This window comes from Solea solea, chromosome 8 (assembly GCF_958295425.1).
Source record: "Solea solea chromosome 8, fSolSol10.1, whole genome shotgun sequence".
Taxonomy (NCBI): domain Eukaryota; kingdom Metazoa; phylum Chordata; class Actinopteri; order Pleuronectiformes; family Soleidae; genus Solea; species Solea solea.
This window is the reverse complement of record NC_081141.1, coordinates 12,485,058-12,608,842: the sequence shown is the minus strand read 5'-3', so window position 1 is coordinate 12,608,842 and position 123,785 is coordinate 12,485,058. Positions and strand designations below refer to the sequence as shown.

The following is a 123,785-nucleotide window of genomic DNA, read 5'->3' as shown; positions in this document are numbered from 1 at the left end:
TGGAACTAAAATAATGACCTGTTTTTCTTCTCACGCCCTCATGTTACCATTAATCACAAGTGTTTACTTTTGCCGTCCACCAAGTTCCTCTGGTTCTAGGGAACGCAGCAAGTGTCCGGGCCAAGATGGTGGCTAATGATGTGTGGCACGCCAGGGGTGTGAGCCAAGTCTGCTATTTCAGTCGAGGTACAGTCCAGTCTGTGCTGCTGAAGCATCCAAGACAGCTGGTGACACAGACCCAGACATCCAGAGGATCTGTCCATCCACACATCCCACCAGATGTTTAGCCATGATGGTGGAAAGGTGTGTGTCCGTGTGTGTGAAGGGAAAATCTGGTGCAACATAAAATTAAGTTAAATAAGTTCATAAGTATGTTTTGAGTTACTTCTTGGACATTCATTTCTTGTACTAGGTACTCACATATAGTTACTATAATATACACACAGTACTGACTGCATTGTGCACACCCCCTGTGCCGAGAATCAGCATGAAACATACAGACACACTCTCACTGAAAACATGGCAGCCAGACGCAATAATATCCATGCCAGTCAACTATATAATGAGAATAAATGTGCTGCTCTGTCTTGCTGTTAAACAGTATGTGCTGACAGATAACTGAAGTTTGTGTGCCTTTGTAAAGTCACCTCTTATTCCCTGCGGCCTCCGCCACTGAGTGAGAAGTTTAACTTCAATTTGCAGCTAGTTTTACCAGCAATAACTGAATATACAACCAATAGGTGTGTTTGTTTATGATCACTTTAATAATACAAGGTGCATCTGTCTCTGTCTGTTAGACACATAACTGGCCAAACTTGAGTTCATCGGGGCACCAGTGTGAGCAGTGCTGACTTTGACACTGTTTGGATGAGAAATGCTAGCGATATTCTGTTCATTATGTGTAAATATTGAAGTGCACTTGTCACTTTAAAGTAAAAAGAAATGTTTGATTTATGTAGCCTTGGAATAAGCCTTGTATATGCAGCCTACTTTTGACCCACCATCTTGTGCCGCCATGTTGCAGCCTTCCAGACAAAGCATGAGAGGAAAGGATGAGACTGAGAAGACATGATGTGAGGATGAGACTGAGGAGAAGAGGACTTGTATTTTACTGGGTAAGTTTTCTAATACTTAAGGATGGCAGTAATGCAACATGATGGATGCAAGCTACTGTTAAAAATCATTGAAGAAGAAGAATAGTGAGCTTTTTATGTTTTTAAGTGGAAGTTCTCTATGCGATCAAAAACTTTCTGGCATGTGAAGGCTACCGTATAGTCCCCTGACACGCTTGGGAGGTGAAGGGAAACAGAGGAGTCGTCTTTCATTTGTTACACTCTGCAGCTTCACCATTAGATGTCACTAATCTTTACACACTGGATATACAAAATATTGTAGAGTAAAGCTGACACACATTTAGTTAGGTGAGCCCCCTTTTGTTAAGTGTGTTTGTATACTCTATGAGTAAATGTAATGAAATGTGAAAGAAAATGGACAATCTTACGTGGTGACAAACATAAAACATAAAACGGTATGGTGCTCGGAGAGGATGAGAAGAGAGCTCAGAATAGTACACCTAGAAGTCATATGCTTGACACTTGATTTGGAGTGCACCTCCTGCTGAGCTTCTGCACTCCTCTCTCTTCTCTGCTCGCTGAGTTTCCTCCTTCCTGCAGGTCAGCAGGTGCCATGCACAGAAATGTGACCCACACACACTGAGCCCCTTCAGCAGCTCCAGGTGCATGGACGAACAGGATCATGAATTTCTGACTGCAGTTGATGAATGTACAGAGTAATAGGCCTTACATCACACTTTAATGCTGATTGATTGTCAGTAAGATGATATTGCATAAACTCATAATGCAGCGCAGGCACGACATAATGGGATGAACTGAAACATACAGTGTGGCACATATGTGGCATCAAAACTAAACTGCTCATTGTGAAAAACACAGTGGTCCAAATAGAGCTGGCTTCTGATATAAATATGAAAATTATCATTCTGGAAAGTGTACCTTGGTGAATGGTGCGTTGATTGGTACGTTATGTTTTTATTTCCCACATTTATGACACGTGTTCAAGGTTTTCACTCGACTCTTGATGAAAATAGTTACAGCTGACTCCTTGTTGTATTAAATCATGTACATTAGACTTTCCTCTTTTTACCATCCCTTTTATTCTACATTCATTCTATGTCAAAGAGACACTGGACATGCGTGTTTGATAACATCCTAAAGCAATGTGTAGCATTTAGTTTGAAGGTCCAACACAAAGCTTCTTTCACTCCACTGTGCTTTGTCTGCATGGAAAGCGGGTGGCAACAAATTAGCAGAAAAAAAACAAGTAAACACATTTGAGTCTCTTGGAACGCTGCCTTGTAACCAAGGTTGATTCAGCTCAAGGAAGATAGAGATATATTCATGGTCAGGTGTTTTTTTGATGCAATGAAGTATAACCACTAAACAGAAGCTCTGTTTCTATAGGGACCTGTGATTTAATACACCTCGTATACTTATGTAAAAAGCCGGTTACACTGTGGACCAGGAAGCCAGGTTTGCTATTGTAGTTAGAAAGCCAGCCTCAAAGCCTCCAGACCACATCAATATTAGAGCACAAGGGGCCAGAGAGGAGCCGATCAAATATTCATCCATTCACTCGTCTTTCTCTTTCCCACTTCTCTGCTTCTCTCCATCCAGACTGTAACACACTGCAAACACACATAGTCGGGGTTCTCATCTACTGCAAATATTGTGTATCCAGTTATTTGGGGATCATGTTTGTAAAGATTGGGTCAAGGCAGGTTATGGGGAGTGCCCACTCTGCTGCAATGCCCTTGTATATCAGTGGAACAGATTCAGATATTTACTGTGTGTTTTAGAGGTTTTAAAGAAAAACTCAATGAAATCTGGGTCATGTATATTTTCAGTGGTGACAGATGATTTTGTCATTTTTCAGGAAAAGGATTTCTTGACTCAAGTGTGTGATAGTCAGTGTATGTATGATCATCGGTCTGATTGATTTAGTAAAATCCAACATTCTCTATACACACATGTCAAGTAAAATATGGATTGAGTGTCTTTTTAAACCAGTATGGCAGATGTTGCAAACTCCTCTGTCACAAGCATTGTTCTTTTCAGATTATAAATATTAGATCGTTTCTGTTTTTTGGTCTTTAAACAAAGGCCCTCAGAGGATAAGCAATATATGAATGAATGAATTCATTAATGAGAGTCAATAAAACATGTGCATCGTAATCAATCCTACTTCTTTAGAGCAGCAGCGCCCTCTACAGCACTGAGTGTTCACTGGGTGGAGATCAGGGTGGAAATCAAACAACCACCATTCTTCATGAAGCTGACATTTAAATAAAACAAATTTCACCATTAAAAACTCCCAGTGAAACAAATACGTTTGTCTATCTCAGAACTATGACAGGGCAGGAGTGTTCTTCTATGATTCTGAGGACATGACTCACATCCACAGCAACATTTTTACAAAGGAAGTCATCCTGTAATCTGTCATCAACATGTTTGATTTGATGATAAGGGTTACTAAAAAATATTCACCTCACCGTTTGGTCTGAAATCATTAAATCAATGTATGCAAATTTGTGTTGATGTAGAACACTGTAAAACAAAAACTGAGAATTCATTTTCTATGTGTCGTTGTGAAGTACGGAAAAAGAAAAAAAAGACTCTTACTTTGAAAAACATAGCGGAAGTTCGAGTTTAGCACCATTTGTGGTAAGAAAAGGCCTAACTCCGGCGTGTGAAGGTACTGTACTCATGTTCAAATACAGTTGAATGAAAATCTGATATATGCTATATATAGTGTACACATTTTATTTTATATACATACACATTTTCCACGAGCCCGCTCATTTTATAGTCGCCGCTAACCGCAACGAATAATCCGGAATTTCGCAGTCGAGTAAGGTAACAGCTAACGCCAACAGCTAACCAAAGCAGCTAGCCAAGTAAGCTACATTTGGTTAGTGTGCACGTAAATACAACATTATAAACAAGTATGACAATACTGGTCTTACATCAATTATCTGCGTAAAGCAGCTCCGTAGTTTACAGGGTTGAAGAACGAAGCACTGAGCCTGCCAATGTAGTAGTAAAAATCTTTGTAAATGTGATTGAGTAACACAAAGAGAGGGGGTACTTAAAATGGATGTCTTTCTCGTTTTCTGAGATTTCACTGTACAAATGATTGATTAAGTATAAGCTATAATCAGCTGTCATTAATGACAGTAAGTTATGACAGTTATTCAAGAGAGGAACTATTACATTAGTAACCCCTCCTTTGTGGCACAGGCTGTTAATAATCCCGAGATGTGTTGCTTATATTGTTATTATTATTATTTTCTCCAAGTCTCCTCGGGCTGTATGGCCAAATATGGCCAAATAGAAAATCATGATAAATGTTAGATAATTGTTTTTTGTGTTCAAGTTGGAAAAACCAGTGAAAAGTACATTTGAATTAACATATCTTGCAATAATTATTATATTTATGTTTGATTACCTAGCCTTACATTCTACTTTTTCTCTTGCTTGTTTCAAAATTTGTCTCAATGTTGCCCTGTATTCCACAGCCATCAATAATTGTATCAGTTGTCTTGGAAATGTGTAAAAATGTCTGCTGTAGTACGGCCTGTTGCCACACAAATAGTCTTCTTTAAATATACTGTCATGTCTTATGTTGCACTAGGTCAATTGCTTTTAGGTTGTCATGACAATGAGGATTAATTGCACGTGTTGTTTTGCTCTGATAGGTCCTGTATCCAAGCAATTTAGAGATTCCAAGTGACCATTTCTAATGATTAGAGAGAATTATGGACAACCAAACCGGAAACAAGAACCAAATACCCTGTCAGTCATGGATGGGTCCGAATGGCTGGTCCACTACTTCAAGTCAAAGACCCCTCCTCAATCCACTGGGCAGCTCACAGCATCTCAGCTATGACCACCTGCAGGTGTCTGGTCAGAGCTGTTTGAGTGATCCCAATGCCTCAAACAACTCCCATCATTCTGCCATGTACAAAGTCTCCCACATTAGCAACAATCCATCATCCACATCATTATTTGCCAACACTGCTATTCCGAGTGCCTCCTCCCTTGTTTCCTTTGCTCATCAAAACCCTCACAATTCATCAGCTCTGCTAACAGCAAACCCACAAAAAACTTTAACTTCATCCCATCCCCAACCAAATCAAGGATTACTCAGTGGGTCCCAGCATTTAGCTTTTCTTTCACCCCATGACCCCTACAAAGACCCATTTCCCCCTTCACTGACCAGTCAGGGTTTACCAGGGGGGATTCAAGGTCTGTCTATGAGCCTTCCATCATGTGGACAACGTATAAACACATCTCAGGCTTCTTTGGAAAGACCTAATATGGAGTCTGTTGGTGCTGCTGAAATTTACACTCACAGCTATGGCCCGTCCACTTCTCAGGAGCAACCACAGTGGACACCTTCAACTCACTGTGTGGGTAAGGTGTATTCTTAATGCCTGTTTGTTACAATAATGTGTTTGTCTTGTACTGAACAGTGGAAAGGTACATGGTTTTCATGTGTTTTGTTGTGTTTATTGTGCTTCTTACCTGTAGTGGACAATAAGAATTCTGTGGTAAATTGATCTCGTATTACCATAGTGTATGTTTCCTCCAGCTTCCTCTTACAGTGTCTGTCTTCTCAGGGGCTGTGAACAAACCTGTCCCCAGTATCGCTGCTCATTCTAACCGTCAGCCATCGCAGAAGAGCATGATCACACCGGTGAGGAAATAAACAGAAAACACCAAAACATACCACATAGAATGTTGTTTGTCTCTATGTTTTATTCCCACAAATATCTTCACGAATAAAACCAAAGTGTGGTCAATTGAATATACCCAAGCATTTTCCAAACAAGGGAGAGAGCATGCAATTTTTTTTTTTTGTTTTTCTTATCTTTCAATTTTTACTTGCTTTCAGCCCAACAATAAGAGGCAGCGTTCAGTTATTTTACATCACCGGGCACAACTACTTAAACAACTGGCAGAGATGAATAAACTTGTAAGTGTGTTATGGCATTATCTTTAATGTGTTTTATTTTTAATGTTGTATGTATACATATTTGCTACCCTGTATAACTGCAATGTTAGTGTGATAAAGTTCATCATTTCCTGTTATAGAAAATTCTACACAGTGACCCCTACTGACGTTACTTTGTCCCCCTTAAAGCTGGATTTAATACCTCCAGAAGACGTTAGTGAGCGGGAGTCTCTAAATACAGCTGTTCAGGTTGGTCCATCTCTGTTTTTACATTCAAATAGTGGCTGCACATTTAATCCTAAAAGCTTTAACCCCATGACTTATCTTCTTTTCCTTGTTTATTTTGGTTCTTCAGTCACAGCTTTCTGCAGATTGCTCATCGCCCGCATCCTTTGATGAACACAATGATCAAATTTCAACAGAGGCATCAGAGGTAGCTACCTGCATTTTTGGGGAGTTGGGTAGGGGGTTGTTCAGTTCTTAAGAAATAATATAAATGACCTGTTCTTCGTGAGTCATTTTGGACTGTAGGTAAATTACTGATGGCTCAGAATGGACCTTTTCTCAAAGCAATGGGAAATCAGATTGTTATTTTTGTTAGCAGGATTACTAATCCAGTATAATCTGCTTATGTTGGTGTAAAAATGTATATGATTAAAGTTGATGCAATGATGTATTGTAAACCTACATATTACTAAAGTTGTAAATCTTTTCACAGAAAATAGAAGAGCCATCAGAGGATGAAACTGATCCTGATTACTCACCAAGTGGTGATGGTGACTCCTCTGATTTGCAATCTGACTCTGACTGGTGCTCTTCAGAAGAATCTTTGCACAGCTCTTCCTCTCTCTCCATGGACGATGAACCTCAAGTCAAAAAGAAAGCAAAATCACAATGTTTTTTGTCCAAGGACAAAAGTTCAAAAAAGGCTCCTCCAGTTAAATGGAAGACGTCCTCTGAAATTGTGGTGTTGCCAGCCTCAAAGGTGAAAGCTCACCGCGACTACAACAAGAAGAACTACTGTTTGTTTTGCTCCCAGCCACAAACCAAACTATCAAGGCATTTAGAGAGAGTTCACAGTGACAGAGCCGAGGTTGCAGTTGCATTTCAGTACCCCGTAATGTCCAGAGAAAGAAAAAAGATATGGAGGAATTTAATGAATCAAGGGAACTTTATACACAATAAGGATGTTTTGAGAACGGGAAAGGGACTGCTTGCTGTCCAAAAAAGGCCCCCCAAACCAGGAACAGCTAAAGACTTTCTTCATTGTCTTCATTGTCACGGTCTTTTTTTGAGGAAAGCTTTGAACAAACACATGAGAAAATGCCCAGAGAAAGTAAAGACTGAAAATGAGTCTCAGTATGGAAACAAGCGCGTGGCTTCACGATGTGCGCTTGAAATCTTAGATCTTGGCATAAGTGATGGCTTTAAATCCATCCTTTGTGAAATGATATATGATGATGTGACACAAGCTGTCATTGATGACGAGATTCTCTTGCAGTTTGGAGAGCAAATGTTTAATCATTACGGTGCTGACGTGAAGAAGCATGATTATATTAGGCAAAACCTTCGTCAGATAGCGAGACTTGTTCTTGAAGCTCAAAAAACCACCCCTCTGAGAAACCTGGAGGACTTCTTTTACCCCTCAAGCTTCCGACATGTGGTGTCCGCAGTGAAAGTCCTAGCAGGTTATGACCCAGAAACCAAAACATTCCGCGTTCCCACACTAGCCCTCAAACTTGGCTATCACCTACAGAAGGCCTGTAGCATTGTGGAGAGTAATGCAGTGAAGTCTGGTGATGAAAATCTGGCAAAGTCTGCGCAAAACTTTCTCTCTGTGTACCAGAAGAAATGGAATATGCTCGTATCTTCGGGTGCATTAAAAGATATCAAAGAAACAAAAATGTCCACTGATAAGGAAGTGCCATTCGCTCAGGATGTAAAGCTCCTGAATTCCCACTTGGAGACTGTCCATGAACTTGCAGAGAAAACCCTCATAGACAACACCACTGTTGAAAACTATGCTGCTCTGGCCAAGGTGCTACTTGCTCGTGCAATTGTTTTCAACAGGAGAAAACCAGGAGAGGTAGCAACGATTCAGCTGACGAGTTTTATGTCACGGAAAAAGTCAGAGATGCTCGATAACATGGACGTAGCCGTCACAGATTTGGAAAGAAGAATGTGTGGGTTTTTCACTAGAATTGACATAAGAGGGAAATGTGGAAGAATGGTTCCTGTCCTATTAAAGCCCTCATTCGTGTCTGGTTTGGAGCTTCTTGTAAAGACTCGGGAGACGATTGGAGTCCCAAGTGAGAATCTCTACCTCTTTGGCCGACCAAGTGTGCTGACTGCCTACAAAGGGACAGACTGCGTCCAGAAATATGTCAAAGAATGTGGTGCTAAAAACCCTGAAGCAATGACAACAAGAAAGATTCAGAAACATTACACAACAATGCTGCAGTTGATGAACATGGATGACGAGGAGGCTAACCAAATTTTCGGCCCTAATCATCAAGTCCATAACCTACATCAAAACAGCGACATGCAGCTGTATGGTGGTGAAAGCATCTCTGAAGGTAATGTTCATCGTTAAACACCGTGATTAAACAAACATGCAATATGAAACTACAGTTGTAATTGGGGTGCACAAAGTGTGGAGGACCCTATTGAAACTGAAGGAGCTATAATTATTTAATGAGTTTTTTCAATGTGGATTAATTGGTGTTTCACCAATCTCCAAATGAAACCCTCACATGTCCTCAAACCAAATTTTCAGTTTCCTTGTTAATTGTTCATGTACTCCTAGTGTCAGCCCCAAGCCCCAAAAAAATGGGGGGTGGGTTGAGAATGGCATCCTGTGTAAAAAATCTTTGCCTAATGAAAAATGTGGCTCACTGAAAAAGCAGGTGGTTTGCTGTGGTGAAAAAAGTAAACTAAAATCTGTCAAACTAATTAATAATGGATACTTTTTTGTCATCAATACAGGAACACTACTACCTGAAACAGGACAAGCAGTATGGCGTCACAAGATGCTCTGCGCGTCAAGTTATGGACACACAAACTTAAACAGTCAACAACCACAGGGAGCAACAACAGGTACCAGTACAACTGTACTTCCAAAAATCAGAAAACACCGATAGCAATAGTGATCCCATTTCAAATTCACCCTATTTAAATGGGCACCATTCATTTGATTATTGACCTTATTCTGATTGTCCAAGTGTCACTCATAGAAATTCTATTTGTATTTCTGTTTACGTGTTACAGACCATAGTGTGATTATGACTCACATCAACATAACATCCGCTGCTGTGAAACATGGCAAAGGATGTGATTATCTGATTAGGAAATACACACAAACTTCATAATGTGACTTGACGATAAGTCTCTACGTGTTCTGTTTATTCTGAGTATGACCTTTTTTAGATTAAGGTTATCAGAAAATACTTCTAATATACAGTCTTATTCACTTTACTGTCATTATCAGGTTTATATCAGATCACTGACTGCCTGTCGAAATGTCTTAGACCACATACATTAAATCTTATCTTATACTTTATTAATCCCCTTAGGGAAATTATTTCTCTGCATTTGACCCATCCTATTTCTCTGCATGGACTTGAACCGGTGACCCTCCGGTTACAAGCAAAGTTCCCCTTAAAAAGGAGTCGTAAAGAGAGTCAAAACAATAAACACAGTAAAATGTGGCAATACTGACAGGGTGTTTTAGAGACGGAGTGTGTCTGATCTCATCTGATGAGACGAGCTTAGTCCTCAAAAAAGGGATCCCAAAACACCTAGTTTAACCTTTAAATGAAGACACTTCACTGTGTTATGAAACAATTGTGAGTTTCTAAAGTTTCCACAGTAATGACACAAGTTGCTTTCTCTCCACAGAGGTTCAACACAAGGGCCATCATAAATGGGAAGAAGCAGAGGTCCGTGCAGTTGAACGACACATGATGCAATTCATTTTAGAGCACAAGGTGCCTCAGAAAAATGACTGTGTTCAGTGTCTTGAGGCTGAGCCAAAAGCACTGAGCACCCGTTCATGGAAGGGTGTGAAGGACTATGTCAGAAACAGGATCACAGCCCTAAAAAGGGAAAGTGGCATTTTCCAGGTTTCACCCGGAAACGGCAAAAGAGCCAGGCAAGTGGAGCCAGAGCAGAATAGTGCACATGGTGCACATGGTGAACATGGTGAACATGGTGCACATAGTGCACATGGTGCACATAGTGGACATACTGAACTTAGTGAACTTGGTGGACATAGTGGACATTTTCCACATTTCTAGAGTATAGCATTTCAGTGAAAGCAAAACCTGTTGAGCACCTTTTTATGTTTTTAGATAAGTCAAGTAATTTCATTGTTTATGCTTGAGGTTGATGGTTTTTACTTGTTTCAAGTCATCAGTGTTGATTATAAGATGTCTCTGTGTGATTTTATTTCATGTTATTCAGCTCATTAAGACACAGACAGCCCAGAAATACTGACAAATGAGGTGTCAAACAGATTGAGCTGGTGGATATTATTTGGAGCTGGACTTTTACTTCCTAAGTTATCTAGTATAATGTATTTTGTTCTGTTTAGTATCCGTCTTTGTTGACATTGTAACACGTTTATCAAGGATAAAGTGTCAAAAATAATATTCTAACAGTTTATTTGAATTATAATTAAAATAAAACGGCCATCTGTAGTATCTGTCTTTATGAACGTTTGAGTCATTGTACAATAAACAAAAACCAAAAACACTGCTATATTATATATTTTCTTAAAATTATTACTGACAAAAAATGTTTTACCTAGTAAATTTAGAGTGGTGGGCAGTCATTTTTAAAATATTTTACAAATGGCTTTTCTGGATGTGTTTTTCATGGTAGTCATAGGTAAATAATAAAATTAATGATGGCTAGTACCATTTAGCTTGCTCCTCTGTTCACTGTCTTGAAGTAAGCCACCATTAGTGTACTCATTAACTTATTATCACGTGTGCTTTTACAGCTAGAACTTGTCTGAAAAAAGCTGACCGCTGCTAATTAAATACAGTAAAATGTATAAATGCCTCAGAATGTAACTGGGTACAGTGTCCCCACTTCATGCAGACAGAAGTTGTCTTTTACATGTCAGTATAATTAATTGCATTTGATTATTTTTACTGTAATAGTTATTTTTGTTAGTATTTCTTGTAGAATGACAGGTGTGTTTTATTTTGTAGGGACAAGCGGAAACCGTCGTGGCTATTGCTCACGTTGCTGCAAAGCTCCGCTTCCTGCAGAGAAGCGGATGCTGTGTGAAATTAAGGATGTAACAGTACATCATTTGTCGGCTGTCTCTCAATCGTTTCGCTTACGTCGCTGTTTAGGGGAACATGATGACATTAGGAACGTTGATGAACAAATATCGCACGCAAAGTCCGCTGTTTCCGTTGATGACCGAAGGTAGACAGTCGAGTGCTTTACCACTCCAAATTAAGCTTGTCTTTTCTTGATGTCACACCGTTGTTTTTGTTTCCTGTTTTGGCTTAAGCTGACTGTATTTATTGTCTGTATGCAGTTAGTTCTCAGCAGCTTTCATTTGAACGTTTGTCAGAATTAAAATGGTCACGTTTATATTATGGGTTCGTATTGACTTTCCAGATCCCGCCTTCAAAGAGAGTCACACCTATCAGTGATGGTTATGGATGATGATGGACGTTCCCATAGCCAATCAGAGCCACACGTTCTGCCAGTGGGCGGGACAGAACGGCTGGTCCACAGTGTCACCTCCGGAACTCCTCTGCAACCCTCTACTCAGCGTTCAGGATCTCAGCCTGGGGTCGCCCTCTGACCAGAGGCCCTGTCACAACAACCAGAGCTGCCCGAGCCACATCAACACCCTTTCATCTTATCACAATATGGGCTTGGCTAATAATGCTGAACAGTCTGGGCTGCATTTTATTCCCAGTGCTCACGTTTCATCCATGGCTCCACATGCAAGCCAAGATAGGACTCTACCTCCATGTTCTTTGCCTCTTTTAAACACAGGAACACAGCCCTGCAAGCCACAACAGATGTCACCGTTCCCTCACCAGGCAACATCTCCCACTTCTCAGCCCCTGTACACAGACCAGGGTTCACGGAATGGACCTCTGTTACCACATCAAAATCACCTGCACACGAATCCACAGTGTACACCATACACGGCAAATATGGAGACTGCTCATCATGCAAGATATATCCACAATCCTGCCTCACCCATGTTTCCCATCCAACAGCATTCTCAGTGGACACCTTCTCCGCACTCCAGGGGTAGGTTAATGTGTCATACCTCCATAAATCAAAGAAGAAACCATACTGAAGGAGCTGTATGTAAGAAATGTTTTGTCATCAAATGGACATGATCTGCAATTACCATGACCCACTGTGGGTAGGATGAAGTGGTAGAAAGTGGATGGAAGCTGGTAAAAGGTTCTTAAGTATCTTTAAAACAGACAGGTTTTGCCTCAAGACTTCATCAGGGAATCAAATGAACGTTGTAACAGTCAAAAGATTTGTCTCCCTGATTAAAGCTTGAGGCCAAAACATATCAGTGTTTGTTTTTAAAAGCAACATAATGAAGGATTTCAAATAATATCTCCAAAGATAATTTTGAATGGCACCCTGTCAAAGCCTGAGCAGGTCTGCATCACCAGTTCTGACACTATGGAACTTCTGATTTTGGTTTCCGTGCCATAAATAGAACTACAATTTTCCACTTTATGAACTGTGTCCAAAAGTCCTTTGGGTGCAATATCATCCTCGTCAGCATAGAATTGTTGTCTTTCTCCACCACATGAAGCCCGGTGTGAGCAGTACCTCAGTCTTGCTCTCTCTCAGCCTTCGTTTTTAAAATCAGGTATTAACTCAATTGTTTCCGTTCTAGAGCTGAGGATTTGTAATTCCAGCTCCAGGTTCAAGCTCATTTCTTTTTCAGTTTTAATGTTCATCTTCTTTTCCAACACACTTGACATATGGTCTAGTATTAAACACCGTAAGACCATTCATTAATACAGTGATGCTGTGGCTCTCAGTGTCTGATTATTTTGAGCATTTGCATCAAACTTTCAGCCATGATTTGCTCACAGTCAGGTTGCGAAACAAACTCTCATAGTTTACCAACCAGTTTCAAAGAAAGCTGGTCAAGTATGTTCTTCAGTTAGAGACACTCACAGCTGTCGACCTGGATTTTCCATAACCAATCAAACTGAGCATCGACGTCTAGCTTTGTCATCTAAACCACCCAGTGGCAGTGCAAACCACTTTTTGACTAATCACTTTAAACAGTCGGACAACTACACAATCTAATGCTCAAGTCTAAAGCTCTCCTCTGTGTTGGTCCACCATTGTCTGACCTTCTTTGCTGTCTCCTCAGGAACCATGAATGAGATTGTTCCCAGTGTGGCTCCACAGGACAGAAACATCATTCCACAGGTCAGGAAAATTCACTTACATTGTGGACAGACACTAATGCAAACAGTTAAACCTAAATTTCATAATTGTCACAAAACATTGACAAGTGCTTATTACAGCTCCCAGATTCCTAGGAGATGTTATGTTCTACCAAAAGTTCATAATGTATACATACTCATTTTATAGTGGTATAAACCAGAGAATCACAGCAAACACTCATATTAGATAAGTTATAATCATAGAAACATCTAAAATTCCGTTATGTTGTTCCGCTCTAGTGGAGACTTACCTTTATGGTTTAAAGCAGGTGTGACTCCGTACCTCGAGGCTTTGAGATAGTTTTGCATTGAGTTTCAGTGCCAAGGACACAAAATAAAAGGATTTGAGGGTCATTTATTTTTATTTTTACGGGAAGGGTGTCTTATTAAACTTAGAAAAGTCTATAGAAACAGAGTACAGTGTATGTTTGTGTTAAAATTTCAAGTTCAGAGACCTTTAGATTTTCTCTCTGCAGTCTCCTAACGCCGAATCCAGATATGGCCTGGACCCAGAGCTCCTGCCCAGTGCGGTATGTTCTTGTGTTTTCATCTTTTCTTGACTCCAAGGGTCATTAACTGTCCAGAGTATTATCATGCTTTCACCTTAAGGGTTTATTGGCTGCATCACAACACACCATATCATTTTAAGGCATTTATTATTGTACAAGCGTCAATGTGAAAGACGCATGCTTTTTTTTTTTTATAAATACAGTGCAATTCAGAATGTCGTTAGTGACTGAGAGGATCCACCTTTCTTCTTGCTGTTTCCCAGGTGGAGGTGATTGCAGAGGACAGGGCAGAGTGGGAGGGCAAGGTTTTTGTCTCAGAGCCTTTTTCCCATCTTCCTCCTCTGGCAACTACTTCCTGTATCGTCGAAGACCAGGGTAAATGTGCACACAGCTTTCTGTGTTTGTGTTCCAGAGATGTGCAACATAAATGTTTTTTGTATACATTCATGTGCATCTTATACAATGTGTGATGTACTGTGGTCAGATAAAAAAATCATAACATCACCTCGATTCCATCAGATCAGAACATTTTCATTTGGAATAAATAGAATATAAAGTAATTTTACTTAACAGAATAAAATAAATAAGTGTACAATCCCCGAATTATATAAATGGTTGTTTTTTTAAATATTTTTTGGACCTCCATGTTTTTACAATAGCCCACAAGGGACAAACTAAACATCTTTTGGGTTCTGATGCCAACTGAAAGCTACATACTGTAGTTTCTCTCACACAACTGAGGAGTGAGGTGAGGAATATTCAGCTGCATTGAACTTCTCCAGTAAATGTTGCTAAATTTTACACAATGTACCTTTTAAATTTGACATCTGTAGACAGGCTGATAATCCATATGGATTGTTATTTTGTGTGTACAGTACATGGTGCATTTTGTATGTACTGACGCTGTTTCGAAAATTCTAACTTGTGTTAATATGGTGTCATAGAAAAAATTCTTACTTAATTACTCATGTTCCCTCAACACGGAAAATAAGTATAAAGAAAGCGAAAGCATGTCATATTCATTTTGCTGGAGGCAAAGGATGTAGTATAACTTACAGTTGTCTTGTGTCTCAGGTAACCTTAAACCACTATATGGTTTTTTGTTGTTAATGACTGTGTCTCTGTGGAACTCTAGGTAACGCGAGCCCTTCTGTCATCCGCGCCACCTCATACTGTGTGCCCTGTGAAGGTCAGACCGCCATGCTCTGCCGTTTGCCTCTGGGAGCTCTGGTCACTCCTCTCGCAAAACAAATTACTGGACAGGTCAGAGGTTTTAGCTACTCTACTTGTTTTATAATCTATAACAAATATATATATACTAGATAATAATATTATAGGACACATGGTTCCCATAAGTCCTTGAAATCCTTTAAGGTTTTTGAATTTGAACAATACATTTCAAGGCCCTTACAGGTTTTAGGAAATTGCCCTGAATAGACATGGGTCATTGAAAGTGCTTAAGTTCAGTTAAGTTAAGTTGATATTTAGGTAAATGTCTCCCTTGTTTGTTATGACGCCACCTACTGGTTCGTGCCCTGCATTGCTTGATGTACGTAGACTAGGCCTACAACGAGCGAGTGACATTAAGCAAGAGGGAGCAAATGACGTGAAGCCTGGGAAATGCAAGAAAATGACAAAGATTGGCTTTGACCAAGAAGGACAATCACTTGTCCAGATGCAGACTGTGCTGCAAATCAATAAAAGTGGACGACCATGGGTGAAGAAGCTCATACTAGTTGCCCTCAAATCCTAAGCTGTGTCAACATATTCACTTCTTGAATTTTAGCGAATTGGTCCTGGAAAGTCCTTGAATTTGATGTCAACCAAGGTGTGGGAACCCTGGGTACATTAAAAATGCCTGACAATAATGCCAATAATGCAGCTTACAAACAGAAAAACCAAAAATCTATTTTTGTGTTTCTTTTCTCCAGAAGCCCCTCCCACTCTGCAGAGAGTCAGACTGTGTGATGGGTTGTAGTAGTTGTGGAGCCTCCATGTGCCCGGGGATGAGCTGGCAGGAATGCGGTCAGAGATTTTACTGCCCCTTCTGTGGTAAACTCAGCGAAGGTAACATTTAACACGGCTCACCCTGTACCACCAGCAGAAATGGTTCAAATCTTGAAGACAAGTCAAATGGTTTTCTGTACCTGTTTCTCTGTCCTGTCTCGTGTCTGTCAGTGCCGTGGCAACACTACCAGCCCACCAAAGGGGTGGAGGGGGCCCGGGTCGATAAAGACAAGAGACCTGAACTCAGCATGGGATCGTATGAGATACTTGGTTCGGAGAGGGTATGTTTCACCTCCTATAAATGTCATACTGTATACAGTATATATATACATTTATATCTATATAAAGCAGCTCTTAAACATGGACTGTCAAACAAGCATACAATACATTTGTGCATGGTGAGAAGCAGCAGTCGGGATATTGATAGTGCAATAAAATAATGCTTAAGCATCCAAAATAGAATAGAATATGTATATATATATATATATATATATATATATATATATATATATACATACATATGTTTATATATATATATGTATATATATATATATATGCGTGTGTGTGTGTGTGTGTGTCCGTCCAGGGTGTACCCCGCCTATCGCCCTATGTCAGCTAAGATTGGCACAGCACCCACCGCGACCCTCTGGTGGAGGATAAAGCGGTAGAAAATGGATACATGGATATATATGTGTATATCTGTGACATCCTATTTTTGAAACCTGAGTTACCCATGACCAAGGTTCCCAAAAATCCAAAAAAGTAAAAAAATCGACCCCAGCCAACCTCCAATGTACTCTTAGTGCCAATGGACCACGGCTACTCCTTGCTGATAATGTGTGTTCTGCCGCTGAAGCACATCAAATTACAATGGATAGTGAAATCTCAGATTTTCCATCAATGTTAAAACATTACTTTATTGTCAAACCGCAGAACTGTCGTCTGACAATGGCATTCACATAACTGTTGCCTCATGGAGAAAATGAACAGTCTCAGGAAAGGTGCTGTATGTGTATGTGTATGTGTATGTGTGTGGCTAATTTGTTGTACTCTGTGTAAGGGTGAAGCTGCTGCACTGCTGCTGGCCATAGATGTGTCTGCCTCAGCACTGACAGGAGGACATCTGGAGTTTGTAACACAACAATTACACATGCTGCTCACTTCTATGAACAGGTAAAATGCTGTACACATCCACTAATACATAGATTTACACAGAAACACACACAGCAGTAGTGCCACTACGTCAAACTGAAGCATTGTCATCTTATTGGCATAGGGAGGATGGCATTGCCTTGTCAAGTGTCCGCGTTGGCTTGATGACGTATGACAGCAGGATCCACTTGTACGACCTCAGCCCCACTCTGTCCCGTCCACACATGCTGGTCATCACAGACACTGAAGACCTGCAGCTTCCTGTGAGAGAGGGGCTTCTGGTGTCCTTTAAAGACTGTGTACACAGCATCGAGAGGTACGAGATTTTCCCTGCACATTTTGTCTGTTTGTCAGTCAGTGTGTTTACATGCATGTTAAAGGTCAGTTTTTAGTCGAACTAAGACAATAATTCGATTTTCTTAGTGTCATGTAAACACGTTAGTCCGACTAAAATTGAGCCAGTCTTAGTCGGACTAACATACAAGGATAATGCGATTCATAGTCCGATTACTCCTGCATTTAAACGCTTAGTCGGACTTGAGTCAGACTTCTGCACATGCACCAACATTTCCTCCCAAGGCTTTGACCAGGAAGTAAAAGGAGACGACATATAAACTGCAGTAATGTTGCAGGAAATCATACGGCGGAGTTTTATTTCTTTGGACAACACAGTGACCACAAGAGCATTACTGCATCTAATTTGTATCACTATTAGCATGTACAGCAACATGTAAAGATCACAGGAAACTGATTCAATACGCACTAGCCATTAAAGCGATTTTCTCCTCCGCATGTATACTCAGACCACCGCCTTAGCTCGTTAAACTGTGCATTGGTCCATACACTACCAGAGATTTTTATTTCACCTCAGAAAATAATATTGATCATCTGATTTCCAGTGTAATTTTATTTGTCTCTATGTTTTATGTGTGTAGTGTGTTGCAGCTTATTCCTCAGTTCAGTGCAGAGTGTGATGATTCTAGTGGAGTTCCCATGGAGCTGCCTGTCAAAGCTGGACTTTCTATACTACAGGTTGGTTTTTAGTGCACATTAAATCATTTCCTGTGCTCAATTTATTTGAGCTATGTTTTTTTTAATTTATTTTTTTACCGGCACTTTCTGTACTGACAATTTAAATTACATTTGTCAAAAATTGAAATATGTGTTTGTTTGTTTTGTGTTAGGCTCTGGGTTGTCCTGGTAAGCTGCTGATCTTCCACACTGCCTCCTTTATTGAGACTGAACTCAGCAACTCCTCCTCAGGGTTTTTTGGCTCTAATAAACCAAAGGTACATACAACCGCACATATACTGTGTTCTGTATGCTGTGCTTTAATTCTCAAACTGTCAAAACTGTGGGCAGAGGGACAACAAAGAGAGACGTCTCCATGGGTGACATTGTGTCACCAAATGTCCATAAACCTAATTTCCCATTAGCTCTAGTGTTTGCTAGACCATTAGCTGACTGTTGACTTTTCTCTTAGGAGTTAGAATGGACATAAACTGGATATAAAAGTGAACATAGTGTGTTGGTCAACGAAAGGAATCCAGTATACAAGTGTCTGAAACCTGCAGTGTCTTGAATGGCCTTCAGGGGGCGACACCTGTGGTTGTCTCACTTTGTATTTAAGTCTAAGAGAAAATTACCTTATTTTTGTCACCAATTCATAACATTAGTATACATTTTCCTAGTAGTTTTTGGTCTCAGTTGCTATTTCCGTCCCTTCTTCAATACACCATGATGTCCAATTAATTAATGTATACTATGACAGAGAAGTTCAAGGTGGAGGTGGGACTACATCAGGGTTCGGCTCTGAGTCCCTTGTTTGCTGTGGTGATGGACAGACTGACAGATGAGGTTAGACAGGAATCTCCATGGACTATGATGTTTGCAGATGACATTGTGATCTGTGGTGAGAGCAGAGACCAGGTGGAGGAAAAGCTCCAGAGGTGGAGATATGCTCTAGAAAGGAGAGGAATGAAGGTTAGTCGCAGCAAGACAGAATGTATGTGTGTGAATGAGAGGAACCCAAGTGGAACCATGAGGCTACGGGGAGTGGAGATAAAGAAGGTGGAGGATTTGAAGTATTTAGGTTCAACAGTCCAGAGCAGTGGAGATTGTGGAAAAGAGGTGAAGAAACGTGTTCAAGCTGGTTGGAATGGGTGGAGAATAGTGTCAGCCAGAATGAAAGGAAAGATATACAAGAGGTGGTGAGTGGAGAGTGGTGATGTATGGTCTAGAGACAGTGGCACTGAGGAAAAGACAGGAAGCAGAGCTGGAGGTAGCAGAGATGAAGATGTTGAGGTTCTCTTTGGGAGTGACGAAGATGGATAGGATCAGGAATGAGTCAATCAGAGGAACAGCACATGTTAGATGTTGTGGAGATAAGGTCAGAGAGGCCAGAATGAGATGGTTTGGTCATGTACAGAGGAGGGATAGTGAGTATATTGGTAGAAGGATGCTGGGGTTGGAACTGGTCTAGAGGAAGACCAAAGAGAAGGTTTATGGATGTAGTAAAAGAGGACATGAAGTTAGTTGGTGTGAGAGAGGGATACAGAGAACAGGGTGAGATGGAGGAGGTTGATTCGCTGTGGCGACCCCTGAAGGGAGCAGCCGAAAGGAAAAGTAGAAGAAGAGGAAGAAGATACTAATTAATGTAAATATTTGTCCCATTTAGATTAAATCACACACTAAAGAATGACATTTACTGGGAAATTAAATGCCAATTATTAAGATACGAGCAATACTCATTTTTTCAATATATCTTCACTTTCTCTTCCACGTTTGTTTTTCCCAGACCATTTTCCAGCCATCAGAGCCAGATGTCTCACTGGCCAAAGAGTGTGTCCGCCAAGGTTGCAGCGTTCACCTGTTTGTCCTCTCCAATCAAGATGTGGGCGGGGCCTGGCCAGGACACATTCCATATCTAAGTGGTGGTGCTCTGCACACCTACAGCCATCTCCAGGTACTTCAGCATCTCCTAACCCTGTAGCTCTGGAAACGGTATGAACTGTACAGCATGAAGGAGACATTAATTGTCATGAATAATTTAACTTTTTCACTTTTTTTTCCACATGTTTGATAAGATTGATGAGATTATTTATTGAACTCTCCCAATAGCCGCAAAATTGAAGTTTATCTTAATTGGTGTAGCGTAGCACATACTCTGGAAGTAGATGGAAATGTGGACAAAAAGATTTTTTTTAAATCCCAGATACTTGATAAATGCTGCTCAGTCATTAAAACGTTTTTAACCAAAACGATGATGGTGTTTGACAGTTTTTATTTTCAATATATTTATTGCGCATGGACTTGGACTTTGTCATGAATTGTCCTTGAATTTGAGGAAATTGGTCATGGAAAGTCCTTGAAAAGTATATTAGGGTATTCCATTTTGTCTTTCAGGGAGAACTGGACAGAGAGCGCTTCAGCACTGATCTTAACAGAACTGTAGAGATGGACACCGCCTACAAAGCTGAACTCAGGATTTTTGTCAGCAAAGGTGACAAAATACACTCTTATAATAAACAGCACGTTTCCTTTTGAAAACACCCCAAATCCTCATAGTTGTATCTGACTCGCCAGATTTACGTGTGTCTGGCTGTTATGGACTTTTCAACCCGGGACCTAGCCCCAGCCAGGTCACCATGGCAACCCTTGATCAGTGGACAACACTGGGGGTGGAGCTTGCCCACACCAGAGCTCTAGATGAGACTAGAGGTGTAGCCATACAGGTGGGTAATTCATTATACCGCCTATCGCCCTATGTCAGCTGGGATTGACACAGCACTCCCCGCGACCCTCATGTGGGAGATAAAGTGGTTGGAAATGGATGGATGTTATATTTACATTGCTGCCATAGACTTTTTTTTTTTTTTTTCATTTGTCTTGGGTAAAATGACATATAGAGAACATAGTGGTGGCAGCAAACTGGTGGAGCCTTGGAGTTATTGCAGATGGGTTTTGGACATGAACATAAAAATGTACCAAAAAATCAAAACTTTGCTCTTCAGGAAAGTAAAATCTATATTAAAACAAGCCTTATAAAAATGTCTAAATGTGATTTTTATATTTTAATATATATGTTTACAACACAGCATATGGCCTTTTGGTTATGGATTGAAAAATCGCAATTAAAGCTACAAGATGTTCAGGCCCTCTGAGCCATGGTAGCTCAGTGGTAGGGCGAGTTGTCTTTCAACTGAAAGGCTGTGGGTTAAATTCCTGGCTCTGCTAGTCTGCTGTATATGTGTCCTTGAGCAAGACCCACGTTGAAGCGTATGAATGCGTATGTAAGATGTGTGAATGGCAAAAATTGTAGTGTAAAGCAGCTCATCAAGACTAGAAAAGCTCTGTATAAATACAGACCATTGCCAACTCTTCTTCTTCTGATTTTATTTGGTAGTAACGAGTATCAAAGATAGTTAGAGGAAATGTAGTGGCGTAAACGTAAAAGCTGCTCGAAATATGAATAACAAAGAACAGATATGTGCATTTGTACTTAAGTACAGTAACAAAGTATTTGTACTCTGTTATGTTACAACACTCTCTTTTGGAAGGGAAAAGTAAATTCCAGGAATTCCAATAGGTCCTCACAACCCTGTGTGAGCGCTCGGGCCCTAATAATGTTGATCAGTAATGAGATAATATTCATCGGGAATTGATTTGCAGTGTTTTTTATTGACCTCAAACCTCAAAAACGTTTGTTAACGCCTGGAATGAATCACATCTTCTTCTCTCGTGTCCCAGACTGTATTGTCTTACAGCAGCCAGACAGGAGACAGAAGGACCAGGGTTCACACTCTGACCCTGAGATGCTCTCGTCACCTGCAGGACTCTTTCCGCCACTGCCAGGCCCAAACGCTGCTCACCCTCTACTGCAAGAAGAGTAAGCAACTGATGATGAAGTGGTTATCAACTCACAACGGCAGCACCAGGAGAACATCAGTTCTGAAATGCTCTTAAACCTCTGTTTTTTTATCCTTTTAGAATGTCTAATATTGTGTGCGTGTGGTTTTGGAATAGACAGCCAAAATAGACTGAATGAAATTGAGCATCGGTTTAAGCGAGACATCTAACTGTCACTTAATGCTACTTAACTTTTATCTTAACTGACAGACTCTTCCTCGTTCACGGTCACTGGTAAACGTAATAAAATGTGTATACTGTTTGACATGCGGAAACAATGCAGATCTGAATTTACCCCAGGTTTTGATTGTGTCCCTTTAGTGTACTGTGCTGTGTTGGAGCGCCCTCTACAGGAGCTGAGGGAGGAGCTGCAGATGGAGATAACAGAAGCGCTGTCATTGTACAGGAAACACTGCTCCTCTACCTCGGTTTCTGCTGGACAGGTGAGTTTTGGACGCAGTCTGTTTACACTCTTATTTAAAGGTTTAAAGTATTGTTTTGAGAAAAATCAGACACCCGTGACATGATTTAAATCCTGTCCTCTCTGTGTATGTGTGCTGCAGCTGGTCCTTCCTCAGCACCTGCGAGCTCTTCCTGTGTACATCAACAGTCTCAGGAAGAGTGAGGTGCTACTGCCGGGTCTGAGGAGCTCCGTCCACCAGCGGCTGCAGCAACGCTGCCAGGTGCTTGGCCTGGACACCTGCAGCACCGTCACACATTTCTACCCTCTGGTGCTATCTATCGTGAGTGCACATCCACATCAGCATCAGCGTTGTCCCACAGACCTAAAGAGACTCTAAATGGGTGAATAAAAATGTCTTTCTCACCGGCAGACCCTCCCAAACAAGAACTCCAACCCTCCAAACCCAGAGCAGGCGCTGCGCTGCAGTGCTGTCAGCCTGGAGCCCACAGCTCTGTGTTTGGTCCACGCTCCGCTCACGCTGCTGCTGTGGGTGGGAAACCAAGTCCCAGCAAACGTCCTGGCTGAGGCCTTTAACACGAGCTGCTTCCTCTCCCTGCCTTCTGGAGAGGTAAGAGACTGAGGGGGGGGATGTGGGATTATTCAGCCACAGGGCTGGCTCACAGTAACCCGTTGTGTTTTTAAATTTTTAAGGTTCAATATTCAGTATATTGGTATTTCACTTATACACCGTACAGACACATAATTGCGATCAATGTTTTGCCTCAGATTTGTGAAATGAAGTGTTCGTTTTGTGTCTACAATGTCAACTTTGACTCAGAAGCAAAACTTTATCTTTAATCATCTGACATTTCATCATAATAATTATCAACTGACTCCTTTTTGTTGTGATAACATTTTTGCCCAGCCTGACTCGGAATTTACTGTATGACAAATGCGTTACACTAATGTTGCTATGGCTACATTATTATACAATATTTACCTGACAGTTCACATCAACTTGCTCTCATCTTCCTTAAACATATGATTTAACTTAATGTGTATAATTAAGCAACATTTACTGGTGAAATTGCACGTTGCAGCTGAATATCCCTCTCCTGACGCTTCCCTTCAAAGTGTGTTGGAGTTTAAAAAATATGGTGGTTTAAAATGGCTCTTACTACAAATATAAAAGGCTCATTCTGGGGTTATGAAAAACCACAATTCATACAATCAGGTGATTGTACACAGTAATTATTATTAAGTTTTATCTGCCAAAATAAATTCATGTGCATTTTACACAGTGGACTTGTAACTGGAAATGTCATTTTTCATTAGTATAAACAAAAATAAAGCTGCATTAGTTTTCTCATTACAGCCAGTCGCTAATTTAAAACAAGGCAATCAGAGATGGCAGACTTCACCCCATTCACGCAACAAGCCTCTGGCGCCCTCTGTTGCTCATAGTAGCTAGTGGAAGTGTGGAAGCACAGACGGACAGACGGACAGAGCCATTAAAAATACAGGTGGGGCAAAGTAATAACCAGTATTCTGTCACGTGAGTAGATGCTGCCCCCTGGTGGTCAAATAAAAAGTACATGAAGTGGTTAAAGTCAGCAATGAACAGTATTTTGTAAAATGAAATATAAGGTGATGTAACACCAGGGTTCCCAAAATGTCATAACCCACATTAGTCCAGTGACATTAACCAATTTTATTTTTTTTTTTATTTTTTTATTTTTTTATTAAGCCAGGAAGGTCCCATTGAGGTACAAGATCGAGTACAAATAGTTACGGAGACAATTTCAAGAGAACCCTGTAATCATGACGGTCCATAAAATGCCACAGAAGGTGTTTCAAGAAGACAGTGTCTGTAGTGAAATTATGTTTTGCACCTCATTCCATGTCCATGTTGAAAGAAGGAGGAAATGTAAATGCAACCTGGTGCAACTATTGACATTGCAACCTGGTGCAATGTCAATAGTAAATAGTTTCAGTTGTGTATATGATTTATGAAAACCTATTTTGACGGCGTCTCGCAATTCCCCCGCGTGTCCTCCTGATCCCCAAGATGGTTTGTTTTTTATTATCCATGTTTGTGCCTGCGTGTGTTTGTTCCTGCAGACTAAGCTGCCGGTTCTGGAAAACCGTCTGTCGGTCAGTATCCGATCCCTCATCAACACGCTGAATTCTCAGGTGCCCTGGGCGCGTGAGGTGAGCCACAAACTAATCTCATCTCAAACGTATACAAACACACTTATGGGTTTGTTTGTTCAATTTCTGCCAATAAACCAGCCACTGACGAGTTGTGTCACTGTCTCATCTTAGCTGTGGGTCGTGAAGCAGGGTGACGCCTGTGAGGAGGCTCTGCAGCGCCACCTGGTGGAGGACAAGAGTCCAAACGGTGGAGCGTCCTATGCAGACTTTCTCTACCATCTCCACGTCACCTCTGTCCGCCTGCTGCAGTGACCAAAAACAGGAGAGGGACTAAAGTTAAACTGCTGCTCATTGGAGATAGTAAAGTCCTGTCGTCCATAACAACACTTCAGAATACACATATATTTATTGCTATTTAATGCCTGCTGTGATGTAATATGTGTGACAGGTGCTGTGATGAATCTGTTCATGTAAATTCGTGTGTCACAGCAGTTTGGCAATCCCTGCCTGAGATTATGCATGCGTGTGTGTGTGTGTGTGTGTGAGATGCATACAGTTGTGCATAATTTTCTGTAAATAATAAAAGATTTAACTGAACCAGCGAAAGGTTTAAATGCTTTTCTTTCTCAGTTTTTGTAATTAACGTCATTAATGTAACTTCGTCCTGCAGTCACAGATTAATATGCGATAATATCAGGTCTAATGAGTTCAGGTGGATTATATCATTAATCCGTATCTTGACAAATCTGCTCGAAAGGGGCCAGCACAGCGCTGCTTTACTTATATTTAATGTTAAAACTGAAGACTTTACACTGTAAGCTGCAAAATGCATGATCTGGCTGGTTTGACCATTTGGGCTGCTGCAGAATCATGTTGATGTAAGATGGTGACCCTCACAAAGCAAGGCCTCCCTCTTATGCCAAAAATGTCATATACAAAGCTTATTCTCAAGCTACAAAAACCAAAGTGTTTTATTTTTAAGTGACTATAAACTTGAACAAATATACGTAAGCGCCTAAATGTTACACCGTACACCTTTGAGGTTAAATTTGGTTCATGTGTGGGGTCATCAGTTTCCAGGGTGTGATGGCTGCTGTTGAAAGTGTTGATCCTGCAACATGATGATGGGTCAATAACATGTAATTAAATCAGAGTGAGAAAATCTTTATTCTCTCTGTACAACAGAATTGGATCCAATCTTATTGGGGTAAACATTCACAAGAGGTAGAAAAAAGGATAAATATATCTTTGTAATTTATATACATATATATGTATATGTATATATATACATATATGTATATATATAACATATAACAGTGTTTCTGTAAACTGCAGGTGTAATATAATTTCCTCTGTCTCCTCGTCCACGGTGAATTAACATTAATACATGCAATCACCCACTGCGCTCACCGGCGGCGCGTTTTGAACGCACTAACCAACTCTCTCATATTTGCCCCTATTTGGAGATAACACGCTGTGCAGGCGGGAGATGTGCTCCATTACGTTGCCGCGCTCTGCCGTTGCGCGCTGTGTCCGCCAGAGGGCAACAGGACTGAGAGCAGCGGCTTCAACGCGGTTGAACGTGAAGCTTCTCAGCCCAACTTAAACACATCGTCAAGCTGCACGGACGTAACAGCACATCACTAGGAAGTGGTAGATTTTTTGCTTTCAAAATTAAGTTCAACCTCGTGGCTTTAAAAGGGACGTTTTATTTTAAAACCTGGATGTTTATTGGATAATACAACATTTATTGTGTTTTATTTAATATACTTTTATTTTTTTAACTATAAAACACATTTTGGTAACTAAGATTGTTCCAGGTGAATAAATAAAGCAAGGTCATGCAGCTATTAAATCAGTCAGGCCACTTAGTTAAGTTTGTGCATCTGGTTTGTGTGTTTTTCACTTTTTCAGATACCATTGTATTTTCTGTTTCCTCTATTTAAGCTTACATATACAGTACGTATAGAAAACTATTCATATCAGCCAATTTTTTGGACAGGTTATGTGCACCTGTATGTGACTGCACAATTGTACTGAAAGGTAATGGAGGAGATTAGATTGTGACTGAAATCAAACTCTGTGTATGTGTGTTTAACTTCCTTTTTTTCAATTGCAGAGGAATTCTCTTGAACCAGATTCTTGAAAGGTGAGCATGACCTTTTGGAACTGGGATTATGGATAGTTATGATTTAGTTACAGATTCACAGTGTGAATCACTGATGATGTGAAATGTAGTGATGGTGATGATGATGATTATCAGTGAAATGGTGATTAGATGATTTTGTTTTGTTTTATTGACTTAATTTGCATGTAGCTATATATAATTTAATTACTCATTGCTAATGAAGGGACAAAACAAAGTTGTGTATTGGTTTTCTCTGGTAAAAACTTTAATTAATTCCTTTCTTCAGTGGTAATCCTTTACTGTTTGTCATTGTTTTAATGTTTGAGATGAATGAATAAAAAAGAAAAGATTTTGTACTAGGAAGAAACTAAGTACATACATGTAACCAAGTACAACTAACACGTCTAACTCATATTCAGACTAACTATCAAATGTTAAAACGGCTGGCCATAAACAACTTTTAAAGAAACTGTATGCTCATATAAAATATCTGATATGAAACGTTTTAGACTATAAAAGATGCATTTTATTGTGAAAGTCTGAGCAGGAAGCCGTGTTGCTCAAGTTACGCAGCTTGTTTACGGATCGGATGCGCGCCTTAGGTGTCAGATAGTGAGGAGAGAGAGTGAGAGAGAGCGCGAGCTCATACCCTGCCTGGTCTCTTCGTCTCTCCGGTATCAGAGCCGCCGTCGTTTGAAGCCCTTGCTTGAAGGCATTTCGCCGCTCCAACGGCCGTGAAGCTGCTGGGCGGAGCTGTCCTTTAAAACACAACGTTTAGCACAAAACAACCGCAAACTGTTTGAATTCTCTTTTCCCTCCAAGAGCTGAGCAATAAGGAGAAGAAACGAGAGAGACATGGCAACGACAACCTGTACGCGATTCACAGACGAGTACCAGCTGTACGAGGAGCTGGGGAAGTGAGTACCTGTGTTTGTTTGTTTGTTTGTTTGTTTGTTTGTTTTCAGTTGGCTCTGCTGGTTAAGTTGTGCGTTAAAAAGGCTGGTTTCTAGGGGCAGTGCGTGTGTGTGTGTTGCTTTTTCGGGATGACAGCTCTCAAAATACGCTCTCTCACGCACACACACACACAAACACACACGCGCGCGCGCACACTCGCTCCGTTCCAAAATCGTTTTGTTGTATTTTTATTTATTGTGTTTATTATATGATGCACAGTTGTTTCAGGTTACATATCGTGTGTCTACACTCAAACACACGCACTCACACACTCCATTTTATTAGGTACACCTGTTCAACCACTTGCTAGTGCAAATATGTTGTCAGCCAATCACACTGGACAGTAACTTGGACTCAGTGACTTTGAATGTGTTCATGGTTGTTGGTGCCACATGAGCTGGTTTATATTATTTCACTAACTGCTCCTCTACTACTGGGACTTTCACACACAAACCACTTGCAGTGTTTACTGAGAATGGTCCGGAAAAATATCGAATGTCCAGTGAGCAGCAGTTCTGTGGGAGAAATTGTCTTGTTGATGTCAGAGGTCAGAGGTCAGCGACCACACTGGTTAAAAGTGATAGAGAAGCCACTGTTCAAAATATAACTCCAATAATATTAACATAGAATACAGGCAAACGAGTGTTTGTAGATCATCTCTGACCACATCACCAATACCAAAGCAGTTGGGCTACAACAGCACTATACTGGGGGTCACTCTGATTAGGTGTCCACCTGTGTACCTAATAAACTGGCTGGTGAGTGATTTACCATAGATTGATGAAGACAAAGTGTTTATATTACAGAGGGTGATATTTATACAGTGAATGTGCTTGAAAATGAAGTCATTAGTGCAAAGGGCTCAAACTTGTGGCCTGTGTGCCACATGCGGCCGCTCCAATCCATTTCATGTGGCCCACCACTTAATCATTTTGTTTAGTAGTAAAATAATTTTGCATCACAAATTCATTGTTATTGTGAACTAAATATTGTTCCATGTCAACACACTTTTATTTTATCTCGAAATTCTGTGAAATATCTATTATTTCCATATCATAAAAGAATGTTGTGATATAATTTTAAGCTTATAGCACCCACACCTACTGCACAGTTTGCAGACCCCTGCTTTAGTGGCTGTGCACATGACAGTCTCTGTGCGGTTGAATGCTCATGACAGATTATTTAATTTCATCTGCAATGCCAGACAACAAAGATCTGTTCACACATACCGCCTCAAAGATGAAATCACACTGGCTGTGTTGAACTTTTTGTGTTTATTTTTGTTTGAAAATCTCATTTGACCTATTTTTTTTCCTTTCCCTCTAAGTTTTGTATTAATGGCAAAAGTAGTGTAACAGTTTGTGATTGTGTGTGACATTATGTGAAGGAGTGGCAGCTATATCTTCTGTAGGTGGTGGCGTAGCAGTGGCAGATAACATGAGAAAAGACTCTCACTGGCATCAGGCAAAACTGTCTGTCCATGAACAACAAAATGATCAAAGTCACAATAGTTACAAAGATTCTTCGTCTTAATTTTTAACCGCAGGTGGCATCAATAATGTTACATTACTGCCTCCTTCTCTTTCCTGTGCAGAGTTTTTTCTTTCAGCATTATAGTGAAATGCTGAAAGATATATCCATCCATCCATCCATCCATCCATATTCTACCGCTTTGTCCTCCTCATGAGGGTCATGGGGCCACATAGAGAGAAAAAAACAATCCACTCTCACTCTCACACCTATGGTCAATTTAGAGTTTTCAATTTACCTAATCCCAAAATCTGCAAGTTTTTTGACTGTGGGAGAAAACCGGTGAACCTGGAGAAAACCCATGCACACACGGACTGATTGGACTTGATGTGACATTGATGGGTTTCTCTCCCAAACCTCAAATGTGTTGTATTGTTTAAAAACCATAGATATTCAGTTTAATATCATAGTGAATATACCAGAAAACTTTCTAATTGTTGACATGCAACGGACCAGTTTTTAGCGATCGATTTTAATAACCTTCTGACACTGATAAATCACTCTATCTAGCCACTGGGCTGGGAGTCACCAGAGACGCCACCCACAATAGATATGATCACGATATGGCAAAAATAATGAGTATTTGTGAAATCATATATCGCGATGTTCTCACAAAACAGCTCTAGTGAGCACTTGGCACCATCCAGTGGACTGAAACATCTAAAAAGTTGAATACTTATTTATAACATCAGTTAAAAATAACTTGCTAAAAAAGATACTCGGTGTCTCGATATATATATATATATATATATATATATATATATATATATATATATATATATATATACATATATATATATATATATATATATATATATACATAAAATCGGCACGCGAAATATTGCGATATTTCACTGCATTGACCCTCCCCCACACACACGCACACACCTACTAGCCACCTATTAAGTAGTCAAATCAACCTGAAAGGTAACTGATTTTAGTTCAGCTGCATTGTCACTTTAGAGGTTGACATAATCCTGTTTAATATCTGTAATTAAAGGTTGGAATTAGAACACCAGAATTGAATGCACTACTGTGTTTATCATGTCAAAAACGTAGACAATGTAAGGTTTAATGACACTTAAAAATAATATTTAGCCTGTCACAAAAATAGTAGTCAATCAGGTCACCAAAGTTACAATTTTACAAGATTAAAGTTAGAATAAAGCCGATGAGTAAAAGTAACAGTTGAGAAATTGCTCCTCATCAGGCTTTCATTGTTGACATTTTGACATTGCTGCTGCAGAGTTTCACACTGGTGGTGTTTGATTATTATTCACCAATCACCAGTTAATTAGCTGATAGCTTCATGTTGATTTGCTTCATGCTGTTAAGCCTGATGCAGCACTGGCATAATAACTGCACAGGCAAAACATTTTGAGTACAATTCATCAGTATGTTGCTTCTACTTGGTACAAGACAAACACATGGCAGTCACTTCAATGCTTTGACTTCATTTCTGGGAAGAAGTTGAGACTCATCGTCTTCTATAAAACTAAAACTAAAATTTTGTTTTTATAAATGAAATAGAGCTGAGATGGTCACAATTTATATTGTGATTCTGGTTGTTGCAAAGTATTGCAATTCAATTAGTATCAATAAGTGTTATTTTCTTACCCTACTGAAACCAAAATTGAAATTTGAGACAATAACTCATATTTCCAAAATCAATGCACATCACAGTCATGCTGACATTTGTGTGAATTTAATGAGACGGTGGTACACAACATGTACAAATACAATAAGGTCAAGTCGAAAATACAGCTTAATATTCGCTGAGCTAGTGCTGTAATGAAATAAAGAAAAAAGAAAAAATGTCTTTTCAAACCCAATATTTTTGAGGTAAATAATCATCTAAAGAACTCATAAATACGTTTAGATCTTAGCTTCGACTTGATGCTCTTTAGTCAGTTAACCCAAACCCTTTGAAGCTCTCTGTGGGTGAAAGGGACTAATCTGTACGTCCTGCACTTTAAAACGTCTTTGACAAAAAAATCTTCCTATTCACAGGTGTGGGTGTTTAGTCCCCTCATAATGCTCTCAGCAGAGCTTAATGTGACATTTAAGAAATGTGTTTTTGAACCTGGAAGTTCAGTTAATTTTGTCATCACAATTACGAATTTAACCTATCATAACTGTGATCGTCTAATATTGAAAATGTGTGCTCCCCCAACAGTAATCAAGCGTTCCCTGAACAGATGCCTGACTACAGTGTGTACCTGTGTTTACGCCTCTGTATCACACAGCTTTTCTGGACCGCAGTCTGGAAAAGTAATGCTATGCTAAAAGACAGATAAACATCACATAACAAATAGAAAAATGTCTTTCTTTCTCTGTCTGAGAATGCGTGACTGGGGAGGGTGAGGAAAAACAAGGTCAAATCAGGACTGCAGTGTTGTTGTAATTATTCCGAGGGCCACAGGGGGCGGTAGAGGTTTCGCACTGGAACTTTAAATTAGTTTTTTGCTCCATTATCATAGTAAACAGAATATCTTTTTGAGGATGTTTGTGATGATATTTTTCACAGTATTCTATTTAATAGTTAATGAAGCGATTTACCATCAGATTAACAGATTAGGGGAATAATTCTTTGTTAGTGAAGCCTTACACCGGTGCCTTAAAATTACAGCATTTTTAACAGTTTATTTATGTCATACATGACATAAACTCAGGACTCAAATCTTAGATGATCATTGAACTTTCTGTCATTTAATGTCTTGTGTCTTTCTGTTTGGCTTTTTTTGGCTTTTATGTTTTTATCAATGCCCCTGTGTAGACTGCGATCTTTAGAGGATAAGATAACAAATGCTACAGTATGTAACCCTCCTACATCACAGGCACCTTGTGACCAGTTATCCAGTTACCAAACCCCTGCCTGTTCAAGGCACCATTTTAATTCTTAAAAAAACCCCAAAAAAAACATAAATATTAATTAAATCTGTCCATGTCTACTTTATCGGTGTCAAACCAGACCTTTGACCTCTTATCTGATTCAGTTGTGTGTGTGTGTGTTGAAGCAGATTAGGCCAAACAACAGACACCTCAAGGTGTGAACTTTCCACCCGTGGTGTGTGGTCTCAGTAATGTATGTGTTTGTCCTGTTTGTGCTTATACACGGCTGTGTGTTAAACTGTTTCTTAGATGCAGAATGACTATACATGCTGGTGATTTTGTGTTACATGTCATGCTTCTGATTACGATACTCTGGTTATTCAAACTCAATTACACTCCCAGGTAGAGCTGAACAATGAATCAAAATTTTATTGAAATCGCAATGCAGCCCACTGCAATTTTCAGGCTCAAGAGGTGCAATATTTTTTTAAAAGTGTGTCAAAGTGTGTGTCAAAATATCGTTTTAGATTAATTATTGTCTTGACCTATACACATCTTATTCTACAGACTGAAGAGAACTTCTCTGTTTCCTCACAGATCTGTACAAATATAACACAGTAATAATTTTAAGTATGTTTTTAGAATGAAAATAAGAATAGTGATGTAAAAATGACGCAATTCCTGTCAAAAATAATCGCAATTAGATATTCATTCAAAAAAGTTCAGCCCTACTCCCAGGTGGCAATATCCCAGCAATCTTTGGTTCAGTCTAAACAAGAAAAGGCAGAAAGAACTAAGAGTTATCTTAACAGTAATGAGAATCCCCACATAAAAGTACTTAAAATCTTAGGTCAGCTGCTCTTATAGCTTTCACCTTCAACCATGACCTTGTTTGTTGTCTGTAACGGTCTCTGTGTGGAGACACAGAGACCTTAACCCTGCTGTTGTGAATTAATTCAACTATTTCCAATGAATGGGAGTGATTTATGAGACTTGAGGCTAATACTCACAAAATAATAAAAAATAGATGGGGAAAATCTAACAATAAGGCCAATTATGTACAAAAAGAATGGGAACTGACTGAAAAATAAATAATATCAAACCAGCTTTATTATGTAAAAGACTTATACCAGAGAACCTGAGGGGCTGTCCTGACTCATAGACTGATAGACTAAAACTTTTAAGTGAAAGGTTTGGAATGTAAATAAGATCAACCAGAAGGGTTCTTTCCAGTCACAGTTCTCATAGGCTGTTAAATGACCATTCTCAGTAATACTGGGTTTGTGTTTAGAGCCCATTTTATTACTCTTGCTCGCTCACCGTGTGTCTGTCTCTCTCTTGTGTGTGTGTACACATTGCATATGCTGTGTGTTTGTGGAACCTCATGGGAGCTTATTACATAGACAAATGGTGGAGTTTTTTAATATGGATGGTTAGAGTTAAAATTTGAGAAATTGACATTCTGCATTGGTACCAGAAAAATGTCAGTAAATGTGCAGAAAAATGTCAGAATGCTGATGACACCTCTCCCTAAAACAATGCCGAATAATTTAATTTGCAAAGTGCAGACTCATCACTTCAGCGACCATGCAGACTTTAGTTTGAGTTGACTTGTCCATCAGCTTTAAGATATAATATGTAGCAATACTGCCTTAAAATATCTAAAAACAACAATAATTTATGATGAGTTCTGTTGTCATATAAGTTCAAATGTTTGCTACACTCTTAAAACACCATTTCATTTTGGTCACCCTTTAATGACGTCATCAGATTGACGCTCCGACGAACCAAACGACATGATCCCTTGCTGCTTACCGAATTCATCAAACCAGGTCTTTTGTTATTGTCCCCTAGTGACAGAAATTACATTTATCAAATTTCCTTTCTGTGTTTCACAGGGGAGCCTTTTCGGTGGTGCGCAGATGTGTGAAGCTGTGTACGGGACAGGAGTATGCTGCCAAAATAATCAACACCAAAAAGTTATCTGCGAGAGGTAAGTGCCCATGTTTCTGTATTTCTCACCACAGTGGTTTGTAAATTAAGGTCTCAGGCAAAAACAGTGCAGTTCCAGAGTGACTAATTTGTTCATTGTTTCCGTATCCCAGTGGTCACGTCCCCTCCTACGATGTAGACAGTTATGTAAGTGGTATCTAACAGCAGCTACCTCTCAGATGGTGCTGCGTAGGACATAGAGCAACATTTATTTTTTTTATCACACTAGGATGTCTGAACAGAAAAAAGTCAAATGTAGTTACACAGCCATAACAGTAAATTCAATACTTTAAATTGGGTCTGAACAATTTTATTTATCGAAAAATTGCGATACAGCCTACTGCAATTTCCAAATCGCAGGAGGCATAATATTTGTTAAAGCCAAAATATGTGTCAAAATATCATTGTAGATTAATTATTGTCTTGATCTATACACATCTTGTTCTATAGACTGAAGAGAACATCTTTATTTCTCACAGATCTGCACACAGTAATCATTTTAAATGTTTTTCGAATGAAAATGAGTATAATGATGTAAATATGACCGTTCCCTCTGATACCGCGAATCATATCGCAATCACAATTCCTGTCAAAATAATGGCAATTAGATATTTATTCAGAATCGTTCAGCCATATAGATGAGGGGTTTTACAATGTTTCTGAGGTATAGTAATCACTGTCAATGATGGATCCATCACACACACAGTGTCACACACTCAAGGTTGTAATATAAAGGACTTTGCGAGTATCCAGGACTGCAGACACAGGCAAATAAAATAGTGAAACAGTGTGTTTCACATTTTGAAGTACACTTTATAGAGCGAAAAACAGCCGCAGCAATGACTCCTGCCTCCGGTCAAGTTTTCAGTGAAACGTTGTGAGCATGGAGGGAAGTGGACAGTTCAAGAAAAGTTGTGAAAGCTATACAACTACAGTAAGGTCAGTCAAAATGTTTTGAGAGAAAACGGGGGCAGCCGATGGCCAAGCGAAAGGGGAACATGGATGATTTGTAACTGGAGGGTTGCCGGTTTGTACTTGTGTCACATGCTACACTGCCAGTAACAGTTTAAAACCAAACCAAAGCAAAGGATAAATGCCACGGCCATGAACACCAGCCGAACACCACAGTGGTCACAGTGCCCAGTGTAAATCTCCTGCTGCCTGTAACTGGAGACCCACTGTTGGGGCCCAGCCAGTTGGCACCATGCTGACACTTGACTGTTACCCTGCCTTCACACACACACACACACACACACACACACACACACACACACACACACACACACACACACACACACACACACACACACACACACACATACATGCATTGAGTGGTGGAAGAAACATTCTAACGGGCATTAGCCAAGGGCATCATCCCTGAATGTAAGGTCATATTGGTCTGTCTTGTACAAGTGACGTATTATTATGAAGTCTCCTTATTATATTAATTATTAAAACACTAGCTCTGTACTATATTTTAAATTATTTGCATGCCGTGATGTGATTATGTAATGTGGTAATCAAGACTCTTGAATCCTGGCGGACGTATCGATTGGATTTCACACAACCAACCTTATATGTTGTAATGCACGCTCAGAATTACATTTCAGCATAATATTTCCAGCTATTGTTAATGTTTGTTGTCCTTCACACAAACACCTAAGGTGCCAGTTTCAACATTCTTTCTTATGACCAAGAAATATAAAATGCATTTCATAATTATATGACATTTTTCTTAAATTGGTCTGTAAAGGATGTAAAAATGCTTAGTTTTTTTGTGCCACAAAATATTTTCAAAGCAGTTTGTAATTGTCTGGACATTTGATGTGTGCCTGTAGCAAGTTGCAGATCTTTTTTTATTATTATTATTATTATTATTTATATCAAAACAAAAAAATAAAATAGAAACAGGCATTGACAAACTAATTGTCATATCATGTTGGCAGCAGTGATTTCAGTCTTGTCATATTTTTACAATGTGAGTGCAAAGACTATTTAACACTTAATCCCAGTGAGTGGTGTGATGAGTTGTAAAAATGATCTCTCTCACACACACACACGGATAAATAAATCATCTATAGGTTGTGCTATTATTGTACCTATACATTTGACTCCATATGATTTATCAGGGATTGCAGCTGCCTGCAGCTTCTCACTATATTTCTGAGCCAGGGCATAATCTCCCTGCTTCAGCATTTGATAGGTGAACTAATCTGTCCTGACTGAATGGTGTTTGAGGCTTGTGTTGTGCTCCTTACTAATGTATGTGCCATGTTCTGTGAAACGGCAGAGCCGCTGCATACTACTTCTACTCCAGGTCCTATTTATAACTCCATGACCTATCTAATATAGGCTGCTACAGCCAGGTTTTATGGCAGTCGCAGTGACTCGCTCTTTTACTGAGGATTTGGCTGAAGTGGTTTTGAATGTTTCAATGTCTCTCTGGCTGCAGGTAGGGTCTGTGAACATCCAGCCCTGTTTGCAGCAACTTAAGAGGAGCATTTGTTTAGAGCTGGCAGATGGAGATGGTAGCTGAGAGGAGGGAAGGGTCATGTGAAAGAAGGCACCCCAGGCGCTTGGCAGCTGAGGGCCATGTGCCTACATGCCTTTAGCATGGGACTCTCATCTGACTCTCTTTCTGTCTGTCTGACACACACGCACACACACACGCACACGCACACGCACGCACACACACACATTCAGAGTTAGGGCTAGTACAATATCATCTTGTCATGATTCGATTGTATCATGATATTTCGGTGCTGATTTGATCTGTGTTGTGATTGTGATTTATTGGGATTCTACAAGTGTTGTAATGCCATAGTATTATTGTATTTATTATATTTGTGCTTTTCTTTTCTTCCTTAAATCAAAATGATATGATAAAATCATACAGTGGCACATACAATAGAATGTTTTTTTTTTTTTTTTTTAACATTTATCTGCCCCTGCTATAATCAGGCAAGTAGCTAAGAAATTAAAAGAGCCTCTCAAAACAGAACAGAGCACAAATGTGAGCCTTCAAATTTACATGCTTCAAATGAAACTGAAAGATGTTGTATTTTCAAATCTCTGGATTGTGGAGTTTGAGGTAAATTGCCAACTGCTACTTTTAGCTGTTTCTGTTCATCAGGCTTGTAGAAATATCACGATTCTGGGAGAGAAAACAACTTTGGAAATAGTCTTTTAAAAAAATTAAGATTCAGACAGCAACAGCAGAGGAGATGAGAGGCTCAATTACACATTTACTCTATTGGTTATACAAAAAAACAGAGAAGTTATTGAATGATGCAGTCAAAAGTCATAAAATCCCACTTTGTAATGAACTTGAGCAAATGCATCTGTTGTGTGTCACTGAAAGGGAAGCAGATTGAGGAAGGTAACAGATGTACGTATACGATAACATACATTCTCCTCTGTTTTTATTATTTATATTAGCACCCTGCTAACAACCACCCCCACGCACACCCACAATCCATCGTTCTTATGCAGCTGCCAAACGGTTGATGCCAATCCAACACATGTCTACGGGAAATGTAGGGCAGGTCTGTTGGACAGGGCTTCCAGCCAATCACAGAGCTTATTTATTGGCACTGACCTCAGGACAGGAGATGCCAGAGGTTGAAGTGTGGCCCTTTTTAATTTATCATGACAGAGTGGCTATGCTTATGAGGGTCTACACATGCTTTATTTTTGTGTGTATGTCTGTCTGCTTGTATTTGTTACCTCTGTAAGACTTTTTCTGGCTTGAATACTGATCATGTTGGGGGCAGTAGTCCTCAAAGGGACCAAAATCTGGTCCTAATGAGGAAGAACCTTATTCCTGAGGATCTGGATTAGTTTAGGTCTGAATTCTGGTTAGGTTAAAGTTACGATAAAGTTTTTTAGGCTATCCAAATCAATGGATGTCAACATAGTGTCCTAAGAAGAATACTCTAGCTAATGTGTGTGTGTGTGTGTGTGTGTGTGTACGTGTGTACGTGCGTGTAAGGAATTCACCTGCAATGCAGTTGCAGTGATCTGACCTTGTTTTTACGTTTCAAAGTCAAATAATCAGGACAGATGTGGGCACCTGTGCCAGGTGCTCACCAGGTGCTCACATCCAATGTGTTTGGGAGGGTTTATAAGCAGAAAGTAAATGCACTTCTCATAACCATGTTTGTAATCGTATGAAATTGCTCTAAAAAGTTGTTGGGCTTTCGTAGCCCTGTAATAAGCCTTTTACATGTTCTTAAGATAAGGGCCTTTCTAAGTGTGAGCTCATAATGCCAATGATGGTGAAGGCTTTCACCCAAAACCTGTATAAAACAATGAAAAAGAAATAGTCAATGGCAGAGAGAGTGGTGAAAGTGTTAACATACTTTCTGGAATCTGAAGGCCATCGTAGTTCACTGACACGCTTAAGAAACGGAGGAGACCTCTGTTATACTCTTGAAAATGATCATTAGATTAGTGACAATTACTCATTAGTTTATTATTGAGCCCCATGAAATCAGCTGTAATTATACATATGAATAGAACTGATTGTATCAAGCAACCCTCATGACCCCAAATCATTTTTTATTTTATTTTATTTTATATAATTACTGTACATTATGTTATATAATTTCTTTCCATGGAAACATAACTCAGGATTTTATTATAAAATAACTCAGTCTGTCATGTCATTACTGCAAAATGTAAAGGACACAGCAAGCCTCATATACTTAGACTTATACATGGCTGTCTGCTGACCTCCGTGCAGTTTGTACCTCAACAATTCTCCAGCTGGTGAGAGTTTTGCTCATGCTGTGTGTCTAATATTCAGAACATTGTGGTTTTCATATCTTGCTGCCTTTGCAGCTCTTTTACATCTCATCTCCTGGGACCTCAGTCCTCACTGGTGCTGATTATTCCTCTCCTTCCCTCTCTCTGCTCTTCCAACACGCACTGCAGATTAACGAAGACATCAACTGAATGCTTTCCTCGGGTTTTCTTGAGTCTCACTGAACACTCAGTGCTTCTGTGTTCATCCGGACCACATATCTCCACCTGTCTTTTTTCTCCTTCTCACCTCTCATTTCCCTCAGGACCAATCCTCCTCTCCCTTTCCCCCCTTTCTACTCTCATTTCTTATTTACCTTGCTGCATCAGAAACAATGGATTTGGTGTGTGACTGACCACCATTACTACTTCCACGATGGTAGTGACATTGACGCATTCTCCAGCGGTCAATCTCTGTGTCTCTCTCTATGTTTTCACCAACCACTACCCCAATTTTATTGTCCGTATAAACCCAAAGATAATTCTGATAGGCTCCCCTTTTTTTGAGAGCTACAGCTGTGGGAACACCAGATATGGTGCCTTAGAGTGGATCTTCTTTACAAAACCTTGTATGAGTGACCTGCCATTGTAAGGTCATCGGTCTGTCACAGTGTTGACTGAAGGTTTATCTGCCATTGATCCAGTCGCCTGATAAAGTTGGGATAAAGGACCTAAATAGCAATGTTTTTTTGTAACAGAGGAGGGGCTGTTGTTCAGTCATCTCCAGCTATAAATCCCAAGACAAGTACTCTATAATTCATTTGGTTTTCTAACCCCAAAGGATTTAAAATAAGGCAAGGATAGAAAATGATCTACAGTGTAATATAAAAGTGGTAAAAGCGTTATTGAAACATTAATGAAATCTTTATGGCTTTATGCCTTTAAAGTCAATCAAGAGAACAATAGAAAATGACAATCAATTCCCTCCTTAATTTGATGTTATGGACAGAAGTCGATCATTTTCACCGTCTCATCCAACAATTTGACTTCCTCTTGAGCCTCGAGTCATACAGTCCTAAAAGGACGTGTAGATAACAAAGGCTCAGTCTTGCCATCTGGTAGACTAAGCTAAGATGAACCACAGCACTAATTCTGAGCCAATTCTGGACTGAAGAGTAATGTTAGCAGATGCCACTGACAGAATGAAATGTGCACGGGACATTTTTTCCGCTGTTTGACGTTGTACTATGATGGATGACATGTCTGGAATTGTATGCCACAAGCAGCCAGTTAGTCATTTTTTAAAATGAGGTATAAAGTCAATTAGCTGGAGGAAAATTAAAAAGCGATCCTTCACAGTTAATAGCATTGCGATACCAATTAATGATATCTCTTTCCCAGTGATTACCCAGTGAACTTCTTCAAGATGTCGGGGCAAGAATATAAACATAAGATAATCAGGTGGTTGTTGATAAACAGCATCTAAAGCTAAAATAAGAACCATGCATTACTTACATTCACCACCTTTGCACTTTTCCTCCTTCCTGCCTCCTGCTCATCCCCTCTTCTTCAGCACTCTTCCACTCCGCCTCGCTCCTCTCATCTTCTAAGACTATAATTACTGGGCTTACACCTCACTGTCAACTCCTCACTGCCAGCGTGACTGTGTGTGTTTTGTGTGCCTGCACTTGCTGTATGTGTGTGTTTTGAAGCTCAGACAACTTGAGTACACAAGTGTGGGTGAACACTTACAGTTGTTGTATATACATGCAGTGATGTCCTCCTCCTCCCCCGTGTTAGGATTTGGGCTAATCATGTTGCTAGTTGAGAGCAGACACATACAAAATGATTTATCAAGTTATTTTATGGTAGAGTAGATAGAAGTTGACTTTATTTTTCAGAAACAAATTATTTGTACTTTCACCTGAAAACATAATGAACATTAGAAACATGGGCTGCTGAAAAACTAGTTCATACATTTTTTTTAACATCTAGATTGAATCCTACTGAATGCTGCAACACAAGTTCTGACAGGAATTGAAAGAGACACCATATCTGGCTCCTGTTGTCGAAAAACTTGTTTAAACTTGTTTAATTCATTTAAGAAATCACTAAAATCTATATATGCACTATACTTAGTTAATTATTGTCTCATTTTAGATGTATGTGATTTCCATCCGACTTGTGAAATGGCATATTGGTAAAAAGGGTTGCTGCAGTATTTGATCATGAAGAAAGTAATTTTTCAGTCAGCTTTCAACTTTTCTCCTCTCTGTCTGTGTGATACTGAATGTTGTGATTTGGCACTATACAAATTGTCTGTATCATTTGCATTTAATAGAAAAAAGAATGTATTTAAACAGTTTGTCTACACTTGCTGCATTATAGCTATGAATATCACACTAAATGCTCATAAATTTGAACAATTTACCTTAAAAAAACATGTCTGGGATTGGATTATATAACTTGTTTTACTGTATGCTCAATAGCACTACTACTGAAAGATGTAGCACTCAAACTATTTAACAGTTAGTATATTGTTTATCCGTTAGTAATGTTTTGTCCCCGTGTTAATGCCCAAACCTCATCCCAGTAAATTCATTTAATAAATGTATTTTCTTTAATCTGATTCTCTGTATATCCATCAGAGAAGAATTACCATGTCAAAATCTGTAGAGGCAAGTCAATCTTATTATGTTTTTTTTTCATGTCCAACTAGGTAGATTTATGTCTCATCTTGGATGCTTCTGACTTTCAACCAGACTTTTAAAATGACCATCATAAAAGACCGACCCATAGATGATGAGTTGCTACAGTATTTGATCATGAAGAAACAATCATTTTTTCAGTCAGATTTTAGGAATTGCTCCTTATTTTCTCAACCGTCCTCCTCTCATACTTCTTGTCTCTGTTGCCCCTCAGATCACCAGAAGCTGGAGCGAGAGGCTCGAATTTGTCGCCTGCTGAAACACCCCAACATTGGTGAGGAAACCTCTTGCTTCTTTTTTACCATCAGTCTCAGTTTCACAAAGTTTGTTTTGTAAGTAAGTAATTAATGTTTGCAGTTTTAATGTGAGATGATGCTATCCTGTTAATGTGAATTTAGTTTAGAATTAGTATTGACCCTCATTGTTCTTGTTCTCATGACACTGAAGGATAAGGTTCTTCTGACTACCTCTGCATGATGAAGATGATTAACACTCTCTGGTTAATATTTTAATGGTATTCCCAGACATCATCTTCATCGTGACAAAAAACCCCTAAAGAGGGTCAATAGTAAATCTAAACTTCATCAAATTCACAGTAACAGAATTACATCCGTGACCAGTCCTGCTTTAATCTGAGCCAAAGACCCTCCTACCATAGGACACAGACATAAATGTGCAAATAAATCCATAAAGGAATACAAAATTGAAATGAATGAATAAATAAATAAAATGATTATTTTATTTAATTCTGTATGTATTTATTCTTTTTATTTATTCATGTATGTATGTCTGTAGTTTATTTATTTATAGAGTTGCCATTATGTCCTCCATTATAGTGCATGATGTTAGTCATAATTATCATGACGCCCTGTTGTTTTTTTTCTCCCTCTTTATCACTCTTTTTGCTTTTTTTAAATTCCTCCTAGTTAAAATGCAGCAGTGTTTTACTGAATTATGCAGAAATTGTCACGTAGAAGCTGGGTGTATTTTCCAAAACCTGGGATCCAGCAATAAAGAGACAAAGGACTGAAATTGAAACATGTTAACAGTAATAATACAAAACAATCTGTTCAATCTTTCTCTTGCAGTTCGTCTTCATGACAGTATATCAGAGGAGGGCTTCCACTACCTCCTGTTTGACTTGTAAGTTCTCCTCTCCTCTCTTTATCTCCCTTCCCACAACCCCCATTCCTTTCCTCCATAAACAATTACATAAGTCTCTCTCCTATATTTGCCCCCTCCACCAACCACCCACGTTACCCACATCCATCTTTCGGCAATCCCTGCTAGTTTCCATGGTAGCAGTGTGGCAGGGAGGGAGCGAAAGAGAAGATGGGGGGTGAGGGTGGGTAGGTGCAGGGTGCAGAAAACAGGATATGAAGATGGCATCCTTGTGTTGCTTCTATTGCCCCCCTCACCCCCTTCCTTCCAGTTCAAGCATCCATCTGTAACTAACTAACTAACTGTGTGTGTGTGTGTGTGTGTGTGTGTGTGTGTGTGTGTGTGTGTGTGTGTGTGTGTGTGCGTGCGTGTGTGTGTGTCATAGGGTGACCGGAGGTGAACTGTTTGAGGACATCGTGGCCAGAGAGTATTACAGTGAGGCAGATGCCAGGTAGGCGCGCACACCTTTACTCCTGTATCTGTCGATGTGCTTTTCTCTTTGTCCTTCAAATGTTCTGTGTGTGTCCTCTGTTCTTGTTCCGCTTTTCTTTCCTCACTCTCTTTACTCTTTGCCTCTCCTCCTCACTTCCCCTTGTCTTTTTACATCCTGCTGTACTCTCCGTTCTTTTCCTCTGTTTCTGCTTCTCACTTTGTTTCACAGCAGATTTTATGATTAATTTCCTCTTGACTTTTGCACCTCTTCACATTTGTTTTTCCCCCCTGTACCATTTCTGTTTCTTTTTCTTATCTCTCCTGAAAGCTGGTTTCCTTTCTCTTTTTCTCACTGACTTAACCCTATCTTTTCATTGCCATATGCTACAACATTCACACCTCTTCCTCACCTGTCCAGTGCGTATGCCTTTACATCAGTACCATAGTACTTTACCTCACACACTGACACAAGAGATACTTGTATGTTTGTCTAATTTCTTTCAAGACACCAAATTAAAAATCAGGTTTTGAATGTTGTGGAGTTTATTTTGAACTTAAAGCCCAATTTAAGTAAAAGTAAGTAGTTAATTCAAAGTAAGTTCAGCTTGTTGTATTACTTTTAATAAACCAGAAAGTGTTTTTGTTCACTGACATTATGTTTAAAGGTATGTTTTTATTTGTGATGTTCCCCTGAAGGGTAAAGTTTCAACAAAATCATAAAGGTCACAAACCAAATGTTCTAAATGATCCATGTTATTGTGGCTGGTGCAGCTGGTCCTATATTGTTATGCTGCCTTTTTATTTTTCCCTTCTTGTGTTTTCCCTTGCACCAAAAAATAGGGTTTAAAAACAGAACAAAAAAACACTATCTTACTATCTGTTTCATCCCCTTCACCACCTCCTCCCATGTTGTTTTATATCACACTCCCACCACCCATGCTGACTCATCCTCAAAACCACACGCACACACACAGAGCTCACACTGGTCAAACAGATAATAGAGTAGTGAGGGGTGGATGACAGACAGTAAGCCTTGAAAAAGACTGAGAGAGGTACTTGAAAATGACAGTTGTAATGTGGGCGTTCGTCCATTCAGCAGTAGTTAAACATGGAATTGAATAGTAAGAGAAAATCCTGAACACCGAGCAGAAGTTTCAACTACTTTAATTGTGCACATTAAGTCACTTAAAAACAGCTCAGAGCTTTGCTTTGTGTCAATCCAATGAGCTCCATCACCTATTACAAAAGTAAATGGACTGTAACTAGTGATTTTCTAGTCTTAATGACCACTCACAGGGCTTTACACTTTATTTTAGTAATTCAAATGCAGCTGCATATAGCTTGCTTGTGGTTTTCAAAAGTGATGTATGTGTGTGTGTGTGTGTGTGTGTGTGTGTGTGTGTGTGTGTGTTAATATATACTGTATATTGCCACTAGGATTAATCTAAAACATAGAGTATACACAGTAAAAAAATATTCAGAAAAATCTTTGTTTCACTGAATGACAGTCACTGCCTCGCAGCTGCAACAATGGGTGGTGCGGCGGCCGACCTGTCTGTTAGTGAAAAGGTCATCTCCACCACTCTTTTTCTTCTCTTTAATACAAAAATGCAAACCCTTTCTACTAGAAAAGAAAATTATGACTGCTTGGGTGTATAAATATGATGTTTAAATAACACAGTCCACTCTCATGACATTTTAAAACCATTTCAGTGATTATATTTCATTATTTCAAATGCATTTGCTCCCTTTCTAGACACGGAAAGATACAGAGTTAAAAATCAGAATCAGAATCGGAATACTTTATTAATCCCTGGGGGGAAATTGTTTTTGTTCCAGATGCTCTGTGCAAAGTGAAATAGAAATACAGCAGTGGAAACAAGGCATAATATATGGATATACATAAACAGTAAAATAGGCAGATGAAATAAAGATGGAATGAAATAAAATATTAAATAAAAAATAAAAAAACAATAATGATAATACAATAATAAAGTAGAGAATCTGGAAATATATACAATTTACAAATAGTTAGCAATGAAGTGAGGATGAGTATAGTTTGTCTGATCATCAGAGGGAGGAGTTGTACAGTTTAATGGCCACAGGCAGAAATGCAAAAAATTATATTTTTTGCACTTATGTCATGACTTAAAAACAAGTTGAATCAATGACAATACGATTGCACAATGGATGGGAAATCCCTCACCAAACAGAGCTTTTGGTTAAATGTGTTAAGTGATGGTGACAGCTTTATCTAAATCAGCCAGAGAGAACTATTGTCAATAAATCTGACTTTTATTCACTCGCACATTCTGATGAATGACTCAGACTGTTTCACCAAGGTCAGACTGGCAGCCTCATGTACTACAATATAGCAGATGCAAAATCGTTTTAGTGATTCTTATCTACCCACACAAATGAGTCAGTACATTTCTCCTTCAAAAGAGAAACACGGAGAGATGTTGTGTATGTGTTTGTAAATTAAGAATAGTCAATTAAAATATCCGTTGTAGCTGTTTAGATTTAAGTTCCACATGAACAATGACAATCTTTACTCAATCTCAACCCACAGTGACATCATACTTTGGTTTGTGATTGTTGTTTTGACATCTTTTTGCTAGTGTGTAAACGCATTGGGTTGATAAGTTAGAGGTGAAACCTTAGCCACACTATGCTTTATCCAGTTTGAGTCTAAATGGGACCATAATTGAAAATGTTTCCTGATGTTAAAAATCAAGTGAAACATAGGGTAATTTTCTGAAAGACTTGCTGTGGCTTCACTTTCTTGACCCAGGATGATTATATGTCCATTTTAATCTGTATTATTTTCCGGATAAACAGTTAACGCATTATGGTCTTGAAATTAAAGCTCTGCTATTGTGGACCCCAGGAAGTGTAGTTTAATTAAGTATGATCCCCATTAGCCATCACACAATAGGCATCAGCCTAACTATAATCTACGGGATTTTTATGCTTTGCTGCATCTTGACAGAGAAGCTGCAACAGATTTGTTTTTTCTCCTGTGGTTTTGTAGACACAACATATACATGTATATACGCACGCACAAGACACATATAGACTGCAAATGATATCCAGCTCTTTATCCTATCGTCTGAATGTCAGTCATCCAGGCCAGTCCCCCCTCTCTCCACCCTCACTCCCTTTGGAGATCAGCAAGAAGTGGGACTTTAATTAGCTACAGTAATTAGTCTCTCTCTCTCTCTCTCTCTCTCTCTCTCTCTCTCTCTCTCTCTCTCTCCCTCTCCCTCTCTCTCTCTAACACTCTCACACTCTCACACTCACTCACACTCGTGTGCACCTACAGATAACTCCTCTGCATCACACCATGTCACCCTCTGTCACAACCGACCAGAGTCTCTTCAGCAACTTGTGTGGATATCTGAACAAGGAGTTGTATTGTCCAGCCCCAGATCTCAAAGATGCTTTTAGATGCTTTTTTGCAGCAGATTTCACCTCCTGATATAGTCACCATCTCAACAGAAGCTTGATGTACCTATCAGCATCATAATGTCATCATCCCGTGTTAAATATTTATAAAAAAATACCTGCATCAGATTAAATTCTGTGATGCACTGCAGTGAATGGTTAATCATGTTATTTATAGTGAAGAATTGTAACAGATTATCTTGTTTTTAATCTTACAGAATCAAAACCTCAGAAAAACTGAATTGGCCTGTTGTGATTCGTCTTTATAGAAAACCTATAATGACGTGAGAGGTCGAGAGCACGATAAGTTGTTCTTTAATCGCATTGGAAGAAAATAGAAAAATCTATTTGTGATGGGTGTGTTCATTCTGTCACCACACATTATTAAATGTATGGGGAACTCTGGAAATGTTAGGTGCACCATTGTGACCAAAGAAAAAGTCTATCGCACTCTTAAGGTTTTTTTTGTTGCACTTTTTGTTGCACTCTAGAGCCCTGACTGCTGAATGCTGAGCAGGTCCCATTTGTGACCATAGTGATGAGGGTTGCACTTTTATTCCTCCCTCTTTGCGAGTTCATAACACAGACCTTGACAAGTCCTTTGGAATGATATAATGGTTTTGGACAGTGAGACAGTGAAGGTGTGTGGAGATGCACTCCCATTTCTAAATTTTTCTTGTACTTTTATCTGTTGCATAAAGTGCTCATGCTCAAGGCACATTACGACTTTTCTGTTTGTTACCACAGGCAAATCTTTACAATCAGGTTAAGACTAGATGCATAAAAAACATGTTTGTTTACCCATGATATGTTGAGAATGGGTGGAAAGAGTTTCTTGTTATTTCCTCAAGGAGGCTCTGAATTCCAGGGTAATGTTTATTTCTGATAGGTGCAGGTGAACCTCTGCATCATTTGTGGACAATTATAATTTTTTTTGAATCTTTGCTGCCTAAAATCAGATAATATACTTGATTACCTGCACCTGGTTTTTCTCTTTCTTCCTTTGCATATTTTTTCTGTGATATTGTTCTGTCTTTTTGGAGTTTAGGTTAGGGTTAACCCAGTCCAAAGTAATGCAGATTGAAGTAAGGTCAATTGGCAAATTTAAAATCCCTCCAGGTGTGAATGGTTGTCTGTCTCCTGTTTGTTGGGCAAGTGATGGATAGGGTTCACCCTGTTTCTCACCCGATGTCAGCTGCAATGTCTCTGCAACCCTCAAAGGATAAGCATTAAAGATGATAGATGGATAGATGAATGGATGGATGGTTGTTTTAGTAGGTTTCATCCACCAGTTATGCAGTGTATGTGTCACTACAGTAGGGTAATCCGCTGAAACGCAATGGGATTTTATCTGGATCAAGTTTTTCTTTAATGGGTAATAGTTGCTGCTTTCAAATGATAGTTTGCCTCATTTTGTTTTTGTGAAGAATCATTAGAAGTAGTGTTGTTGTGGTTGAATATCAGTGGGAGGCCTTCACAACAAACGTGTATTGATGTTGATTAGAGACACATTTCAAGGTGTGTGTGTTTGTATGTGTATAAGTGTAATTCTTTTTAGATGCAAGCTCTCTCTATATATATATATATCGCTCTCTTTCTCTCTCTCTCTATCTCTTCCTCTCTCCCTCTCTCTCTCTCTCTCTCTCTCTCTCTCTCACACTCAGTAGACAATGTGTGGGTGTAGATCCTGCAGCCTGCCGGTCTCCTTGTGCCTGCCATTAGTCACATATTCTGCACATTATACCCTCTCATTACACCAAGCCTACACTACATATACACACACAAACAGACATGAGACATAGCAGAGTCAGGTAGGAATGTGTATCTCTTTATAGTGTACACACACACACTGCATTTTCCTGTTAGTAATGGAAAAATAGACTGGCATCAGCCCACTAGTCGTCTATGATTCAAACTCATCCCACATACATAAGTATTTTTTTTTCTTTGTTCATATCTCTTTTAGCTCTTCAAAACACTTCCTCTCCTCTCAGAATTGCTGTGATTTTTGTCTGGCAGATTGTTCTGCTGTAACTGCTGTTGTCTCTCATGGTTTTTTTTTTTGTTTTTTTTTTAAACAAGCAAAACAAAACATTTTTGCCTCCTCCACCCGCATCCACCCTTCCTTCGCTCCCCTTCCAATACCTCAATCTTCATCAGTCTTTCCCTCACTTCCTTCTACTTCTCCTCTTCTCTCTTCCACCTATACATCTGTCCTCCTTTCTTTTGACAAATCTTCTCTCTCTCTCTCTCTCTCTCTGTTTTATCTAATATGTAATGTTCTGATCCTGTTTCATCTTGTTCATCTGACCTGGTCATTACTCTGTTCACCTGGCATCTTGTCTCTTTCTCCTCCCCTCACTCCCTCACTGTATACGCCCCATGGTCCATCCCTCCTCTCACCCCCCACCCCCCCGTTTCTCCTCTCTGTTTTGTCTTCACAGTCACTGTATCCATCAGATTCTAGAAAGTGTCCATCACATTCACCAACATGACATAGTGCACAGGGACTTGAAGGTTAGTATATTTAGAGGAGCATTTGCATCCCTCACTCCCCCATCACCTGTCCTCTCCTCAAATCCTTTGCCTGCTTCCTTCTTTCCTCTGTCCATTCCTCCTCCTCTCCTCCTCCTTCCTTCCTTCGTCCTCCGTCTCGTCTGTTTGTGTTGTTCCTGTCAGTTGCTGGTCTCATGTCTGCCTGTCTGACTTGTCTCTTGGTATGCTCTTGAGTTTCTTTTATGCTTTTAAAAAAATTGTATTGTATTTTTTGTCAATTGAAAAGAACCTCTAGCCTCCCTCCTCCATCTGTCCACCCACTCGTCCTCTTCTCAGCCATTTTACAAACAGCTACATGACAATCGCTCCTGTTGCACTGTCTGACAATTAGATAAACAAAATAAATAAGCCACAGTAACACCCACCCACAGTAACATTCACTTATATTTACTGTGTTCTTTATTGATTTCCTTTCCCTCCCTGCACCTCCCCTCTCTCTCTCTCTCTCTCTCTGGCAGCACAACATTTTATTTTATTATATTGATCCCTCTATTTTCAGGACAGCCTCACTTAACATCATGTGTGTCTTAATAGCGCAGAGCACAAGCTTAAGAAAAACAAGACCAGCGATGCATTTAAAACAAATACGATGTCTTTTGATAATCTTTAAAAAGCCTCTTTCTGAATCTGTTGTTTGTGTAAAGATGTTTTTGTCTTCAGTCCTGAATTATACCTCAGAATAGTCAGTTACACAGGATGTTGTTGTCTTTCTACTCATAAATCATAAATCCAAGACTTCCCCTTTTAGCTGAAATAAGTCCTTTTTTAATAAATACCCTTAAACCAGGAAACCCAATTAAACAGACTATTTTCAGGCAGTTGACAAAATGTATTGTATTGCCTTTGTCATTTATCTCCAGGTTGTCTTTATTAATTTTAAGCTATTTTTTTTAAACCAACAAGGCTTTATTACCATCTAACTGGTAAAATCAAATAAACCAACTTTTATCTGCAACTACTGGGAATCCATGCACTTTTACACAATTTTACAAATGTCATGGTAGCATATGTTTTGGTTAAAATACAGTTTTGTGGCACGTTTGTTTACTAAAATCACAATAAAATACTGCATTATTGTTATTACAAGGACATATTTGTATGATGTATGATGACACATTGTAGTTGTTGATTACAGAACAAATGCTTTATGTGGTAAAAGTTGGGACTGAACAAATTATCCTTAACTAGGGCTGTGTAATAATTAAATAATTATTTATTGTGATATAATTTTCTTCAATATCAATATAACAACGGTTCAGTATATATAACAGTTTAATGTTAATGCTTTGTGCAAACACTTTGACATACAGTATTTGCCCAACAGCTGAAGTTGTAGGGGAGGATGGACGCACACACACGCACTGAACAGCATGTGTATCCACACACTCACACAGACACATTTCATCGATGGAAGTCATTAGAGCCTGGACCGCACATTTACAGACACATGTGGTCACTCAACACACTCGACTGAGAGCATCTGTGCTGTAGATGTGACCTGCCTAGTATTTATTCATCAAGAGACCTTTAGAAACAAGACACAGGGCTCTTAATTTATAGCTCTGAACTTTAACTTTACAGCCATGCCAGTCCATCTCTCTCTCTGTCTCTCTCTCACTATCTCTTGCTCTCTCTCTCTCGCCCTCACATTGCTCTCTCTCTATTTCTGTTTCTCTATGTTTCTCTTCCTCTCTCTCGTTTCTTTCATTTTATAATCTTTTGTGGACTGGCCAAACTACTACATTAATGAAGCCTGTTAAGGCAAAGCAACTCTTAAGCCTCTGTATTTTTGTTTGAGGGAACTGCTTCCTATTATTTGGACTGCATTACCCATTTTAAACTTAAGTTATCATATATCACATATAGCCCCTTTAAATGCCTTGTGTATGCTGCTGTTTGAACAAAACAAGACATTTGAAGATGTTGACTTCAGCACAGCAAAGCAACTCAAGATCAAACAATCCAATGTTTAACAAACTGTGCAAAGCTCTGGTGTTTACATGGAACATCAGATAACAGTCAAGACAACATACCATATAGTTTATTCACACACTTCTTACAAGTGTCCAAATACAAGGATGGTTTAGTTATTTCTTAAACAGAAGTGCCTAACTTAGCGTTGTTGGCTTTAAACAATCTGTATCATCATAGATCACATACACCTTTTACTTATTTAACACTCTCTGTCTCTCACCCACACACTTGATGCTGAGCCCCTGGTCAATTTGATTAATGACCTGTTTAGTTACCCTCAGCATAGCAGCAGATTTTCTCTTTCAGACTGAATTTGTTCAAATTTCTGTTTATCTGGCGACATTGCATTATTGGCTTTCCTTGGATGAGAAAGCTTCCTCTTCTGTAGTTGATTTTATTTTGTATAATTCATTAATTTTACAAAGTGACAGCTCAGAAATAAACAAACCCAACACATATTCTTTTTGCTGTCAGTTTGTAAAAATGAAAACCTCAGCATGGGTATTACTTTACTTGACTTTGTATGACAGACATTTGGAATCACAATGAAGAAATGAATACAAACTTTTTAAACATTTAGAACAATGGTGCCCAGATGTCACAAACAAACAAAACTCACTTTGAATGTTGAGTTTAGTTGAAGTCAGTGCACAGGAAGCAGACATGAAAGGTCAGACACTTATCCATGCAACTTGTGTGTTTGTATGTATGTGTGTGTGTTTGTTCAGTCCACATTTTTCATAGCCATCCCAAGGCAATGTTCATGGCCCTCTTGTACACATATACATCACTGTCTGTCTAATTGTACAGTGCATATACAGTATCTTCTTTTGTTTAGATATGTCATCTACTCACTTAACTCCTCAGTCAATCCTCAGTGTTCCTCACACACACACACACTGGAAAGCTAACTGACATTAATCACTGTTGTCAGGTCAGTCAATGCTGGTAGCAGTTATGATATTAATTCCAAAAACATCTTTAAAAATGTTATTAATTGCACATCGACTCAGTGACCCTCCTTCCCTGACCTCCTTAATCAATGTCCTCTGATGCCCTCACCAACATTCTCACACCCTCATGGAGGAAGGTGGTGTATCTAGTATCCACCTGCAACTGAATCAACAGTACCTCATAGCTAGATTGGTTAAATCTATATTGCACGAAAATTTAAATCTGGGCCAGAGTTGGTCACTGACCTAGTCTGTGTAGCAAACACTTCACTGATTAATTGGACACTATTTAAGTAAAACCAGTTTGGTTCCATTTTCCTTATCCCTGGTGGGTTGCAATTTGCTGTGGGACAAAAGTGAAAGTGTGATTTGACAGAAAAAAACGTTTGAATCCTGTCCTATACTGTCATACCTCCTCCCGCCCTTCCCCTCCCGTCCCACACCTCTGGCCTGTGCACGAGATTGTAGCGCTGCTCAGACTAACATGCGCCCCCTCGCCCCTTCCTCCTCCCCCTCCCCTTGGTGTTTGCATGCAGTCATTGCATCCAGCAGATCCTGGAGGCAGTGCTTCACTGCCATCAAATGGGCGTGGTGCACCGGGACCTGAAGGTGAGTGATGGGAGAATTGCCCCGCTGTCCCTTGAATGTGTGCTATTTTTGTTTGGGTGTGTTATTTATGTAGTCTGTGTACGTCTGATAAGTTGACAAGAAACTATCTATAATGTTGTTGACATAATGTCACTGTGAATGCCTGAGACAAACCACCCTAAAGGTTGGCCTTTCAAGCAGTCGATGACCATTCATTAGCCCTGTCGGACTGAGGTGTGTCGGTGTATGCCGTCAGAAGCCCTGCTGACGGCTTTTATGGCAGATGTAAAGTAGTGTTGCAGTCCATCAATAATAGAGATAAAAACGATTGGCTGTTTAGTTCCAGCCTATCAGAAGACAATAAGAGACAGAGAAATTACAAAGCAAATAAACAATTTTTACAACTTACTTGTTGCAGACACAACATGGCCATCTGGAGTGAGCCTCTTTGTTATTACTGAGTAACAAAATCAACAGATATCCACCTCAGCCGAATAAGGCTTCCACTTTTTCCTTTTTCAGTAACAAATACAGATTAATGCTTCTTGCTGGTAAGAAAAATTGTGTTCTCTAATTCAGGCCGAGGAAGTATGGGTTGGTAGCCCATTGTCTGTAGTCGATGTGGTGTGTGTGGGTGCAACCTTTTTCCCCAACACACGCTCATCTGAGGCAGTATTGTGGTTTGTTGACGTTCTTTGTCATTGGCCGTGCATTGGGGCAGTCGTGGACCTTGGACAGGGTTTTCAACCATTACATTCTCTCTGAATTCGGATGAAAATTCAGATTGCATGTCACTCATTCATTCATTTTCAACTGCTTTTTCCTCCCTGAGGCTCACGGAGGAAGATGACATGAGGTGGCTGGTTTCTGTAAAATAAAACTCTAGATGATACAGTTTAGCTGTACAAAGCCAAAGCTCCTCTCCCTTCTCATACTGTAGCTGCAGCAGCCCTCACAGCTTTGTTGCAGTCACCATGAGACTGTCAAATAGCTCCCCTGACCTTTCCCTGGCTCTCTGTTCTGCTATGTACAGTCTCCAACTCTATGCTGTCACCTTCTTCTGCTGTTGTGTAAACACCACCTCCCCCAGTCTAGGGAGATTTCAGGCATGCACTGCTGGTCATGCTGGCTGACCAATACCTCAGCTGTGTAACTCTTTTGGAACAGGATTTTTGTCGATGCATCTGTCTAAAAAGCCCCAAGAGGAAACTTAATCTGACCTCTACTTCATTCACTAGTTTGACAGCAACTAGCTCATGAGGCTATTGATTAACAAACCCCTTGTGTGTTTTTATTGCCTCCATTGGTCATATAATGACCCTCAGTGCTTCAAAAGTGACAGTTAATTTACTGTAAACCATGATCAATTGGCTCCAGATGTAGCATGCATTGATTTTGGCTTACTGTCTGGTAACATTAGGTCATTAGGTTGGAAACATTTGGAATGGCTTCTTGACTTTGGGATTGCTGATGTCTAGATAGACAGATGTCTTTTACACACTTCTATACAGTTCATACTATGTCATGCATTTCATATTACATTTTGCTCTTAATGATTTTACTGTGCTTGTGGGAATGTGTTCTATAAAACACAGATCCTGTTTGATTTTTGTGTGATTCCGGCTGTTTTCAGACCCTCTGCTGTCTTGTCTTGTACCTGGTATAGTGTTTTTTGTGAGCATGCCTATATGCCTATAGTGCACATCTTCCATGCAAATGTCAGACCCAGCATTCCAGCAAAGACATGTTGTGTTTATCAGGACTGTTGTGACCATTTCTTTATTTAGCCGACACGCCTATCTGGTTTCACACCCAAGCATCGTGGAGCATTTCATGCAATAGGTCATAGTGTGATGACTGAGGACAGCCTGGGTGACAAGATCACTCAAAATAGGAACTAGGTTATGGCAAATGGGATGACAACACAGTGAACACCATATAGCCCTGCACTGTGTACAGGGCTATATATAGTATACAGCAGATGTAATGTAGTTTTCCTTTCTAACTCATTCTTCTGCAACTAGCATGTAAGTAGTGTAAATGTCAGCTAATTCTTATATTTAGCCCTTTCGGCACAAACTCAGTAACTGATTCAAGTGCCATATACCGTATGTCAGGGTGAAGTCAGACCATTGCAGCATTCTGCTTCTACTGGAGGTCTGTCACTCTTTCATAAGGAATTAGCCTGAAATGCTGCCGCAGCTCCAATCCTCTAATGTCAGAGAGAGAACTGGGAATCATTCCATCAGAAACACCCACTCATGACCTGCTCTCAAACACAGATTTCTCTATCTTCTATACACCCCCACCCCTCTGACACTCTAGTGCTGTGCAGTTATTATTTGTCAGCGTTCTCAGTTGTGCATGTCTTGTCCACATGAGTGCTGTGTAGATGGAGAGGAAATTAAGCACTCACAGTGCTGTAATTTTTTTTGCCATGCATTTATGCACGACTTTAATGGAAGCACATGCCTTATCAGAATTTCCACCCACATCGGTTTTCACAGATTATCTTACTGATGCAGTGTTGGCAAGTTCTAACATCTCCTGTTTACAAAAGAGTAAAACCCAACCAACCAGTAGAGCTGGGAGAATGTACGAACATGAGGTACAAGCGCCGAGCCTTAAGATCACTGCTTTGCTCACTCGCAGTCTCACTCTGTTACACATATCCTTCTCATTTTGCCCAAAGGCTGTAAAACCTCTGAAACCTCACTTTTAAGTGAGCTGTAAATACACATTTTTTTGTTGCCTCTAAACAAATTAGCTGGGGAAAGAGCACAGAGTAGAGGGAGGAAAAAATTCAGACATAACAGTGACATAAAATACATCCTAAATGCAGTATAACTTACTCATTCTTACCTTGCTCTCAGTTTGTACTTCTTTTACTGTTCAAACTGGTATATTTAAAAAAAAAAAAAAAAAAAAAAAGTAAAGTTACTTTTGTCCTTGAAAGACACAATTTTCCTGCAAAAAACAACAACAGCTAATCAAACCTCTAAGTGATATTAATTAGAATAGCCTAAATGCAAGGCAGATGTTCAACAGCTGTCAATTGCTTGGCATTCAGGTGTTAATGTTGACAGTCATTTTCAGTTAAGGTAAAATGAGGTAACAATTTAAAACTACTAAACACAAAAATAATTGAAAAGTATCAACCGCTTGGTTGGGATTTTTATTTAAACAAAGTCTTAGAGGCAGACATAATTCTACTTTAAATGAGCACAGCCGAAGACACACATTTACTTGTTTTTATGTAATGTTGGACAGGAAAACCAAGGACTGTAAAGTCTTTGCTCGTGCTCTGACCTTTGACCCATATTTATATATGGGTTACCTTGACAGTGTGTCATTAACCTTTTTGGCCAGATGTGTGAATTTCCAACATTATCAGAAGCATGTAAATTGGTTAATCAAAAAGACACTTAATTTCATTTTTTTAACTACTTATTCAGAATTGCCAGCTGCTTTAACAGATTTAATGACGGAGTGAGACTGAGAGAGATAAAAGAGAGAGAAAGTGAGAGAGCAAGGGCCAGTGGGGATAGCAACCCATTATTAGAGCTCTCCTCTGACAGAGAATAATGAAGCTGGTTGCATTATCTGGGCCAATGAGGAACGTATTGGCCACAGCACACCACATTAGGCAAAGACTGAAAAGCACTACCGACTGACTGAGATTAACACTCTGCTGAAATGCTTCTCCATGTATTATATAGCTTTAATGTGTCCATGTCTGCATTTACCCATGTGTGTGTATACTGTATGTGTTGAACATGTACGTACTGTATGATCTGTATTCACAGACTTTCAGATGTGCATGCATATTATCTTTCTATCATCATCCTTTCCCTCAATAAGGCAATTCATATTTTGCTCTCACGTCACTTCAGAAAGTTTAAATGAGTAACCTTATTTCTCTCACCTACACCACTTCAGCCAGAAAACCTGCTCCTGGCAAGCAAATGTAAGAACGCTGCCGTGAAGCTTGCTGACTTTGGCCTGGCCATCGAGGTGCAGGGGGATCAGCAGGCCTGGTTTGGTAGGTAACTTGGAGATACAGAAGTTTGAGGCATAAATTTGTCATCAAGATGAACTTACTGCACAGTGTAATTATGATAAAAAAGTTAACACCATCTGTGTTTAAAAAGACATTAGAAAATAAAAGACTGCTGAAGTGTTCCCTTTTTTTTTCTTTTTTCTTTTTTTTTATCCTTCTTACATTTCTTCCTTATTTATTTTTTTTGGATATTCCTTGATCTTCTTCCCAGACATCGTCAAAGTAGAATTTGTAGTGCTTTCACATATCGGAGTAAAGAGATAAACAAACAAACTGTTGCAGTTGCACCTCTTGCTGAATAGGTCTTCTGGTTTCCCTTCATTAGTGATGAGTACAAACTACCCCCACCTGCTGGTAAGGAGAGTAATTTTCTCTCACGCAGGTGCAAAACATTCACTATATGCAGATTGTGTGTTGGCAGTCATTGTTTCAGTGTGTGTATGTGCTGCTTTTTGCCTTGACACATGCCAGTCTGAGGCAGAATTAAAGTTGGTCCTGAATTGGTAGAGACATGAAACTTTTCTGTTGCCACTTGAAATATTTACCCAAACAATGAAGACATAAATAATAACAGAAGTAATAGAATTTAGGCTCCCTCTCTGGTGCCATTTACACTAGCCTTAAAGCTTCAAAACTATCTGTAAGATCACACTCCTCTGTGTGGATGAATAGTAAGCTTACCAAGGATTATCTTGCTTTTCTTTGCAAGATGAGCCAAACATAGCAGCTAGACAATATGTTATCTTGAGCATGTCAATCAATAGTGTTTTTTTGCTCCAGGATTTGCTGGCACACCAGGGTACCTGTCACCTGAGGTACTGAGGAAGGAGGCATATGGCAAACCTGTTGACATCTGGGCCTGCGGTGAGTAGCAAAGACACACGCACACATTTACACATTTAACACACAATACTGGCCCTGCAATGGACTGGCGACATGTCCAGGGTGTGCCCCACATTTTCGCCCTATGTCAGATACAGTAATAATATGAAAAAATGAACACATATACATATTTCTCAACAGTGCATTTGTTTATCTCCGGATGTGTGTATGTTTGTGTGTCTCAGGGGTGATCCTCTATATCCTGCTGGTGGGTTACCCTCCTTTCTGGGATGAGGACCAGCACAAGCTGTACCAGCAGATCAAGGCTGGGGCTTACGATGTGAGTGTCCTCTCCTCTCACTGTCCTTGTTCCTTTTTGAGTGCACTTATATAACTCAGTCACCTCATTCATATTTCAGGGGGCGCCAGAGAGGGAGCCTAACCCTCTGTTACATTCAACTCAATGCTAAATAAATTCTCTGGCAGTGATTTGGGGCTTTTAGGGCACAAACCTCAACATTTATGCCTAAGACCAAGCTTTTTTTTTTTTTTTTTTTACAACTTTTAAAAACTTGTATTGAGCTATGCTCTTACCCCTTGACATTTTGAAAACGCACCCATGCGGGCAACTTTGTAGGCACAAGCACTGGCAACACCACAGGTTCACATATGGCCTTAGGATTAGTATGATGTTTGTGGTCCACTCCCTCTCTCTTCTCCTCTGTGAAATAATTTCTATTGATAGTCAAGCAAATATCAAATTACATAATGTGTAAAATACACATTTGAAACAGTCATAGCGGTGGGGTAGCTCAGTGGTTAAGACCGGTACCCTGTGTGCAAAAGACTTCGTGGTCGCAAGTTCAACTCCACCCCTGGCAGGTTGTACTCAATTCCCTTGTAAGTCGCTTTGGATAGAAGCGTCTGCTAAATGACATGTAATGTAATGTAATGTCATATAAATGCACTTTACCTTTATTTATAAAATAATTAGTCTATTCTCTGCTACTTTTCATTTGAGGGTCATGGGAAGAGCTGGAGCCAGTCTGATATTGAAGGCAAAAGACAGGGCAGACAGTATACAGTACATACATATGCAATGCACCATTTAAAGACATTGACATGAGGTTGAAAAGATAATGCTACCAGTTGAATTTTAAAGTCCAGTATACAGTAGAAAGTGTTTTAAAACTCCCGAAAGACAACATTTTTGTTCATTATTTGATAACTTCAACATTACATTTTGACTTGTGCGACTTGAAACTGCAGTATGCTATAACAGGAATTTATATGAACACACAAACACATACAACACATGTAAAATAATAATAATAATATAGTATAATATAATATAATATAATAACTACAAGTATAGTGTATGCCTGAATCTTTTGGATTCCTGTGAATGTGAATCTATTCGGTTCTGTTTGTCCCTCTAGTTTCCTTCCCCGGAATGGGACACAGTCACCCCAGAGGCCAAAAACCTGATCAACCAGATGCTCACTATCAACCCAGCCAAGAGGATCACTGCTCAGGAGGCCCTCAAGCATCCATGGGTCTGCGTAAGTGTCACCTGCTTGAGACAGACAAGCATCTTCTTCTTCATATATCTTGTTGTACGTGCATCAAAAAGACTAATATTTGTTTCCTCTCCTCCTGCTCTTCTTCTTTATTTTCCAGCAACGATCCACAGTGGCATCCATGATGCACAGACAGGAGACCGTGGAGTGCTTGAAGAAATTCAATGCCAGAAGGAAACTCAAGGTCTGTTTGCAGCCCACTCTCTTTCACGTTTTTCTCTTCTACTCTAACACAGGATAAATTAAGTCTTTCCCCTGATCTCTGGGTCACTAAAGCTTTACTTATTTCTTTTTGCATTTCATTTTGGTGTCTGCCATGTACTGTTCCCTGTCTTTGCTGATTTATTTACTGATACAACAGCGTCACTATCTGAGCATGTCACTGTTACCCTGCTGCTTTTGGCCAGTATTGGTAATAACACATCCAGCGTGCCATCAGCATGAACCACTTGTCTCTGGGTTATTTAGTTTTTTAAAAAAAAACAGTACACCACAACAACTTAAGAAAGGAATTTTGTATCTTTGTCTGTGCAGAAATGTTATGATATAAAAAAGGAGAAAGAACAACATGAGACAAATCGTATTGTAACTTATGATAATATCTTGTTAATATCACGATTCTGGCATCTTTAAAACTGTAACATTTTATCAAACATAATAAAATGTTTGCTGCTGCTGCTGCTGCAACAGTGTAGTCAGACTTCAGTGTTCTGTCTCTGCACCTTGGAAACACAAGTTTGAAATTAATATCTACCACTGACACAAATTTACTACCATGCACTTAAGTGTTTTCACTGCAGCTCTGCTGTTCTGGGACTGTACTGGCTTTGCTATGATTATGGTGGCATGAGATCAGCTAATTAAGTAATAATTATGTTATCATCCTCCACAGCTTTGGTCTATTTGCAGCTCGCTGCCATATTTATAGCAATATTAAAAGTTACCAGCTCCAATTTTCATTGATCTCCTCAGTGTCATGATGAGCTACTGTACTTCCCTTTAATTTTGCTTTTGTCTTGCACCCTTTGTGTCTTTTCTGTGAATTCCCCAAGCTAGCTTATGTGACTGACTCCAATTGCAGTCATTCCACACTTTTGAAATAAACTTAAATTCCTCTCTGACAGTTTGCTTTAATGTTAAATTATTAAAGGAGTAAATAAGTCATAATTGTTTACATATACACCTTGATATTAGTTCTTCTCATTGAAACAATTTGTGCTTGACCATTATTTTGTGTTTTATGTTTTAGTTTGTGGGTGTTTACTGGTAAATATTACACTTCGTTTTGCAGAGATTTGTCGAACAGCATTGGAGATACTACATTTTCTGCTGAAAACCTTTAGGTGTCTCTGTTTTCAGCGTAGTAAAGAAGAAAAGTTTAATCTCTGAAATAATGATAAATAAATAATAATTATTATCATTTATATAGCTCCTTTTAAAAGTAAAAGTTCACAAATTAAACAATTAAACACCTCATCTTATGTGTTTTTTTCTCAGGGGGCCATTCTTACTACAATGCTGGTTTCTCGAAACTTCTCTGGTAAGATTTGCCTGAACATAATTCCTGTGTTGCCCATGACTGTGAATCTATCATTCTTATCTGTGAACCAACATAGGTCAATGTAAAGTTAATATAAAAATTCGAATTGTAGAGTACATGTAGAGTACATGTTGTACTCTAAGCCAAATTCATGCTTTCACAAGCAAAGTCACATTTTCATTTCATCTCAGTGCAACTTCAGTGTTTCCCCACCTTTTTATATTAGTAAATCCTGAAACAGTGAAACTGTGTTTGTGTTTCTATGTGTGTAGTACTTGTCTTTCATTTGTGTAAATCTGTGTACCAGATGAAAACTTTATTTTTTAAATCTGTGCTGAGATCTAGCTTAGGTAAGATAGATAAAATATTGAACATCTGTGCCTCAGAGACTTTTCACAAATACCTCTCAGTCAGAAGTCTTCTCTCTCTCTCTCTCCCTCTCTCTCCCTCTCCCTCCCTCTCCCTCTCTCTCGCTCTCTCTCTCCCTATATATACACACACATATATATATATACTGTATATATAGACGTCAGGTTCCAAATAAAAGTTACTTTTTAGTTTCCCTACTAAAAATTCATAACCAGTGGTCAGTCTTTAACATTTATATTTATTATAAACATTATAGCCATTGCATGTTGAAAGTCCATTTCTTAGGAGAACATGTTATTGTACAGCTAGTTTTAGCACCAACTTTGGTGCCAAGTGAAGGCTATAGCATGAATGTCTTGCCAGTAAAAAGCCAATCAGAGCCTGGTGCAACCCAAAGCAGAGATAATAATGGAGCTGACAGCAAATTATTCCAGAGAGCATTTGTGTCTTTAATGAATCTAATATGTTGAAGGTCATTAGACAGATGTACATGCCTGTCTTTGGTGTTGCCTCTTCTCCCCTCGGCCAAGTATATTCAAATACATTTCTTCAACTTACAGTAACTCTTAAATACTTCAGGGCCCTTTTACTGATCTCCAAAACATTGATCGGAAAGCTCTGCAAAGTGATGAGGTTATTGACATGGAAGCTTGTCATCAGTGAGAAGTTGTACCATTTGAGATGCAGCAATAAGCCAAGAACCTTTAGTGCAATCAGACCTGAGTGAAGACAGTTTGTACAAAGCCAGTTTGTTCGAGGCAATAGTGCCTTTATATTTGTTGATCTTAAGCTCCTATTTTCAAAGGAATCCCAACCACTGTTCTGTGTTCATGTAATGTACAGATGTGTGTCTCAAATAATGTTTGTGTACACAAGCATGCTGCTTCAGAAAACATGACTCACAGTGGCTTTGCAATGGGAAATAGAAACACACACACACACACACATACAAATACTGTGCACTGACACAGGTGTGTGAGCAGGCTGTGTCAAACAACCTTTTCTCTTTCTCTTTCTTCCATTACTCCATCACAAGTGTGAGGTCATCCGATGAAAAGAAAAGTACCTCAAACCTGCAGAAAAATATTATGGTGGCTTATTACAATAACACAAAAACAAACACCAGGGCTTTATGTAATGAGGAAGTACTGTATATTCTCAATGTATATTATGAATAATCTTTGATCATCCTCTACGTGCTGATGTAATGTCAAATGGTAGACTTGCCATTGAAGTTTGTATTACACGGTTAAGTTCAGGTTAAATGCAGGAATCTTTGTAGAAAACTTTTGCCTGGAGTACACCTTTTGTTTATACAGATAAAAAAAGTGCCTAATGAGGGTTAAAGTGATACTTCTGGGTTTTTTAATGTTTTTTTTTTCAGGAGTTGTAGTTGTATGAGGCACTGACACATAATTAATGTTGACCTTACAGTGTGCACCCCAGTGCACTACCAGCATTGGAAACCAGTCTGAGACATGGAGCGTCACTCTCACTGAAAACATGGTTAGCAAACACCAGGAGAAAGATTGGCTCACTTAACGTGTTTGCTGCTTTATCATCCTGTCAGACAGCTTTTTTCCAGCAAGAACAATTCATTTGTAAAGTTTTTACAAAGCTACACCAACTTACATTTCCGATCAGGAAAGGCTGTGTCATGGCAACATAAAGTGGTGAGCATGTTCTTAAAATTTGGTGAGCCGTTGTTCAGCATCTATGTTCAAGGCTAGTTCTCAGTGCCGGGTGCACACGCGACAAAGTCAGCACTGACTACATGTCAGTACCTCATACAACCACTCTTCAAAAAATTTGGATTATTGTTTGGTGTCTGACATTTGATTTGCTGTCCCTTCTGTAAGAGCAGCAGATTTATATGTGACAGTGATTTTGTCACAACCAATGTATGTTCATGTATTAATCCCACCCTAAACTAATGAGCCCTGTTGTCTCTGACTTTTTGTGTCTCATCTTTCCTCCCTCTTCTCCCCACCTACCCCCTGTTGTGTCCCACTTACACACCCGCGCCTGCTTTTTTTCTAAATGACATAATACTTTCACTTTCTTGTTCATTTTCACTTTTTTTTTCTCTTTCCTCTCCCTCTTGCCTTAAAACTCCATTTTGTCTTGTGTGACTGGATATTGGACCCTTTAACAGTGGGCAGCAGGCAGACCACCGCTCCAGCCTCTGTCACTGCAGCCGCAGCAGCAGTTGCTGCAGCCGCCGGCACCACCGCTGGGCTGGTGGAACAAGGTAGCATGGTGGCTCACCCAGGGCATGCCACCCCTCTCCTCGTTCCCCTTCTCCATCCTTGTATTTTACTCTTTATTTGTCTTCTGTCTTTCCTCTTTCACCTCCCGTGCCTCCTCGCTCTCTCCCTCCCTCCTCTCTCCGCATGGGAACTCAGAGCATGGTGACTGAAGTCATTTGCTAACTGCACCACCCATCAACCCATCAGCAGCAGCATTAGCTATGCTTCCATCAGACTGTTTAGTAAGATTTATGCAACATTTAAAAAAAAAAAAATGGAAAACATCATATTAGCCTTTATTTTATACATTTTTTAACATGTGAAGATAAATATTTTAATACAGCTAATAATCATATAAGAAAGCTGTGGACCTCCGCCATAATTTCAAACCATTTATATGACCATAAGTGGAATGAGGAATTACATTTTGCACCAATGTTTTATAAAACATTGTGTTGTATTATTATTATTGTCCTGAAATAATGCAGGATGAAAGCCCAGCTACTGCTGTCATTTTCCATGTCAGCACAGCTGTCACCTCTTGTCTTAGATCTGACAAGATGACTGGAGTGCCTGTCACTACTCTGACATCACTGCTGACCCATCTTCATCCCCTCGTCTTGATCTTTCGAAATGACCACAGAGCATGGCCCTGACCCAGCAGAGTTGCTGCCCTGTCTTTCTGTTTCTTTTTTCTCCCCACTCGTTTCCTTCCACTTCTCCTCTTTCATATCACCATTCCATTTTTCCCCATTTTCCTTTACTTGGGTCTGTCATTCTCACTGTTGTCTCTTAGGTCACCATATGCATCTCTACAACTCCACCAGCATCTATCCCACTCTTCCTCTTTCCACCATGATTTCATATCACACATTTTCCCCTCACTCCTCTCTTTACCTCTCTTGTCTTTTCTGTGTCTGACAATGACTGTGGAATGTTCACCCCTGTCACTTTTAAGGATGGAACTGTTGGGGAACTGTCGGTGAATGCTGCATGGGGCTGCATCCACTGCTACTCTTGAGGCATGGTGAACAATGTGGAAGATGCAAGATTGGGCTGGTTCTCATGAAGTTGAAATGTTCAAAGCAGTGGCTTTATCTTTTTAAGGAGTGTATCCCATAGTAGCGCTCTGATTGAGCTGTAGTACCAGTTCTGGCCTCTGCTGTAATCAGCTGACAGCCATCTGACTGCAATCTATTAAGCATGCTCTCCAGTCACAGTCACTCTCACCAAGGTGGTCCATTTAAACAACACTATTCCCTAACTAATTTCTTGCCACACCAATAATGCCTCACACTGCTGCCACTTGTAAAACTTTGTTGCCACCACCCCAGCCTCCACTTTCTAGGTCATAATTTGACAGGCTTTAAAAGTTTGAAACTCCTCTTGCTTGGGCTCACTCTTGTACAAGGCTTCCTTGTTTGGCTCAGCATGCTACTTGGGCAAGCCAGGGGGCATCTAAAGAGCAGAGCCATCAGTGCCAAGTCTAACTGCTTTTACCATCTTTTGCATTTATTATTTATTATTAATTTATCAAATATTAGGTTTAAGTATGACAAGATTGTTCTGACTGAATTAAATGTGGGCATATTCACTGGTCAAATTTGCAAAAATGACACAACGTGTTTTAGCGTTTCTGACCACCATGTTAGAAACAAGCAGGAACCACCACATATGATGTTTTGGGACAATTCAAAATTTTGGGGTCAAACTTGCAGGAACACTGGCAGTCAAATAACAGTATCAACTTGTTGAGATTTTTTTTAATACCAAACATTTGCAGTTGACACAGAGCAATATGGTTATCCGGTAAGTCTTTTTTACTTGCCTGTGGTTTGGTTCGAGAAATATCTTGTGTGCTATATCCTTCAGCTTCTCTTTCCCTGAAAATATGGCAGCAGCTTAAGGAACTGCTGATGATAAATAATGATAATTGAAAATGTTTAAATATAGAGTTACAGAGCTTCTGGTAGCTGACAGCTCACAATTTTGTCATGCTATACTCGGAACCAAAACAATGCCATTTTAACATGAAGCTTTGCTGTTCAGTTCTATAGACATAATGTAACTGGCAGCATATATACCAGGCAATATGCCATGGAAACCCACAGGTGACAGATTCTGCTTGTGTCATGACTACTTCATATCAATCAGAAAATCCCAACCCTAACTAACTTGAATATCTTGTTTATTTTACATACTTCTATTGTGATGTGGCATAAGATGTGGGGAATGTTTATCAGAAATTTTAAGATGTTGAGCTACTGCAAGTCTCTGAAAATGTTACATTCTGGCTGTTCCTGTACTATATTGCTCGATCTCCATGGATTTAAAGTACGCAGTGAACTCTGATGGCTTAAAACCGGCACTGATGCTGTTTTTACTGAACTTTTTCCTGCCAGCATGTCAGTGTAAACAAACTGAGGCATGTGGTATCCAGAGCTCTATTGCATGAGTCACCCTATACCCCAGGTTAAGTGTAAGGACAGTAGATTCTGAAGATGTTTTCTTGAATGCCAACCATGTTTATTCTATGTGTAGATAAATGACAAAGAGCTTCTCATGACAGTCTTACCTTCAGATAAGAAAAAAGTAGCAGTAGCAGTGTCCTTGTTTTTGTGTCCCGCTGGGGCTTTGCAGTCCTGCTGTGTCCCTCAGCATCCACTAGGCTCTAATCAAATATTTATAGTAGGCCTCCTCCCTCATCAGCCTCACTCACTGACTTTCTAGAGTCCTTGCTCTACCTTGCATATTCACACACATAGACAATCACAATCACCACCTACTGGAACCAACCCTCGTGCAGGAATAGTTTCATATTTTAATATGCCATGTGGAGAAAAAAGTTATTTTCCCAGAGTTGGTCCCTTAAAAATGTTGTTTCATTTCAGAAGGCACCATTTTCTTCATGAGCCCATGCCCATCCTTGCTTTGCTCTTGCAGTATTGCACCGTGCATGTTATTAGTGGAGAGTTGATACCTTTTTTTGTTTTAATCTCTTCCTCCTCTCTTCTTGCTTCATGTGTAATTTGTGGAAAGGTAAGGAGCACCCACTGCTTCTTCACCTTTCGTTTGAATTACACTACCTTTGATTTTTTTATCAGGTTTCCAGAGAGCTTTCACCCTCGCCAGTGGATTATAAGCTGTTTTAGAAACCTTTAGCTTTTAAGCATTTCCTTTGATGGAACAGTGGTGTTAGGAAATGTCACCGGAAAATACCCTTATCACCTCCATTCCCTTTCTTCTCAGTATTTATCTTCGCTCTCCTTTCACATCCCTCCCTCCTCTACCAAACCATGCACATGAATGTGACCACATTTCTCTTCCTCTAAAGTAACCATCCTTCAGGACTAGGCAGAGGAGGAGAGCACAACAAATCATTCATGTTCATTCTATCCTCATGTCATGTCCTATTGCTCACTTGACTGCTGAATTTGCAGTCCTAAACAACATTGCTGAAGGAAAAAGAAAGCTTGGACAAAAAGGTGGCACACTTTGAAATGTCTAGACCTCTGTTCTACATTAAGAGATCATCACAGAATTTAAATTCTCATGGAATCTTGTCTTGGATCATGTTTGAAAATGGATATGAGAATTTCTGAGAGTTGCTACATTATGTCTCATGTTCTTACTGAGAGGAGAGGAGAGGAGAGATAGAGAGACAGTGACGAACAAAGAAAGAAAAAAATCCCCGGCTGCCAGAAATAGTGTTTTATATAATGAGGCTGGCAGCTGATGTGATAAGATTTGATTAGACTTGAAATTGCACTCAGCCCCTTAAAAGGTTCCAGTAAGCATGATCAGTGGAATGGAAGGTGGTAGGTACTTTTGGGTCCTAAATCAATCCAGCATGTTTGTTGTTTATGGTGTATTCATATTTATATAGAACAGACAATTTTCTGCTTTGTCAATATAGAAATTGTAACAGCAATGATGTTTTCAGGTGATTGCATGATTACATTCCTTGTTAACTTTGTAATTTAACACTAGAAATAGGCCTTTATATAATTTAACAAATAAAAAACACCTTCACTTTTAGGAACATTAAGTAGTGGTTTAATTGTCATCTTTTTTAAAGTTTAAAGACTGCGTAAAAAGAACCATTCAAAGAACACAGTTCCATTTATCTTGTTTTTCAAAAGCTTGTCACAAAGCACTCTTAAAATAAAGAAAATATATATGTATATGCTCACTTTTTTCTTTGAATTAGACAAAAGTTGCCATAAATACAGCCACTGAGAAATCAAAATAACATTTCTGTTTTTGATGTCCAGGATGCAGATAAAATGGGTAATCCACCAAATTGGGAAATGCAAAACTCATGTCTTTAGTCTATTATTGTACGCATGGAGTTAAACAGCATAATTCTAGTAAGTATGTTAGTGATGTTATCATTTTTTAAATGGCGATCCTCATGTGGAGGATAAAGCGGTAGAGAACCTTTAATCGTTAAAAAATACACACATTTGGCCCCTTCTGAGTGAACCTACAGGTATCTAATGCTATCGCGCCACCTTGCTGTCCATGCTTTAGCAGTGCAGTCAGTTATGTGTTATTTCCAGTGTTGTAAAGGATTAGACTCACCAGAGGACTGTGTATTATCATCCTAACTCTCCTACTCTCCTCTGTCACTCCCTTCCTCATTACCCTTCATTAGAGCAGACTGAAGTCTAATCCACATTAAGGCCCCTACAGGCAAGGCTTAAAGTCTGGTTTACAGCAGCCATCTTTGTTTCACTTTTTAACTGCCATGAAGGGACCTTGGCACATGAATCGATGTGCAGCAAGGAACAGTGACAAAGCAGCGGATTGTAACTACAAAGCAATTATGCTGTGTGCTGTGTATGTCAAAGTGGGGGACAAATATGGTGACGGGTAGTGTGTTCTGAGGCAACATCAGATTCAAGCCACGTCTAACTAGCTTCAGTGCCAAATATGCTGAACTTTCTTAGACCCATAACAGCCCTTGCATTGCTTTAATGCTAGTGGGGCTTTTCAATTACTTATATATTGTTTGAATGCATGTTGAGCTTGGTTCTGTATTGGTTGCTGGCAGAGATGTTATTCTTGACAGGTAATTAGCCTGCACAACATCATTATGAGGAACAACCTGTTTCTGTGGAAACACATCAGGACCCAACCTCATTTGGTCTCACTACTGACATTGACAAATTCATCAATCGTGTTCATTCAAGCAAGTGAGCAAAAGCCTCACACAGGTTAAATAAACATAAGTTTATTGAGATTAAACAAAGTACAACTTTACTGGAAGTACATGTTGGGGAAACTGGATCAGTGGGTTTGAGTGCAGTGTTTACAGTGCTACATTTCAAACACTTAATGACGAAGGTGCTTAAGCATCCCCTCGTTTTTAGGATAAAGCAAGCACAAACAACTATACTTTGTGAAAAGTCAAATATAGATCTCTGAAGGCTCTAACAGGTTAGACTCTGAGCATCATTGATAAATAGTAAGTCATTGTTGCTTTACTTTTATTTTTCTACTCATTCCTCGCCTCTGACTGTATTCTTTTTGTAATTGCAGCAGCTAAGACTTTGCTCAACAAAAAGGCAGACGTTAAGGTAAGGGTCATCCCATTCTTCAGTTTTCCACTTTTCCTCTTTTCTCAACTCCTTCCAGGGCTACAAACTACTGCCTCTTTGTCCTTCCTCAGCTCTTTTATGTGATTCTTCTGGCTAATCTCACTCTTTTCCTCTTGAGCACTCATTTCCTCTCAGTAAAATGTGTGTTTTTGTCATTAATTTTGTGCCTCATGTCGTGTCTGTCATGATTTTGCCTGTTGTATGAGTGGAGATTGTGTCTTTGTGCATGCATCAGCATGTAAGCTGCTTGGCAGTGCACAAACCTCAAGTAGCACATCCATCTGAAAGCACCCTTTATTTGGATTTGTTATTATTCAGCTTATTGCCACCTCTCCATCTCCATTATTAAGTGTAACCATCTGTCAGTCCTCATTCGTTTTAGCATCACTTCCTCTCATCACTTCATTTCTGCCTCCTCCTCCACATCCAGTGCTTCCTCTTCCTGCTCACCCCATCTGCTCTTTAACCCAGCATTCCCGTTCATCCTTTAATGAAGATCTTTCACCATCCCACGCTCATGCATAAACACATTACAGTAACACATCCCACACTCGGCTCCCATGAGTGTGTCTGTGTGTACAGCATGCGTGCACGTTAGTAGGCAACTACGTGCGGAACATGGTGTTTATGAAAATGAGCATGTTTGCCTGGTAGCATTGTGCTTTATGTTTGGTAGAGCTTTGCACATGTGGACATACATAGGTGTGTTACCTTACTTATGCAAATGCGTGTGTACAAACGCGTGTATGAAAGTATGTGCTTATGAACGGAGAATGAAAATGGGGGTGTTAGCATGCCTGTACATCGAGAGTGTGCGTAAGCGTGGGAGTCCACGTGTGGTTTTTTCGTGTGTGTGTGTGTGTGTGTGAGTGAGAGAGAGAGAGAGTGTGTATGTGCGTGTGTGTGTGCATAAAGCCCCTCCCCCCCCCAAGTCCTCCATGCTCAATCGGTTCAGCAGGGAATGTGACTCTGGTTCCAGGAATAGCTGCCAGTCTGGACCCTGGAAACTCAGATGACAGAAATAGATGCTTACTTCCACTGCGGTGCACTCATCGCTTAGCAACAGGCTCCCTACACACTCACCCCAAACAGTTTCTAAAGGCATCTTCTTCATTTGCTGCTATCCTTACTTTACTCCTCTAGTTTCTCTTCTTGTTCTTCCTTGCACATGTCCTCTTGTTCTCTTGATGACCCTGGCCTCTTTCTTATTCTCCTGTTGGATTTTAATGCATTATGGCAACTGAACTTTTTCTTCTGTCGCATTAAACCTCTCTGGCACTAACTACACACATCCTCTGCCACATGTGTTGCCTACTTCTGCCTGTAGAAGTGACTCCATTCTTCTCAATCAGGGTTGGTGCACCCATGATGGTTAGATAAACTGTTATAAAACAGTCAAACTAATTTGACCTAAACTCCAGTGTCTATGTTTTATCTCTGACTTCTGGGAGGATGCTTCAGTTTTCTGATACTATTTTGATGTCCTTATCCTGCTCTTCTTCTCTGCCCCAAATAGTCTAAATCTGTTGGTCACAGTTTTCAAATTACTTCTCTGTGATTTGCGTCCCACTCTTATGTCCTTTGCCTATGAACTTTCACCTAAACCACCACTCCTTTTCCATCTGCTTTCACCTACTTTCACAGCAAATTTAAAATGTTTTTTTTTTTCTTTGGGCTTGATGCTTGTCCTGCCATTTTTCCTGGAAGTCTGATCTTGTTTTTTAAAGGGTAGAAACTTGCATTGCCATCAAAGTGCACATGTTTTCATTTAAACTGACATGTTCTCTTTCATTGGTCACTTTACCCCCTACTCTTCTACTATTCATCCGTCTGTCCATCCATCAATAAATTCATCCATCCATCAATCGCCTGAGGACAGAAACGCAAGTCCAGCTCTACTGTTCAGTATATGGTGAGCATGCAATTTATGCATCTGCCCTCTCATCTTTTTTTGCTCCCTCTCTGCTCTTGTTTTATCTTCCTTTTCTGTGCCTTTACTCTATTTCATAGATGGAGTCAAATCTCCTCCCTTTGTGCAAGTATTAATTTGTCACACAATAGTGTTTGAGTCACAAAACAAGTTTACATTATAGCAGCAGCAGCTTGTTAGCAAATGCAAAATTAAGGGCCGATGTACATATTTTTGCAAATGTACAGAAAGCAGTTTGTATAAACTGCACACTGTGCCTCCTCATTTTTAGGGTACATCACTTAGCTGACATTGTCAACAAAAATCAATTAAAAATGAGTCACTGACAGTTAATTGTCAATACCTGTTGATTATATCATTGCACGTCTTCCTCAAGCTTTGGACATTGAACTTTTATTTGTGTTTGAGTAAGCCACCTGGCTTTTTACCTGAGAGTTTTCTGAGAGTGACAAACATGAAGTCAGACGCTTGTGATGCAGTGATGCCTCACCTGTCTGTGATCATCTATGGCCCCCTTCATATCTGGCATTAGAATGCATTTTCTGTCATCAGATAGCAATCGGTTAGCACTTTTCCACATGCATTTACACCTGGTAGGAACATGTGCCTTCGGTGTCAGACAACAACATCCTTAGCCACATGTGAAGTCACACTATTGTATGGAATCCTCTGCTTTTGGATGCCAGGGAAAAAGTCCTCTTCGTTTGCTGTGCTCTGAGCCAACAAGTATTTTTACTCACATGGTTCTTGTGGGTGGAGCAGAGACGCATCGGAGACTTGTTGCATTTACACTTCTGTTCATTGTGGTCACAATGCGTCTCCGACCACATCCTGAAGTGGTTTGGCAGATTGGATCGCAAACCGTCCTCGCGTGTATTTGCTCCTGTCCTTACATGTGGTCAGGCAATATCCGATTGCAATTTGATCACTGAAAACACATTTTAATGTCCAGTGTAAAGTGGGCCTTTGACCAACAAGAACTGCCATTGTATATTAACCTAAAACTCATACTTCTTTCACTGAATAGACCAGGCAGAAGTCACAGTGTTTGCAGTAGCAGAGTGAACTGCAGTAAGACTAACACTGACGTTATCTTGAAAACGTAATGGAAGCAGGATGTTTCCATCAGAGATACTCCAGGGATGCTGCTCCAGATCTGTCAGGGGCAAACTTTTACAATACAGTTAGTGCTTGTTCTTTCATTTTAACTTACAACTATGTGGTCTTACAAGACTGTGCACATACTTTTTGAATAGTAGGGAGGAAAAGTATGGGTATGTGGGAGCATCGTTGTTTTAACTATCATACACGGGTACTTTTCTTAAAATTTCTCACCTTTACCCTGATTCACCTTCTTTTTCCTCTTACCTGAGTTGCCCCTTTTTTCTGCACCCCCACCATCTTCTCATTTCCTTGTTGTTCCTGTGGTTTGAATCCGTTGCTGACCTGGGAACCCACCTCTGCATACCTTCACCCTCTTTCTCCATTCTTGTTGTCGGAAACATTATAAAACATATGGCCTCTGTTGTGTGACCTGAATTATATTGTTATACTGGCATATTGTTTTGTGCATGTTCTTCCCCACTGGTGAACATTTGTCCAGGAACTCCTGTCATCATGCAAATTTTTTTAAAATTAGAGTTGATACTACAGAAGAGCTTTGACGAAGACGGCTCACCATCACTGGAATAGTCACTTACGGAGGCTTTGGTTGGTTGAGAGAGTTGAGTGTGAGTGTGTGTGTGTGTGTGTGTGTGTGAGAGAGAGGAAGATAGAGAGAAAAATGTCTGTATGTCAGCTTACTGTCAGCATATACCAGCTTTTACTTTCCTGGTTGCTTTGTGATTGTTTGACATGATATGTCCATGTGGGTCTCCTCTCCTCTCCTCTCCTCTCCTCTCCTCTCCTCTCCTCTCCTCTCCTCTCCTCTCCTCTCCTCTCCTCTCTAAGCCCTGTGGCTTAAATAATTCACATTATGGTTAAAATTCAGACTCATACAAACACTCACTGATGTCTGTCTTGTAAGTCAGTGTGTCAAACCAAGTTAGTAAACCCGATTCAAGTTTATCTGAACAACAACACCACTCAAAGGTTTTAATTAACAATTTTATTTCTGAAGTACTTGAATATTAAAAAGCTTACTAGTATACCATAGGCAATAATTTTACTAGGGACAAGCTGTCTTTGGATGAGACTCAGGTTAGTTAATTTGCATTTGGTACATCCATCACAGTTATACTGTACTATACCTTACTAACCCATACAAGGAAAAAACTGTTCTCTGTACGCTCTTTTAAAAAGCTAAATTATAACACTTAAAGATACAATGTTTTAAATTTAATAGGGTGTTATTAGCAATAGAATAAGCCAAATGTACTCACCTCATTTTTTCCTACCCTTTTAACGTTCACATCATGTAAAGGTTTAATGAGGCCTTAACTAATCCATGAACTCTCTCGTAGAATAGTAGCCTTAGATGTGATAATGTTACAAGATTAAACTTTAATATTTTTTCAAAGCAGCAGTAGAAATAATGTGATGTAGATTCAATGCAAATGTATAGACACTCTTTCATGTGTGGTCTTCAAAGAAGCTTTTGATAAAGGCTCTAAAGGTGATTCAATTATTGCCAAATGTCACTGGCTGTTGCAAAGCAGCAGAAGTCATCAGTGATGTCAACAGGCACCATCACCTGGAAATTATTATCCATAAGGTTTCAGAGCAATTGAATTCTGCAGCAAACTGAAGGAGTTCTGAAACACCTTCACCCTGCCCCTAATGTTTAAAGCTGTGGAGAGCACTGTATGTTCATCTTTCTGTGTCTGGGAGGAAATTCAGTTACTGCTTAGCCAAAATGTACCAATTAAATTATGTTATATGCTGGATCTAGTGGTATTCCTTACATGCAGATGTGGAAAGTGTGACCTAGGCCTAAACCTGTGTTGTAAGTAATTCTCACTTCTTAACACTAAACATTTTTGGTCCATTCTATCTGAAAGAGGTATCCAATAATCACAGACAGGGCCCTTGACTAAAAATGCAACTTCTAGAGCATCAAGGTAAAAAAAAAAAAAAACCTTGATGTTAAAGAACAGTAGACAAAACACAAATGTGTATAAGCACATACTGCACACAGTCAGGCACATGCATGGACACGCACACCTCTTGCTGTTGTTAACACTCTTGTTGTGTTTCCTCCTTTTCCTCTCCTCTCCTGCACAGCCCCAGACAAACAGCACCAAAAACAGCATAGTCACCAGCCCCAAAGGAAACATCCCTTCACCTGCTCTGGTATTTACCTCTTAACCCTGCCTTCGCCTGTGTGTGTGTTTGTGTGTGTGCGTCTGTCCCACTGCCGTAAGACCTTTTCTTTCACTCTACCTCACCCGTAGTTTCACCCTTGTCTGTTTTGCCTCTCTCTGTCTTTAATTGATTACTGTGATAGCCACACTGGTCACGAGGAGCATCTTAATCCAGCAGATGGTGTCGGGAGGTATTCCCCCCCACAGCAGGTGGAGATGCTATGTGACTTGCAATGGGGGTTGGTAGTGTGCTGCCGTGTCATTTCCCGTGTCAGTCAAAGTTTGCCAAACAGGAACATACAGCCAGTGTCAGTGTGATTTGTAGAGAAGCGGTTCCCCACTGTGTGAGCTTCCAAAGGTCTGCCGATTGTCCTTCCAGGCAGATGGCACACCAGCTGATTTCAGAGAATTCCTGCTCTACTGTTGATGGTGTAAAAGTTGACTGATTGCTTAAAATTAAAACCTGCATGCTCTTGTGCTCCTGGCACATGGTCATAAGCCACTTTTGCAGAGGGAAGTAAATAGTTCAGTGTGTGTAAAGAAATGCAATTATTATTATTTGCATTAGTTGCCCCTAGAATGTATTTCTTAAATGAGCATCATCACACTGGAGTGCATGCAATCTGTAAAACAGTTGTAAATGCCCAACCTGCAAATATCTAAATCCTGTATATAAAAATCAACAGCTTAAAGAAAAATGTCTTTCTTTTTAAACTGGGCTCCACACTGCAGCCTTTTGCAGTAATGACCTCTTTTTTGTCTCAGAAAAGTCCTAAAAACACTTTACTGCACCTCAGCAAAAACAATGCTGTGCAGGGTTCATTGTCAGTATCACTGATCAGTTTGAGATCTCTGCCCTAAACAAAAACTACATGCTACAGGAGGTGACAGCATGCACTCTTTTCCGTCTGCCAAAATGTCTCTGCTCTCAGTATTTTAAAAAGTCATTCAATACAAATAAAAGGCTTATTTCAAATGAGAGCAGCAAAAACTGCAAAAGTATACTGATGTAACATTTAATGACACATTTTCATGAAATCAAATAATTGCAATTATTGTCCAGCAGTGAGCCTTATTTTAATGCTGTGGGAGTAATAATGGGTCTGCCACTATTATAGCACATTATATCATTCCATTTAAAACCAGGCCATTCACCACACTCAATCATAAATCACTGGCAACTGAGTCCTAGATGCCACAGTAATGATCTCACCAACTTGAGTTTGGCTCCTTTTGCGCTCAGCACTCTAAATATAGTTTTGTCACACTGACTGTACAAAGGTACATCTCAGCATTTAATGTTAATAAATATTGTTGCGCACAAATGTAATCAATTACCAATAAATCAACATCATCACAATTCTTTTTCCTTATTAGGTCATTATTCAATTTTGTATTTTCGTTTCCTACCAGTAGCAGTATTTCTCTGTTAAATCATGAGCTAAATGGTAATCTCTCAGCCAACTTTGCTGGAACGCTGCATCTCTGCGTTAAACACAAGTGATTTAATTACTTCTCTCTCTCCTCAGCAGGTGTGCTACTGCAGCAGTCCCACTTGAAGCTAAAAGTGAAACTTAAATTTATTATTTTTATATTTTTTTGAGTGGTAACAAATAGTGATTGAGATCATTAGCTCCTCAGGAAAATGTTAATGACTTAATAAATCAATTGAAAAGTAGAAGCTCATTTTCCCATAGTCTTGTGCTAAAACTGAATTCTGTTTGCAACCATCATAGTCACCCTCTAATGGCTATCCAATATATTTCTGGGTTATCCTCACCCAGGAAACTGGAAAACTACATCTATGTTTTTATATATATGTTGTCTATGCTTTTCCCCTAAACTTTGAAAGCAGTAGTGAGTGGGAGGGCGGCTGTGTTCTCCACGCTGAGCTGCAAGCTTACCATCGAGAGACAGACTGCCTCGGGTGGTATGACCCTATTTTTAGGAAGGGTGATGTGAATGCTAAATATGTTTACATCACAAAAGAACATCAAAATTAAACCTGGGCTAATTGAGCATCTGTGAGCAGCAATAATGTGAGTGTAGAGTCTGAAGTGACTCCATCAGCACTTGTGCCCTCCTCTCTCATGCAAACCCTAGGTACTTTGTTCTCGCTCATCATCATCTCCCAAGTCGCCACTGGTACCTGTTTCCCTGGGTAATGGTTGCCCTGACAACACCACCATCATCACCAGGGAGACAGCTGATGATTGGTCATCAAAGAGGTGTCACTTCCTTGGGTAGAGAGGAAAGCTGTAAATGGGGGGGTAGATTTTTTATTTTTTACTCTACATCAAGTGCTTCTAGCAGCCTGTGCAGAGCTGTAGAAAAAACAAAAAAACATCATGTATATCTGAATCATCAGCAGCCAGCGGGTGCTGTTAGGGTAGCAAGAGGGCAATACTTTTCCAATCTAAGCGTGTAAGAGGATGCACTAATTGCTAAAATGTATTTGTTTCAGCAAGGAATCCTGAAATGATGCCAGTACTCAGTGCTCAGGATTGTTTGCCTTTTTTTGGCACAGCAGAACAACTTGGTTTCATCTTGTGGAGTATGTGAAGTCTTTTTTGCGGCCCGTGCTGGTCCCTTTTAAGATGTTGTGGCTGGTGGTTATCTGTGTCAGAGCAATTATGTTCTATAAGGTGGTGTATTTTTTAAATTTAATTTTATAATCCTCTTAATTCAGCGCATATTTGCATCATGTATGGATGCATTTTAGAATTATACCCGCATAAAACGGTAGAGCAGAAATAGTGTGTCCTCCATATTCAGCAGCACCATAGATGGTTAAAAGTTTAAGACGTTTCACATCCCCCTTTTCCTTCGGCTGTGTGTGTGTGTGTACTACCCATGCAGATAACAAAGCTGACTCCAAATTAGTTTCAGCTCATTCGCCGACCCTGTCCGTTTGCTCTCTTTTATACCAACCACAACAAGCACTTTCTCTTCATCCAACATTCATATCACTCTTTCTTCCTCTGAGTTAATTTCTTTTTTTGCAATTTATCCATCTCTGTCGACATTTATGTAAAAAAAAGTTTCTCCCCCCCCCGTTTTCTCTCCTTTCTCTCTTTCATTCCATATTCCTCTGTTTCTCCTCCCCTCCTCTTGCAGGAACCTCAGACAACTGTCATCCATAATCCAGTAGACGGAACAAAGGTATACATCATTCCCCATTGCTGACCTGCTTTTGTCCTTTTTTTGTCATTCTTCTCCTCTTCCTCATCCTCTCCTGCCTTTTGATCCTTCTCTTTATCGTGCATCCGTGTTATCCCAAACCGTCACAGTTTTGCTCATGCGTATGCCCTCATGTTTGTCGCTATTATTAAAATATCTCTGATTCATGACTTTGTATGATGAAGACATTTTTTTTTTTTTTTTTAGATGCTGTGATCTAAAGAATTTTAACTTGCACACACGTATTACTCCCTATTATGTTATAAAAGACAGTATTAGTATATGATAATAATTGTATTATATAAGTTTGTGCAAGTGGTAATATCACCAGTTATAAAGACGGTTCTTAAAGCTTAGCAGGTGAACAAGGACTGACAGCAAAGGTAATTGTGAGAACATATAAATATTACAACCACCAGTATCAACCAATCAAATGCTTCCTCATTTGCTTTTGTTCTGCATCATTATGCTACATAATAAAGTAAGTTTACCTCACTAGGAAAATAAACATCTTTGACTAGATCTTGAAATTTTAAGATGTTTAGTTGTGCAGTTGTACTGCGTCAGATGTAGCAACTTCAGTTAGTCTGAATGTGTGTGTATTAGTATGTGTTTGGAGTAGGGCTGGGTTTACCGACTGTTTAAATTATATCAGTATATTTTTGAAAGCAGTGTTGAGTTATACAAAACCGCTTATACCCATCGCTCTGAAGCTGTGGTCGTGTTTGTACCTCTTCAGAGGAGAGTTGAGTCTCCTCTGTCGGGGTCAGTGAAGGCTAATATATTTTTGCCCCACATCGTCCAGACTAGAGGGAATTGTGTCACAATTAAATATTTTCTGTCGGTGTGTGTTTGCACATGCATGGTAATCTAACTTTGTTCCTCATCCAAATCCTAGTATTGCCAGACTCTCTGGACAGGTTATCTCTGCAGATTCTCATTCATCAAGGTCATGGTTGTACAAAGGTGTAAATAAGGAGCAACTGCACATGGCTGTAGATTCTTGAAGACATTTAAACTTTAATCCAAGAGGCTGAAGAGACCTCTAGTCTGGACCTTCAGTCCAGTTGTTGCTGATTTGCTTTTCTTCTGGATTCTGGGCAGGCTACGTATGTTGTGTGAGCACATAATGTCAACAACATGCCCTTTTTATGGGTAAAAGAAAACAAATCCGAAACAATGCCATTGGTCCATGAAGCTGTGTTAACCGAAGGCAAACTTTTCAATGGACATGATCAGAAAGGACCATCTCCATGTGTAAATGTGGACCTCTGGTGCTAAAATGAAGCTGTCTGACTTCATCCTCCTACCCTATCTTCTTCATATAATGAGTTTATATGTGACACAATAGTTCCTCTTGAGGGTAGAGTTTAATATGTGGTCTCTTGTAGAAAGGTATTAGGTCGGTGAAGTGGAGAAAGGAAACATGGTAAAAGAGCAGGGTAACTTCATGTTTGTGACCAACACACTACTATATTGAAGACACATTTTAAAAGAAAGAAAGATTTTTCCAGCCAGAATTCCCTCATTGTTCACATGGGTGTAGAGGTACATAGTGTTGTCCTCATCTTTGGATGGTGTGGCACCCTTTTTGGTCAAATGTCACCTGCCTCAGAAAGTAAACAAAAATAGCATTATTATTTTTGATAATGTATTAAGTATTTGAAATTAAAAAAGAAAATATTTACATGTGCATTTTAGCAACACTAAAAATGTCACAAATAAACCTTCTCTCTGATTCAGAGAAAATAAACTGTAGGTGTAATCACACGTTTAATAATATCTGTGCTATTGAAGGATGCTGGCAACAGCTCTCCTCCTCACACGTACATGTTTGTACACATGAAAAACACTTTCTCTTCATTTTTCTTCCTCTCCCCAGGTCACCAGCTGCTCTTTAATATGCCTTGAAAGCGCTTATGTGCTGTAAGCTTGTGACGTTGTTCATGTACGTGTGCACCACTAATGAGGTCAATGAGTCTCTCAACTCTCCTTTACTTGCAGGGGAATTTAGGCTCATTTAATCTGCTAATTGGAAATTAGAAGCTCCAATGTCTAAAGCCTGTAGAAGACTGCCAGTCAGATAGATGTATAGATTACACCTTAGCATGACAGCCAATCAGCCTGTGAGAATCCATTCTGCTCCTGTTACTAACAATGAAGGATGGAGCACATTTCATTGAGTTTTTCAGCAAGAGACAAAAGTGTCCTGTGGAGGAAAGACGTCATTCACACAAACACAATGACACAATGAAGCAGAGTAAAAAAAAAAAAATGCTTTCACACTAAGAGTTAAAATGGAGTATGGATTGACTGCTGTCATGGTGGCATGTTGGGCTGATTGGCTGATGGACTAGGAGGAATGGTATGAATGTGTATTTGCCAAAGCAGATTAATGATGGTGACGAATAAACGCCATCCCAAGCCCCCCTGCTGGCCATGTGTTGTAACTGTAAAGTGTCTTTACCTCTCAGCTATTGTGCGTCCTCATGTGCTTGTGTTACTGTGCTCCATCTCAAACTGACTGTCTGTCTCTGATCTCCAGGAGTCATCAGACAGTAGCAACACCACTGTGGAGGACGAGGATGTTAAAGGTAAGATGACAAAAAAAATACATACTCACAAGACATTTTTACCATGTATAATTGTTTTTCAGCTGATTTATAATCCCAGAACTTCACTATGGAATGTAAATATCACACCAGACAGTTATTTTATTGAACAAAAGAAGCTTTAAAAGCTAGGGGTAAGCCAGTTGACAGATAACACACTAAAACTGTGAGAAGAGGAGAATGGGCCAATTGCCTTTCAAGTTCAACTGTTATGTGACAATCAATTGAATAACCGTTCACTTACAAATGGAAAACATGATTTGTAAGCTGTTCCTTTTTGAGAAAGCTGAATCAATTAAAAGTGTGAGCTGTTGGGATCATTTTCACAAGATCACAATTGACAGTCCAAAGCACTTGGAGAGAGAATTGCTAAAACCTCAGTGCTGCTGATGCTCTGCTTCTCATTAACTTGTTTTTTTTCCAGCACTGTCACAAGCCTCAGGGTAGAAATGAATGCTTAATCCACCATGGCTGCCTTTGTATTTGTAGTGAAATAGTGGCCATTTGTGTCACAATGTATCTCAACTCAGTTTACATTATGTAATTGTGTAAGACAAGTTTTGTAATGCAATTTATGTACCAACAACAACTCAAGCTAAATGAAGAGAAGTGGGGTTTTAAAAGTAAGCGTAGTATGGGTGGTGTAAACGTGACATAAATATAGTCACCAGCACGTTTACCATGCAGGTGCTGATAGCCTGCGACAAGTAAACGTCCTTATGATGCTGCTGTGATTTGGCTTTCTCAAAAGTGTTGGCGTTTGGCTGAAACCTTAATACCAAGAAACACGCACCTTTGAAAAACCAACATTCCTGTGCAAGGTGTCAGCTTGCTCAGTTGTGTACTTTCCTGTGTGTATGTGTGTGTGTGTGTGTGTGTGTGTGTGTGTTGCTTTTGCTGGAATTGTTAAAGAAGTTTCTATGTTGGCCATAACACATGTATTAGTGTATAACTTCAAAAACAGCTCTTATGTCTGGCCTTTTATTTTCCCGGTGCGTGTTATCTTTTGGGTTCTGGATCTTCTCCACATCCAGGCTAAGTACAATGAGTCTAAATCAGGTCATGAACGCATCATTTCGGTGCCAAGCGAGCAGAACAGAATGTGCACTTCCATCTCCTCCTCTCTCCAAAAGAGGTTTTGCTGCTATGTCACAAATTCCCTAGCAACCACAGCAGAGCCTCCATGTAGGTCTGTAAGAAAATAAACTAGAAGTACTACACTTATCCAGTGATATTTAAGGGGAAAGTGCTCTTTTTTACAAAAATATTGAAGACAAGATAGCCGGTGTTGGTATCATTTCAAATGTGAAGGGTCTCCAAACGTACTACAGTCCCATACTGTACAGCCCCCTGTACGCACAGTGAAAGTTCGCCTTCTGCCCATTTCCTTCCCTTCCGAAGTCCCAAATCGGACTCCCACCACCCCACCCCTCTGACAGGAATGGAGAGGACAAGGGCACCTTGGTCAGGGGGTCGGGGCTAAAGGGGCTGGCATCTAAATTTAGTCCTGGTGGCAGGAAATAGAGACGGAGGACCCAGAGGGGTGTTGGAGACGCACTGCTCTGCGAGCGCCACCCTTGGATTGGCATTAGTCTCACACAGCAATTTTAAGGCTCCTAAGATACGAACTGGTGGATAGCACGGCTAGTGTCACAGAAAACTACAAGAGCCAGGTGAGGACAGGAGGAAGAGGTTGGATTGGTTTTTTGTCATGTTTTTTTTTTTTTTTTTGTAGAGTCTCAGGATAGTGAGTGCGTGACAGCTGACTGTAACCCAACACTTGTGCTGACTTTTGGAGCATGTGGACACTTACTGTTATGTTCTCAGTACTTTTATAGTTGAGAAAATGTAACAGACATTTTTCCCGACTCGTTAATCTAATCAAAGACATAAAAGTGACAACTTTATTACGTAAGTTATAATTTATTGGGTTATATGCTGTTAAACTACTTGAAGTTCCTCTTCTTGTGACATCTGTTGATTTAAATGGATGATTCTTCACTGTATTTCCCAGGGATCGTATGTCAGTCACGTAATGTGAGCTGTACTGTGGCATAGTTATTCAACCAATTTCCAAGAACAATGTTTTGTTACCAGTTAACTTTTCTCGCGAGAGTAAGAACCTTTGTGAGGAGGCACTGATTTATTTATCGTTATCAGACACTCATTTGTGTCAGCTATGTATACTGAAAAAAAGAGTAAGAGACTAACATGGTTCTATATCTGTTGATTTATGATTATTCTAAGGTACTGTCATAGTGTGAAGGTTTAAGTCTTTTTTCTTGAAAAAGACTGAATTAATAAAGACTATTGATTATTTTCTTGTTTAATCAAACATCTAAACTTGTCCATCAGGGATTTCCCAAACATTAAAATAAACAACATTTCCTCAAATATCTTGTTTATAAATACATATATTCACATTTAATTTGGTTATCAAAATAGTTGGCAGTTTGTTAAATTCTGATAATAATCGCTTAATTGTTGCAGTCCATTTTGTGTTCTTGCCACAAAAAAAACTATGAAAATAAAATAAACAAAAACACCTGTATCAGCTAAAACTTTTATTTTTAACAAAGGTTTTGGCCCAGAACTTCACAGTTAAGACATTGCTCATTTAAAGTAAAAATGTATTGATAAAAATGTTGAGTTCTGTTTCATTTGAGCCTATTCAAGCTGTTGCAGTCATACCATTCTTCATTTGACATCTCTTTCTTGTGCCATCTGTTTTTTGTTTTTTTTCCTGCAGACATTTTCTTTTCTTTTTTTCTCATTTGTGTGCCCATGTGTTACATTTCCCTCTGTGCCAGCTGATAAAACAGATGAGTGGTAATGAGTAACATCCAAATCTGTCATTATCATGGCCATCACTGCTGTCTTCATACATTTTCTGTTCACAGGAATACTCCCAGTAAAGTTTCAGTAAAACCTCGCAAACAGCAGCAGCAGCAGCAGCAGCCATGGCAGTAAATCACACTGAAGTGGGGCCATTAACTGGGATAACGAGGAAAACATTTAGTTTTTTTTGTAGGACTGTCAGTGAAAACTAGCTGTGATTTCTCTTGAGAGAGGAAAAAAAAACAAAAAACTAAAAGGTTGACTGAGTTTAACATTTTGTACATATCTGCCCCTCCATCATCACACCTGCTCTGGCTCTGCCCTCCCAGTTATTTCTCACTGTTACCTTTCTGTTTGTGGAATATGTGCGACTGGTTGTCATCTTTCAGCGGATACATGTGTTCTCATTCTTTGTGTATGTGTGCGTGTGCATGTTATCAGGGAAGAGCTTAGACAACAGCTCGCTTAAGGCGCAGTCCAGCACAAGCTCCCAGCCTGATAGCTCACAAGGCTCCTCATCGGCTGTGTTTTGTAAGTCAGCATGGCCTGTGTGTTACAGCCGGTAACACACACATAATGTATATGCTCTACTGGTAATTCACCCTTACTAAACCCTTTGCTGTGTGTAGTGCCTGCAAAGACACACAATGTCCCTCAAGTATCCTGACATACATGTCGATTTAATCAGCTCCTGTTGCACCTGTTATTGCCATTATTATTATTATTATTATTATTATTATTATTATTATCATACTGAAACATCCAGTATCAGCATAAATACTTACATAAGAGCTTGGCGCTACACAAATGTCTGTTACCTTCAAACCATTGTCAAATGACTTCACACAATTCTGATTAATCAGTTCCACACCACTCCTCCAGCATTTCCCTGTTTAGCTGTGTTTAGATTGTTTAGACTCTTGTTGCTCGGTGGCATTCCTGCGGTGACATTCCTGCACTGCGCACAAGAAGTGATTTGTTTTATGTTAAGACATACAGTTAAGACGTTAATTCTGCCAAGTGGCAGTTTGATGGGATAAAGGCTTCTTGGACTCACCTTCACCCTGCACTGCTGCTGTATCCACACAGACGCTAGCTTGACTGAGCCTGTTTTCAGATAAAGGACACAGTATTCGAGTAGTGTAATTACATTGTTTCTGTGATAAGACCAAGCAGAGATGGAATAATAACAACGACTTACCCTAACCCATTTCTGCCCCTCTACTACTCATGCACTAAGCTCACGTCATGTGTGTTTAGAATTATATTTTATCTGCATCCTATGGTCATAAGTGTATGTGGAATAGCAAGACAACTCTAGTGACAGTCACGTATTCATTTGTTATTTTTAAGCATGAGTTTTACTTGTTTTTTACATTCCCTTCACTGTTGCAGTCAGACTGAAAAGCTCTAATAATACATCCAGTACAGTTGCAGTACTTCTAACAAATGTTTGATAAACCTCACCCTCTGTCACATTTGGATGGGTCTCCTTCTCGATCTTTGTCTATGTTCATGAAGTCTCTTATTGAAGTGGTCGTGCTTCCACTCAAGTGCATTGTCTCCCATGTTCCTCCCTCCCAAACCTCAGCCGCTGCAAAGTTTTCTGACCTGCTGGGCTCAGTGCGCAGGGGCTCAGGGCCTGCAGCCGAAACTGAAGGGAGATCTGTCACACCACCTCCCGCTGTGCGCTCAGCCCCCTCCCCTCCACACACCCCTGCTGTCCCAATGCAGAGTGAGTAGAAAATAGGGAGTGTGGCCACTGGAAACAGGGAGTGTGACCACTGGAAGAGAAAAACATGACTTCCTCTGTTTTGCTGCGAGATGATGCATGAAAGAGAGTCTGTCTTTCACGTGTCCTTTTGGAAAGGAAGGACAGGCAGTAAAACTTCATGATTGATTTCCAAACTTTACATTGATCACTTCATATACACAGATCAATGGTTTTTTGCTGTTTGTGTTATTTCTGCATCTTTTAAAATGTCTTCAAGAAATTTGTTTTGAAGTCAACCAAGAGAAGAATTCGACATGTTGACACCAAATTCACCTGCAACTACAGAATATTTAAAAACACACATTGAAAAAAAATGATTTGAGATTTGTTATTGTCATGTACCGTGTAATTAAAACACGTTAAAAGGAAAAGGATTTGCAATAAATATGAAAATAAGTGCAAGATATATGTAAGGAAAAATAGTAAGTAAAATACAACAAAATAAAATAAGAAAGGAGGGAAGAGAACTCTAAGTTATGCACACCAAGCAACGGCAGCCTTCCTCACCCGCGCCATCTTGACTCAGAAAAACAAGTGAAGAACAAAACAAACAATAATGATATAGTATTTAACATTTCTGTATTAAAATACCAAAAAAAAAAAATTTGCACAGGGGAACAAAATGAGACGATAAGACAACAGTTTCCATGATCCCACACTGCTGCCCAACATCATTAAACAAGGTCTTTTGATGTTTTGATTGAGAGACCTCCAACAGCAGAAATCAATCACTGTGTTTCAATTAAACCATGACGGTACAGCTGAAAATGCTGAAAATTATTCCTTCTGAGATTCTAGCAAATAAAAGGGATTCTGTGTGGGGTTCTGAGATTCTAGCAAATAAAAAAAAAACATTGATAGGTGACATGTTTATTTTGACTCAGTCCCACATACACTGTAATTACTGCGTCAACTGCTGAATTTAACATTTGTTAAAAAAATAATAATTTAAGAGATGAATGTGCCTTTTTAAAACAAATTATATACAGTAGTTACTTCAAATACATGATATGCAGTACATGTACCTGTACATATATATATATATATATATATATATATATATATGTACATTTGAATTTGAAAAGATAAGGAACAAACTTATTTATTTATTATTTAAGAAGAAAAAAAACATGTTTCTTAGAACAAGACAGACATGGCACCATCCAAAAGAACATTACTACAGGTGAAATATAAAGTGTGTTTTAACTATACCAAAACCATAACTGCACAGCACAATAAGATAAACACAACAATTGGTTTAATGTCACCGTCCATTGTTATTGTTTCCATAAAGTCACAAATTCTTGAAGAGATTTGCTTTATTTCTTCATTCTTCATCAACTTCATGTTTTTCTCTTTGTAATCTGTTCTTGCATTCCTCCACCACCCTATCCACTCTATCCATCCATCCTTCCATCCTGCCAACAACACTCCTAGTGTCACGGCTCACAGACCTAGTAAGCAGTGTCCGCAGGGTGCCGGCACCTCCTGTACCTGAGAGTGACGCTGCACCGGTGCAGGTACCTAGCGCCAGGCAGCCTCCACCTGCACAAACCACTTCCCCACCTCCCCCTCACTCCCCCTCCAGCCCCTCCCTCTCTTCTGCCCAGAGTGAGTACTGCGCACGACCCTCTGCTCCTGCGAAGCATGGTGGCCACACAGTGGCGCTAACAAAATGTCAGGATCCGAGTGCAGGCCTGTGTGTGAGCGAACATGTTAAACAGTGTTAAATGTTCTGCAATGGTTAAACACGGGTTTATGGAGTTAAGAGGATTGTGTCAAAATGCTCTTGTTAGTGATTTTTGGATCTGGTGTGTGTGTGTGTGATTGTGTGCTTAATGCCTCTGAGCAAAGTGTGTGCATCGTTTGGCTGCTTTTGCCTCGCTGAGATGTCATGAACTTTAATGTTTGCAGTGATTTGATGTGATACTGTGTGTGTTTTCACAATTTTTTGAGTTTTATTTGTTTGGGGCATGTAAGAAATGTATCCCCAAACACCATGTAGAGGTTTTACAGTATTCATCTTAATCTTAACTGCCTTTGTCTAAGCACCCATGTTGTTGCATTGATGAATTAAAATTATTTTACATCTTACACCTCCTCATTTGTCCGTCTGTTTTCTGATAATTTCTGATTAGATTATTTTCTTCTCTGCAGCACGCAAACAAGAAATCATCAAGATCACCGAGCAGCTGATAGAGGCGATCAACAATGGAGACTTTGAGGCATACGCGTGAGTCTGCACCTTTTTTTCTGTTTGTTTTAGTTCATAACCAATATTTTAAGGTTTAACTCATCGCTGAACATGGTTGTGATATTTTCTCTTCAGTAAGATTTGTGATCCTGGACTGACTTCGTTTGAGCCTGAGGCGCTGGGAAACCTCGTAGAGGGGATGGACTTTCACAGATTTTACTTTGAGAACCGTAAGTTCAATAGATGAATTTATTGTTTTGACAGTTTTTTTTTATTTTGGGGGGGTTCTTTTTCTTTTTTAATAACTCATGCTCCCTTTGTCATGCTTATACATGTTTTTTATGTTGTTGAAAGTCAATAATTTCAACATAGTGAAAACCAAGAGATCTGAGAGAACTTAAACTTTGACCAATTACAGGACAGTTCAGTGAGAAGGTGAACTGACTAATGTACACCTGCATACAAAAATCACACCTCCAGCTGTGGCAAAAAGCTCAAAGGCAACACAATAACACACATCAGTGGTCATTTGTTGTGCATAAAAGAGTTGACTTCTTTCTCTCATCTAATGAGAGAAGCTCTGGACAGAGAACCTTGGTCTAAAATTATTATTTTTGATGACCTGCAGACAAAGCTATTCTTCTAAGCTTTGGTATTTGATGCCAGTCTTCCTTTTTCTTATTATTGCTGGACAACCTGTGCTTATTATTATGAGTAGCAATAACAGCGTTGTCGTAATGATGCTGTTGTTTTGCCTCTTCTTCCTCCACACATTGTCCACGGCAACTTTTCAGTTTTGGCTAAGAACAACAAACCCATTCACACCACCATCCTGAACCCTCACGTCCACCTGATCGGCGAGGACGCGGCCTGCATCGCTTACATCCGCTTGACTCAGTTTGTAGACGGCCAGGGTCGACCGCGGTCCAGCCAGTCGGAGGAAACACGCGTGTGGCACCGTAGAGACAGCAAGTGGCAGAACATCCACTTCCACTGTTCAGGCGCGCCTGCTGCGCCGCTCCAGTGAGGTCCAGATGACCACTCACTGAAAGGTAACGCTCTCCTCTCACAGCACGCTTATCCTGTTTGTTTTTTATCCACAACTTTGGCAAGGAAGCTTAAGAATGTTGTCACTCGTCTGTGTGAATGAATGCATTGTACATGCATCAAGCATTTAATCAGAATGAGCTTTTTTTGACACACAGAGAAAATTGTAGTAGAAGAGGCTTCACTTCTGCCTGTATTGTCATCAAATGCAATTGCTGCAGTTCTACTGTGATGCGAGTCATACTGTCATTGCTCTGTATGTAATTTACTCATCACGGTTTCCTTTTCAGGGATGAATGCCATAGTTTTGTCAGTGAGGAGAGAAAGAGGAAGAAGAAGAAGAAGAGGAGGAGGAGGTGGTGGTGGTGGAGGAGGAGAAAGGGGTGAAAGAACAAGTCCACTGTCAGTTTCAGGGGCTCCTCGCCCTTCTTCAACAAACCCTCCCTCCACAGATGCCCAGCTTCCACCTCCACCTCCAGAATGCGTCTCTTCTTCTTCTATTACTACTACTGCCCCCTGTCCTTCACCTTGTGACAGCCGTCAGACAGCAGCATCCGTCTCTTCTCTCCAGCTTCCTCTTCTCCCCTGCAGCACACTGGGTGAATGATTGGTGGAGGTGGAGGTTTTTTTCTCCACACTTGTGTGATTCCCTCTTCCTGTGGTCTCTCCCTCATCCACACACTATTTGTGGCACCGACCATCTTGTCCTCATGTGAATCCACACTCGTGTGACATAAACACTGCACTGGAAATACATAATGTAAAGTTTTAAGTAAAATCTATTATCATTATCATTATTATTATTACGATTATTATTATTACTATATTATTGTTATTATATTATTATAGTTATATAGTTACAACACATTTGAAAGTGCATTTGTAATTTGTATAATTCATAATTCTTGATGCCAGTGGTTTTTAGAGTCGAAGGAAATCTTTTGTCTGTTTGTTTGTTTTTCTCTATCTTTTTAAGGAAGCATGTTTTTCCCAGTATTAACAGTGGCTGTTTTTATTGTGGCTATTAAGTGGAAAATGATATTGGCAGTTTTTGGTTTTTTTGTAATTTGTATGTTAGCTATAATACTGCGCCCTAACTCATGGTCATTTTGTCTGTTAATTTGTTTTTTGGAGGATTATTTCCTATTTTCCTTTTCTTTTTTGTCCTTTTTTTGGAAAGGGTGTGTCTGATGGGTGTCATGTGAAGGTCAAGAGTGAATCCATGTGTGTGTGTGAGTGAGTGGCTGTGGTTTGGTAAAGCATGTTCTGATCCAGAAAACACTGACTCTGCAAAGTTGGAGGAACTTGGGAACTTTTCCCGTGTTGCAATGTGAAAAGTCTGTCGAGGGGTCGAGCTTAGTTCAGTGTCTTTCTGACTGACAATAAGAGTTTCACCATGTTTGCGTTTCCATCTCCGTGTACAGTATAAGACTGAAGCAGTACTGTAAACATGACTGAAAGGAAAAACACGTTCTCCTTTCATTGTTTTGCTGCACCCATAAGAAAAAAAGTTACAATTTATTCATACATCATCACAAAATACCAATTTATTTTCGTGTATGACCGCAGATCTTGTGTTTTCTTAATTGACAAAGCAAACATGCAACCCAAAGAGGAAATATTATGGCCAAGGGCCACTGCAGCATAGATTATCTGCTGGTATAAAGTAAAATGAGGATTATTTGTAGGCCTGGACCAGTTATACACATTCAAAGTTATATTTTCAAATAACAGAAGTTTAAAGGAAAGAGTCTCATTTTAGGTGGAAACGTAATTTCTGGTACATCATGTGTGTATTGCATTGTCATTGTATCTATCTACTAAAAGGCTAAAGAATGGTAAAACTCCGTAGCAGACGAGAAAAGGACTTTGACAATCAAAATGTTTCATATTATTTTCTAACACACCAACTTGTGACTAAATGAGAGGCTGCATGTCACGATTAGATAAATGTAAAATGTGTGGCACAGCACAGTAACACAAAGGTTCCTTCTTTTGGTGGCAGCGACTGTGTTATGTTTCCATACTTCCTAGAACTCACTGTCCTCTGAACCCACACTCTGTTGTACAAGAGTGAGTCACAGAAATGTCAGTGAGCAGCAGTTCACCGTTGCCTCCCTGTTTCTACCGGGAGCTGTTTTTTGTTGTTTTTCTGGCTTGGTGGTGCAATAAAGATGCTCAGTGAGGGAGGGGAACACACTGCTGGTGACTCCTGCTGTTGACAGCTTGAAGCACAGGCTTGAAGCTCAGCACACTTTTTCTTTTTTTTTCTTTTCAAAAGTTGGTGTATTTTTAACTCGCTAAACACTTGGTGCTGTCTGGAACACAGAAGCGGGTGCTGTTTTTGCTGAAAATGTCAAAAAGGGAAAGGTGGCGCTCTAAAGAAAAGGTTCCCAGTGGAGGTCTGACCTTTCTTACTTCCAAAGCCATATAATGCAGAAAACTCCTGCTGCTGCCTGTTGATTCTTATGAAGCACTCACACTTTGGTCTGAATCAGTGATGAGGATTGACAGATTTCCCCCCCGTCTTACCATGAGTTCACATGTATCTGCAGGTGTCACACACACACACACACATAACAGCTCCGCTCTTCTGGCTCCTCATTTCAGCACAGTCCTTTGCCACCAGCTTGTGTAACATCTGTGTGAGTGTGTGCATGTGCACTGCATCCATTGCTCTGGATGTGTATTTTTTTTCTTTAGATTTTGCAAGGTTGATGTTGATGATGTGACCGAGGGCGAAGGCTTTATTTTGCAGGACATATCAGTCTGCTGCCTTCAGCCCAGGATGCCTTTTTGTCTCATGATTTGATTTTAGTTTTTTCATGTTTTTACTTTTGTGATTTGTGTGACAGTAGTATCAGCTTTTCGTATGATATGAAGTGCTTGTGCCAGGTGTGGCAGGATGATACACACGGACTTTGCAGCAATTACAAACTTTTTTTTTTGTCGGAGTGTGACTTTGCGATCAGCTCCACTGTTACTTTGCTCGTCCACTAATGGCTGCCTTTCGCGTGTGTCTCGTCCCATATTGGTCAGACCAAGATATCAAAGAGACCGGACAGTCGGTTTGGTGAATAGTCCTCAGGTTTCTATTTATTTTGAATATTTATTTATTTATTTTAGTGGATATTTATATTGTGCTTTATTTGTTAGTGGGTTTTTTTCTCATTGTACAGCTTGTGTGCACGTGTGCACGTATTGTCTGCTATTCTTGGGACACTGCTCCATCATATAAAGGGATAGTACACCCAAGTTGCATCCTGCATGTTTTGTTTTTTTTCTGTAACGACCAACATGGTGTGAATTTCTTTTACTTTTTCTTGCCTTTGTTCTCTCTGCAACATTAGATTTACGCTGACTTTGACATTTTAACAGTTTTATGGTGTCTCTTTTTTCTTCTTCATGTATACTTTGAACACTTGTGTGAACTTTCCCTCTCAAAATCTTCACTGAGGCCGTGCAGTGTTTCTTTTCAAATGTTTTTTTTTTTAAACAATGTTCATGTTCATGTGTTCACTTGCTAAACACACACCCTACTCCAAAAAAGAGAAGACATAGCAGCATGCACAGTACAAACATTTTGTTCTTCTGTTCTCCTGTGTGTGTTCACTTAACCATGAGTTTAAAAAGAGTCACACATTGAAAAAGTGAGAGTAAACAGTGTTACACAACTGCAAATAATTCTTTGCAGCATAGCTGGCATTTTCTCTGCATGACAGTCAACAGCGCTCTTTGTAGTTGTTCTTTTGTTGTTGTTTTCCTGTTCATTTGGTTTCACATTTTCTACTGAATGCTGGTATACTCTACCTTACTCTATCTATTTTCTCAGCTTTTTAAGTGCATATAACTATTTTTGTCTCGAGATGACATAATGAAGAGAATTATATTAATGACTGTGGCACTAAGGATGATGATGGTGATGATGATTATTTTGCATGTTATTCTACGGGGCTCTGTGTTGTCAGTGCAGGATGGCTGCCGTTCGTACACATAAATGAGAGAATACTACAAGCACATGAGAACCACCGGCATCAGTGATAGCGACTGCATGAGCCTGTGCTGTGTGTCACTTGGAGAACCGTCACTCTCATTAGAGGCTAAAACACAGCAGCTCACAATATTGAGCTCCAGCAGGGGGCGCAATCACACAACAAAAAGCACAAGCAGATGTAGCTGCACTATATGTTTATTTTAGTGACAACTGGAGTCTGACCACGCAGGCAGAAACAACAGCAGCAGTTTAGTAGTGTAGAGTACGAACCAGCTTCCATTGTGATTATTGATCGGGGCTGTACAATTATGACTGACATGGTACCAGTACCACTGATCCACCTACATATAAACTACACTAACTGTCCTTTAGTGCTTAGAGGTCATCTTCTTTCTCCAGCCAGTGACTAAGTTGCACTGACAACACGTTTGTTTCTTTGGTGTCTTGCACTCTTTCCTCCAGTCTCTCCCTTTTGAACCTCTTGTTTTTTCTGCAGCTGACTCTTTCTATTTACAATCTGTCTCTTATTTGTGTCAGTTTGAGTTTCTTCTGTATAATGATAATATTAATCTCTGATTCTTCTGATTATTGCTTACGTGCTAAACGTGTTAAGGTGTTATCAATAAAATTACAGTTTAAATAGAAAAAAAATGTGTTTTTATGTGCGTGAATGATTTTATTGTTAAATATAACTTGCCTCATACACATAGTGAGCAACATAAACAATAATAATTCAACTTAAGGTTTAAGAAAATCTTGAGTATGTGTCCTAGCCCTCACAAATTCCAATTTTCTCAATAAAGCTTCACACACTTGTGTGAGAGCTGATGTGGCTTAGGTGTGTTGTTACTTAGAACATCAGTGGTTTGATTCTAGGATCCTCCAGTTCATTTTAAATTGTATTGGTTGATTTGACAGGAACAATAAATGTACGTATTGTTCCAAAAGAAAAAACAACTAAAATGTTCAGGACATCCAGCCATAGCCAATTTGTAGTACTTGTTTCAGTTAAGCTTTTAAAGAATAAAACAAATAACAAAAACTAGCACAAGCATCTGTTACATATGAAGTCAAAATTTCTCAGGCTTTTACTAAAATGAGTGAACTATCATATCCCTGACACTTTCACTTTGTTTTCAAACTCAAATCCTTCTATTTTGAGTTTGAAAACATCAGACATGTTTTCTAACCAGCAGTTGCGTGTTTGATTGACTCATTAATTACATTAGAAGTTAGAACACCTAAGCCTTATATTGGTAATTACAGTGAAGATAGACAGGAAATGGTTTGTCTGGCCAGGATGTGACCTTGTGGTACATGCCCTTATCATTTGGCTGTGGGACGCCCCTTTATTATAACCTTTGACAGTAATGCTTTTAATTATTGATTGTAAACAATTGTTTACTGTGGAGTGAAAAAACATGTAAAGAAACATCAATGTGGCAACAACAGTTTCCCTACAGAAATGCATACAGTAGATTAAAACCTGAATTTCATTGATATTGTATAATGCCAGTTACAAAGTTATTCAATCCAACTGTTTATGAAATATAATTCTATTGAATGACAAGTTCCCTCTTGAGAATTATAAAATACCAAAGCTCTTTCACTGTGGAAGCAAAAAACAAAAAATGACAATGTCCAAAGAATGTCTTGATGGAATAAAAGGGAAAAATAAATGGATTTTATACAACAAAAACATTTATTTCAAACATAAATATGTCAAAGTAAATAAAATAAATAAATAAAAAATTACACACCAGAAAACAAACAAACACCCACTTTTCTTCAGCTTTTAGCATCAGACCAGTTTTACCAGTCCCTCACTGGCCTCCCACAGTTTCTTGGCCACACCAGCGTCTCTAGCGAAAGGACGCAGAGTGGCAGGTCGGCAGTCAACAAAGTAACCGCCACTATGTTTGGCCGCTTCGTCTGACACGGCACAGTAGATGACAGTCTGAGCTCCCATCTCACACGGCACAAAAAACATCCACATGATCACCTGCATCATCATCCGGAACAGGATGGAGAAGTGGCACGTCCAGCCACTTTGGACAAAACCTGGAGCAACACATGTGAACATCAACATGTCAGGAATATTCATACTGTATATTTGCACCGAAGCTCAGACAGAGGGGCTGTATATGTGAATACAAATGTCTGCAGAAGTCGCTCTGGACATTCTCCAGAGATTCTCCTGCCAGCTCCCTCGTCTAATCTCCAGATAATGTCTTAAGTGAGCTCAGAAGGAAAAACTCCACAGAATGCTCAAACCTGGCCACACTAGTTTGTCTGGATCCTCCATGGAATCTCCTGCTGTTGTGAATTAGGTCCAATGTCTGGACTCAATTCTACATCCTATCTAACAACAATTTTCTCAGGGATTTTGACATTGTTTTTGGAAATATGAGATCGGGAAGTACGTTTTTAATCAACAAACTTCTTACCGGGGTGCACAGCATAGCAGGTGATATCTTTTCCTTCTGTGATGCGAGCCAGTTCCTGACTAAAGTAGATGTTGGCCAGCTTGCTGCGGCAGTAGGTGAAGAAGGGCAGCAGGTTGTAGTTGAGGTCTTGGAAGTCCAGCTTCTGGTATTTGTAGTTGGAGCATGTGAGGGTGATCACCCTGCTGGGAGCACATTCTTTCAGACGAGGCAGGAGGAGATTGGTAAGGAGGAAGTGACCCAAGTGGTTGACGCCAAAACACATGCTGAAGCCATCGTCTGTCCAGTCAAGGACACTGGGCATACCTGAAGAAGAGATGTGGAGAAGGAAACAGGAAGAGAGACAAAAAAAAAGGTATCCTCACTCACACGTGTGTAAAACTGACCAATAACAAGCTTGTACTTTTGTTTTTGAGACAAAAATGATCAGAATTGTCAAACTTTCTAATTGGCAAACCAACACAGAGACTGACATATTGCTTTACAATGTACACATCAACAATGTGTAATCAGCTTTTGCGCTACTGCATTATGAATTATTAATACTTGATGAATCAGACATTTAACATACAAGTCGTTTGAGGATATATTTTCATGGTGTTTTTACCTTTTGTCGAGTAAAAAAATGTATAATTAAAATAAATAATGATAATTGATGAATGTGAGAAATTAAAATATTCATGAAGCTAAAATCCCAAGTTTTCCTCAGTGACCCTCACAGTTTGTGCATCCTCTTTATTACCTGATTCAGACTCTCCACTTTCTTAAAACCCTCCTCACCTGCGTTATTGATCAGGATGTCAAGGCTCTTCTCTCTCTGAAGGAAGCTCTTGCAGAAGTCCCTCACAGAGCGCAGGTTGCCCAGATCCAGCTCCATGTGAGCAACGTTCAGACTGTGACTCTTAAATTTGATCTCTCTCACAGCCTTCGCAGCTTTGTCCTGGTCTCTGCAAGCGATGATGACACGGGCTCCTCTCATGGCCAAGGCAACGGCTGTCTCTTTGCCGATACCAGAACTCCCACCTGCAGGGAGAACACGTAACAGCTGTTCTGTTTGTGCACGTGTGAGGCTTACAACACGATACTTACATACACAATACTCTAAAAGCCATTGTTACGTCAGGCTACAGGTATGGTTTGGTGTATAAATGTCATTTAGCTTTTCAAACTGGACTAACATCATTTAAACCCACATACACACACACGGTGTAACCTGCTCGTAAAAGTCAGCGAGATGTTATTCACCTGTAATGAGAACTGTTTTGCCATCGAGTCTTTTCAGGTCAGTGCAGTACCTCCTCTTTTTCATCCATTTCAAAACGAAAAAAGAAACCAATGCTGCAATAATTGTGTAGAACAAATACATGTTGTTGTGTTTTCTACCTAACTGAAACAGCTGTGTCTGTGCGCTCGAAGCTAACCTAAGCTAGTTTGTTAGTTTGCTAGTTCACTGAGGAAAAACGCATATTATCTCCTCTACGTAGATGTCTCCATTGCTCGGTGTTGTTCTTGTCGCGGAGGAAGACACAACTAATGAAACACTAATGAAAGAAGACTTTTACTGAATGTTTCTTTGCTCTGTAAGCCATTATTTGAATGACTCTTTGATAGAGGATAGAATGTGAAGTGCGCATGTGCGAAATGTTCAAGTCTCGCGAGAGTATATTTCTACGTCAAACTCGGATTGTTAAACTTAAAATCTTGTAAATAGGAGTTTAAAAGTGTGAATACTGTTTATTAATACTTAAGAAGAAAAACATATTCAATACAATCGAACTTTGACCATGGATAGATGTGTAGAACTGTATAGAGCTCCACCCCTTCTGCCTTGAAAACAACTTTTCCAGTGGCCACTCACAACAACAAATACCCATGCGGCTCTAACAGCAATTCGCATTGACCACAATAGTAAAAGAGAGGCATGTAAAACTTTGTTTTAATATTTTACGATAATAATAACAACCATAATAATAGTAATGAGCTTTATTTGTAAACGATTAATATGCACTGGAATTGTTTTGTAAAATTATTTTAAAGGTTTTTTGTTGTCATTATTTTCTTGGACATAATATGTAACCCCTGAGTTATGCAAAAGCAACATTTGTGGACTATAAAACTGTTGTAGAAATATTAACAATGTGTTAACCTGTTATTTCCTATAAGTTTGATGATGTCAAATGAACATAGTTAAATTGTACAGTATTTTTCGTAGGGTTTTTTCACAGTTTACATCAACTTTGATTATTATCATTCGGTACGTATCCATGAAATGACTAGCTGAGGCGGATCGACATTTTTAAAAGACATTACAAATATACTAGATGCTAAATATAACATGTAAAAATATCATGAGTCAAAATATTTTATATTAAATGCTCTAATGTCACAGTAAACACTGACAGTTCTTTCTTCACAGCAGCTGTTACTGTGGGAGTTACTGAGGCATTATGGGAGTAACACTACTGCGCACGCTCTATGGGACGCGCAACCCGGAAATAAACCCGGAAGTCAGAAATGCACTGGGTAAGCAGCTTTGTTTTTGGAAAATTATATTTACCCACAATTTTTCTCCTCACAATTCCACTTTATGGAAGAACAGTGTCATTACACTTAATAGAAAATCAGTCTTTAAAAAGTCATTGGTTTGAAAGAGGCACTCTAAATTCATTGAATTGCCTATTTTGCCTAAAGTTAAATTATAAATAAAATGTATCTTGTGGCAGAGCTTCTCAAAAAAAGATTTAAGTTTGTAATGGAACCGTGTTCCATCTGCAATGATGGCAATGAAACTCTGGAACATCTTGGATGTCACTAAAAATGAATGATGTTCCTTCCTTCGAATTATATTATTACTTCTACATGGATAGTTTGACCTTGTCTGTTTCAGTCATTGATCCATCTAATTTACCCATGCAATCCCCATATTGCATGTTATTAACATTATTTTACTACTGGGTAAATATCCCATTCACTGTGCAAAATGGAGAAAATGTAAGCCCTCCTTCCCTGGATTTATTAATGAATGAGCTGTTTTTTTCTGTGACTTAAAATTTAAACAAAGCAGAACTGTAAGGAAAAAAAGCCTAGTAAGCCCAATTCCTCTTCTCTTTCATATTATGCTCCGGTATGTTGATATAAAATGTTGATATAACAGTTGTGGTTTTTGTAATTCATTTTTATTATTTATTTTCCTTACATGTATCCCCTAAAGTATCCTTGTTTATATTGTTATATTATACTTAACTTTCATCTGTATCATTATCCTCATGAGAGTTTGTACTTTTGCACTGTTCACTAAAAAAAAAAGAAGAAAAAAAAGGGGGAGGTGCTCTATCTAGTTCTTACATACATACATACATACATGCCCTTTGACAAGCTTCACTGCTCAAAGGTAAAGTGTCACAGTGGCTGGGGGACCAGTCATGACTGAATACATACTATATTTGTGTTTTCTCAAGACAAACATGACAATACGTCTGAGTCGGGCCATTTTTCTCTGTGGGATTATTCTTATTTGTTCTTCAAAAGCAGCTGGTGAGTCACATTAAAATGTATTTTAATTTATTGCTGTACAAATTCAAATCTGTGCACACACAAGGTGATAGACTATGCTTCCAATCAAACACATTGTGCATTATCATAAACTGCACACACCAAATCTGTGAGATTGCATCAGTTAATGCTGTTTGAGAGTGCTATGCATCGTCACTGTTAAGTAATCAGCTTGCTGTTGTTTTTTTTGGCAGATCAAACATGCCGTGGTAGGTGTGGATACATACAGGAGGATTGTTCCTGCCATACAACCTGTGTATCATTGCTGAACTGCTGTGCAGACTACAACCAGACCTGTTTTCAGGTGATACCTCACTCCAGCTCCATGCTGGGTGGAAGAGCCCTCAGGATCCTTGGTTTAGTTCTTCATCCTGAAGCACAGCTTTTCTGCAGGTTTGTGTCAAGAGAAGCCTTAGACACACAAAATGATCCACATTTTTATTAAATAATTGCACATCAAATTACAACTATCCAGGACTGAGTGAAGAGGAAAAGAGTAAGGTCATTGACTTATCACAAAAGTATACATAAGACTATTAAATAAAACAAATATGAGTAAATAAATATACCACCCGGTTCACCAACACCTCAAACAAACATGTGGTAAAAGAATGGGAGGCAAAGGGAAAATAATTGCCAAAATACAAAGGGATGCAAATCCCAGATTATTTGTTAAAAAAAAAAAGTTCCAGGGGACTTTTGAGTCCAAAAAGTAGAGTCAATCACTTTTATGTCAAATTAAATATATTCTATCTATGATATTGTAATGTAGCTGTTGGTGGTCTGGGTCTACAGCAGGATAGTATTGTCTCCATAATTTGTATTAATGGCATTATATACATTATATCCATTATACTCCCTGTATATGAATATATTCATTCTTCGCTTACTGTATGTGCTTCATCTCTGATATACATATATGTATATATATGAAAATATATGAATATATGAAATATATTTAACATTAAAGGGAGCAATATCTATACAATTTACTAACATTATATACAGCCACTATTAGATTAGTTGTTTAAGCAATGCTGTAATGAATATACATAATTCTTTTCAATCTCTTTGTTGGGATACAGCCAGAAAATACCGTAAATATGTATGTAGTCGATCAAGTATTTAGTGTTACCTCCCTTAACAATTTCTGCAATTTGTGGATGAGTATTTACAGCGGTGAAATCATATGAAGTCTTTCTGTGTTGCAGGTTCAAAGAGGAAATAATGAGAGAAGGTTTTATTGACGCTGAAGGCCACGCCCACTGTATCTCTCCTTTATTGTTTGAGACAGGTTGGATACCATTTGATATCTTAATCGATGGAATTGATTTTGCCAGATCTGGAGAGTATTTGTCAGGTATGTTGCTGAAACAAACAGTTGAAGTTTTTTTTAATTGATTTAGAGTGAGTGTATTTCCTTAAAATGTCTTGTGTTTCACTGTTAGTCCACCCCAGTAAAGCCGACCCCACTGATGAAGTCACCCTGCGGAATGCAACTCGGTGGCAGTTCTACGGCACACCAAACGTAACAGGGTGGCTCAGCATGACGTGGAACAGCTCTTTGATTGGAGCAGATGAGGTCAACATAGAGTTGTGGGGTTACAGAGAGGTCACCAGGAGCACAGAGGCTGGAATGAACAGCTCCTCCTCTCTGCAAGCTGAGCTGAGCTACCTGTACTCTCTTGGCAGGAATCAGGTGAACACTGGCACCTTCAGCTTCATGCCTGAGTCATCAGAGGTCTCCTCTGACTGGGAGATTGGGAATATCCGCATAACTGCGAGTTCCGAGTCAGATGGAAGAAGGTATCCATTAGTCATATTAGTCATCATCACTTGTTTCTGCACATATCAAGTAAAAACTGCTTATTGTATAGGCTCAAGATGACATTTGTAATGTCAGTGTTGTCTATGTTATGATGGAGAGGTTGCTCTTCACTGGTGTTTTATGCATTACCCTGCCCAGTGGAGGTGATAATCTGAAGACAATGTAATCAACATGACCATGATGTCATTGGTGTCATGGAGTCTAACCCCAACCCATTGATTACAGAGTTCAGTATTGGCAGCACTGGTCAATCCACAAGCAGTTCAAACTTTCAATCGACTCAAAGATTAGATGATTGAAAAATGTTCCAATAGCAGTGCTGATATGTGATGCACACACATCATTGATCATTTGCAGGTTTCACCTGTGAGATTTATGACTTGTTTCTGCTTTACTTGTGTGGAAAGTGTACACATTGTCTTTCATAGTGTTGTTTATAGACTAATGGTTATATTATTTGTTAAAACTGGGTTGTGAGTTCATGAATTATATAATTATATATAAATCACAGAAATGGTCATTTCTTTCATACACAGGGATGTACAGGGACTCTGGAGTAGAGCTCATGTTTTAGCCGGGCACTTAGAGCAGGCTTTCAGAGATGACTCTGCTGCCTGGGCCAAGAACAAGTGTCTGCAGTGGGACTTACGGGAAAAGACATTGCCTGGCTTCCTCAATGAGCTCATTGACTGTCCTTGCACTCTGGCACAGGCCAGGGCAGATACAGGCAGGTTTCATGTGAGTACATTATTATTATTATTATTATTATTATTACGATTATTATTATTATTATAATTCATTCATTATTTAAATTGTTAAACTTGCTCTCAGGAACAGGCCTGAGCTGTTTTAAAGTTTTGTTTTTAATGTTTAAAAGGGAATTTTATCTGCTGGTTAAACTAAGGCTTTTTCAGCAATTCAATTGATATTGGTGACTGTAGAGAAAGTGACGCGTAGAGGCATCTGCAAATATTGTCAGAGTGTAACAGAGTGAGTCTCTGTTAGACATACTCAAACAATAAATGAACAAAAAGTAATCAAGTACTTGTGAATGAAGACCAAAATCCAATTTGAGAGACTGATAAGAAAAAGTTTCTGTGCCGTGTCTGCATTTAATCTTTTCTGTTTTCGGATCAAAACACACATTGGACCTCTTGACATTTAATTATATTGGAAATATCCCAAGCCACATTCTGACTTGGATGAGTTGAGTTTCAGTACGGCAGCAATTGCAAGCAAACGGGGGGAGAAATTGCCAATTTTTTTGTGACCAAAGGTCAAGTAATTGTTTAACCAGCTTATCTTTGCTGTTCTACATTTTTTTTTTATTAAGATTTACATTCAACCACTGTCTTGTTTCAGACTGACTATAGTTGTGACATTGAGAGGGGCAGTGTGTGCACTTATCACCCGGGTAGTGTACACTGCGTCAGAGCGATTCAGGCCAGGTAGGAGGGTCGACAGGAAAGAACATGTTCCTATTTTTTAAAAGAGAAAATTGAATTATTTATAACAAAAACATGATATTTTCCCCCCTTAAATTTCCAGTCCTACACATGGGTCAGGACAGCAGTGCTGCTATGACAGCACAGGAGCTCTGATGTTGACCGGAGACTCGATTGGTGCCGGCACCCCAGACCGGGCTCATGAATGGGGCTCACCTCCATACAGGGAGCCACCCCGTGTGCCAGGGTATTCCCACTGGCTTTATGATGTCATGAGTTTCTACCACTGCTGCCTTTGGTCTGACCACTGCCACGTCTACTTCAGCCATCGACCCTCTAGCGGCTGTCGTAACTACCAGCCCCCAAAGGCTGGTGAGAACATGCTTACATTTAATCAAATGTCTCTTTATATTGAAGCTCTTATCTTAAAATAAACCATCACAATGTTCTTAGAGGATGTTAAATAGATGTAACAAGCTTAATAACATACCACGATGATTATGACATATATCCATATTTACACTTTAGTGATGTACTGTATACTGTACAGTACATATTAAAGCAATTAAACTATATTCTATATACTATATTAAATTAGATTTTTGGGGTAAAACTGCCAAAACTGCTTTACAAACTGCAAAATGTAGAGGCAGAGATTTTGTTTGTCTGAGATAATCTGTGCTTAATTACTTTTGTAATTACATCATTACATGCGATCTATTCTGTGCAAATGAACACGAGTGCAGCAGGTGATAGCTAGTCGAGGAGAAGTTGAAAGATCACAGACTGCAGCTGATGATAAAGACGTGGAAAAACAAATATCTGTTTTTGAGTGCTTTTTGTCTTGTTTGGATCACAGGTGTCGTCTTTGGCGATCCCCATTTCATTACCTTTGACGGCCTCAACTACATGTTCAATGGCGAGGGAGAGTACAACCTTGTGTCGTCACCGGACAGAGAGCTGAGTGTTCAGGCCAGAACAGAAGGAGTTAAACATGAGAACAGTGAGTCCACATTTGATGTGAAATCCCCTCCTTCATCCCATAGCAATACTTTAACTTGCCCTTTTAAATCAAAGCTTTGTTTGGATGAAACTTGTTTATATTTAGACACATTTCTTTTTTATGATTCTTTATTGAGCACAACATTATTTGCCTGCCTCCAGAGTTTGCTCAGACATAAATATTGACCTTAATATTTCTTACTGACTTCTCTCCGTTGAGACTCAGGAGCAGCCTGTTAATCTTTCGTCTGCGAGCATGTGAGCATGTCAGGTCCCTCTTTGTGTGTGTGTGTGTGCGTGTGTGTGTGTGTGTGTTAGTGCTTGTATTTGTTATCTCTTTAGGACCTTTTATGGCATAAACACTCACCTTGTCGGGATCTGTAGTTCACATAGAGACCAAAACCTGGTCCAAATAAGGCAGAACCTCTTTTCTGAGTTACTGAGTAGGACAAACATTGGGGTTTGGTTAATGGTTAGGCATTAACTGGTTATGGTTAAGGTTCAGGATACTACTTTGTTGAGGCTGTCCAAATGAATGGAAATACCATGTTTGTGTGTGTGTGTGTGCACATGTATGCAGGACACATAACCTACTTCCACTTTACCCTCTGTTTTTGTTCAGCACCTCTGCACAAAAACAGATGTAGTAAAGAATAACAGATGATAGCATCATCTGTTAGAAGTTGCACAACAGCCATTGGCCAAATGAATATAGTTGGCCAATGGCTGTATTCATTTTATTAGATCTAATAAAAAGATCTGAACACTTTATTCTGCAACGAGTTTACCCGGTGATTAAAACATTCTTGATTTCAGAACATTTACTATGTAATACATCAATAACAATGTCGCGTTTTGTTCCACACCGAGATACCAGGGCCAGAGCCACATGGCTGTCGTCATTGGCTATGAAGGAGAAGACCTCTGACGTCATTGAGGTGCGTCAAGCAGAAGGACACCTTCAGGTGCTGAGGAACCAAAAGGTCCTTCCTTTCACTGAGCAAAAATGGATGGACCTGCACGGTGAGATGTGAGAGAAGACAGTATTTAACCGGGTTACCAGGTTTTGCTGTTTTCTGCCAACAGAGTTCATATATTCATCATCATAATCATAAAATAATAAAATAAAGATGTCAATTATTATTTTTATAGAGATGCACTTATTTATTGGCTTTATTGTTGCATATGTGATTATTCAAAGATAGTGTGAAGGGACTTTATATCAGTTATTGTTTTAACTGCCTGTCCCTGGACAAATTATTGGTTAAATTCTTACTTTAAATATTGGTGTTGGTGGCTGATCAGAATTTCACTTCAATTAATTCCTTTTTTTTCATGCCTTGACAATGTGATCATTATGACGAAAACCGATTATTAATGTATTTTACATTACCCTCAAGTTTAGATGAAGCACTTCTTGCATTTTCTCATTGATATTGATATTTATGTAACATAATTGACATCTACATTAGTGGTTACTACATTGTGGTTACTACAGTGGTTTCTATCATCTCTTGTACAGACAGAGTTCTTTGGTTGAAAGGTTGAAACCACATCTGTTCTCTGCAGGAGTATTTGTGTTCGCTCCCAGTCCTCAGAATGTGACGGTGATGTTCCTCTCTGGTGTTGGTGTGGAGCTGCGTGTGCATAAAGGACTCATGGCAGTGACTGTCCTGCTGCCGCCAGAGTTTACCAACCTCACTCAGGGTCTCTTCGGAGTAATGAACTCTAACCCGTCTGATGATCTGCTGACGCAACAAGGAGACGTGGTCTCCTCAGAAGACGCCACGGCAGAGGAAATCTTTACCTTTGGCTCTGGCTGTGAGTGTGAAAGACCATTGACAACTTTTGTGAACTTGTGTTTTGACAGAGCAGTCAATCAGTCGGTTTTAAAGTTGCGTATAGAGAGCATGTTGCGTGTTTAGAAAGACATGATCTGATCAGATGCTCTCGGATTTGCTAGTTATGGCCGGTTGTTGTGTCTAATAAATACCACATTTTAAAAGTACACTGGACGAAAACAAAGCACACGTTTAGAGTTAGCCTGAATCAATTACAGCAGAATATCAGTGGTTGTTGTGACCATACAGTGTAAGACCTACAGCAGGGAGGCAGACTACATACATACTGTACATGGTAATATCCCTGATGAATTTAGAATACATATCCCTCAAAACACGTGAGTCACTCTTGCATATTTTCGCCGTATTTCTCCATATTTTCACAGCAAATTAGGCAGTGAAAATGATCTTTGACCAAAGTTTCAATGTCTATGTCTGTCCGATCACAAACACAGCACTTTCTGTACCTGTTTTAAAGTAAAAGCCTTTTATTTATTTATTTTCTTGGTGTTAACAGCAGGTGCTGTCTGCAAAGTTGCATTACTGCCTTTTTCTCCTTCCTTTTTCCTTCTTGTCTTTTTTGTAAAATATTTGCAGGACCATAGATGCACAGCTTCATACAAAAAGAGTCTTGGCATTTAGTTGAATGAAACCTGTTTTTATTCTAAAATCATTGCGATATTTCAGACTCACTTTGCTTTGGCAGTATCCCATAAATGTGGTTAGCCATGTCTCATTGGTTGCTATGAGAAATTGTGGTAACAGTAAACGTAGGTCAATGGTCAGATACAAAACAAACTGGCCGTGTTTGTCCTCTCATGTGATTCACTGAAACATGTCATTTGTTGCTTTTACCAGAAACACAAACTGATTCAGATCTTTACTGGAGCTGGCTCTTGTTTTCATTCACAGGGAATATTCCAAAGAAGTCCTCCCTTTTCACATACGACTCCAAGTACCTTTTGGACACTTACAGTTTCCCACAGAACCACAACTCTGCTTTTGTTCCCGTCTTTTCTCTACCTGAGACACCCGATGACCCTCTGGTGGCAGACATGTTGACAATGTGCTTTGGAGAAGGGGCACAGCTCTGTAAACATGACACCCTGACCACTCGAAGCCTTGCAGTGGGAAACGCCACACTCAGGGCCTTCCACACCTTTCAGGCCTTAATGAAAGTCCTGCAGCCAGGTACCATGAAATTATTAAACTGTCATTCGTGTGTGTTTATTGAGGTAATGCTGGAGGGCAACATTATAGTGCATGGTTGATTACATGTTTATTGTCTTCATAAATCATATACCTTAAAACACAACATGCAGGATGAAGTCCAATTACTTTGCAAATTTGAAGTTTGATAACTGGTTGCGATGATTCCTTCTTTGGATTTTATTTTGAAAAATCTATTTATTACTTATTATATGATTACATATTTCACATTACAGCAGTTTCCTCTTCACTCCTTTCTCTCTCTCTCTCTCTCTCTCTCGCTACCTGTTGCTTGTGCTGATACACAGAGTTGTATTTATAACACATGGTTAAGAATATCACTTTTATTTTACTGATTAAGTCATCAAAGGAGACTCATTCAGGACAGGTTTTAATGCCAGGGCTGAAGAGTCATACTCAGCTTTGTTTTCTGGTGATCGGATCTCTAAGAACAGATGTTAATATCAAGTCTGAATGGGCTAAACATGTCATGAAAAAGTTAAATAAAAATGAAGTCATTTTGAAAGTCTTGTGTTCACACATCTGCATGAAAGCATGTGATTGTCACTATAGCTTAGGATGACAATGGTTTTATATTTGATGTCAAATGTTTTTGTTGTTCCTCAGTGGTGTCTTGTGGCTGGCTCCCCACACCTAGGAATGGAAAGAAGAATGGGACACATTATTTAGCGGGGGATACTTTGAGCTTCTCCTGCAATGAAGGCTATTTACTGTACGGCTCAACACAGCGCACTTGTCTTTATGATAGGACCTGGACAGGAGAGCAACTCTACTGTTTAAGAGGTGAGTGCTTTTGGTCGGCTGGTTATAATACTGTATGAAAAAGGATTCTTGGTTGTGCTGATCAAACCTAATATATGTGGAAAAACGGCAATATTTTTGAACTCACACGATACAGTCTACTATAAATATCCTCCATGATGTGAACAATACCTGGAAAACCTTGCAACCTCTTCTTTGTGGCACTGATACTTTGGCATCGGAGCGTTGAGAATTGGCTACAGAAATGTGTTGCATTCATGAGCTATTTTCTCTGAAATCAAACCCACAGGGCATACAAGTATGTAGCGCACATGGATTTTGTGAAAGGATTGTGTTATTTTTATTTTTTTTTCTTCCTTTAACAAGTCCCTTCTGGCAGCAACTGTATTACCACAACAATGAACAATTTGCAAAAAGAAAAATAACTGAAAAAGATCCAGTTTTACTGTGAATAATTATTTCAGAAACGGTAACTCGACGCAAGTTGAGTCTCATTCTGCACTGCACAGAAAACCAAAGGCTGCATGGAAGGAAAATTTGTGAAAAGTTGTGGAAAATTTAATTACAATTATAGTTAATGTCGAGTTAAAACATGCCCATTTTTCTCCGCCTGTTGTCTTTTTGCCTTATTGCTCTAAAGAGGAACCACATAAATAAACAACTCCTCTCATGCTTTATATTCAGTAGGATTGTTGCTTCTAGAATTGTCTTTTCATCTCTTTCAAAACCGAGATAGACATGGCTCTCGGCTGTTCATGCAGACCATTAGCTCCATAGCTATAAACTTCTGAACCTGGCTTGGCTTAACTCTGCGTTTATAAATTGGAACCATCTGGATCCTCCTAATGGTTTCATTCATCACCCCAACTCGAAACTCTGCACTGTAGTTGTCACTCTTTGCCACTAGGTGGCAGTATTTCCCTCTGGATTCCTAGTGTTGGGCTTTTGTGACGGCGCAGGTTGATGCCTCGTTTTTGCCTCACTGTGTTGTTGATCGGGGTTTTTCTTAAAAACAGCAACAAAAGACTCCCCTGCTTTACACGATACTGTAATTGTCAATCCTTGCTGACAGAAAAGGATTGGTTTGAATTATTTCACTTAATATTTCATGACTTTCAAGCAAGTTCTTCATCTTCCTATCAAACGCAGTGAGAATAGACAGAGACGCTTAAGTACTACTTGACTTTTTCCACCTCCACCTTCATTTCGTCACCACAGTTCCTTATTCTTTCCTTGTTAGACCCTCAAACAGAGACTTCCTTGTGATAGTAATCAGGGATGAAGAGATTCATATGTCAAGATTTGGAGGCCCATGTAACATCTGGTTGGGTCACAGCTGAACACAATTCATCCAAGCTGCTTTGTTAGGCAAACATATTAGTTTCATAACTTGATTATCCAGTGGAGAGCTGTTTAGAAATGTTTCATATTACACCAGCTTATTTTTGTCAGTGTTTTTCATTTTCCTCAGCTCTTACACACCTTTAGGACTCTTGACATGACCAGAATCTCATCTTCCAGTGGACGTTATTTGATTTCCAGGAAACCGATTCATTGCGTTAATCGCTCTCCTTCTGTCTGTGCACATGTTAAATTATCTCCTTCCATCTTCATGATTCTTGGCCATATGGTGTGCCTTGGGCAAAAGTCTCTTGCCATGTCTATGTTTGTGGTCTGTGGCTCACATTCGTACACTCTCTCTGTATAGCTTGACATGAGTCTTGCACAAGGGGTAAATGAGGTTAGTGTTGTTAGGAGTCTGTTGTGGTGACCGGTCTGCAGCGTAATTTGCTAAAGTACAGTTTTCTAATCCATGTCAGCCTTTTCTCACCAAAACTATGTCCGTGTGACGGACGTAGCTTCTAGTTTAGGTACGAGCTTGTCGTTCTGTCTTGGCTGAGTCCTTCTGCTCCTCAGAATGATCACGTTCTGTGTCACGTTCACTCCGTTTGTTTATTTGTGTTGCCCTCATGTAGGGTTCCTGCCTGCATTCATGTTGTGTGGAAGAATGTAAAGTGTGATCCAAATGATTTAGAAGAAATGCTTTAAGGATTGTTATGTGCGGCACAAAAGGAAAATAAACGACAGTTTCTTCAGATGTACCTGGTGCATACTTATACACACAAAGCTGGGCATTTTAAAGCTATTTCACAATGATCACTGGCTCTGACACCCTCATTACACGAATTAGGCCTAACAGCTCTCAACGTGACCTGAGGTGCTTGATGGCAGGTGTTGCCTGAGCTGTTACCTCTTTCATTCAAACATGACCTCTAACCATTGTAAACAATTCTAAATACAGACCAAGCAAGTGATGCCTTGACTAATGTTCTCTTCGCTTATTTAAATGACTGTAGCATGACACGCAGATCAAACAGCCAGAGAATGTTTTTCATAGTCGAGATGAACTGTGTGCTATTGAAAAACAAATGCCACCACATCCTGTTTGACTCCTTCTCCAAGTCACTGTAATGAGGTTCTGTTGAAATGATGCCTGTCAGCCGCAGTGACAGCAAGTCCCTCCCATCATAAGTGGATCTCTGTTTATGCATAATACACTGTAGCATATACACTATATCACTTAAAAACAGGATGGAAACTGCAAACAGGATGGATTATAATGTGCTACTGTTCTTTTCAATGAGCTTTTTAACCTCATTAGACTTCAGGCTGGGGTGTGGTGTTATTGTGGTGATGAATGTTAATGTCTTGTGCTGGAAAGGAGAGGGTGGAGTTTGGATCGAAAGTTGTCGAAAGAGTGTTTTTGAAGTACAGACAGGGCCACGGAAGACTTGACAGGTGTAAGAATTATAAGAATTTACAAGCTTGGATGCACCTCGTCACACTCCTCTAAAGAAAACAGTGACCGTGGCTGAGTGTCAGACGCATACCAATAATATTATCACCCCACTTTGATTGCGTCACATTATTGTCAAAGCTCTTTGTGCAGATGAGAAGGTAGTGATTGAAGGAATAATGGAAGACGACTGCGTCAAAGGCTGCAACAAGATTAAAAGGCACGTGGAAAGCTTTCTTTCCTTTTGTGATTGTGGACAGGTTGTTGACATATCTGGCAAGGACTGTTTCTGTCTGAATGTGAATGATAAGTGTGTTTACAAAACCTTGGAGCCATTATGGGCCTCAATTTTGCATGACTGAGTGAGTTGTGTGTTGAGATGTTAATATTATATGATAATATTAAATTAAAAAAAATAATAACATCCTTTTGTACGAAACATTTGTAAAGGCTACTAATTATCTCAACCACTGATTGTCTTCTGACACTTTTATGAATTTTTCAGTCTGTCTGAAATGGTTCTCAACCAGCAGCGGAAGAGGAAAGGCGGCCATACAAAAACATTTTTTGAAAGGGTAATTAAACTCCCTCTCTGCCCGATGAAAAATGCCAAGAAATGGGCTGTGAGCTGAGTGAGGGAATGGAGAAGGGAGAGTAGGGAGCAGTGTCGGGGGCTTGGTGTGGTAGTGAAATCTGACAGCTGCGTGAGTATTCTGTGAGACAAGCCTCTCAATCACTCACTCACAGAGAGAGAATGTAAACATGATGAAATCAACGAAAAAATGAAGGAACCGTGTGTAAACACCAGCACTTCCAGGACACTAGCGTCTTGTGTTCATTCATGTAAAAAAAGAGCATGTTAATATGAGTAACAAATGTGAAAAATAATATAAAACATAATACAGTTATAAAAACAGAAAACCACTGCCTCAGAGTCTGTTCAAGTGTCTGGGGATGAATTTAGACTGTATATAAAACGTCTTCCATTTTGAAAAGTGAAGCCTGTAAGTATGACAGGAGACGACTCAGTTTAAATATAAGTCTGTGGGAAAATGAGCCTAATTCTCAACTAAATTACAACATAAATAAACATTTTCCTGAGGAGTTAATAAGCTCAGTCACTAGTTTCAGGTCTTTTTCAGTAGAACATGATGTCAATCCTGTAAATGATGTCACCATGCAGAGGAAAATGGACGATAAAGCACGGCACAAATGTGTGGACACCAGTGTGATTGACAGCTGGTATTGATGCTTTAGAATGGGTTTCTAATGCAAACCGAGGTTTTTTGTATGTGGTCTATGGACAGAGACGAAATGCAGGTTCAGAGACAAGAAATGTTTTATTGTCATATTGCACCATGCTGTGTTTTTGGAGTATGTTTAAGCACCCGTGTGCTTGTTAAGTTTTTACATGAAAATTGTTTTCTGATGCATCCACCCATCACATTTAGTCAGACAGTGTCAGAGACACATACCAGATGATAACAGTAGCTGCACAAAGAGACACAGTGTTACTATGGAGAGAATTGTCAACATAATTATTTTAGGATGATATCAGCTCTGGCAACAACAACAACAGCAAAAAAAAAAAAGGACAGGCTTTATGTGATAAGACTGTAGCTCAGGGGTGTATGGGTGGGTTATGACAACAGTCTTTATCATCTGTTTGCAATTTCTTTTTACGATAAACCCTGGAAAGTGAGTAAACGATAACGTGAAAGAGGTTATTTTGAAACTTTTGACTGAAAGCGACCACAAGAATAGTATTTCAAAGAAATCACTATCAAATCTGATTGTCGATGATGATGATGATGATGAGGATGATTGATGCCATCTTTGCTGTACACTTTGTATGCGGATCAATAGCTGTGACGGGAGGTGACGTGCTTCACGTCACATTCTTGTGAAAGCAATATCTCAAGAACATCTCGAGATATTGCTTTCAAAGCAGACACAAATGTTCACTTGAACTGATTAGATTTAGGTGATCAAGACATTTTGTCCTCATTGTAAAAAAATCTTGAGGAAATCCTTTCAAATTTGGCACAATCTTTCACTTGGACTAGAGAATAATCACTTAAATGTAGGTCTTCAGAGATCAAGGTGTTTTTTTTTTTGCGTCGTAAATGTGTTATCTTAAACTCATTGAAATTTCAAACAAACACTGGGCAGTAGTTCTAGTTGTATTCCGTTATACTCGGCGATTTCAATGCTCCTGCAGGTAGACGTTGTTTTTCCACTATATTGTACCGCCTCACCTAGTCTCGACTACACGGTTTTGGTTGGTTTTCCTCAACCTAGTACGTCCTCAACATGGGCGGCTGCATGAAACTGCTGTGACTTTGATTTATATGCGACACACACAAACTAGTGACTTGTAAAGCAGTTGTTGTTCGATGTGCTGAATCATTAGAATCAGTGGATTATAAATATTTGTTCTGTACTTCCTCCATGACCGGACTCCGTCTGACACAGTCACTGAATATAGCGGCAGCGGTCGCATGCTGACCTCCTCGCCTGAGCAGGTACTAAAAACAAAGTCCCAGGTACTAATGCTAATGGAAAAGCAAAATTGCTGTGCCGTGGTGAGTCGAGTAGCGCTAGTGGAAACACACCATTAGTGTTACTACCTGATGGCTCTTTACTTATGTTTATTAATAAATTAAAATTAATTAGAGATTTGCTTTGGGTTTTTGCCTGCATAGAAAAAGAAGGAATGTGAATGTTATAGACAGCTTGTCACACTGACGCTGAAGGCCCCGGGGTCTAGCAGTTTGGCCATGTGTAGCATAAGTGATTGGTTCAGAAACTTCAGGGAATATTTGTACAAACGGGTGTGTATTTTTTTTTGTGTTACTTGTTGTTCATTATGTTCCTGCAGTGCCAACCTGTCTAACGCCTACTGCACTTGACACGCTGTATGTTGGTGCATTCATGCATAAAAGGGGGTTACTGCAGCAATTATCTTTCCCAGCACATATGACTTAAAAAAAAAACAACCCCTGGCTCAGCGTACTGTTTAAATAGTCTAGTAGATTAGAGATTGCTTTACTGAAATTGCCAACACCCCAAGGAAAGTTTCAGATGTTCTTATATGATCGCAAGTGCAAACAAGGTGAAAGCGACTTCTGGGAAAATCTAGCAAATTATGCTTTTATCAGTCCATCCACTCATTATAGTCATTTGAAGCCAGTGTATCGTTTTTGTTTTGTTTGAGCCATTTGGTTATTATAAAAGTGGATGTACTGGCAGAACACGATGGCTCTTTGTGGGAACGCAGTGTTTGACCTGCTTGCAAAATCCATAATGGGATGAGGACTATTTGTGCATGTTTTCATTGATATTGATATGAAATGCACTCTTTGGTCAATCACAGTGCGAGCACTGATGAGTTTTAGGATTATTGAATGAAGAATGGGGTGATGCGGATAAGATACTGTGTCATATTTAATTTAATACAACCCAATGCTCTGGAAAATCTGGATACATTTTAAGGAAAGTGTGCTCCTGTCTATGACTACATGACCTTAGTCATTTGTAACAATGCTCAAAATGTACTAATTCAGACAGATAGATTTTAGGAGTACCTACATCTGCACTGATGATCCTGACTGTCTGTCAGGAACCAAACTGATTAACAATATCTTTAAATCAATATATACAGAAAAGGCTAAAGCAGGTGTCATATTCCTTAGCTATAAGTTGATATGTGAATAGTTTGAGGTTGTTTCAGGTTTAGAGCATTTTCGTTATCAGTAACACCTGTATAAATAGTTTTCTGTCTACTCTAACATGAATGAATTGTTCATAAATGTATAAACCAACAGTGTATTCCACATTATGAGCTTTTCTGGAACCCTTGCACTCAAAGCGAGAGTCATTCCCTTAGACCAATGAACCACTGCGATAATTTCTCTTACCTGACAGTAGAGGTACTCACAGGATTTTGGCCTAAATTAATTTAGGGACATTAAATGACAAATGGCAACAGGCAACATCTATGACAAGTAACTTATTCTGAATCTTGTCATTTGAAACAACCGTACCTAAATGTTGTATATACCCAGATGTACTGAAAGTGACTGAGACAGGGATGGTAAATTTCAGCTTCTCATAGCTTCATGCTCCAGTTCTTTCATCCATCTTTAATTTGAAGCCCCGACATCACTGCCGCGACTCAGCAGGTCTACTGGACGCCTTGTTCAGAAGAACCATGAGAGCCGATTGATCTTTTCCCTCATGCCGTCACCCTCATCATCTATTCCTCCCTGGTTGCCTTTTTGACTCCATATTGATCCATAAATAAAACATGTGGAGGGTGGATAATTAACTCTTTTGTATTGATCTTGATATAAAAGATGTGGAGGATTGATTACTAACTCTCTGGCGTTCTTTTTCTCATAGATGACAACGTGGGGTTCATACTTGGCACTGTCGGTTCCATCACAGCACTGGTCACAATGGGCGTACTAATCAAACTACACAACAGGAAACAAGACAGGTGGGTTACACAGTATTCACCTCAAAGAACAACGATTCTATAGAACACTATTCTATCATGTCAGATTTTTACACTTAATTGCTGCTGCAGATTTATTTTAATAAAAGAAAAATCATTAAACATAAACTGTAGGATCAATTCAAGGTACAGAGGGCAGGATTTCCTGTGGTGTTATTGATTAATAATTCTACAATAACCTTTCAACACAATGTAAATCAAGTGATCTGAGAGTGAAAACGACACGTCTGCAACTCCTCTGGCCTTTGTTTACAGCCCCTGAAAACGGTTCCATCATGGGAGCCTTTGACCAATCACGCAGCAATTTAAGGAGAGAGGTATGGAATTAGATTTGTGTCAATATCTTCAAACAACACTTTTCAGGAAGGAAACACTTTTTAAGAAGCAAACAAAAGATTGATTTAATCATTTAAAAATATTGTGTTTTATTGTTAAAATACACTTATTCTCTGCGCTCCCTGATTTGTTCTTCATGCCGTGGTTTATGTTTCGGGGCGGGCTTAGGAAGCTGCCTGCTGATTGGCTACTGAATTTTGGAGTGACAGCTCAATGGACTGGAAGTCGCCACAGGCTTGAAGTCGCTGTCCGTCTGGAATTCGTTCCCCAAGTTTTCCCCGTTAACATCCGAAGTATCAAACGTTTATAATCTGACAAAAGTTAGATATTTACAATTATTTTGTCAGGGAGCGCAAACAACAAATCAGGTAGTGCAAAGATCAAGTGTATTTTCAACCAATAAAATACAATACTTTTGAATAATTAAGTCGATATTTGATTTGCTTCTTAAAAAGTGTTGCTTGCTTGGTTTGAAAATATTTGCACAAATCTAATTCCATAGAGAGGGTGTTTTCTTATTGGCGCTTCCACATATACACATTTCCACATAAGGAAAGAGTCTAAAAGACAGTCGGACAATAAATACAATGAAGGTGTGCCAGGAGGGAAAGTTGAGAGTTTCAGAGATGGAGAGATTGTCTCGGGTGTCTGATCCCATCTATTGAGAGGAGCTTAGAACAGAGATCTGCAATCCCAAAATATTAGCATTTTAACAACCTGCAAATGACTCTCAGCAATCAATATTCTTTCAAGTGATGTTGCTGATTGCAGCTTTAAAGTCATAATCCTTGAGATCTGGGTTGCTTTGGTCACATTTGTTACCTACAAGACTGAGTTAATACTGAAAGTTTTCTTGGATGAAGAAACTCTCTTTGAGCAGCCATTTCAGTCAGAAATGCAACAGGGAAGTAACTGGTCTTCCCATTTACAGTGCAGACAATCAAACGAACATTTTGTAATCAATAATAGTCCTGTTTACGTTGAGCCATGGGTGACCACAATCTGATTTATTCCCACTGCAAAAGGAGCTGGATGTTTTACTAAGCGCTGTGTAGCCTGTCGCCTGCAGTGCTTTATTGAACACACTGTGGCTCGTGCTTCTTGAAAAATTGAGCCTGGCCTTATTTTGTAAACACATTTTTTGACAAATGAATGTGGTTAGTGCATGCACTGCGATTGGTATGACCACTTTACAAAAAGAAACCACCCCATTTTTCATCTGTTGAACAGTCATGTGAATGAAGAGCATGTGTTTTCACATGGTGACACTTCATCCCTCTGATTTGCGCATGCAATTAGCGAGGTTGATACTAAGATAAATAAACAGCAACAGTAGAATACATATACTACATGTACTAGTTTTTTCTACTTGTGACTTCTTAATAGTTTGTATGAGTGCAATATACAGTAAAAACATTGTGGGAATGATACTCATTTACAGACCAGAAATGTAATATAGCCATGTCTGGTTCATACATAAAAAAAAAAAGCAAGGTATCATTTATTGAAAATGTTGGCATTTTTTAAATCTTGATAGTTTTTGGGTGTGAAACCTCTTCAGAAATTGTGCTCACCTAATAATATCTATCGTCGTAAGAGTGAGTTTCCTTACGAATATGTTGATCCTCATGAGACATCACTTTACCAACTGCAAATGGAAGTTTGTGTCGCTCTGTAAACTCACTCACTCACCCACTTCTGCCTTCTTCAGTAAGTCCATGTGTTATTTTGTGACTTTGGTGTATGACACAATTGAAGCAGCAGTAGACGAATAACCCGTGTTTCTGCACGCAAAAAAAACGTTGATTTTCTTTATGGAGCAGCACAGTCAGAGCTGACTATGTGTCAATACCTCACACAAACAACACTTAAAAAAACACCTGACCTATCCCTTTAAACTCATTACAAAAGAGCCTAACTGAAAACCTGTCTATCTCTTCCTCTTTTGCTTCCCCTGTTTATTCAGTACAAACCTCAAATGCACTGCAAAGGTCTCCACAGGTGAGAAAAACACTGGATTATCACACAAGTAATTGCTTCTTTTCAGTCGAACTCCAGCCAGAGGCACTCGTATATCTTTCACTTTGCCTTTAAATATATAGATTATACGTTGAAAACAGGAGGCACTCGTTATCATGTGACAACTGGAATATAGCTACAGGTCTTCTTACCCTCCAATTTCCTCCCAATATTTGAAACCTTTGTGCTGCGCCAACAAAGAAATACACAAAAGCAGTGAATCCCACCACCCCTGCGTGATATCCAAGATGTCCTGCCCTCCTAACTGTTACTCATCATTTCTCTTTCTGATCTAAGCGGACTAAAGGAAACCATATACCCTGTGGGATCATACTCAGGATTGCAGTCCACACAAACTGGAGGCTCGCAGTAGTGCTAGCTCCTAGGCATTTTCGTTTAATTAAAGGCCCGTTTTATGGGCTCATAGAGCTTATTTTTGGGGTTTTCCCCCACTATAACTCCAGCAGGAGAAGAATAAAGATGTATGTCAGGAGTTCGGAGTCATGTCCTGCTTCAAGCCTCACTTGAGGCAGACAGGCGATGAAACCTCTGTGTTTTCAAGTCATAAGGGCGAGAAGGGGGAGCACACCTGCCCTCCCGTGAAGATCATGGGAGGCCAGGTGTAAAAAGAGAGGAAGAATGTTAGAGGGTCTGCAGATGTGTGAGGCCGGTGATGTCATAGACCAAAACCACACAGCCGGAAAACATACTGTGCATACAGTAGCCTAAATGCATGAAATGAAATCTTAAGCATTACTACTGTAGTGTGAGAGGTCTCGCTGACATGCATGTACACACACACACACACACACATACACACACATTCTCCTACCAACAAGTGTAGACAAAGATTCCTGAACATCAGAAGCAGGATGGAATAGTCGGGGTCTTACTGTTTTTCAGATCAAGTCTGGGTTGCATGTCTGACACTGAAACAACGTTGGCACTGAGTGTGTGTGTGTGTGTGTGTGTGTGTCTCACACTCAGTTCCCTGTGTCTCAGACTTGCCGGGGTACTTTCCACATCTAGGGTTACTCTGCAGGTTTCAACAGGTCTACTGGCAGCTCACCACACCAGTGAGAAAGCCATTACACCATAAGATGTGGGTCTGTGTTTGTGTAGATGTACCATCATGTCTATTCCACTCCTGCTATATGACACATCCAGAAGGTAGAGTTGGGGTGGGGGCTTTGTCTGAGCCTGTCTCGGGGCTCAAAATTGATTGAAGGAGGGGGAGGGAAGGGATAAGGCCTTTAGCGAAGTGAAGTTAAAAGAATATGTTGTGAGCTTTGAAATGTTTTATTAGAATAATTTGAATAGAGAGACTATAGGTCGCATCACAAGTGAATTATTATATTGAGTACTTTTATTGAGAGGACTGCATGTTTGCTTTGGTGCCTCACAGCAAGAGGCCCTTGGTAAGGTGTTGTGTATTTATATAAATTAATTCATAACTAAATCAATCAAAGACTAGCTTGATAATCAATCATTGATTTTAGGTATTTTTGTAATAAAAAAAAAAGTTACCTGGTATTTCAGCTTTTCAAATGTAAGTATTATTACCCTATAATAAGAAAATAATAATTGTGGATGTTGTTATTTAGATTTTTGTGGAACCTTTCACAATTTCTGGACTCAACAACAAAGTGATCAAGCAATCAATCAATAGAGTAGCGCTGGTATTAAAAACCAATTTTGCTATTGTGATGTCACCAGACAGCTTTCCTGCTGTCAGGTTTGATTAAACATCTGGTCCCCATTATTGCACTAATTCAATCCCCACTAAGCAGCAATAAGCAATAGAGGAAAACTACCCCTGAAAGGTGAGGATCTGATAAGAAGCTTTCATAAATATGGTGTAAAGAATGTGTTCTAATGTTATTATTTAAATTGAATGATTATTATTATTATTCTTCATTTGTATTTTCAGAGAGAGGGGAGAGAAACCAGACCAGATGGTGACCCACGTCCTTTGAGGTTATGGAACACAAGTCCACTGTGAAACCTTCTACTTTGTGACCCATGGCAAAAAAAGAAGAAGAATATGAAGTTGTGTTGGTCATCAGGATGATCTTCCTTCAACCCAATGACCCTGGAGAAAAATCTCAGGTGATTGTTAGGCTCTCAGTGTGTTTGTTTGGCCACATGTTGTTCCCTTTGTTTGTGAAACCTTCAGTTCATAGTCAATGGCGCATGGGGTGAGGATTGAGGGGATTGAATAAGAGGAAAAAATGCCACAGTTGTTTTTATATTCCCGTTGTGCATGGCTGAACGTCCGATCTCCGCTAGACAGACAATTGTGTAAATACTGCACAGCGATATCATCATTACAATCAACACTCCCTTCTCCTGTTCAGTTTAAAATAGGACCAGATGTTTTCATATTCGTGTCAGTCGTGAGGCAAACCTGATCACTCTGCTTCAAAGACTAAACTTGTATGCAGCCTTTGTGTGGCTTCGCTGCCTTGAGTCAAACGAAGGGCTTTGCTGAGTGACTGAGCCTGAAGAAATCCACAAATGTTATATAAAGGTCACCTCTTTGCTCTATATCAACATGTTTTATTTTTATTGTCTATATTTGAAAACAACATTTGAATGAGCCTATAAATATTTAGATTAATAATCAATGAATTCTGATTCCTGGTGATTTGTATTGATTATTGGTGTGCAGGCTTGTATTTTTTTGGCCCTTCAAGGACCTTTTCTGGCATATTTACTGATCTAAATCACAAACCCTAACCTCAAGTTTGAATTTTGGTTAGGTTAGAGTTAGGCATTAACCGCTTATGGTTAAGGTAAGGGGATGAGACTAAATGAATGGGAGTCGGTGAGAGTCCTTCGAAGGATAGATGCAAAAACCTGTGCGTGTGTGTGTGTGTATGTGTGTGTGTGTGTGCGTGTGTGTGTGTTCACGAATCATCCCCATTCCAAGCCAGCAGGCACGCATCGTCTGACACATAGCCAACTGCCCCTTCGGACAGACCGTCATCTCATGTTACCCAGCGCTCCCTTCTACTTTGAACCTGACTCACTTCTACCTTTCCAAAACAAAGCCCATGGGGGGGGTAAAAGGAAACAGAGTGACAGGGTCCCGTGTGGCTGATCCTTGGGGGAGATAGGTGGGGGTCCATCTGGGAAAAGAAGAGGGGTTCTTGTTGGAGACTAATTGAAATAACCTGGCCTTCTGAATGCAGAAGGCTTTGAAGTGTTTTTTTTTTTTTTTGCCACATGTGAACTGTTTCCTTAGTGGCGGTTTCGCAATGCTGTATCCATTACGGGCTCCTCCACACACACTGACTCTGCTCCGTCATGCTTCAAGGACCTTTGAGCTCTTGATGTTTTTCATATTAAAGATGAAATTACCAACTTTTTGCCTTAAGCCTGTCATTGTGTGTGTTAAAACTGATTGCACAGTGTATTTGTGAAAGGGAAATGACACCATTGGCTTTTATGTTATATAAAAGTCCTGGATTTGCTACAATGTTCTCTAGATGTTTTTTTTCTTGCAGAAAATCATGGCACAAAGGACATTATGTTATTGTGTAATTTTGCATCCAATACAATGGAGAGAATAGCTTTCACCTGGTATTGTGTTTTTCACACAGGTGTCCTTGTATGACACAACACCCAAACACATAAAAACAGATGTAGTCTTCTAGACCTTTGTGAAGCCTTGAGAGATTTTTTATTTGACTATTTGTTGGTTCACAGACATCATCTGCAACCAGGCACTCTGTGCATGATACCAGATATCAATCACACTGGCAATAGTAACCAAAACAGAGACTTCTAGGGACATAAAATAGGCTGGTTGTTGCATCAGTTAAAGAAAATAGATGGATGTCAAGCGAAATTAGGAGTCACCTCCTATTTCTAGCAGCACACCTGCCTTCTTGTGAAGCATTGGTCATGAGGAGGACAAGTGTAGAGGAGGAGTGTCAGTGGGTCTGACATGCTGGACACTGACTTCACACACACATACTGTACAGTAGCCTAATTACCTAAAATGAACTAGTACGCATTCTTTGAGCGTGAACGACCTCGCTGACACGCACGGACACATGAATCCTACGAACGAGTGCAGACAGAGATTCCCCATTAATGCCTTTTAGGATGATACATTTGTACACAAGCACTTGCTGCACTTGTGATGCTACCTGGTCATTTAAGTCCTGATCGTAAGCTCCCCCTGAGTGTCACTGTCTGATCTCTTCCTACATTTACAGTTTCACCCACCATATAATCTCCTCACTGAAGGCAAATTCCCTGCTTTCATGTGTCTGTGCTTACAAGAAAGCCACTGGAGCAATCTGCTGCGCCTGCTTGCAGAGTCAGATGCTGATTAATTGCATGTGATGAAAGTAGGTTTTTCATCTCGGCGGAGGCTTGTTCTAACCCTGAATATTTACGTTCGCTTATCATCCCAACAGCCTGGCGTAATTAGTTCAGTCAAATTCAAACAAGTACATGCTAATGTATTTTGTGGAAACTTGTTGCTTTTCACGTGGGACTTTTTCCATTTCTCAGATCTGCTCTACATCCCTGGATTATGAAGAAAGGCTTCTGAAGTGGCTTTTGGATGAGGCTTTTGTTTTGGGTGTGCTTTTTTTTTTTGTTGTTTCATGTCAACTCCAGCTTTGCAGGTGTGCGCTGGTCCCTCATCTCCTAATACCTCATGGTTGTGCAGGGCCTTCTGATCTTACCTCGTAAATTTAAGGCGTTGGTTGAAATAAAGATTGATATCTGGATTAAGGTATTTGCCCAAACACAGAGATTTGTATTTGACTCTTGTTAAAAGCAACATGCTCTCCTTACCCTGTGTCAAAGATTCCTTAATCAAATGTTGGATTTTTTATAAATGTAGGACAACCTCAAATTACAACTCGTAAAGTAAAAAAGAAAATGTGCTCATGTCAATATGAATATGAAAGCATTCAAATACAATACTTATTAACTCATTTGAAACCTATTACCTTTACCTGAAAATGACTATCCCTTGAATTCCACATTTTCTTATATATGTATCTTTAAAATGACGCATTTAATCTCTACATCATTGGACCTCCTGAATTTATCTTCTGCCAAATTAGTTTCGACATGTTGTCATTTTCCAGTTTGTTGTGATTTGCTTCAGTGCTGTGATTCAAAAGATTATAAATATTCCCAATCTTGATTCAGCTTGACTGTTGGCCGGGCAGTTCACTGTGAGCGCCAGAGCTGAGCCTCAGCTTCTGTGAGGATTCATCGCAGTGACTCTGCAAACACAAACCTTTCCTGATGTTAACACTCAGTATAACTTTATCACTGACAGACCAGATTACCACCCCCCACACACACACACACTCATTCATCTACATGTGATGCTGAACCTCATCCCTTGAGGCTCTGTAATCCATTCAGCAGGCAGCCGCCATTGGACCCACAGCTCATTTTTCATTGGAGTCAGTTCTTTTTATAATGGAGCACGTCATTCTTCTAGGCCACAGAAAAGGCAGATACCTCACTTTACTACACCACAGATGAGCGTAGCAGAGCGACACAGACTCAGCATCGCCCAATCCACCCTTACAGATGTTCACCCTCAACCGTACCCAACACAGGAAGCCATTAAAGGGCAAATCAATCAGTCAGCACAGTGGAAAGTGGGGGGGACAAACCTCCATGGAGGGGCACTTTGCCAGACGAGAGAGAGGAGCAACACATCTTGCACCAAATATAAGTTCCCTGTAGGAAACTTCTGTTTTCATAAACATGAGGACTGCATGGACGCGACTCCCCAATTTAGAGCAATTCAAATCCAAAACAGTGGAGGGTACGGACACAGAAATAAAAACAGTTATTCAACTGTTATTTGCCAAGGGGTTGAAGCCTTTCCATTGTCCTCCTTTTACATCATTTTAGTGGCACCAATTCTCAAACAACATTCCCCTCTGATTAGTGAAAAGAGGGACTTTTTTCAGAATAAACCTAGTGTAGTATATTTGTTTTCTCTGAAGAAGATCAGGCCTTACTGACACAATCTCATCTTCTCCCTGTGACCCTCTGCTTCCCTGCTCACCAGATCTATATAAAAGAAATCCATTTCTGTTTTAATTAAAAATAATATATATTTTATGTTTTATTACTGTGTGGCCTTTAATCTGAAATTACTCAATGCTGAACTGACACAAAATAGACTTGATGATATCTTGAATTTTCCGGTTTTCAGGAACAGGTTTAAAGAACAAATAAATCAAAACGTTGAGTTGCTGCCAGACATTGTCAGTAATGGCATATAGCCATGAAGAAGAACCATCAAATGCTAGATATAATCTGTCAAAGGCCAACTTCATCCCCATATACTTTGAAGTCTCAGTAAGTAAACCTGAGTCAGTTATTCCTTGACTGTAGATTTATGACAGCACCTGTCTGTTTACACAGATCAAAATGTTTCACTGTGAAATGTTCCAGCAGACATGGGAATTCCCGGCCGATCCGGGCTCACGATCCGTCTGATCACCAGCGACTTTGTTCTTGCCATCAGCGATAAAGCTCTGCAAACCTCCCCGACCATTACACTTAATGATCTGCTTAACTAGCTGTGTTACGCCAAATCTGGTTCCAAGAAGAAGGGCAACTTCAAAAGGCACATTCTTCCCCCCCCCCACGCTTGGTTTGTGTTTTCCTCTATTTTCTCTGTCTTATCATCTGCTATGGAAGTCTAACGATGCAGATATGATAAAGCAGGGACTCACTCTCCGCTCTCTGTACGTGAGGATTCGTTTGTGTGTGTGTGTGTGTGTGTGTGTGTGTGTTTCTGCTTACACACATACATATTGTTTAAAACCAGCCGAGATATGTCTCTATCTCTTACTGCAAAACAGCGGTGTCAAACTGGTGGCCCGGGGGCCTCATGTGGCCCTCCAATCGATTACATGCGACCCGCCCACCACTGTGCGAGGTGATGGAATAGAGACAGAATATAAGATTAATGTATTTGCCAGCAATATTTTTTATCATAGTAATAAGACATTCAGTTGTAATCATTGCTTTATTAAATGTATTACACTCATTTATTCATTTATTTAAGCTGTTTTAATCACAGTTGCTAAATTTTCTATTTAATTCTCCGTTTTTGTGCATCATAAATATGTATTTATTGTGAATCATTTTATGTCAAAACAAACACTTTTACTTTGCAATTCTGTCTAATATCATAATGAATATCTTATATTGCCCACCGGCTACTAAATAGTTGTTTTTTCCACTTTTTTTCCTCTATGTCGGCCCCCGCTTGACCAGACTAGATGCTCATTGGCCCCCAGGTCATTTGAGTTTGACACCCCTGTTTTAAAACATCTAAATACACCCACGGAAAACATGCGGTGCTTCTTCACTATCATTTAATCCAGTGAAGGTGGGTTATTTAAATGCCATGTTTATATCTTATTAAGATTGTGATTAATATGAATGCATAAGATGTCAAATTCGCAGTTACTTGTTCTTTCTTGACTCATGGGTTTAGTTTAAAATGCAGTTATGCACCTGGATTATGCACAATCTCCAGGTTTCTTTGTTTTTGTGTGTCTTTAGGTCCTAATGAGACAGAACCTGATTATGAAGGAACTGGTTAGTTTAGGGCTTTAATTGTGGTTAGGTTAAGGTTAGGGTTAGGCATTAAGTGGTGATGCATACGATTAGAGATAATGCTTTGTTTAGGCTGTTGAAATGAATAGAAATCAACAGTGTCCTAAGAAGAATCGCTGCACAAACCTGTGTGTGTGTGTGTTTGTGTCTGTGGATGTGTAATTCATATCACAGGGGCCAACAGAGGTTCCTATAATTATTATGAATTCTCACCACTGCAATGACTCGTATGCCCTCTTTTTCTCAGCGTCTGAACACACAAGGTCAAAGATCTCATCATTATTCATGTCCTCGTCCCTGCTCAGTCCCGCACTAATTGAGAAGACGCAGCAACTGCAGTAACATCAGGTACGATTCTTGTTATTCTTAGTTATTGAACAGACATTCGGATTGACTCTTATTTTATTAAAACTTATTTTGCCCGACACACTACTTTTGAGTTTTAAATAAAACATGTTGTCCTTCTATTTCAGCGGTTAATTAAGTATAACTAAATGAAAAACATGCAGAGGTGTGTCTGGTTTGCTGGAGCAATGCTACAATTTGACACTGGTTTGGAGCAACTGTGTCACATGCCATGGAAGCTATTGGAACAAATGTATTTTGAATATATATGGCACTTAAAATAATAATATATATACTATAATATATATATATATA

The 123,785-nt window shown here is 39.5% G+C and overlaps 5 protein-coding genes across 48 annotated transcripts; 4 read left to right on the top strand and 1 right to left on the bottom strand.

The window, feature by feature from the left end:
• The first annotated feature begins 3,710 nt into the window (after positions 1–3,710).
• LOC131463693 (uncharacterized) lies at positions 3,711–10,733 on the top strand. Its single transcript, XM_058635584.1, has 9 exons — positions 3,711–3,771; positions 4,775–5,492; positions 5,699–5,775; positions 5,974–6,054; positions 6,223–6,282; positions 6,389–6,466; positions 6,752–8,609; positions 9,019–9,129; positions 9,931–10,733. The coding sequence occupies exons 2-9, from the start codon at positions 4,835–4,837 to the stop codon at positions 10,326–10,328; spliced, it is 3,321 nt and encodes a 1,106-aa protein (XP_058491567.1). The 5' UTR covers positions 3,711–3,771; positions 4,775–4,834; the 3' UTR covers positions 10,329–10,733.
• A 139-nt stretch (positions 10,734–10,872) lies between these two features.
• Positions 10,873–25,229, top strand: si:dkey-13n15.2 (protein transport protein Sec24C). Its single transcript, XM_058635585.1, has 21 exons — positions 10,873–11,472; positions 11,671–12,321; positions 13,424–13,482; positions 13,976–14,029; positions 14,272–14,383; positions 15,144–15,271; positions 15,940–16,075; positions 16,187–16,296; positions 17,076–17,188; positions 17,292–17,483; positions 18,103–18,199; positions 18,352–18,456; positions 19,965–20,132; positions 20,573–20,669; positions 20,753–20,901; positions 21,917–22,055; positions 22,397–22,518; positions 22,639–22,818; positions 22,909–23,106; positions 24,600–24,689; positions 24,804–25,229. Exons 2-21 carry the CDS (start codon positions 11,715–11,717, stop codon positions 24,942–24,944), a joined length of 2,997 nt encoding a protein of 998 aa, XP_058491568.1. The 5' UTR covers positions 10,873–11,472; positions 11,671–11,714; the 3' UTR covers positions 24,945–25,229.
• A 2,162-nt stretch (positions 25,230–27,391) lies between these two features.
• On the top strand, positions 27,392–92,375 carry camk2b1 (calcium/calmodulin-dependent protein kinase (CaM kinase) II beta 1). Of its 43 annotated transcripts, none has more exons than XM_058635658.1 (25): positions 27,392–27,677; positions 33,975–34,069; positions 41,734–41,793; positions 42,608–42,662; positions 43,066–43,131; positions 52,579–52,651; positions 56,570–56,672; positions 57,471–57,554; positions 57,758–57,852; positions 58,952–59,074; positions 59,193–59,276; positions 60,590–60,632; positions 63,157–63,252; positions 68,798–68,832; positions 70,733–70,765; positions 74,006–74,074; positions 77,203–77,247; positions 79,811–79,859; positions 83,157–83,246; positions 84,307–84,450; positions 85,927–86,100; positions 86,647–86,722; positions 86,819–86,913; positions 87,478–87,735; positions 88,021–92,375. In XM_058635658.1, the coding sequence occupies exons 1-24, from the start codon at positions 27,616–27,618 to the stop codon at positions 87,708–87,710; spliced, it is 2,082 nt and encodes a 693-aa protein (XP_058491641.1). In that variant the 5' UTR covers positions 27,392–27,615; the 3' UTR covers positions 87,711–87,735; positions 88,021–92,375. The 43 variants fall into 43 exon arrangements, with proteins under 43 accessions (XP_058491641.1, XP_058491638.1, XP_058491640.1 ...); XM_058635655.1 differs by having other exon boundaries at positions 68,795–68,832; XM_058635657.1 differs by lacking the exon at positions 52,579–52,651 and adding an exon at positions 49,004–49,076 and having other exon boundaries at positions 68,795–68,832.
• Positions 92,376–92,441: 66 nt separating this feature from the next.
• si:dkey-174n20.1 (uncharacterized protein LOC796174 homolog) lies at positions 92,442–95,798 on the bottom strand. Its single transcript, XM_058635702.1, has 4 exons — positions 95,414–95,798; positions 94,949–95,191; positions 94,172–94,474; positions 92,442–93,785 (listed from the first exon to the last, which is right to left on the bottom strand). Exons 1-4 carry the CDS (start codon positions 95,532–95,534, stop codon positions 93,526–93,528), a joined length of 927 nt encoding a protein of 308 aa, XP_058491685.1. The 5' UTR covers positions 95,535–95,798; the 3' UTR covers positions 92,442–93,525.
• Positions 95,799–97,543: 1,745 nt separating this feature from the next.
• On the top strand, positions 97,544–118,866 carry susd2 (sushi domain containing 2). Of its 2 annotated transcripts, none has more exons than XM_058635653.1 (14): positions 97,544–97,702; positions 97,915–98,113; positions 98,932–99,080; positions 99,169–99,526; positions 100,085–100,286; positions 100,911–100,996; positions 101,097–101,365; positions 101,853–101,996; positions 102,866–103,018; positions 103,565–103,816; positions 104,749–105,027; positions 105,673–105,849; positions 113,030–113,126; positions 117,430–118,866. In XM_058635653.1, exons 1-14 carry the CDS (start codon positions 97,591–97,593, stop codon positions 117,473–117,475), a joined length of 2,523 nt encoding a protein of 840 aa, XP_058491636.1. In that variant the 5' UTR covers positions 97,544–97,590; the 3' UTR covers positions 117,476–118,866. The 2 variants fall into 2 exon arrangements, with proteins under 2 accessions (XP_058491636.1, XP_058491637.1); XM_058635654.1 differs by lacking the exon at positions 117,430–118,866 and adding an exon at positions 113,400–113,440.
• Positions 118,867–123,785: the final 4,919 nt, after the last annotated feature.

What these genes read in the sequence shown, in the direction of transcription:
- si:dkey-174n20.1 (XM_058635702.1), bottom strand. Translation starts at nt 95,534, where the DNA reads ATGTATTTGTTCTACACAATTATTGCAGCATTGGTTTCTTTTTTCGTT. An exon ending in CAAAACAGTTCTCATTACAG is followed by an intron (nt 95,192 to 95,413) that starts GTGAATAACATC and finishes TTCTCCCTGCAG; the next exon opens with GTGGGAGTTCTGGTATCGGC. An exon ending in CTGCTATGCTGTGCACCCCG is followed by an intron (nt 93,786 to 94,171) that starts GTAAGAAGTTTG and finishes GTGTTGCTCCAG; the next exon opens with GTTTTGTCCAAAGTGGCTGG.
- camk2b1 (XM_058635655.1), top strand. Translation starts at nt 27,616, where the DNA reads ATGGCAACGACAACCTGTACGCGATTCACAGACGAGTACCAGCTGTAC. An exon ending in TCAAGCATCCATGGGTCTGC is followed by an intron (nt 59,075 to 59,192) that starts GTAAGTGTCACC and finishes TTTATTTTCCAG; the next exon opens with CAACGATCCACAGTGGCATC. An exon ending in CCCTGCTGTCCCAATGCAGA is followed by an intron (nt 84,451 to 85,926) that starts GTGAGTAGAAAA and finishes CAACACTCCTAG; the next exon opens with TGTCACGGCTCACAGACCTA.
- susd2 (XM_058635653.1), top strand. Translation starts at nt 97,591, where the DNA reads ATGACTGAATACATACTATATTTGTGTTTTCTCAAGACAAACATGACA. An exon ending in GTCAGAGCGATTCAGGCCAG is followed by an intron (nt 100,997 to 101,096) that starts GTAGGAGGGTCG and finishes TTAAATTTCCAG; the next exon opens with TCCTACACATGGGTCAGGAC. An exon ending in AGGAGTTAAACATGAGAACA is followed by an intron (nt 101,997 to 102,865) that starts GTGAGTCCACAT and finishes TTCCACACCGAG; the next exon opens with ATACCAGGGCCAGAGCCACA.
- LOC131463693 (XM_058635584.1), top strand. Translation starts at nt 4,835, where the DNA reads ATGGACAACCAAACCGGAAACAAGAACCAAATACCCTGTCAGTCATGG. An exon ending in TGGCAGAGATGAATAAACTT is followed by an intron (nt 6,055 to 6,222) that starts GTAAGTGTGTTA and finishes TCCCCCTTAAAG; the next exon opens with CTGGATTTAATACCTCCAGA. An exon ending in CTCTAAATACAGCTGTTCAG is followed by an intron (nt 6,283 to 6,388) that starts GTTGGTCCATCT and finishes TTGGTTCTTCAG; the next exon opens with TCACAGCTTTCTGCAGATTG.
- si:dkey-13n15.2 (XM_058635585.1), top strand. Translation starts at nt 11,715, where the DNA reads ATGATGATGGACGTTCCCATAGCCAATCAGAGCCACACGTTCTGCCAG. An exon ending in ACAGAAACATCATTCCACAG is followed by an intron (nt 13,483 to 13,975) that starts GTCAGGAAAATT and finishes TTCTCTCTGCAG; the next exon opens with TCTCCTAACGCCGAATCCAG. An exon ending in CAGGATTTTTGTCAGCAAAG is followed by an intron (nt 20,670 to 20,752) that starts GTGACAAAATAC and finishes CTGACTCGCCAG; the next exon opens with ATTTACGTGTGTCTGGCTGT.